General features: G+C 39.0%; 13 protein-coding genes and 1 long non-coding RNA gene across 32 annotated transcripts in view; 5 read left to right on the plus strand and 9 right to left on the minus strand.

The window, feature by feature from the left end:
* The window catches only part of tomt (transmembrane O-methyltransferase), a 6,280-nt gene extending 2,488 nt beyond the window's left edge, over window positions 1–3,792 (minus strand). The window contains exons 1-3 of the mRNA XM_062068213.1: window positions 3,531–3,792; window positions 2,134–2,330; window positions 1,940–2,062 (exon numbers count right to left, since the gene is read on the minus strand). Of these exons, the coding sequence (XP_061924197.1) occupies window positions 1,940–2,062; window positions 2,134–2,330; window positions 3,531–3,792 (582 nt within the window). The remainder of the gene's footprint in view (window positions 1–1,939; window positions 2,063–2,133; window positions 2,331–3,530) is intronic.
* The window catches only part of LOC133663610 (gastrula zinc finger protein XlCGF57.1-like), a 32,844-nt gene extending 2,399 nt beyond the window's left edge, over window positions 1–30,445 (plus strand). Inside the window, exons 1-3 of one of the 4 annotated variants that reach the window (XM_062068207.1) lie at window positions 26,888–27,142; window positions 27,245–27,362; window positions 28,254–30,445. In XM_062068207.1, coding sequence (XP_061924191.1) covers window positions 28,304–29,683 — 1,380 coding nt within the window. In that variant the 5' untranslated portion in view covers window positions 26,888–27,142; window positions 27,245–27,362; window positions 28,254–28,303 and the 3' untranslated portion in view covers window positions 29,684–30,445. Of the gene's footprint in view, window positions 1–8,313; window positions 8,401–26,887; window positions 27,143–27,244; window positions 27,363–28,253 lie in introns of those variants that run through there. The other 3 variants (XM_062068210.1, XM_062068208.1, XM_062068209.1) reach the window with 3 other exon arrangements.
* sfrp2l (secreted frizzled-related protein 2 like) lies at window positions 11,794–19,919 on the minus strand. Its single transcript, XM_062068693.1, has 3 exons — window positions 19,318–19,919; window positions 14,238–14,318; window positions 11,794–14,136 (listed from the first exon to the last, which is right to left on the minus strand). Exons 1-3 carry the CDS (start codon window positions 19,823–19,825, stop codon window positions 13,745–13,747), a joined length of 981 nt encoding a protein of 326 aa, XP_061924677.1. The 5' UTR covers window positions 19,826–19,919; the 3' UTR covers window positions 11,794–13,744.
* Window positions 30,446–31,330: 885 nt separating the features above from the next.
* Window positions 31,331–90,483, plus strand: LOC133663618 (gastrula zinc finger protein XlCGF8.2DB-like). Of its 10 annotated transcripts, none has more exons than XM_062068226.1 (4): window positions 31,331–31,447; window positions 31,525–31,646; window positions 31,750–31,869; window positions 36,653–38,116. In XM_062068226.1, exon 4 carries the CDS (start codon window positions 36,671–36,673, stop codon window positions 37,838–37,840), a length of 1,170 nt encoding a protein of 389 aa, XP_061924210.1. In that variant the 5' UTR covers window positions 31,331–31,447; window positions 31,525–31,646; window positions 31,750–31,869; window positions 36,653–36,670; the 3' UTR covers window positions 37,841–38,116. The 10 variants fall into 10 exon arrangements, with proteins under 10 accessions (XP_061924210.1, XP_061924206.1, XP_061924209.1 ...); XM_062068222.1 differs by adding an exon at window positions 32,221–32,457 and having other exon boundaries at window positions 31,351–31,646; window positions 36,653–38,117; XM_062068225.1 differs by adding an exon at window positions 32,221–32,457 and having other exon boundaries at window positions 31,351–31,646; window positions 36,656–38,117.
* LOC133663956 (gastrula zinc finger protein XlCGF8.2DB-like) lies at window positions 47,259–54,532 on the minus strand. 2 transcript variants are annotated; one of them, XM_062068695.1, is made up of 2 exons: window positions 54,023–54,532; window positions 47,259–49,272 (listed from the first exon to the last, which is right to left on the minus strand). In XM_062068695.1, exon 2 carries the CDS (start codon window positions 49,220–49,222, stop codon window positions 48,128–48,130), a length of 1,095 nt encoding a protein of 364 aa, XP_061924679.1. In that variant the 5' UTR covers window positions 49,223–49,272; window positions 54,023–54,532; the 3' UTR covers window positions 47,259–48,127. The 2 variants fall into 2 exon arrangements, with proteins under 2 accessions (XP_061924679.1, XP_061924678.1); XM_062068694.1 differs by lacking the exon at window positions 54,023–54,532 and adding an exon at window positions 53,811–53,949.
* LOC133663957 (gastrula zinc finger protein XlCGF57.1-like) lies at window positions 60,048–65,381 on the minus strand. 4 transcript variants are annotated; one of them, XM_062068696.1, is made up of 2 exons: window positions 65,275–65,381; window positions 60,048–63,078 (listed from the first exon to the last, which is right to left on the minus strand). In XM_062068696.1, exons 1-2 carry the CDS (start codon window positions 65,335–65,337, stop codon window positions 61,411–61,413), a joined length of 1,731 nt encoding a protein of 576 aa, XP_061924680.1. In that variant the 5' UTR covers window positions 65,338–65,381; the 3' UTR covers window positions 60,048–61,410. The 4 variants fall into 4 exon arrangements, with proteins under 4 accessions (XP_061924680.1, XP_061924682.1, XP_061924683.1 ...); XM_062068698.1 differs by having other exon boundaries at window positions 60,049–63,066; window positions 64,870–65,363; XM_062068699.1 differs by having other exon boundaries at window positions 60,049–63,078; window positions 65,264–65,321.
* Window positions 74,909–81,419, minus strand: LOC133663615 (gastrula zinc finger protein XlCGF57.1-like). Its single transcript, XM_062068215.1, has 2 exons — window positions 80,943–81,419; window positions 74,909–76,795 (listed from the first exon to the last, which is right to left on the minus strand). The coding sequence occupies exon 2, from the start codon at window positions 76,746–76,748 to the stop codon at window positions 75,321–75,323; it is 1,428 nt and encodes a 475-aa protein (XP_061924199.1). The 5' UTR covers window positions 76,749–76,795; window positions 80,943–81,419; the 3' UTR covers window positions 74,909–75,320.
* Window positions 90,484–92,937: 2,454 nt separating the features above from the next.
* LOC133663616 (oocyte zinc finger protein XlCOF8.4-like) lies at window positions 92,938–98,469 on the plus strand. 2 transcript variants are annotated; one of them, XM_062068216.1, is made up of 4 exons: window positions 92,938–93,094; window positions 93,177–93,298; window positions 95,520–95,696; window positions 96,635–98,469. In XM_062068216.1, exon 4 carries the CDS (start codon window positions 96,682–96,684, stop codon window positions 97,885–97,887), a length of 1,206 nt encoding a protein of 401 aa, XP_061924200.1. In that variant the 5' UTR covers window positions 92,938–93,094; window positions 93,177–93,298; window positions 95,520–95,696; window positions 96,635–96,681; the 3' UTR covers window positions 97,888–98,469. The 2 variants fall into 2 exon arrangements, with proteins under 2 accessions (XP_061924200.1, XP_061924201.1); XM_062068217.1 differs by lacking the exons at window positions 92,938–93,094; window positions 93,177–93,298 and adding an exon at window positions 93,578–93,672.
* A 2,864-nt stretch (window positions 98,470–101,333) lies between these two features.
* Window positions 101,334–104,579, plus strand: LOC133663621 (uncharacterized). Its single transcript, XR_009828388.1, has 3 exons — window positions 101,334–101,466; window positions 102,254–102,420; window positions 103,112–104,579. It is a non-coding gene; the product is annotated as an uncharacterized LOC133663621 (long non-coding RNA).
* Window positions 104,580–105,102: 523 nt separating this feature from the next.
* Window positions 105,103–111,117, minus strand: LOC133663617 (oocyte zinc finger protein XlCOF6.1-like). Its single transcript, XM_062068218.1, has 2 exons — window positions 110,662–111,117; window positions 105,103–107,481 (listed from the first exon to the last, which is right to left on the minus strand). The coding sequence occupies exon 2, from the start codon at window positions 107,429–107,431 to the stop codon at window positions 106,229–106,231; it is 1,203 nt and encodes a 400-aa protein (XP_061924202.1). The 5' UTR covers window positions 107,432–107,481; window positions 110,662–111,117; the 3' UTR covers window positions 105,103–106,228.
* A 5,919-nt stretch (window positions 111,118–117,036) lies between these two features.
* LOC133663620 (gastrula zinc finger protein xLCGF3.1-like) lies at window positions 117,037–121,314 on the minus strand. The gene is made up of 2 exons (XM_062068230.1): window positions 120,870–121,314; window positions 117,037–118,437 (listed from the first exon to the last, which is right to left on the minus strand). The coding sequence occupies exon 2, from the start codon at window positions 118,385–118,387 to the stop codon at window positions 117,269–117,271; it is 1,119 nt and encodes a 372-aa protein (XP_061924214.1). The 5' UTR covers window positions 118,388–118,437; window positions 120,870–121,314; the 3' UTR covers window positions 117,037–117,268.
* Window positions 121,315–131,548: 10,234 nt separating this feature from the next.
* On the minus strand, window positions 131,549–137,005 carry LOC133663625 (gastrula zinc finger protein xLCGF3.1-like). Of its 2 annotated transcripts, none has more exons than XM_062068234.1 (2): window positions 136,885–137,005; window positions 131,549–134,358 (listed from the first exon to the last, which is right to left on the minus strand). In XM_062068234.1, the coding sequence occupies exon 2, from the start codon at window positions 134,306–134,308 to the stop codon at window positions 133,190–133,192; it is 1,119 nt and encodes a 372-aa protein (XP_061924218.1). In that variant the 5' UTR covers window positions 134,309–134,358; window positions 136,885–137,005; the 3' UTR covers window positions 131,549–133,189. The 2 variants fall into 2 exon arrangements, with proteins under 2 accessions (XP_061924218.1, XP_061924219.1); XM_062068235.1 differs by lacking the exon at window positions 136,885–137,005 and adding an exon at window positions 136,492–136,878.
* Window positions 137,006–137,900: 895 nt separating this feature from the next.
* On the plus strand, window positions 137,901–139,425 carry LOC133663626 (uncharacterized). The gene is made up of 4 exons (XM_062068236.1): window positions 137,901–138,033; window positions 138,189–138,915; window positions 139,015–139,135; window positions 139,229–139,425. Exons 2-4 carry the CDS (start codon window positions 138,400–138,402, stop codon window positions 139,423–139,425), a joined length of 834 nt encoding a protein of 277 aa, XP_061924220.1. The 5' UTR covers window positions 137,901–138,033; window positions 138,189–138,399.
* Window positions 139,426–142,915: 3,490 nt separating this feature from the next.
* Window positions 142,916–143,816, minus strand: part of LOC133663624 (gastrula zinc finger protein XlCGF57.1-like) — a 5,448-nt gene continuing 4,547 nt past the window's right edge. Inside the window, exon 2 of the mRNA XM_062068233.1 lies at window positions 142,916–143,816. This exon is cut by the window's right edge and continues 1,371 nt beyond it. The gene's annotated coding sequence lies outside the window, so the exon portion shown is untranslated.

Genomic DNA, 143,816 nt, shown 5'->3' on the forward strand with positions numbered 1-143,816 from the left:
CCCATAGATTAGATTTTTCCTTTAGTGATGAAGATGACGTGCAGGAAACCCACAATAATGTGTGTCGTTGGCCATATTTAGACAAATGACAATATCCAAAACCTTAGTTTTTAGTTGTTTACTCTGTAAACCAAATTCAAAACTGCCCTCTTCATCAAAGACATCCAACACAAATTTAGGAACACACACAATAAGGTGTGTCCTTGGCCATATTTAGACAAATGACAATACCCAAAACCTTAGTTTTTCGATGTTTACTCTGTAAACCAAATTCAAAACTGCCCTCTTCATTAAAGACGTTCAACACAAATTTAGGAACACATATTGAAGTGAGTTGAGTTAATTAACTGCACATAACCATTACCAACTGCTCCCAAACAACACAAGTCATTGTTTTTTTTGGTCAAGATATAGATAGATGTTTTTTTTACTGTAGTTAGAGAAAATTAATGACATTATAGGGGTGGGCCAAAGAAAAGGCAAACTAAATAAATACATACAGTGGAGTGCAGAGATGCCAAGACGTAGTTGTAGGGTGTCCCCAGCTAAATGACGAATAGTTAATAGTAATGGACCCTTATCTCAATTACTTTAACATTGATATTATACATGTGGGCCCACAGGTATAAATATCATTAAATGTAGCTTTGATGTAGCAAGCTACTTTTGCGCTGTAGCTTGTAGTGTAGTTTACTACACTTCTCTGGAGATAGCTTTCCCTGTAACTTAGCTACATTTAATTGAGTGTATCTTGTAGCTTACCTTACTACAATTTCCAAGTCGCTTGCCCATTACTGGTTACCATGTTACTCAAATGAGACACATTTGGTTTAAGAATGAGGTGAAATAAGCCAAAACACATTAGCTCAATGTGTCTATTGTCAGATTTAGAGTTGAAAAAAGACAGGAATTCAAGTTTCTGCCACCAATTTGATGGAATGGCCTACATTAGTGGTGTCCAAAGTGTGGCCTAAAGCACATTATAAGAATACTATTACAAACAATTTTTATAAAAGCGCATAGAGGTCAATTTTTACGAGAAAAAGTTGCAATGCTGACTCCATTAACACAAAGCTATGCCATGCAGGCTATTTTTTTCTTAACTGTCACCGGTCAAAAAATAATAATTAATCAAAATCAATATTGTTAGAATTTGCTCCAATTACTTCACATCAACTATTCCGCTTTGAAATATTTTAAACTATTGGCTATTTTGTTTGCCATTAACAAAAGTAGGCTTTCTGTGTCAAATACACCATTATACAAACAAGAAAAATCATTTAAAAAATCATAAAACCATATAATCGAAGCATAGATTTGAAGTTGAGTTTTAGATCTAAGAGTTGAAAGTGAAACAATAAATGTATGGCTTATTTTTAACACTTTTATGAGCGGGTGCCCTTTTGGATCCCTGAGAATTTTTGTGTTTTTTTATTTTTAATTTTTTGTTATTGCTCAAAACATAATTATGTATCAAAGTCAATGTTGTTTTGAATTATTGACTTAAGGCTCCAAAAACTTCACATCAAATATTGTACTTCAAAAAATTTTTTAAGGGGGAATATTGCATATTTTGTTTTATTGCCTTAAAAACTGGGTTTTCTTTAACAAAAACCACATAAAACATTAATAAATAAATATTTTTTTTATCAACAGATTAATTAAAAATGTGACTTATTTATAACAATTTTATGACAGAGACCCTTCTGGGTTTCTTAGACTAAACTTGAGGGGAGCCCTGAAGGTAAAAAAAAAATCTATATATTGTATTGGTTTATAAAATTAAAAATATCAAAATCTCCCCCACATGCTTTGATTTTTCAGTGTGCTTCCCTCAGTGGAAAAAGTTTAGAAACCCTAGCCTACATTGTTCTATGTACAGTATACAAGCCATCAGTTTGTTGGGGTGATGCTCAACACATCAGTTTTGCATGTATACCTGCAGATCAGTCAGGTAGCATTTCTTCCAGTGGTCCATGAAGACAAAATCCAGTCTCTCCAAACCAAAATCAGACCGCAAGCATGGGATGACTTCATCTGATGGATTCACAATCAGCTCTACCTGAAAAGGAAAGTCAGACGTTTTTCCCATGACTTGTTTTTCATCAGTTTTTTGGTGTTTGGCAGACGCACAGTGTCGTCATCAAAGCCTGCCAGGCGGATGATTTTCTCAGCGATGGCGGCGTTACACTGGTCCATCTCAACGCTGTAGATCCTTGCACCCAGCGACAGAGACCTGGCCATACGCACAGTGCTGTACCCACAGTGGGTCCCTAATTCCAGGATTGTAAGAGGACTCTGCTCTGTCAGAATTCGGTCCAGGATCTTTCCTACATGCAAATGCAAAGTGGCCCTTCAGGTACAGACATCATTACCATTAACAGTTTATGGATTATGCACTACAGCAGGGGTGTCCAAATATTTCCCACCGAGGGCCGCAAACTGAAAAATAAAGCATGGAGGGGTCATTTTGTTATTCATAAGTGTTAAAAATAAGTCAGACATTTTAAAAAAATCAACACTTAGTATGTTGATGATCTGTTTTTATTATTTTTTCATGCCCTTTTTATCAAAGAAAACTTTGTGTTTAAAATGGCAAACACAAAATATGCAATATTTTCCCCCAACCTATTTCAGACAGAATTTTTTTAATGTAAAGTAATTGGAGCCTTTAGTAGGTCAATCTTTCATAAAAACATAGATTTTGATTCATAATTTTTTTTGAGCAATGACAGCTTTAAAAATGTTTGCAAAAATCCCCCTAAAATGATTGGCCATCCAAAAGGGTTCCACTCATAAAAGTGTAAAAAATAAGTCATACAGGTTTTTGTTTTTTTTACTTTTCCACATTCAACACTTAAATCTCTAGATCAACTTCATCTTTATCTGTCGAGAATACGTTTTTATGATTCTGTTTTTTGGTCTGTTTTATGTTCTTTTTGACACAGAAAACAAATATAAATACGCTTTTTGTTATGGCAAACGCACATAATTTGCAATATTTTCCCCCCAAAATATTTTAAAGTAGAATTCTTTATATGAAGTTATCAGAGCCTTGAATGCGTCCATAATTCATCACATTGATTTTCATTAATTATAATTTTTCCGAGCAATGACAGCTTGAAAGAAAAAAAACAGCCTGCAGGGCGGCTTTATGTTATGAAAGACTAGACTTTAGACTTCCTTTTTATTGTCATTCAAATTTGAACTTTACAGTACAGATAAGAACAAAATTTAGTTGCATAAAGTCAACATTGCAGCTTTTTCTCGTTACATTTAATTGTAGCGCCTTGCATGGCAGCTCCCGCCATCAGTGTGTGAATGTGTGTGTGAATGGGTAAATGTGGAAATACTGTCAAAGCGCTTTGAGTACCTTGAAGGTAGAAAAGCCCTATACAAGTACAACCCATTTATTTATATTCCACTTTTTAATGTTTTTAAAGAAACAATATTTGTAGAATGTTCCGTGCTGGGGGTCGCAAATGGCCCTGGGGCACACTTTGGACACCCCTGTACTACAATATATTCACCCTTTTTTGGTCCTATGTTACTGATGAACTCCACCTTGCTGCACCACTCGTCAAAAGCTTCTAGAACGCTGTCCGGGTCCCCTGGGGTAGCATGAGTGAGAACATACTGGTAGGCCCGCTCTTCGCGGCTCAGACCCGTAACGCAGTCTTTCCATAGGCGTACCAGGACGGCACGGTAGAACAGCGCAAAGTAGAAGCGGTATCTGATGAGCAGTGTCAGCAGGAGGGGGATGAAGGCGAAAGCAATGGCAGGGTACACCATCCTCGTGCACGCACACCTGTCACAGGAAATTAGCAATCATTTATGTGCCATGAAGGAACATTAAGACAAGGCACTTAATACATGGAACATGTCTATAGAACCACATTCCTCTCACCTGAAAAAAGAACACACTATTCTATTCTAAACAATAGGCAAGAAAAACACGAACAGAACCCAGGCTCTGTCTCGAAGTATGGTCACCATGGCAACTTCATAGACGCTATTCTCCTATTACAAGTCAATGTTCCGTCTAAAGCATTCTAAAACTTGAACTTTAGAGGAAAAAGTAGTACATGTTGTGTCTGACTTTGCTTACTTGGAACAATATTCAACTTCTGTGCCACCCTCTGATATTAAATTGATTCATCTGAGGGGGATCGGGTGGGACAAGATGACCATAATTAGCAAAGACACTGACACATAGTGAGTGACAACTAACCCCATCATGGGGATGGTTCTTAAAATTTTATTTTAATGTGAAAATCTTTTGACAAAAGCAAGAAGGCAAAACTAAATTAAAGAAATAAAATTGTGTTGACAAATACATAACTTATTTACATAAAATGAGTAAGGAACATTAACCAGAAACACATCTTTGGGCCAGCATACTGTATATGTGATATGTATGAATGTGTCAAAAAGTATTTAAACACACCAAAATCGTTTGGCTAAGTTGTATTTTTTTAAAGGATAAATAAACCAACAGGGAAAAGAAACATTAAATATTGTTATGGCTTCTTAAGAGGCATATTATTTTCTTATTTGAGTTTTTAAATATGTTTATCTTCTTTCATTTTATTTTATGTTGGCTTTAGAGGATAAAATGCGTGTTACACGCTTAATTTGCGGTTTATGGGACGTCACGTGGGTTCGCTTCCTGTTGCAGACCTCATGTGGAACGCCACATCTACCATTAAAGTGTTTTAAGAGAGCACAGCCTATAGATGCAATGTGCACAATTCAATAGCTTAGTCGCTCGGACAGCAATGTGTTTATACAAATTGAGATTGTGGTATAATGTTTGCAATGGAAATGAGCAGTATCGCCAGGAGTTTATCCAAGTGTTGTAATCAGTCACTGTTTTACAATAATTACAATTTGAACCAGTAATACTGTCAGGGATTTTACTGCGGTTTATAATTCATACCGGTAGTTGCATATCTAGTATGACTATATGAGTGTATTTGTAATTTCTTGCTAAGCATCAAGGCTAATAACCATGTTAGCTCGCTAATAACAATCAAAATAGCTTTTCTTTCACACTTTTTGAGGTTAGCAATTTTTTCCTTGGAAAAAAGTGTCTAAAAAGCCTAGAATTAGAACGCACACTTTTGTTGACGAAAGTAGGAACACACAAGTAGGAAGTGCGTTGCTATGGGCAGTGAAATCAATGCGCCTAGGAAAGAAGTTCTGGTAATGCTTAAAATTGCCAAAAAACAGTAAATATTGTACATACTACATATTGTTATGAATGTGTCCGTTACTACATGATATATAAAGCATGTATATAAAACGTTGATGGTGCGTTTTGAAGTTGTTTTAGAGGGCTTTGAAGGCAACATAGGGGACTTCCATTAGCTACATCTCACAACGTTTTTTTAATCTTTAGAATCCGACATGTGTTCTTGTCTTTTATAAGGATTGTGAATGATAGGCAAACTTCCAAAAATGTGCAGTTCCCCTTTAAATGGCATTACAAATCATTAAATATGATGTCCAAAGGCTTTTTTTTTTTGAATGTCTTACAATTGTATGACATTTAAAGTCAATAAGTCAATTAACTAAATGAAAATTAACCTGATAACTTTGCCTGCATTGATAAATTTGCTATGTCCGTTTTTGTTTCTTTTCTTTGTCTACGGCCTTTAAAATGGATTAAAGAAGTCTCTCTCTGTGCATAGCTCTTAGCATCTGAGCATGTTTCTTTGACAATATAATTAAATGGACAAAGGAAAGCCTCTTGTTAGTCAAGTAGAGCTGGGAATCTTTGGGTACTGCGCAATTCGATTCGATTCTTGGGGGTAATTTTTCTTCGTCTACGGCCTTTAAAATGGATTAAAGAAGTCTCTCTGTGCATAGCTCTTAGCACCTGAGCATGTTTCTTTGACAATATAATTAAATGGACAAAGGAAAGCCTCTTGTCAGTCAAGTAGAGCTGGGAATCTTTGGGTACTGCGCAATTCGATTCGATTCTTGGGGGTAATGATTCAATTCAGAATTAATACTCTATTTAAAAAGATTCTCTATTCAAAATCCATATTTTTTTGATAACATTGGGTGCCATTGCCATAAAATAGATAAACAGCTCTGGTGAATTTTTATATTGCTTAAAAAAAAACTGGTTTTGTTTAATAACATTTTAACCAAACATTTAATACAATTAAATACAAATAAGGCAACAAGAGAAGTATCTCACACTTATATTTTCGAAAGTAAATATTTACAGCAGGTATGGGCATCTACCTCAACAGTAAGATTTGCTGAGGGGCTGGACAGGACAGATTAAAACAAATAACGAAACATTAAAAAATTTACTTTTAATTGTTTTTATTCGATTAAGAATCGTTACAAATAAAAATCGCAATTAATTGAGGATTTTTTCAAATCCCTAATACACAGTCTTTGTTTCGGTATGAACAGGCGGCATCGCAAGCTTACACGCACAGAATACGCAGAAATCGCCTCGCTAGTTGCGATTCACTTTTAAAAAGCACTGCTAAGTAACAAAAGTTAAGAGGAAAAAAGATGATTACAAAGCCAAATCTCCACGTGTGGATATATTTCATCTTCAAATTGAATGAACAATATCCGCCCATCACCATGGACGAACGAGCAAGTATGCTGGATAGCATTAGCAACAAAAACGACAACAAAAGTTTTTCCAACTGGGAAAAAAATGGATCTCAAGATGCTCACGATTTATTGAAGTGGAATTTTTGCTAACAGAAATTTAGAGTCCATTTTATTTTTATGATTTTTAATTAAGTTATTAACATTCTAATATCAATAGTAAACATACTACAGTAATGACAAATATGTTTATTGCGTTTGAAAGGGTTACTCACATTGTTATTATTATGTATTATGATTACATTTGTGCTTAGTTTGGCCACAGTTAATGTAAACCTTTCCACTGTTCAACATTATCGTTGTCATATGAGTTGTGTCTATACCAGGCCTGGGCAATTATTTTGATTCGGGGCCAAATTTAGAGAAAAAAATGTGTCTGGGGCCGCTATATATAGGAACACTAATACAAAACCTCACAATAATGTCTGATTGAATGCTAAAAACGTTATGACAGACCACCTTAAAAAACGGAATGGAATTTTAAATTTTTTTATTGAATGAGACACCCAGAATTTACATGAAAATAAAGAATGTGGGATTTACAATATTAACTATGAACGATAAAACACTGAATATTTACAACATATGATTGTCACACCCCCTCTCGATCGACATGTTTTACAATCAAGCGAAACAGAACAAAAATGCAACAAACACAGCGAAATATGAACGTGAAGGGTAAAAAAATAAATCCACCTACGATCTGATATATCACTAAGCTTTAGAACTTTGTTGTAAAAATCTCCTTCCGTGTCTGTCCCTGACACCCGCAATTCAGTCCGGCCGCTCTGGAAACACTCTGTGGAAACGCACCCCACCCACACTGCTTGGTGTCTCGTCTGAGCTGCTGTGACTTAGATGACCATAGTAACTAGTATATCATGCAAAAGCGCAGACTCCAGCCATTGAAATACTTTGTATAGTTCAAGACTTACGGTCATTTGAAAACATCACTGCACATCATAATGGCAGCTACAGTTCCCATCTTAAAGATCTAAAAAAATGATTTGGGAATGTCCGGCGGGCCAGATTGAAATGCTTAACGGGCCGCGTGCGACCCCCGGGCCTTAATTTGCCCAGGTCTGGTCTATACAGACAATTGTATGCTTTTGACTATATATACAGACAATCTGCAGTATGACATGGGCATTAACTTTGATTTAAATTGCATTAAAAAACATTACAATTAGATTTGCCAATACATGCAGAAACTCTAAAAAAAAATGTCCTTATGCCTCATGTCCAACTGTCTCTGGCTGGTCCCAGTAAATGTAAATGTCCATGCTACAATTTAGGGACACTGCCCTCTAGTGGCATTATGTAACGAGTGCAACAAGTAACCCCGTTATCATCTGCTGTACTACCACTCCTATTATGTGTTGCTATAAAGTAACACTAATACCTTGTTAAACACAACCACAGTTATTTAGCCACCAAGATATGACTGAAGCTCACACCTAAAAAAACTAGTATGTCATTTATAAATTATGTTGTACTGCACTTCATTATGCATACATTATAAGGATCACAATTACAACATCTGACTACTCCAAACCATGTTGTCATTTACAATGGTCTAGTTTCACAGTGCCATAAAGTTAAAAACCGCATGAAAAGAAAGCACCTTGAGTAAAGCGTATAAAACTGATTCATAATATTTTATTAAAACAGACTCACCTGGTGTCTAGAGAGGGTGACCAAAGAAGAGCAGCTTGGTAGGGCACTCAAACGCAGAAAGATGCAAGCGCGTGAGAGAAGGTAAGAGATCTGAAGCTATGAATTATTAAGGCATCCCGTGCATACAGTGTGTCCTCCTGTAAATAAATGACACTGTACAGTAACAGTGTAATATGAACACGTCTGTTTTAGTGTCCAGTGTTTTTTATTGCTTTGGATCGGACGCTGCTACTGTTTTATGTCCGTTTTTTAACCATGCAAAGAGCAGCAGTCTGAGACAAAGCGTAGCAGATGCGCAAAGTATCACGTTAACAGCAACAGGTGTGTGTTTAACTAAACCGACTCAAGTTTCCCTATTAAGCAACATAACCTCTTTTATGAAAGGTGCACAGTAAAACAATATGTTTTCGAATATAGACACATTTAATCTGAATAAATACGGGAGTCTTTTTTCGCTGGGTGAAAAACATTGTGGCTGTAGACAACTTCCAGATGTAGTTTGTTATTAACGCCACAGGATGGCGTTTAGGATGGGATGCTCGGGATGGGTACCGTTCACATTTGAGCCGATACGGTACCAATTACCGGTTACAGAGAATCCATGCCAGTACTCAACGATACCAATTTTATTTGTGTTTGTGTTAATAAATATTAATTGTTTCTGATAAGAAAATCACATTTTTTTATTGCAACTTTTAAAAATGAGCTGATTATAATAACTGCTGTCCAGTTGTTATATCTTGTTTTATTATGGCTTTTCTGAGTTTAATTTGCAAGTATTACATCAAGTTGCAATTACAGTCCAAGACGTTAGATGGCAGTAGAGTATAGTTTATGGTGTGTTTTTTGTTTGTGTTGTGCTCTAAAAAGTCTTAATACTGTAAGTATTGTACTAATGTTTTGCACCAGCTGTTTGATTGTGATTTGCATCTTAGTTGTAATTTTCATTAGCAAAACTGGGGGTGTTGAAATTGTAATGTAAATCAGCAGCATGTCAATAGCGAAGTCAATGTATAGTAGCATCAAGCTAGCACATTTTTGGAAAAGTGGAGCCTTACTTTACTTACGTTGGAGCATTTTATGAGTCAGTTGCTTTGTTGGCATTGAAAATTGCAACATTACCAAGAGGTAGTTTGGCTGAGTCCGCTCCCAGTGCTGCTGGAGTGATCGCCAAGTGACATCCCGCACAACCCAAGTACCAAAACATGGCACCGTTGGGTTTTGTGTGATTCGGTGCCAGCTGGGACCGGCGGGATTCGGTCTGTGCCGAAAAAAGTACCGGATTTGGTACCCATCCCTATGTACAGCCATTGGTGTGAAACTTATGGCGATACGGCCTAAAATCTATATTGTGATGTATATTGCAGCCTCTTGTGATAACAATATATATCATAATATAGTATTTGGCTTATAAATGATAATAGAACCATTTCAAAACCGGTTACAAAGGCTCCAAATTTGATGTATGCTGTAACAAATTGCGTCATTTCTGGTTATATTATTTTCTCAAAACGATTATTATTTTAATTGCTTATTTACTGTTTATATCTGGTGATTTTTGTTGTAAAATGGTTCTATCTACACTTCTGTTAAAATGTAGTAAGCACTTACTCTTCTGTTGTGTGGCTACTTTACATTCGTTTTGGGGGATACCACAATGTGTGTCTCAAAATCGATCCAATGCCAAGTTACAGGGACAATATTGGTTAATTAATATCATTATATGCTGTCTACCTTGTATGTTTTTGTGTCATTGCCTGATATAAATAAATGCATAAAAAAAAACAATACATAAAGATACTTAAGATGATTCTATTTCTGATTCCAATTATAATCAGACAAAAACAGGATGGCGCTGTAACAATATCAATTAAATATTCAAATTATTTATTTGGTCTTTTTTATTACATACAATATTTTGAGCAACAAAAAGTCAAAAGTGCAAAATAACTAAGCAAATGCAAAAAATGGTATTGGCTCTAATTTCCTGAGTTTGTAAACATCAAGAGAATACCCCCCAAAGAATTATAATAGTAAAAATATCGATATAATCACTATAATATTGATTATATACTGATACTATACTTGATATTGTTCCTGTCAATATTTGTATTGATCTTATTGTATCGTTTTACGGTGGGTAGTGTAGCATGTTTAGCTATTCCTCTTCCTCCAGTGATAATGGCACAAGTAAGAAACGCAGTTTATTTGCCACCATGGAGGCGAGGATTAGTGACTCGCACTGTAGAGGGACATTAGCCGCTAGATATTATTTATGTCGTACATCAGGCATGTCAAACTCGTTTTTACTGAGAGCCACACCACAATTATGGTTGCCCTCAGAGGCCCCTTGTAACAGTGAATAATATATATATTAACCTTATTAAACTATATTAAATTAATAAACTCCCCTGAAGAGCAGGAAAACCTGCAAAACAGGCTTGTAGGGATGAAATAGCCTCCGTGTTTTTTCCTGACCTAACAAATATATATGTATATATATATATATATATATATATATATATATATATATATATATATATATATATATATATATACATATATATTTGTATGTAGGTATATTTATATATTTGTATGTAGGTATATTTATATATGTATATAGATAATACATATTGCCTATGCATTTTATTATTTTTACGTACGCTGGAAAAAAAATAAAAACAGTAACTGCGCGTAGTAGGCCTATGTATTCATTAAAAACAGGGCAGAGGTTTTATTTAACAAGAATATTTAATATTTTTGGCCACTGTAACATTACATTCAGTTTGAACAATAACACTGTGTTTGAATATAAGAAAATTACACACCGTACTTCGATCATGTGATTTTTTTGGCGTACCACTAGATGGAGCCCGCGTACCCCAGTTTGAGAATTACTGTTATAGTGTATTAATGTAAATGAAAAAACAATACTAAAGTTGTTTATATGGTGGAAAAAAAATTATGTCAAGTCTATTTTTTACAGTGTACAATTTGGTGGATAACTTGCATTGAAATTATAAGTCAAGCAGATATGTAGGTATTTATTTTTATTTTTAACAAAAAAATGTTTTAGAATGTATGATAGCATAATATTTTGTTGCACTATTAGATACAATTGAATTTTCAAATATATGCAATTGCTTGCAGTACATGTATTTCCATCCATCCATCCATTTTCTACCGCTTGTACCTTTTGGGGTCGCGGGGGGTCGCTGGAGCCTATCTCAGCAGCTGAGATGTATTTCATTAAGGGCAAAATAAAAATAAAAAATATGTTTAGAAAAGACAAAGTACTTTATTAACACGTATTATTTCCAGGCTTTTGCAGGCCTCATAAAATTATGTTTTATATGGCCCTGAGTTTGACACTTGTCATACTGTATGACGTCTACATAGCACAACCCTAACTTACAGTAGACATAGAATTGCAAAAAGTAGCATTCAGAAATGTAAAACAAAAATAGTGTATTTGATTTTTTTTTCTTCTTAAAAATGACACTTCACAATGATTGAAACTGACATATAAAAATGTATTTCCTTTAATATCATCCTGTCTAGAGAAGGAGCAGGAACATTACATTGTTGTGAAAAGGTTGAGATAGTTCCTCTTTATTTTTCATGTCATTTATACATACAACTTTATTTAATATATGCTGAAGACACATGAGTTGTGATTGACATCTGCACATATTAGGTAGACAATATGAACAACAACTTTGCTTTTGACTCTGAAAGATTACGCGTACAATAATTAGTTGGCCGTTTTAAACTGATATTTTTTAAATGTGTTCAAATTACAAAAAATTTGTCATCAAAAAGATGATTTGCAACCTAAATGTTTGAAAATATTTTTTATTATGTAACACGTGGATCGCTAACTTTCGCTATCATTAAATTTTCTTCTCGCATAACAACAACATGACTGCAAATTGTTAGTTGCTTTTCTGGAATAGTTTGTGTGTGTGCGCACACACAAGACAGAAGTGAGTGACAAGCCTGACCGCCAAACAAATTCTTCCAATTTTAATCCAATATAATTTGTAATTGTGAAAAATAAAGACAATTCAAAAATACTTATGTTCTGTTATAGTAAGCTAGTTGCTGGTGTTGTCATATTTTTTGTGGGGCTGTCAAATGGTAAATTTTTTTAATCAGATTAATAAAATTTTATAATTTGGATTAATCTTGATTAATCACACTTGCTTGCATAATTCAAATTTTCCTATGAAAAGACCTCCATATTTGTACACAATCGCCATTTTATTGTCAAAATGTCATCTGGGAACGTTTTTAAACATTCAACTTGAATTCATGTCATTTATTTTCACACAACTCTGTAGCAGTTTTATCTAAAGTTCTTTCAGGCTGTATTTTGGAGTGAAATTTGTCAGTGAGCACAGCAGTCGGAGTCTCCTCACTCATTTTTGTACTGACATGATCCCTGACCGCATAGCGGTTAAAGTAAAAGAACTGGTCGAAATCAAGATTAATGCGATCATTTTTTGTGATTAATCACATGAGTTAACTCGTTTTTTTGACAGCCCAAATTGTCACATTTCTTTTGATTATTATCGACTTAGGGTGAATGTGAGGTTTATGGGATGTTTTTGGGGAGAAAAAAACCAAACATATTTGTCTACCACAAAAAAAAAAGTTTAAAAAAGTTCAGAAATTTCTTCAGCAAATTAGTTGATCTTTGGTACAAAAAAAGAGAGTAAAATAATTATTTCTGACAAAAATTCAGCTAAGTTGTGGGGATCTACTGTTGTTAAATACATAACATAAAACCATAATATTTAGGGCTGTCAAATGATAATTTTTTTTAAATCAGATTAATCGTCAGATTTAAATTTAAATCATTATTAATCCCAGGTGATACTCTCTTGCCTAATTAAAATTTGGTGAAGAAAAGAGCCCCGTATGTACACAATTACAATTTTATTGTCAGAATGTCACCCAGAAACGTTTTCAAACATTTTACTCAAATGCATTTCCTTTTTTGCCCAAAACTTGGTAACAGTTTTAGCTAATGTTCTTTCAGTCTGCATTTTGGAGTCTCCTCACTCGTCTTTGTGTACTCTCGTATGCATTGATCTGTTCACTGACCGTACAGCCGTTAAGGTAAAAGAGCTTGTACGGTCAAAATAAATTGCATGATTTGTGGTTAATCACCTGAGTTAGTTAACTCACTGGGTTTGACAGCCCTAATTTTTTGGTTTGATTGAGTGGAATGGTCCTTTCATTAAATTAGAAAAAAAGGCTCTGGAAATTAAGCAGTTTGCACCTTTTTAAATGGTATTTGGGACAATTAATTATCCACAGTATCCACAGTATCTTTTAACACGTCTTCATTAACGCAAGTGGCTGATTAATTTGCTTACTTATTGGCTTTTTGTTAGTTGGACACGCTGCTAATCGCAGTCTACAGGTCAGCACATTGTTGTTTAAGGAGATTTCGGATGAACTTCTTCAGTTCTTTGTCGCTTTTAGTCCAGCGCACCAGTCGGGTCAACACCAGCCTTCCCTCCTCCGCCCGAGCCAGGGCCAAATACCATCCACCCTGGGCCACGTTCAGCTTCTTATCCACGGGCTCCGCTTCCTCGAATGGATCTTTTTTGTCCGCCGAGTCCAAGCCGGGGCAGGCGCAAGTGCCTCCTTCTTGCAGCCACAAAGCATTGTGGGCCATCGCACCTCCGATTCCCTCCGCCCTCTCGGCACCTCCCCCTGCCCATCTCAGGATGCGGCTTCGGGCCATAGGCACCAGCTGGAAGTCCCCTCCCACCGTCGACACACTGCCCAGACGCATCTTGAATGCTGCCACAGAGACAAAACTGGTGACGTGTGACTTCAGACACGTGCTGGAGCAGAAACAAAGGACACGTTTGATTTGCTCGTTAAAGCATCTCCGTCCTCACCATATGGACTTGGACAGAAGTTGTCCTGGATGTCAGTCTCCCCCTCGGCCGCCAGACTGCAGGCATCACAAATGACACTTCCTGGGTATTGAAAGGAAGAGTTTACATGTCTGCGTCTGCAAAGGCATAATGAGATAGAACTCTGAAAACGAGGTGACCATCGGGAGCTGATTAAAGAGGTGATTTGAAGGAGGTATTTAATTAAATGTCACAATAGTTTACACAAATCAAGCCAAACCATAAACCGTCAATGGAGAACTGCACTGAGGTGATACAAAACATCAAAAATAGGGGTGTCCCAAAACATATTTTTCTACTTGCGATACAATACCGATATTGGGGGTTTGACAATTGGCCCACACTGGTATTCATCCGATATTATACAAGCAGGAATCATTATACATACTTTTATTATTTTGTACTGTGGAATGTTAGAAAAGGCTTGATCAAGGCAAGGCAAGGCAACTTTATTTGTATAGCACTTTTCATACACAAGGCAGACTCAAAGTGCTTCACAGACAACAAAGTGAAATGAAAGAAACTAAAAGCAAAATTATAATGCAGACAATAAAAATAAAAACAGTGCGGACGTTAAAAGTTAAAAGATTAAAAGATTTAGCTGTAAGCTAAGGTGAACATAAAAGTTTTCAGTCTAGTTTTAAAAGTAGTCAGAGTTGGGGAAAGTCTGACATCGTCAGGAAGTTTATTCCTGCTATTTGTTGCATAGTGACTGAACGATGCTCTCCCTTGATTTGAGTTTACTCTGGGAACCGCTAACAGATTGGTCTCAGAAGATCTTAGTGATCTAGAGGGCTTATATAGTGGGAGCATATCAGTGATATACTTCGGCCCTAGACCATGTAGTGATTTACAGTATATGTGAGCAGGAGGATTTTGAAATCAATTCTCTGATCCATCCATCCATTTTCTACCGCTTATTCCCTTCGGGGTCGCGGGGGGCGCTGGAGCCTATCTCAGCTACAATTGGGCGGAAGGCGGGGTACACCCTGGACAAGTCGCCACCTCATCGCAGGGCCAACACAGATAGACAGACAACATTCACACTCACATTCACACATTCTCTCTGATGTACAAGAAATTAATTTCAAGTGAAATTAGTCAAACAGAGAACAAAAGTAGGTATGACAAACACTAACCTACTTATTATTAACGGTCTGGAGCAGACCTGGGCAATTATTTTGACTCGAGGGGCCAAATTTAGAGAAAAAATGTGTCTGGGGGCCGGTATATCTATTTTTAGGAACATTAATACAAAACCTCACAATAAGGTCTGATTGAATGCTAAAAACATTATGACTGACCACCTTAAACGGAATGGAATTTCCCCTTTTTTGACTGAATGAGACATCCAGAATGTACATGAAAATAAAGAATGTGGGATTTACAATATTAGCTATGAATGATAAAACACTGAATATTGACAACATATGAATGTTACATCCCCTCTCGATCGACATATTTTACAATCAAGCGAACAAACACAGCGAATATGAACGCGAAGGGTTAAAAAAAAAACACTTACTATCTGATACATCACTAAGCTTTAGAAATTTGTTGTAAAAATCTCCTTCCGCGTCTGTCCCGGAAACCCGCAATTCGGGCTGGCCGCTCTGGAAACACTCCGTGGAAACGCTCCCCACCCACACTGCTTGGTGCCTCGTCTGAGCTGCTGTGACTTAGATTACCATAGTAACTAGTATATCATGCAAAAGCGTATATTCCGACCATTGAAATACTTTGTATAGTTCAAGACTTACGGTCATTTGAAAACATCACTGCACATCATAATGGCAGCTACAGTTTCCATCTTAAAGAGCTAAAAAAATTATTTGGGAATGTTAGGCAGGCCAGATTGAAAAGCTTAACGGGCCGCACACAGGCCTTAATTTGCCCAGGTCTGGTCTGGACTGTACTTATGTTGTCTTTAAGTTAAAATGGAGTGGTACCGTATTATTTGGACTATAACGCGCACTTAAAATAATTACATTTTCTAAAAAAATCCACAGTGTGCCTTACATATGTATTAATTCTGGTTGTGCTTACTGTGGTTGTGGTACATAGTGTAATGGTAAGTGTGACCAGTCGATGGCAGTCACACATAAGAGCTACGTGTGGACTGCAGGTTGACGCCTGTTCAATAAATGACGCTAGCAAGTACCGGTAAGGAAGCAACACCAAAACGTTGTTGTTTCATTGAGAGTATAGAACATTACACACAGCTTTTAAAAATCTGTAAAAATAATTTGGTACGACTTTGGTAAGCAACGAAGCCGCACCGCTTAATGGAGGGCGGAGCATTATGGCTACTGTAGTCAGACGTACTGTGCTTCAACTTGCGAGTATTATTATGGTGTGTGTAAGGACCCCAAAATGGCACCAATTAAGGGACATTATCTGGTGTTTTGTTTCACCATATTATGCAAAACCAACTTTTCTTACCTATTGGTACCTGCTGTTGTGTATTTGGGATCTGCATAAGTCCCGAAAAATGTATAGAATATAGAATGTGAGATATAACAGGATAATACATACTATTATTATTATTTGTTTTCAAAACAGTTACAAAAAAGTAGGACCCCAAACATTTACTGTGGGACCCCATTTTTATGACTTGATGGGGACCCCATTTTGAAAATTCCTAGCGCCAACACTGATGGAGTATTGGTGTGTGCAAAACAGCAGCAGGCGGCTGTGGCCTGCGGGCCGGTTCCAATACTAATCAAATATCATCCCGGGGGCCATAGATCATTCATTCGGGCCTTGAATTTGACACCCCTGCTTTAGATCCATGAAGGAAAGAAGAAACTGAATGAATGTTTATAACTGAATACATTTACATAACAATCATTTTTTATTTTTTTTTATTTTTATGAATTAAGTAACGTTTATGACAACCTTTTTCCAAAACACAATATAGAATGTGAGGTATAACAGGATAATACATACATTTATTATTTGTTTTCAAAACGGTTGCAAAAAAGTGGGACCCCAAACATTTACTGTGGGACCCCATTTTTTATGACTTGATGGGGACCCCATTTTGAAAATTCCTAGCGCCAAAACTGATGGCGTATTGGTGCGTGCAAAACAGCAGCCGGCGGCTGTGGCCTGCGGGACGGTTCTAATACTAATCAAATATCATCCCGGGGGCCTTAGATAATTTATTCGGGCCTTGAATTTGCATTTCCATGACGGAAAGAAGAAAGTGAATGAATTTTTACAACTAAATACATTTACATATTTTTTTCTTTTGTTTTATTTTTTTTAATGAATTAAGTAACGTTTATGACATCTTTTTTCCAAAACACAATATAGAATGTGAGATATAACAGGATAATACATACATTTATTATTTGTTTTCAAAACGGTTACAAAAAAGTGGGACCCCAAACATTTACTGCTGGACCCCATTTTTTATGACTTGATGGGGACCCCATTTTGAAAATTCTTAGCGCCAAAACTGATGGAGTATTGGAGCATGCAAAACAGCAGCAGGCGGCTGTGGCCTGCGGGCCCGGTTCTAATACTGATCAAATATCATCCCGGGGGCCATAGATCAGGGGTGGGCAATTAATTTTCACCGGGGGCCGCATAAGCAACCCGAGCACTGCTGGAGGGCCACACGACAATATTTCAATTAAATTTTGCTCAATATTATTTTTGATATACCGTAAGATAAATAATAATGATGATAATAATAATAATAATTAATAATAATAATAATAATTTAATTTAACCTAACTTAACTTTATACAAAAGCAGATTGCTTTTGATGGTCACTTTATCCTGCATTATCCAACATTTTTCCCCATCAGATTTGGACAACCATCTGTTGTTAAAAATAGTTTTTAATCATATTTATTTTATATTGTTTTTTATATTGGTTTTATATGTAATTGTTTTTTCTTTTTATTCAGTCATTGGTGGAGCTAAGGATAATATTTGAATATTGTTTGTAATATTGTTGTGCAGCACTTTGGAAACATTTTGTTGTTTAAATGTGCTATATAAATAAAGTGGATTGGATTGTCACACCTGCCAGCTTGTCCCAACACGCATTTACCTCTGTGAACAAGTCATTACCTGTGGTTGTCTCTTTAATTGACTGCATCAGAGCTCTCATCCAAAGTTAGCGAAAAACAGTCCATGTCTCCGGGCATTATCAGCGCAACAAAGTCCAATAAGCACTCCTTAATAAACTCTCCGTCAGAAAACGCCTTACTTTTTCTGGCGCTTTTGTGAGAAATGACGAAACTTGTCCTGACGGCTGCATCTCTGGGGGCGTGAAATATGGCACAAAGTCCTTGTTGGGTTTGCAGTTTTACCATCAACGCATCAGCCTCCCTTGCGCGCGCTTCATCAGACACATTCCGGTATTTTCCCTCGTGTTTCTTCGTGTAGTGGCGATTAAAATGATATTTAAACACAGCAAGCTGTGTACCACACATTAAGCACACGGCTTTACCATTAATTTATGTAAAGAAATACTTGGCAGTCCATGTCTTGTTGGAAACACGCCATTCCTCATCAACTTTTCTTTTTTTAGCGTCTCATCACTTGTCTCTATGCACCTTCACTCACAGGTTCCCCCCGGACATACGGCATAAATAACACATTTCAAAATAAAAGCAGCGCAGTTGTATTGCGCGCACGACATAGATGTTTTTTAAACTTTATTTTGTAATTTGTAATTGCGCCGTTCAATTCACTCACAATCGCACACGCGCATACGTCCACACGGAAGTAATACAAATAACGCTTTTCAAAACAAAAGCAGCACCGTTGTATTGCACACTCGACATAGATACTTTTTGAAATTTATTTTGTAATTTATGATTGGCCTCACGCGGGCCGGACAGGGATGCGCAAAGGGCCGGATGCGGCCGCGGGCCGTACAATGCCCAGGTCTGCCATAGATCATTCATTCGTGTGTCGGTTCTGGCCCGCGGGCCTTGACTTTGACACCCCTGCACTGGCTGGAGCCTGTATACCAAAGTTTCAGAATCACTGAACTAAGCTTTCAAAACAAATCAAAGTGACCCTTAATTTGACCTCTGACCTTTATGCGCCTCTTCGCGGGTGACCTCCTCCGCCGTCCGCGCGTCCTGGTCCCCGCTAGGAGGGATGCAGAGTTGCGTCCCGCGGGGGAAGCGGCTGCAGTTGAACATTTCCGGCCACGGGAAGCCGAACGCACTCATGACGGGCACGCAGTGGTCCCGCACGGCCTCGCAGAGGCTCCTGCAGGGACTCACCGGGCCGCTGTAGTCCGGCACGCACACCGGGGCGAACAATGAGCAGAGGAACTTCTTGGTGTCGCGGTGACACAGCTTGGAGATGAGCGGCAGCCAGGCGGCCGACTGCTGCTGGGCTTCCCGCAAGGAGTCGTGACCCAGCAGGTTGGGGAGCCTCATGTGCCGGTAACCGATACCGTGACACAGGGACAGGGTGCTCGGTACAGGCTTGCACACCGAGCGCACCGACGAGCTGAAGCCGACGTGCGTCGGAGGTAAAGACGCGGACGCAAAAGATGCTCCCAGCGTCAAAACGAAGAAGAAGACGACTCTCATGGTTGTTGTTTTTGTGGTGCGGCTCCAACTGTGGATCCTCACGGAGACGTCTGCTCTGTTCCCCCGCAATCAGAGGGCGCCCACTAAACGTGGGTGTGGAGGAGAAGGCAGACGGGCTGTTAATCATCTCCCCCCCCGGATCCCCGCCCAGAAATCCGGCGAGCCCTGTAGCCATCATGTCTGCAACTCAGCCGTGATGCGTTCAGGCTGCCATTAAAGCTGGGAAACAATAGTGGTGGGGAATAAAGAAAAAGACAGAAGGCAGAGGAAAGTTTTTGATTGATTGATTGATTGAAACTTTTATTATTAGATTGCACAGTACAGTACATATTCCGTACAATTGACCACTAAATGGTAACACCCGAATAATTTTTTCAACTTGTTTAAGTCGGAGTCCACGTTAATCAATTCATGGTACAAATCATAATACAGTCATCACACAAGTTAATCATCAGAGTATCAGTATATACTTTTAATTATTTACATTATTTACAATCGGGGGGTGGGATGAGGAGGGTTTGGTTGATATCAACACTTCAGTCATCAACAATTGCATTGATTGATTGATTGAGACTTTTATTAGTAGGTTGCACAGTGAAGTACATATTCCGTACAGTTGACCACTAAATGGTAACACCCGAATAAGTTTTTCAACTTGTTTAAGTCGGGATCCACTTAATAATAATAATAATAATAATACCTGGGATTTATATAGCGCTTTTCTAAATACCCAAAGTCGCTTTACACGTGTGTGTGTGTGTGTGGGGGGGGATTAAAACAACTTTATTAGGAAAAGAAACTAAGAAAAAAAAAAAGAAAAAGAATAAAGAAACACCAAGGGCAGGGTCAGTTTGGAAAGGCTAATGTGAAGAGGTGAGTTTTTAGGGTGGTTTTGAAGGTAGGGAGGGAGGGGGCATCTCTGATGTGCCTGGGGAGAGCGTTCCAGAGAGAGGGGGCAGCCACGGAGAAGGCCCTGTCGCCCCAGGTTCGGCGCCTGGTCTTGGGGACCTCCAGGAGGCCGGCATCACTAGACCTGAGGGAACGGGACGGGACGTGTGGCTGGAGGAGGTCAGAGAGGTAGGGTGGAGCCAGGTTATGGAGTGCCTTGTAGGTGGTGAGGAGTATTTTAAAGGGGATTCTGTATTTGACAGGCAGCCAGTGGAGGTCATGAAGGACAGGTGTGATGTGCTCTCTGGAGCGGGTTCCGGTGAGCAGGCGGGCAGCGGAGTTCTGGACATATTGCAGTTTGTTGAGGGTTTTGGAAGTGATGCCGTAGAGCAGGGGTCACCAACGCGGTGCCCGCGGGCACCAGGTAGCCCGTAAGGACCAGATGAGTAGCCCGCCGGCCTGTTCTAAAAAATAGCTCAAATAGCAGCACTTACCAGTGAGTTCCCTCTATTTTTTAAATTTTATTTATTTACTAGCAAGCTGGTCTCGCTTTGCTCGACATTTTTAATTCTAAGAGAGACAAAACTCAAATAGAATTTGAAAATCCAAGAAAATATTTTAAAGACTTGGTCTTCACTTGTTTAAATAAATTCATTAATTTTTTTTACTTTGCTTCTTATAACTTTCAGAAAGACAATTTTAGAGAAAAAAATACAACCTTAAAAAGGATTTTAGGATTTTTAAACACATATACCTTTTTACCTTTTAAATTCCTTCCTCTTCTTTCCTGACAATTTAAATCAATGTTCAAGTAAATTAATTGTTTTTATTGTAAAGAATAATAAATAAATTTTAATTTAATTCTTCATTTTGGCTTCTGTTTTTTCGACGAAGAATATTTGTGAAATATTTCTTCAAACTTATTATGATTAAAATTTAAAAAAAAAAATTCTGGCAAATCTAGAAAATCTGTAGAATCAAATTTAAATCTTATTTCAAAGTCTTTTGAATTTCTTTTAAAATTTTTGTTCTGGAAAATCTAGAAGAAATAATGATTTGTCTTTGTTAGAAATATAGCTTGGTCCAATTTGTTATATATTCTAACAAAGTGTAGATTGGATTTTAACCTATTTAAAACATGTCATCAAAATTCTAAAATTAATCTTAATCAAGAAAAATTACTAATGATGTTCCATAAAGTATTTTTTTAATTTTTTCAAAAAGATTCGAATTAGCTAGTTTTTCTCTTCTTTTTTTCAGTTGAATTTTGAATTTTAAAGAGTCGAAATTGAAGATAAACTATGTTTCAAAATTTAATTGTAATTTTTTTCGTGTTTTCTCCTCTTTTAAACCGTTCAATTAAGTGTAAATATCATTAATTATTAACAATAACATAGAGTTAAAGGTAAATTGAGCAAATTGCCTATTTCTGGCAATTTATTTAAGTGTGTATCAAACTGGTAGCCCTTCGCATTAATCAGTACCCAAGAAGTAGCTCTTGGTTTCAAAAAGGTTGGTGACCCCTGCCGTAGAGGATGCTGTTGCAATAGCCACTTAAATTGATTCATGATACAGATATATACTATCAGATATATACTATCATCATAATACAGTCATCACACAAGATAATCACATTTAATTATTTACATTATTTACAATCCGCATCATCAGAGAAATGGGCATTGAAACAGTGTAGGTCTGACTTGGTAGGATATGTACAGCGAGCAGAGAACATAGTGAGTTCAGATAGCATAAGAACAAGTATATACATTAGAAATACATTTGATTATTTACATTTGGTTATTTACAATCCGGGGAGGTGGGATGTGGTGGGGGGAGGGTGTTAGTCAAGGGTTGAAGTTGCCTTGAGGTGTTGTTTTAGTGCGGTTTTGAAGGAGGATAGAGATGCACTTTCTTTTTCACCTGTTGTGAGTGCATTCCATATTGATGCGGCATAGAAGGAAAATGAGTTAAGACCTTTGTTAGATCGGAATCAGGGTTTAACGTGGTTTGTGGAGCTCCCCCTGGTGTTATGGTTATGGCGGTCATTTACGTTATGGAAGTAGTTTGAGATGTACTTCGGTATCAGGGAGGTTTAGCGGATTTTATAGACTAGGCTCAGTGCAAGTTGTTTTACTCTGTCCTCCACCCTGAGCCAGCCCACTTTGGAGAAGTGGGTAGGAGTGAGGTGTGATCTGGAGTGGAGGTCTAAAAGTAACCTGACTAGCTTGTTCTGGGATGTTTGGAGTCTAGATTTGAGGGTTTTGGAGGTGCTAGGGTACCAGGAGGTGCAAGCGTAATCGAAAAAGGGTTGAACGAGAGTTCCCGCTATAATCTTCAAGGTGCTTTTGTTGACCAAAGAGGAGATTCTGTAGAGAAATCTTGTTCGTTGGTTGACCTTTTTGATTACCTCCGTTGCCATTTTATCGCAGGAAAGATTAGCCTCTAGAATGGAACCTAGGTAGGTGACCTCATCTTTCCTGGTGATAACAATGTCACCCACTTTTATAGTGAAGTCACTGACTTTCTTGAGATTGATTTGGGACCCAAATAGGATGGATTCTGTTTTACCTAAGTGTATGGATAGATTATTGTCAGTGAGCCAGGTGCAAATACTAAGGAGTTCAGCACTGAGGATTGTTTCCACCTGTGACTTGTCCTTGCCGGATACCAGCAGGGCAGAGTCATCCGCAAACAGGAACAAAGGTGAAAGGGGTGAAAGGGTTTGGTAATGTCTTTTGTGTGCTTAAATACACACGTTTTTGGAGCCTGGGACGGGTTTCGAACCTGCTTCTCGTGAATGTAGACCAGGGGTGTTCCACATTTTTCCACTGAGAGCCGCACAGTGGAAAACTTAGATAGAATAGATAGAATAGAAAGTACTTTTATTGCAGTGTTTTTCAACCTTTTTGGAGCCAAGGCATATTTTCTTGCGTTGAAAGAAATCCGGAGGCACACCACCAGCAGAAATCATTAAAAAAACGAAACTCAGTTGACAGTAAAAAGTTGTTGTCGCAATTGTTGGATATGACTTTAAACCATAACCAAGCATGCATCAATATAGCTCTTAACTCAAAGTAGGTGTACTGTCACGACCTGAGTTTGTTGCTGTTTTCCTGTGTGTAGTGTTTTAGTTCTTGTCTTGCGCTCCTATTTTGGTGGCTTTTTCTCTTTTTTTGCTATTTTCCTGTAGCAGCTTCATGTCTTCCTTTGAGCGATATTTCCCGCATTTACTTCGTTTTAGCAACCAAGAATATTTCAGTTGTTTTTTTATCCTTCTTTGTGGGGACATTGTTGATTGTCATGTCATGTTCGGATGGACATTGTGGACGCCGTCTTTGCTCCACAGTAAGTCTTTGCTGTCGTCCAGAATTCTGTTTTTGTTGACTTTGTAGCCAGTTCAGTTTTAGTTTCGTTCTACATAGCCTTCCCTAAGCTTCAATGCCTTTTCTTAGGGGCACTCACCTTTTGTTTATTTTTGGTTTAAGCACCTTTTTACCTGCACGCTGCCTACCGCTGTGTCCGACATCTACAAAGCAATTAGCTACCGGCTGCCACCTACTGATATGGAAGACTATTACACGGTTACTCTGCCAAGCTCTAGAATTCAAACCCCGGCCGAGTCATACCAAAGACTATAAAAATGGGACCCATTACCTCCCTGCTTGACACTCAGCATCAAGGATTAGAATCGGGGGTTAAATCACCAAAAATGATTCCTGGGCGCGGCCACCGCTGCTGCTCACACCTCCCCTCACCTCCCAGGGGGTGAGGGTGATGGGTCAAATGCAGAGGATAATTTCCCCACACCTAGTGTGTGTGTGACAATCATTGGTACTTTACCTTTAACTTTTTTGATGGAGGAAAGATTAAAGCACATCAACTAAAGGGATGTGCAGTCCAAAAACATGCTGAAGATACAAGACAGTGAAGCCAGACCTATTTGAATTATTTAAATGAAATAAATACTACATTGATCATAAATAATCAATGGTTTAGGTTAACGTATTCAACCCCACATTGTCACTTCCGCTTACACCAGCAGTAGTGTAGCCTCCTAGCCTCTTATATGGCGTGCATTTTTAATTTATCTGGGCTATTTGGGCTCTTTGGAACCCAATGAGTATAAAAAAATTAAAAAAAAGTTGCCATCTGAACTTTTGGATGTGTTTTCAGACATCTTGAATCTAACATGTGATGTGGTATACTCTTCCTCCACCACTAATTGGCATTATAATGTCCTTGTAAGTGGAAACCAGAGCCTTGTAAAGAAAAATGCTTTATTGTGGTTCTAACCAAAAATGTGATGGTCCACATATGTGGACGTCAGGTCCAGGAGGATTAAGTATGCGGTTTCCAATCTGCTGCCACATTCTTAACGCGGGCTGAAGAAGAAGAAGAAGAAGAAGAATAATAAGAAGAAGACGTCGCTACCAATCCCTGAAGCTTCATGAGCTTTTTCCTCAACACATAGCTAATCTTCATCCTCTTGTCTATGGATGTTCTCATTCATCCAGGTCATTGTCATCTCAGGTCAATGAATCGATCGTAACCGGACTGTTTGGTTTGTCTGAGAAGATGTTTCGCCTTTCGTCCGAGTAGGCTTCACGGTCCAGTTGCAAAAGATTGAATGCCCCGAGATTACTTCATCTTTTTCCTCCAAATTTCAGCCGCCTGAGGATTCCTCTGGGGTGCTTGACATCAGGGTGCTCCCTTTCTGAGCTCAAGAGCCTTTTTGACGACTAGAGAGAAGTGAGTAGTGGTTTGACTTGAAAAAACCCAGACACTGAACATGTTACCGTAACCAGTCCAGAAAGTCGTTACCTGAAGAAAACTTGCAATGAGTATTTCTGGTTGACAAGGTAGACCAGACCTGGGCAAATTAAGGCCCAAGGGCCACATTCAGCCTGTGGACCGCATGCGGCCCGTTAAGATTTTCAATCTGGCCCGCTCGACATTCCCAAATAATTTTTTTCGATCTTTAAGATCGAAACTGTAGCTGCCATTATGATGTACAGTGATGTTTTCAAATTACCATAATTCTTGAACTGTACAAAACATTTCGATGCTTGGAATCTGCACTTTTGCATGATATACTAGTTACTATGGTAATCTAAGTCACAGTAGCTCAGACGAGGCAACAAGCAGTGTGTATTTTACCTCTGTTTTAAATTATATATTTTAGTCTGTCCTTTGCCTGTATTTCTTTGTGGTGTACAGCCTTTTGTTTTTCAACTATAGTTGTCTTTAAAGAGCTTTATAAATAAAGTTGGTATGGTATGGTATGGTATCTTATTGAATAGTAGACATGTGGGTTTAAATTGTTGAGTTTGTGAAGCCCTATGAGGCATTGATTGATTGATTGAGACTTTTATTAGTAGGTTGCACAGTGAAGTACATATTCCGTACAATTGACCACTAAATGGTAACACCCGAATAAGTTTTTCAACTTGTTTAAGTTGAAAAACTTGTGATTAAGAACTATTAAATTAAATTGGATTGATTAATTGACAAAGCAGTAAAAATAGAGACACATGCACTGATCCAGCCTGCTATGTCTTCTTATTCTCTGGCAGACAATGTGAATATGAGCTATGTAAGAAGCAGCGTTACAATGCCATCTAGTGTACGGTGTTGTTACGACAAGCTACATCCAGAGACAGTCACATTATGATGTGTTTATGTGTGAGGTGGTATCTGTTATTGTTACATACATCTTTTACATATTTGACAGTCCAAATATAAATTAATATACAGGGAATGCGTCAGTAAATTCACCAAGACGTCACTGTGGAGTTTTTATGTCTGTAAAGCTGATTAGAGAGCTAACTTCAGCAGCCAGTGGGTCTGTGACGGGAACATGTTTTGCAAAATTACTTGTTCATAAATTGTATATATCTAAAAACACCGACAAAAATAATTACTCTTAAAAACTAATTTATATTGTATTCAATGCACACATCTGCTGATATCCCTCCACCCCCCATTGTTTATTCTAATATATTGTTATCTCCTCTGTTATATATTTTTATAATGCCCCCATTTTTGTGCAGTGACAGTGCTAACGTTTTGTAAATTGTAATGTCGCCCCTGCTTGCAAATAAAGTTCTGTAAAAAAAAAAAAAGAGCGGATAAAGTCAACAGGACGTGACGTAGCCCCCTCCCACGCACTGTTGCACATGCGCGGATTGGTCGAATCGTATCGTAAAAGGCAACAGAGCAGTGTAGTCTTTAATTATGCGGTAATTCCTTCAGTTTCACGTTTGTACATATTCGTCTAAGGTGTGACAAACTAAACTTTATTCATTCTTGGTGTCAGGATGAACTTTGAAGCTTCTGAGGCTAACTTAGCCTGCTAGTTAGCTTAGCTTGCTAGCTGCTAATAAAGAAACACGGAAGTTATCAACACATCGCTAAGTAGACACAAGTGTGAGTGTAAAGTGTTGTGATTGTGTGATAATGTGTAAAATACAAATGCTGGGAGTGTTGGTGAATTGGCGACTAACTGCGGCTGTGGAAAAATATGTGTAGTGTTATAAAGAAAGATAGAGTACGACGAGGAACATTCTCGAACAAAAGAAGAGAACTAGCGACAACGTCAACTACTGGACGCTGTTTTCAAGAAGCATCAAGTTGTTGCACAGAACAGGTTTGGGTTCTTACTCTCACATCTTTACTAACTTCATGTTTCATCATTGACATGAAAGAATAATTGGAATAACTTTACTGAGTGGAGGAGCCTTGTCAATAAGTGTAAGTAGGATAGTATATAATTTATACGAATTTTCATTTGCACACAATACAAAAATAATGAAAACAACTGCTTTGTTTGCCAAATAACTGCAATCTTCATAGCAGCAGGGCAGTAGTAAAGGGGAACTGCAATTTTTTTGTGGGTAATTTTGCCTACCATTCACAATTCCTTTGGCAGACACGTGCGCACATGTCTTACTCTTTTTGTGCATTCTAAATTGGGGGGGGGGGGGGAAATGAGCAAGAGGCAGCTAACACTGGAGGTAATGAGTATTAGATCTATTCTGCCTACAAAGCGCTCTAAGAAAACTTCCAACAAAGTTGTATATCAGAGATGTCCGATAACAGCTTTTTTGCCGATATCCGATATTCCGATATTGTCCAACTCTTAATTACCGATTCCGATATCAACCGATACCGATATATACATTCGTGGAATTAACACATTATGCCTAATTTTGTTGTGATGCCCCGCTGGATGCATTAAACAATGTAACAAGGTTTTCCAAAATAATTCAACTCAAGTTATGGAAAAAAATGCCAACATGGCACTGCCATATTTATTATTGAAGTCACAACGTGCATTATTTTTTTTAACATGCCTCTAAAAGTCAGTTGAATTAGAGAGGAACAATCGACCAATTTGACATTGTTTATTTAGAATACAATGAAGTTATTGTAAAACTAAGCGCACGAAGGAAAGTACATTAATACACACATTGTTTCATGTGACTTAGCAAAGTTGGACCTTTCAAAATCATGTGTTTTTTCTTCCTGTGTCCTGTAGACGTCTGTGAAGAACATCTTCTTCCCCGGCAGCAGGAGTGGAATTCCAGGATGGAGCAGGAGCAACCACAGCCCCCCCATATTAAAAAGGAAGAGGCCGTGCCACATCCCCCCCACATTAAAGAGGAAGAATATCCCCCCCACATTAAAGAGGAAGATGAGGGGCTACAGCCCCCCCACGTTAAAGAGGAAGACGGCATCAGTCAGAATGGAGATCATCTTGAAGGACTGGAGGAGGTTGATATCCTCAAGATGCCATCGATTTATGTCATTGTGAAGAAAGAAGATGATGAGATCAAAAGTGAAAGTGAGGAGAAGAGAGAGGTGGAGCCTCCAAGCAGCAGCTCAATTCAACACAAGACAACAGAAGCTGATGGAGACCACTGTGGAGGATCACAAGCAGACAAGCTCTTAGCTCCACTATCAGATAGTGATGACATGACGTCACACTCTCCTGACACTGATGATGAAGACTCTGAAGCTGATACAACATGTCACACTGACAACACACACTTTGAATGTTCTCACTGTGGCAAAACCTTTAATCGCCATTGTAATCTGAAAAGACACATGAGAACACACACTGGTGAAAAACCTTTTATCTGTTCAAGCTGTGGTAAAAGCTTTACCCAAAATAATCATTTGAAAACACACATGAGAACACACACTGGTGAAAACCCCTTTTCTTGTTCAATCTGCTGTAGAAGTTTTGGACAAAAAGATAAGTTGAAAAGACACATGAGAACACACACTGGTGAAAAACCTTTTTCATGTTCAAGCTGTGGTAAAGGTTTTACACAAAAAGATAAGTTGAAAAGACACATCAGAACACACACGGGCGAAAAACCTTTTTCCTGTTCTATCTGTGGTAAAGGTTTTACACAAAATATTCATTTGAAAACACACATGACAATACATACTGGTGAAAAACGTATCGCATGTTCAATTAGTGCTAAAGGTTTTGTACGAAATGTTAAAAGACACATGACAACACACACTGGAAAAAAAACTATCTGTTCAATCTGTGGTAAAGGTTTTGTACGAAATATGAATTTTAAAATACACATGAGAACACACACTGGTGAAAAACCTTTTTCTTGTTCAAGTTGTGGCAAATGTTTTATACAAAATAGGGATTTGAGAAGACACATGAGAACACACACTGGTGAAAAACCCTTTCCTTGTTCAAGCTGTGGCAAATGTTATATACAAAGTTGGGATTTGAAAACACACATGAGAACACACACTGGTGAAAAACCTTTTATCTGTTCAGTCTGTGCTAAAGGTTTTACACGTAAACAGCACTTGAAAAAACACATGAGAATACACACTGGTGAAAAACCTTTTTCCTGTTCAATCTGTGCTAAAGGTTTTGTACAAAGATACACGTTGGAAAGACACATAAGAACACACACTGGTGAGGAAGTGTGACGAAAGATTATCTCAAAAGTACACACAAGTGAGAATATCCGCAACAATTGAAGCTGCAGGGTTAAAAAAAAAAAAGTCAAAACTTTAAAATAGACCCAACAACATCACTACATATAACATGTGTGACATCATTGTTGTGTAACAGAGTCTTGTTAATATGTTTCTACCGTTTTAAGATCAGATTTGTTTAGCTTAGTGGTTTAAGTATTAAACATTAGTTTACAACATAGTGTACATTTATTTAAAATGAATTAATTTCCTTGATTGAAAAGGTCCACACTGACTGACGTATCTTATTTTTTACTACCCTTATATTTACTTTTTTATTTGTTTTAGAATTAAACGGAACAAACCATATGTTACATAAAATTGTATGTGTATATAGAATAGATAATCAAAATTCTGTGTTGTATTTTCTCATAATAATTTTTTAAATGTATGAAGTGTGTTGTACATTTTCATTTCTAATTGTAAATTATTCCATATATTAACTTTTTTATATGATATGCATGTTTTGTTTTTGAGTACACAAATCTTTCAGTTCATATTTGGTTTACTTCTGGACCACTTCTGGAAGCATTTTATCATGTACTTTATACATGATTTGAGCAGTTGCGTATTCTACAAGATTATTTACTTTTAACATGTCCTCACCCCATGTTTGACCTTTTTCCCACCTTTACATGGCACCACCTTTGCAGCGACCCATCAATGTTTTTATTCTGTGTGCCCTGTATGATGTATGTCTGATTTTGAACGGGTTTGTACTGAAAATGTAGTTTTATTGTAATTTTTAACTGCAAAGACAATAAAGTTCAATTTCATGTTTGACTTTATGAGTCTTTTATGTCTTGATAATTCAGAGTTATCCTCATTACTCTCTTTTGTAATATGAATATTTGGTTTGTGATTGTTTAATATGTATATTGCCAGACTTTTATGCAATAAGCAATGTATACTTCAACTAAAGTTGAGGTGGGGGGAAGCGGGGTTTGGTAGTAGCGGGGGTGTATATTGCAGCATCCCGGAAGAGTTAGTGCTGCAAGGGATTCTGGGTATTTTTTTTGTTGTGTTTATGTTGTGTTACGGTGCGGATGTTCTCCCAAAATGTGTTTGTCATTCTTGTTTGGTGTGGGTTCACAGTGTGGCGCATATTAGTAACAGTGTGACCTGTATGGCTGTTGATCAAGTATGCCGATTATAGAGGACGCTAAAGGCAGTGCCTTTAAGTCACGCCCCCAATATTGTTGTCCGGGTGGAAATTGGGAGAAATTCGGGAGAATGGTTGCCCCGGGAGATTTTCGTGAGGGGCACTGAAATTCGGGAGTCTCCCGGGAAAATCGGGAGGGTTGGCAAGTATGGGTGTAACCCTCGACAATACATCGGCCCTGAAGGCCGACAAGCAGGACAGGTGTAACAAATACTTTACATTGTATTCTAATTTCTTTAGACAACCAAAAATGCACAAATGTTATGATTTTTTTTGTGAAAAGTTTTTAAGTTTGTCTTCCCCATTGTTTACTGTCATATAATGTTCTTTTCTCTGATGTATAATTTTATATTGCTCCCACGTTTGTGCGGAGACTTCACTAATGTATTGTAAATTCGTGTTTGCGCGCAAATAAAGTTCTGGTTAAAAAAGTGTCAGCAAACATCAACAGGAAATGACGTACGTTAGCCCTTGCACATGCGCGGATTGGTCGCGTATTCTCGTACCTATCGTCCCGTAAAATGCAACAGAGCAGTGTGGTCTTTAAGTCTGCGGTAATTCCTTCATTTTTACGTTTGTACATATTTGTCTGAGGTGTGACAAACTAAACTTTATTCGTTCTTGGTGTCAGGATGAACTTGACTCAGTGAACTTTGAAGCTTCTGAGGCTAACATAGGCTGCTAGTTAGCTTAGCTTGCTAGCTGCTAACAAGGAGACACGGAAGTTATCAACACATCGCCAAGCAGACACAAGTGAGTTTTAAGTGTTGTGATTGTGTTATAATGTGTAAAATACAAATGCTGACAGTGTTGGTGAATCAGAGACTAACTGCGGCTGTGGAATAAATATTTGTAGTGTTAGAAAGAATGATGGAGTACGACAAGCAAATTTCTCCAACAAAAGAGGAGAACTAGCGACAACGTCAACTACTGGACGCTGTTTTCAAGAAGCATCAAGTTGTGTTACACAGAACAGGTTTGTTTACTTCTTACTCTCACATCTTTACTAACTTTGTTTCTTCATTGGAAGAAGTGTAAGTAGGATAGTATATAGTTGGTTGTGGGAATTTAAAGGCCTACTGAAACCCACTACTACCGACCACGCAGTCTGATAGTTTATATATCAATGATGAAATCTTAACATTGCAACACATGCCAATACGGCCGGGTTAACTTATAAAGTGACATTTAAAATTTCCCGGGAAATATCCGACGGAAACGTCGCGGTATGATGACGTATGCGCGTGACGAAGTCAGTATAACGGAAGTTATGGTACCCCGTAGAATCCTATACAAAAAGCTCTGTTTTAATTTCATAATTCCACAGTATTCTGGACATCTTTTGCAATTTGTTTAATGAACAATGAAGGCTGCAAAGAAGACACTTGTAGGTGGGATCGGTGTATTAGCAGCGGACTACAGCAACACAACCAGGAGGACTTTGTTGGAGCGCTAGCCGCGCTAGCCGCGCTAGCCGCCGACCTCACCTTGACTTCCTACGTCTCCGGGCCGCCAAACGCATCGGGTGAAGTCCTTCGTCCTTCTGGCGATCGCTGGAACGCAGGTGAGCACGGGTGTTGATGAGCAAATGAGGGCTGGCTGGCGTAGGTGGAGAGCTAATGTTTTTAGCATAGCTCTGTGCGGTCCGGTTGCTAAGTTAGCTTCAATGGCGTCGTTAGCACAGCATTGTTAACCTTCGCCAGCCTGGAAAGCATTAACCGTGTATTTACATGTCCACGGTTTAATAGTATTGTGGATTTTCTATCTATCCTTCCAGTCAGGGGTTTATTTTTTTGTTTCTATATGCAGTTAAAGCACGATGCTATCACGTTAGCTCGTAGCTAAAGCATTTCGCCGATGTATTGTCGTGGAGATAAAAGGCACTGAATGTCCATTTCGCGTTCTCGACTCTCATTTTCAAGAGGATATAGTATCCGAGGTGGTTTAAAATACAAATCCGTGATCCAAAATAAAAAAAGGAGAGTGTGGAATCCTATGAGCCCTTGTACCTAAGTTACGGTCAGAGCGAAAAAAGATACGTCCATCACTGCCTCTCAAGTCCTTCACTGTAACGTTCCTCATCTACGAATCTTTCATCCTCGCTCAAATTAATGGGGTAATCATCACTTTCTCGGTCCGAATCTCTCTCGCTCCATTGTAAACAATGGGGAATTGTGAGGAATACTAGCTCCTGTGACGTCACGCTACTTCCGGTACAGGCAAGGCTTTTTTTTATCAGCGAGCAAAAGTTGCGAACTTTATCGTCGATTTTCTCTACTAAATCCTTTCAGCAAAAATATGGCAATATCGCGAAATGATCAAGTATGACACATAGAATGGATCTGCTATTCCCGTTTAAATAAAAAAAAATCATTTCAGTAGGCCTTTAAAGGAATTTTTATTTGCACACAAAAAAATTAACTATATAATATATACCAGTGTATTTCAACCACTGTGCTGCTGCACACTAGTGTGCCGTAGGAGATTATCTAATTTCACCAATTTGGGTTAAAAATATTTTTTGCAAACCAGTAATTATAGTCTGCAAATGATGTGTTGTTGTTGAGTGTCTGTGCTGTCTAGAGCTTGGCAGAGTAACAGTGTAATACTCTTCCGTATCAGTAGGTGGCAGCCGGTAGGTAATTGCTTTGTCGATGTCGAAAACAGTGGGAGGCAGCGTGCAGGTAAAAAAGGTGTCTAATGCTTAAACCAAAAATAAACAAAAGGTGAGTGCCCCTTTGGCATTGAAGCTTAAGGCTATGCAGAACAAAACTAAAACTGAATTGGCTACAAATTAAAAACAGAATGCTGGACGACAGCAAAAACTTACTGTGGAGCAAAGACAATGTACATCCGAACATGACATGACAATCAACAATATCCCCGCAAAGAAGGATAAAAACAACTGAAATATTCTTAAATGCTAAAACAAAGTAGATACGGGAAATATCGCTCAAAGGAAGACATGAAACTGCTACAGGAAAATACCAAAACTTTGACTGTTTGCGAGCCGAGGTTGCTGGCCCGCTAGCATCACACAGTGCAACTCAATAGCATGTAGCAGCCAACATGGACAAAATGACAACAAAACCAAATGCCACCACACCGGTGTGGGAATATTTCACTTTAAACATTTGCAACAAGATGAGCCTGTCAACACCGAGGAGCCAGTTTGCTGAATGTGAGCGAATGCGAGAAACCTACAGGCCCACTTGAAACACAAGCATTTCGACAGTCCACACTCACTTCGCGTTTGGTGAACAAGCCAGGTCAGTGTAAACAAAACAGTGAAATAATAGTGTGCGCACATAGAAAGTGTGGTTAAATACATCACCGGAATATATGTTGCCATTTAATACTGTTATAAAACTAGCATTTCGAAAAGTGCCGCAAATGTTTGACAGACATTTGTCATGTTGTCATGTCATTGTTTCTCACTCGGAATCTGGCAGACGTAAGGTTTTTTTTTGCATATGACCTGTTAATACATTTACTTATACGCTAGTGCAGGGGTGTCCAAAGTGCGGCCCGGGGGCCATTTGCGGCCCGCAGCTAATTGTTTACCGGCCCGCCATACATTCTGGAAATACTATTGTAAAAATAAAAAAGAACATTAAAAAAAGTGGAGTGAGGTGAAATCTAACGAGAAAAAGTTGCAATGTTGACACAAAAGCTGCCATGCAGGCTGTTTTTTTTTCTTTTGTCTTTCTTCATTTTTCTTTTTTTGCCATTGCTCAAAAAAAAAAAATAATGACAAAAAAATCCATGTTATAATGAATTATTTTCAGGGCTCCAATTACTTCAAATATTTCACTTTAAAATGTTTTATGTGGTAAACATTGCATATATTGTGTAGTAGCCATATAAAAACATCAAAGTTTTCTTTGACAAAAGCGCATAAAACAAACAAAATAATAGTTCCAGCATAAAATCGACAGATATATCTGAAGTTGATCTCGTAACTTAAGTGTTGAAAGTAAAAGTAAAACCTAATAAAAATGTATCACTTTATGAGTGGGGCACCTTTTGGATCCCAAATATATTTAGTGATTTTTTATTTATCTTTTCACTGTGATTACTCAAAAATATGAAAGAATTAAAATCAATGGTGACCTGCATTATTGATCTTTTAGGGCTCTAATTACTAAATACTGCATATTTCAGTTTTACTATAAAAAAAACTAAGTTGTTTTTGACAGAAAAGCCATAAAACATTTTTTTTTAAATGTGTATTACTTTATATCAACTTGAAGTTGACATAGAGATTTACTGTAAGCGCTAAATAATTTAAAAAAAATAATAATCTGACTTATTTTTAACATTTTAATGACTGAGACCCTTTATGGTCCCCGGGACCCTTAAAGGTAAAATAAATAAAAAATGCATATATTTTGTTATGGTTTGAAAATGAAAAATATCGAAATGGCCCCCACATGCTTTAATTTTCCCGTGTGCGGCCCTCAGTGGAAAAAGTTTGGACACCCCTGCTCTAGTGTTTACATTGTTACTTTGCACTTTTGTTTTAAAAGGTTCTAACTTGATTGTTAATGAAGTAATGTACAACTCTACCTCTGCCTACATGTTCAATATTGAAGTACAACTTTGTTTGTCAATACTTTATTTAGCCATTTTATTTATTGTTTTGCTTGCGTATAATTGAGGGGCCCTCCCCACACCCTCCGTAACATATTTTTTTGCTTTTGGTTGTGATATTTATTTGACTGCAAAATTGTGCTAACAAACAAAGTATATTTTAGTATCTGTTTTATTTAACTTGGAGATTTAAAAGTTTACATTCCAATTCAAATGTTAAAATATACGAGAAATATGGCATAAAAATGTGTTAAACATTGTGTCCAAATAAAGAATGAAGTAAAACATTGAGAGGATTATAGTTTGTTTCAGTAAGTAGATAAAGTAAAAGCAGCCATTTTCATTCACACATCTTGGCGGTGTGCAGAGGTAATGCTTTAGTGATCGCTCTACGCATTGTGCTTCTTTCTCATGATACAAGGTATCATCATACATACCTGCTGTAAATGATTCCACCATAGTAAGGTGATTTTTTAGCCCTGTAGTTTATTTCTTGTTGCGTCTTGTTCGCCTCGTAAAGAGTTGTTTCCCGCACTCAGCCGCAGGCTTCCGTTTCAGATGCTGGAATAAGTTAGTTGTGTTGGTGCCTTTTTTTTTAAACAAACTTGGCACCGTGCAGTTACTTGTTCCATGCCTTTTGCCGCTAAACCAAAGTACTGACAACATTTTCCTTTTTTTGGGGGAAGAAACGTCTCGCTCACATGTTTCGCTAAGGAAGTAATGGGACGGCGCAAGCTACGGAAACTCCTCAGGGGCAAAAAGTAAGAGGAGAAGCAAAATCGATTTTTAAATAAATAAACTGGATAAAATCGATATATCGCCCAGGCCTAGTTCAAGGACTATTATTTGGCTTGTTGGGTGCCCGTCACAGACGAGCGGTGATGGTCGTGGACTCATGGTTGAGGGAAGTGATGTTGGATGCTAGAACATGTCCGATACGTTGCAACAGTCAGCCAGAATGCATTGTTGCAGCTCGATGATTTATGAGCACATCATGCAATGCGTGTTTGTGGCCGCGGCGTGGAGTTTTTAGCTTCAAAAGGTTATTTATGATATTACAATTGAAGTTACTGTAAAACTAAGCACACAAAGGAGAGGACATTAATATACACACATTGTTTCATGGTAATCATGTATTTATCTTCTTGTGTCTTTTTCCTGAACAGCAGGAGTGAACCTTCAGGATGGAACAGGAGAAACCACAGCCCCCCTATATTAAAAAGGAAGCAGAAGAACCACATCCTACCCACTTTAAAGAGGAAGATGAGGAGCCGCAACCCCACATTAAAGAGGAAGAACTACACCCCCCATACTTTAAAGAGGAAGATGAGGAGCTACATCCCCTTCTCTTTAAAGAGGAAAAGGAGGAACAGATCATTAGTCAGAATGCAGAGCATGGAGAGGTTGATGTCCCCAAGATTCCATTCACTTGTGTCATTGTGAAGAGTGAAGACGATGAGGTCAAAAGTGAAAGTGAGGAGAAGAGAGAGGTGGAGCCTCCAGGCAGCAGCTCAACTCAACACTTGACAACAGAAGCTGATGGAGACCACTGTGGAGGATCACAAGCTGACAAGCTCTTAGCTCCACTATCAGATAGTGATGACATGACGTCACACTCTCCTGACACTGATGATGAAGACTCTGAAGCTGATACAACATGTCACACTGACAACACACACTTTGAATGTTCTCACTGTGGCAAAACTTTTAATCATTGTCGTAATTTGAAAAGACACATGAGAATACACACTGGTGAGAAACCTTTTTCCTGTTCAAGCTGTGGTAAAAGTTTTACACAAAATAATCATTTGAAAAGACACATGAGAACACACACTGGTGAAAAACATGTTGTCTGTTCAATCTGTGATAAAGGTTTTACACAAAATAGTGATTTGAAAGCACACTTGACAATACATACTGGTAAAAAACCTTTTTCCTGCTCAATCTGTGCGAAAGGTTTTACAGTAAAGAATCATTTGAAAAGACACATGACAACACACACCGGTGAAAAACATTTTTCTTGTAAAAGCTGTGGTAAATGTTTTACTGTAAATTGTGGTTTGAAGGCACACATGAGAATACACACCGGTGAAAAACCTTTTTCCTGTTCAATATGTGCTAAAGGTTTTATACGAAATAGTGACTTGAAAGAACACATGACCATACACACCGGTGAAAAACCCTTTTCCTGTTCAATCTGTGCCAAAGGTTTTGTACGAAAAGATGCGTTGAAAAGACACACGAGAACACACACTGGTGAAAAACCGTTTTCTTGTTCAAGCTGCGGTAAATGTTTTACACTCAATTGTGATCTGAAAAGACACATGAGAACACACACTGGTGCGAAAGTGTGAGTTGCAGTGAGTGTGATGAAATACTCTCTTCAAAGTGCCAGTGTAAGAAACACAAGTGAGAACATCAGCACCAAATGAAGCTGCAGGATTTAAAATCAATCAATCAATCAATCAATGTTTATTTATATAGCCCTAAATCACAAGTGTCTCAAAGGGCTGTACAAGCCACAACGACATCCTCGGTGTCGAGTGGGTCTGACATAATATTGTGAAAGTCCAACACATCAGCGAAAGTCCGGTCCATGGTGGGGCCAGCGGGAACCATCCCGAGCGGAGACGGGTCAGCAGCGTAGAGATGTCCCCATCTGATGGACAGGCTAGCGGTCCACCCCGGAGCAGAGTAGAAAAGAAAAGAAAAGAAACGGCAGATCAACTGGTCTAAAAAGGGAGTCTATTTAAAGGCTAGAGTATACAAATGAGTTTTAAGATGAGACTTAAATGCTTCTACTGAGGTAGCATCTCTAACTTTTACCGGGAGGGCATTCCATAGTATTGGAGCCCGAATAGAAAACGCTCTATAGCCCGCAGACTTTTTTTGGGCTCTGGGAATCACTAATAAGCCGGAGTTCTTTGAACGCAGATTTCTTGCCGGGACATATGGTACAATACAATCGGCAAGATAGGCAGGAGCTTGACCGTGTAGTATTTTATACGTAAGTAGTAAAACCTTAAAGTCGCATCTTAGGTGCACAGGAAGCCAGTGCAAGTGAGCCAGTATAGGCGTAATATGATCAAACTTTCTTGTTTTTGTCAAAAGTCTAGCAGCCGCATTTTGTACCATCTGTAATCTTTTAATGCTAGACATAGGGAGGCCCGAAAATAATACGTTACAGTAATCGAGACGAGATGTAACGAACGCATGGATAATGATCTCAGCATCGCTTGTGGACAAAATGGAACGAATTTTAGCGATATTACGGAGATGAAAGAAGGCCGTTTTAGTAACACTCTTAATGTGTGACTCAAACGAGAGAGTTGGGTCGAAGATAATACCCAGATTCTTTACCGAGTCGCCTTGTTTAATTGTTTGGTTGTCAAATGTTAAGGTGGTATTATTAAATAGATGTTGGTGTTGAGCAGGACCGATAATCAGCATTTCCGTTTTCTTAGCGTTGAGTTGCAAAAAGTTAGCGGACATCCATTGTTTAATTTCATTAAGACACGCCTCCAGCTGACTACAATCCGGCGTGTTGGTCAGCTTTAGGGGCATGTAGAGTTGGGTGTCATCAGCATAACAGTGAAAGCTAACACCGTATTTGCGTATAATGTCACCTAGCGGCAGCATGTAAATACTAAAGAGTGCAGGGCCAAGAACTGAACCCTGGGGAACTCCGCACGTTACCTTAACATAGTCCGAGGTCACATTGTTATGGGAGACACACTGCATCCTGTCAGTAAGATAAGAGTTAAACCAAGACAAGGCTAAGTCTGACATCCCAATACGCGTTTTGATACGCTCTAATAAAATATTATGATCAACAGTATCGAAAGCGGCGCTAAGATCAAGAAGTAGCAACATAGATGACGCATCAGAATCCATCGTTAGCAATAGATCATTAGTCATTTTTGCGAGGGCTGTCTCCGTAGAGTGATTTGCCCTGAAACCGGATTGAAAAGGTTCACAGAGATTGTTAGACGCTAAGTGTTCATTTAGCTGCTGTGCGACAATTTTTTCGAGAATTTTCGAGATAAACGGTAGGTGGGACACCGGCCGGTAGTTCACCATGAGGTCAGGATCGAGGTTAGGTCTTTTGAGTAGAGGATGAATAACCGCTTTTTTGAATGCTAGAGGAACAGTACCAGAGGAAAGTGATAAGTTTATAATATTTAACACTGATGGACCTAATAAAACAAAAAGCTCCTTGATAAGTTTCCCAGGAATTGGGTCAAGTAAACATGTTGTTTGTTTTGTCCCATTTACACATTTTAACAATTCCTCCAATGTTATTTCATCAAAGAGAGAGAAACTATTTTGGAGGGCAATGTCCGTCGTATATACCGTCGTATTTGTGTTAATAGAACCCAGTTGTAGCTGAGATGCATTGTCTTTAATCTCTTTTCTAATGACTTCAATTTTCTTATTAAAGAAATTCATAAAGTCATCTGCTGAGTGGGTGGAGCTACTGGGAGGAGTCCCTTGTTGGGTTAGCGATGCTACTGTACTAAACAAAAATTTAGGATCATTTTTGTTGAGGTGGATGAGATTTGAGTAATATTTAGCTTTAGCTGAGGTAAGCATGCGTTTATAAGTTATTAAACTATCACTCCATGCTTGATGGAAAACCTCAAGTTTAGTCGCACGCCATTTGCGTTCCAGCTTTCTACATGATAATTTCTGGGCTTTAGTTTCTTCTGTAAACCATGGGGTACGCCTTTTAGGGGCCCTTTTTAGCTTTAGCGGTGCTACAATATCAATGGTGTCGCGCAGGGCGTCGTTAAAGTTGTTAGTGAGGTTATCAATAGAGCCCACATAATTTGGGAATGGTGCCATTACTGAAGGCAGTAGGTCAGTAAGAGTCGTCGTTGTGGCAGTATTAATGTTGCGGCTGCTATAGTAGTTATTATTATTATTATTAGTTTGTTGACAATGAGTCAGAACTTCGAATTTTATAAGGTAATGATCGGACATTACTTTAGTGTACGGGAGTATCGTAACTTTAGAGGTGGTGACACCCCTGACAAGCACTAGATCTATCGTATTACCGTTGCGATGCGTGGGTTCATTTATTATTTGTGTAAGACCACAGCTATCAATTATAGTCTGGAGCGCCACGCATGGAGGGTCCGATGGGGTATTCATATGGATGTTAAAGTCTCCCATTATGATTATATTGTCGGCGTGCGTCACTAGATCAGCAACGAACTCTGAAAATTCATTGATAAAGTCCGAATAGGGCCCAGGGGGGCGGTAGATGACAGCCAGGTGGAGAGGCAGCGGTGTGACGAACCTCACAGTAAGCACCTCAAACGAGTTATATTTATTATTTAGGTCCGAGGTAAGGCTAAAGTTTTTGTTGTATATTAGTGCAACACCCCCACCCCTTTTAATGGGGCGGGCAATATGCGTTCCCGCATAGCCAGGAGGAGACGCCTCACCCAGCGCAAAAAATTCGTCTGGTTTGAGCCAGGTCTCGGCTAGACCAACGACATCAAGATTGTTGTCTCTGATGACTTCATTAACTAATAACGTTTTGGAAGACAATGACCTTATGTTTAAAAAGCCCATATTATAGGTAGTGGGCTGTTTTGAGGAGTTTTTGTTGAAAGTATCCGTAGTAGCAATATTAATAATGTTACGTTTATTATGCATAGTGCACTTTAAATATTTTCGACCATATCTAGGAATTGATATGACAGGAATTTTTAGATTGTTTGCCACCTCAGTAAAATGCATGTCCACCTCTGACGCAGAAAAAACATTATGTGAGTTGTATATTATTCTAGAAGAATTGCTATGTGTGCAGGGATTATCCAGCCTGGCGCTGGCTAGTTCTAGCTTAACAGACTCCTTATTAGCGCTTCTTTGTGGATTAGCATTTAGCTTTTTCGTTAGCCCCGCTAACAACAAAGCATTTAGCTTTGTTGTTAGCCCCGCCCGACACCCCCGCTTCTGCTTCCGAGCGCATCGCTTACGTCTCTTTCGCTGACGGTCTCCGCTGGTAGTCGACGCCGCTGCTTCAAAGGCCACTGCTGGATGTAGCTCGCGAAGAATTCCCAAGCTAGCGATAATAAACTGTCCAAACCTTAACTTTGACTTTCTAACATCACCACATACTTGTATAATGTGACATCATTGTTGTGTGTAAATCAGGAGTGCCCACACTTTTTTAGCAGGCGAGCTACTTTTCAAATGACCAAGTCGAGTCGAGGTGATCTACCTCATTTTTATTTATATATATATATATATGTATATATATATATATATTTATATATATATATATATATATATATATATATATATATATATATATATATATATATATATATATATATATATATATATATATATATATATATATACATATATATATATGTGTATATATGTATGTATATATATATATATATGTGTATATATATATATATATATATATATATATATATATATATATATATATATATATATATATATATATATATATATATATATATATATATATACACACACTACCGTTCAAAAGTTTGGGGTCACCCAAACAATTTTGTGGAATAGCCTTCATTTCTAAGAACAAGAATAGACTGTCGCGTTTCAGATGAAAGTTATCTTTTTCTGGACATTTTGAGCGTTTAATTGATCCCACAAATGTGATGCTCCAGAAACTCAATCTGCTCAAAGGAAGGTCAGTTTTGTAGCTTCTGTAACGCGCTAAACTGTTTTCAGATGTCTGAACATGATTGCACAAGGGTTTTCTAATCATCAATTAGCCTTCTGAACCAATGAGCAAACACATTGTACCATTAGAACACTGGAGTGATAGATGCTGGAAATGGGCCTCTATACACCTATGTAGATATTGCACCAAAAACCAGACATTTGCAGCTAGAATAGTCATTTACCACATTAGCAATGTATAGAGTGTACTTCTTTAAAGTTAAGACTAGTTTAAAGTTATCTTCATTGAAAAATAAGGACATTTTAATGTGACCCCAAACTTTTGAACGGTAGTGTATATATATATATTTATAATTTGTATTTATTTATGAAAATGACATTTGTGTTAACATGTTAAAGGTGTCTAATAAAAATACAAGCATGTTTAACACATAAATTCCTTTCTTTCTTGAAGACACTAATATAAGTTGTTGTATTACCTAATTCTGATGACTTGCATTGACTGGAATCAGACAGGATCCACAGGAGTGCTGACAACTTCCACATTTTCAAATTTACATTGTGGAGGAGAGCTTTAACATTCGTTTTTATACACTTTACAAGAAATCCATCGCTTGCTAGCATGTGTAGTTTTCTGAAACTCTTATTTTGTTAGCGCAGGCAGGATGGAGCAGCACTTTTATTGTGAAGACAGGAAATGTGCGGTCGGTCTTTAGGCTTTTGACGGAAGGTATGGTGGGAGAGTCTGTCGAACTAAAAAAAGTCTTTCTCCTCTTCCAGCCGGTCTTTTTCTTCCTTAATACTGACTTTGCAGCCGCCAGCGTCAATCACGTGACAAAAGTGACGTCATAGTGAAGATTGATGGTCGCTAATATTTAGGTGTTTTTTTTAATGCCTGGCTGCCGATGGGCACCCCTGGTGTAAATCAATCTTGTTAATATGTTTCTATCGTTTATAGATGATGTTTTTCAGATTAGTGGTTGCACCGCGGGGTTTACGCAAGTCTGACGCTTGCGGTCACGTCCACCCCGATGCCCTGACCCCCGGAGGATCGGAGCATAAAGTTATTACTATTATAATTTTCCACCACAAGGGGGCGATAAAAGCCTCGCAGTAGTCGTGCAGTTGCGTCCCACCCAACACCCCTTCTCACCATCGAAAAATGTCAGGAAAATTAGGTACTTTTTCGAGATTGGTGGTAGATATTTTCGACATTGAGGAGTATGTGGAAGCAACAGCTGACCCACTTTCACACTTTCAGACCAAGATACTGACCAGGAGCCGTACTTATCAAGCTTCTTAGAGTGCCATTTTACACTTAAGTCCTGAGAATTTGCGAAATTTAGTCCTACTCTCAAACTTAAGAATAAAAGCTTTTTATCAACGTTATTAAGTCTAAGAATCACTCCTACTCTCCACGATATTTAAGAGACCTTCAGAGGTGTCTTAAGTGGTTAGGAGTTGCCAGCAGGGGATGGCACTGAGGCGAGAGAGACGTGCGCGAACGTTCAGGGAACGGAACAATGTTTTGTTTTTTTTTGATGACGAGCAGCTGATCAAACGGTATCGTTTAGACAGAGCGGATATTATTTTTGTCACAGATTTAATACTTTTCGATTCCTTGTTTATTTCTGCATGTGTCTGCAGTGGGCTAGTATATATAGAGCCACCCACACCAGTTTCAAATTAGTTGCCTAATTAATGAATTGGAAAGAAAATGTTATGACAGTAGCGTATGTGTGTGGCCGTGAGGTGAGTGACGTCAGTGAGTGTGTGGGCGAGAGAAGAGAGGGAGCGGTAGCGTGAGTGCCGGCGGGGACTAGTTTGTTTTGTATTATTTTGTAGTTTATTGTCAAAATATACACTCCCATTGTCCACTTAAATATTTCCAAGATATTTCTTTATTCTTAGACAACGGATTCCCTTCCGTGATTGGTCATTTCTATGGACACAGAAATGACGTCACCTAAAATTCCGTTTACGGCACATAGTAATGTCGTAATTCAGCTCTGAGTGTGACACTTAAGATTCAGTCCTACACTTCGCTGAAAGTGTGAGTAAGACGCTTGATAACTAACTTTTAAGTGCAGCTTTCAGCGAAGAATTTATTTACTCTTAAGTCAACTCTTAGCAGACTTCTTAGGAGTAATTCTAAGAAGCTTGATAAGTACGGCCCCAGTACTCCAAGCAGAAGTGCCGGGGATCCAATCAGGACCCACCCACTAACTTTGACAGATAAAATAAATTCATAAAGCGCTGACACACATGAAATAATTAAATACATTATGAAATAATCAAATCAATTATTAAATTGTTGATAATTAATTAAATGTTGAAATAATTTATTAAATGATTACTGTCAGAATGTGTTTTAGTCTTATCTTATTCTGACGCAGTTTTGAGATGTTAGATTTCCTGTGCTCTTAATTTGGCGATCTAGTCTGAGACGTCATTTCCTGTTTGTAGCGTTTCTTCGGTGATTGTGTAAACAGTATCGTGTGCGTTCCTGACTAAAATGTAAGTATACGTCGAATATAGCACGGTTATTAATGCTAAAATGCCTATAATGTGTTAGATGTCGCCTTAACTGAGTGTTTGTTTGCAACAATGTTTCTGCTTGACGATATAATTCGCCAGCTCAACTTTCGCCCTGTTAATACTTCTTGTTACACGGTAGTTACCCTATCCTACCACTAGATGGCGACACAGACCACGTTTAAAGCACTGTCTAAAATCAACAGTGCTTATTCTCCATTCATTTCTAATGGACTGCTTTAATAGTCCATGTACATTTGTTTGTATATTTGTTTTATAACACAGTGTAGAGTATATTATATTACATATAACATTATACATATCTTGTTATATTATTGCATGTATGTGTTGCCTTTAGACCACACACACACACACCTATACCACACTTGTTCAACGTCACCACTAAAGAGTGCCTGAAAGCCTCTCCGGAGTCCTGGTCCTAAGAAGATATCAGACCAGCATTCCGCATCCAGAGTAACCTACTCTATCACAATTACAGATTAAAATGGTATGTAAATAGTTAAATGTACTTTTGCATAAATAAAAAAAAGATACATTTATGTATATAATTCCAATTTTAATTAATGACACATTTAAGGAATCATATAAATATTTATATTTTTCCCATTTGACCCTCCATTTATATTTCTGTAATTGGAATAATTACATTTACTTTGTGCCTGCCATCTCTCCCTGTCCTTTCTCTGGCATATCTCCATTTATTCTGTAAATGTTTTCAGTTTGGTTTTCTTACTTATGTGTAGTGTTTGGTAGAACGTTTTTTCACACTTTTATTAATGTGAAATGGTGTTTACGCTTATTTACTCGTTGTCTGTCCCTGCTTTAAATGTAAAAACGTTTAATTGTTAATATTTTGTAACAAAAACACCTAATGAGCAGCACAGTTAAAGTACAAATAAATATTTTTAAACAAAGTAGCCATCTTTATTGTTAGGTAGCATGTAGTTAAAAAAAAATCTCAAGCTGAATGTAAAAGCCGATGGCTAATTAAGAGCCACTGAATAGAAGTAGGCTTTATAATCCAATTAGTCGACTAATCGTTACTGTAGTCGATAACCAGACTGTTAAAATAGTTGTTTGTTGCAGGCCTAGTTGACTAGGTTTAATGACATTCAAAAGGGTGAAACTAAAAAAATAGACAATACAATAGTTATGTGCGGCAAAAATAGTCTTATAGACCGCATTGCTAAACACGTGAAATATATATATATATATATATATATATATATATATATATATATATATATATATATATATATATATTAGGGGTGTGGGAAAAAATCGATTCAAATTCGAATCGCGATTCTCATTTTTTAAAAATCGATTTATTTATTTTTTATAATTTTTTTTTTTTTTGTATTTTTTTTTTTTAAATTAATCAATCCAACAAAACAATACACAGCAATACCATAACAATGCAATCCAATTCCAAAACCAAACCCGACCCAGCAACACTCAGAACTGCAATAAAAAGAGCAATTACAGCCCTTTGAGACACTTGTGATTTAGGGCTATATAAATAAACATTGATTGATTGATTGAATTGAGAGGAGACACAAACACGACACAGAGCAAACCAAATAATATCAATGAGGGATTTTTAATCACTGCTATGTTGAAATTGTTACTAATAATGATACTGTTGTTGATAATATTCATTTTTGTCTCACTACTTTTAGATTGTTCCGTGTCATGTTTGTGTGTCCTCAATTGCTCTGTTTATTGCTATTCTGAATGTTGCTGGGTCGGGTTTTGTTTTGAAATTGTATTGCATTATTATGGTATTGTTGTGTATTGTTTTCATTAAAAAAAAAAAAAAAAAAAAATTGTTTTTGAATCAAGAATCGTGTTGAATTGAAAAAAAAAAATCGATTCAAAATCGATTCACAAAAATGCTTATCCACTTTGCTCTTGACCTAATAAAGGCCCGTCGTACTTTATTAATGGACATTTCATCTTATTTTGACTGGAGCATTACTGATTAGTTTTTGTCATCTTCTGTGTGATTAAGGTAGTTACACAGATCAAGTCCTTCTTTAATAACAGCATCTCCCTTTTCCACCATTTTCTGTTTTCAGGACTTAATGAAGCCAAGAGAAAATGTTATTCTTCAAAATTTTGAGAACTCACATTTCTGACAAAATCACGATAAGCCCAAATATGGAAATATCTAAGAACTAGTTTTGTCCGCATACATAATCATTTTCAGAGCAACTAAGACCTTACAAAATTTATTGAGCAAATTGTCAAACCCTAACTCTAAATATTAGGTGAAATACTTTTGTGGAGTTGACCCCTCCAGCTTGTGTTATTCTTAATCGTTGTGCTACAAAATTATTTTGCCTAACTATTAGTTTTTATGTTTTATTCATAACCAGCACCTTGTCAAAACATCCCCAAGCCAGTCCCAATCATTTGTGCTGCACATTTGTTGTGTCTTTTATATTTTTTCACCTTTACTCTTTTTTTCCCCACTTCTTCCATTGACATTTCTAAAAGTATATTTGAAATGACACCTCTTAACGCTGCTGCTCCTGGTGGTACATGCGCTTTAATCTTTCCTCCATCAAGATAACTCAGCTTCACATTGTATGAATATGAAACATCGTACTCAACAAATATTTACCACATGCATTGTACCTAACTTTAGTTGAAGCTTATTGCATAAAAGTTTGGCAATTAAACAATCACAAACCCAATATTCATATTACAAATAGGATAACTCTGAATTATCAAGACTTAACAAAAGCTTCGCAAAGTCACACATGGAATGGTAATTAATTGTCATTGCACATAAAACTTACAATGAAATTACATTTTCAGTACAAAATCAGACATGCATCATACAGAGTAGAGAGAATAGAGCCATTGATGGGTCGCTGCAAAGGTGGGAAAAAGGTCAAACATGGGGTGAGGACATGTTAAAAGTAAATAATCTTGTAGAATACACAAGTGCTCAAGTTATATATATAAAGTAAATAATAAAAAATTTCCACAAGTGGTCCAGAAGATGTTTCAGATGGAAACCAAATATGAACTAAAAGATTTATTTGTACTCAAAAATAAAATAAGTGTATATCATATAAAAAAAATTGGTTTGTTCCGTTTAATTTTAAAACCAATAAAGTAAATATAAGGGTAGTAAAAATAAGCTGAGGACCCAAAGAATGTGTTCAGTTTAAATAAACGTACACTATGTTGTAAACTTATGCACATACTTAGAACAGTAATCTGAACAAATGTGATCTTTTAACGGTAGAAACATTAACAAGATTGTGTTACACACACAATGAGGTCACACATGTTATATGTAGTGATGTTCTTAGGTCTATGTTAAAATTGAGTTTATCTGAAAATCCTGCAGCTTCAATTGCTGCTGATGTTCTCACTTGTGTGTACTTTTAAGAGAATCTTTCATCACACTTCCTCACTATGTGTGTTCCCATGTGTGTTTTCAACGCATCTTTTCGTACAAACCCTCTAGCGCAGATTGAACAGGAAAAAGGTTTTACACCGGTGTGTTCTCTCATGTGTCTTTTCAGGTGCTGATCTCGCATAAAACTTTTAGCACAGATTGAACAGACAAAGGGTTTTTCATCAGTGTGTGTTATCATGTGTCTTTTCAGCTCCCAATTTTTTGTAAACCCTTTACCACAGCTTGAACAAGAAAAGGGTTTTTCACCGGTGTGTGTTCTCATGTGTCTTCTCAACTCCCATTTTTGAATAAAACATTTGCAACAGCTTGAACAAGAAAAAGGTTTTTCACCAGTGTGTATTCTCATGTGTATTTTAAAATTCATATTTCGTTTAAAGCCTTTACCACAGATTGAACAGAGAATAGGTTTTTTTTCAGTGTGTGTTGTCATGTGTCTTTTCAACTCCCAATTGTGTGTATAACATTTACCGCAGCTTGGACAAGAAAAAGGTTTTTCGCCAGTGTGCACTCTCATGTGTGTTTTCATATCACTTTTTTGTGTAAAACCTTTACCACAGAATGGACAGGAAAATGGTTTCTCGCCAGTGTGTGTTCTCATGTGTGTTTTCAGATTACGACGGCGGTTAAAAGTTTTGACACAGTGAGAACATTCAAAGTGTGTGTTGTCAGTGTGACATGTTGTATCAGCTTCAGGGTCTTCATCGTCAGTGTCAGCCGAGTGTGACGTCATGTCGTCACTATCTGATAGTGGAGCTAAGAGCTTGTCAGCTTGTGATCCTCCACAGTGGTCTCCATCAGCTTCTGTCGTCATGTGTTGAGTTGAGCTGCTGCTTGGAGGCTCCACCTCTCTCTCCTCACTTTCACTTTCGACCTCATCTTCTTCAATCTTCACAATGACAACATTCAATGGAATCTTGAGGACATCAACCTCCTCTTGTCCTTCGAGATGACCTCCATTCTGACTGATGCTGTGTTCCTCCTCTTCCTCTTTAATGTTGTGAGGATGTGGCGCCGCCACTTCCTTTTCAATATGGGGGGGCTGGGGTTGCTCCTGCTCCATCCTGGAAGTCCACTCCTGCTGCTCGGGAAGATGATGTTCTTCACCGACGTCTGCAGGACACAAAAATAAAAAAAACATAATTTTGAAAGGTCCAGCTTTGCTAAGTCACATGAGACAATGTGTGTATTAATGTAATTTCCTTCGTGTGCTTAGTTTTACAGTAACTTCATTATATTATCAATGAACAGTCTCAAATTGAAAAATTGTTCATCTTTAATGTAACTTACTGTTTGCCAAAGTACATTTGAAGAATAGATTATAAAGATATCATGTAACAATAAATACATATTGATTAAATGAAATACTAGGCAATAACATACAAAACTATATGATATAAAAAATTAAGTGTACCAAATTGTTCATAAATATCAGGGTTTTTTTCTGCAATGTCCAACAGTCAGAAAGTCATCCTCTCAGTAAATGATGAATTCATGAGGGTGCATTTCAGTTGTGAATAACAATATATAATAAATAAATGTCAGTGATTATCTCATGGCAACAACACAAACACACCGGTTTTAGCGTTAGCTTGTTAGCATTAGTAATCTGTTCACTCGGGGTGAGGCTAAAAACTACACAAATGGAGTGTCACTTACTACTTTTACAACATTTAATAAAGTAAAGAGTTAATATTTGATGTCATTTACCTTCGTTCCACTCATATACGGCCTCCTTTATTTCACATTTGTCCAACAAAGTCTCAGAGTACAATGCAGCTGAGGTCGTTGCTTCGAGTCCGGCTTTATACTCCTCCGTAAATAAGCTAAACAGAGTCAGTCCACTTCTCGTAGCTTTGCGTATCAACATGAAGTTTGTAACGATAAAAAAACAACAACAGTATAAAGACTACGGCTGGAAAACACTGCAAGATAGTTCCACTGATCAGCGTTCTTCAGCACAAAGATGCCCCAAAAAAGTTCCGGGAAGACAAAAGTTCCTTTTGTTTTTCCTTCTCTCCGTTGTCAAGTTTGTTGTAATAGAAATACACAAGAACAACACGAGATGTCTAGCATTCTGTAAATGGCGGTGCTGTGTTTGAAAAAGAAGTATTAAGAATGCCCCTAAATGTGTTCAACCAATCAGCGTTCCACAGCACTGCCCGCCCTCAATAAGGTTTTGGGAACCTTCCGAAAGTCCCATGTAGCTGGTAGGAACTTTGAAAAGTTACTGAAGAACTAAATCTACCCGGGTAGTTTTTTGGTGGAAACGCAGGGGGAACTTTATTTACCTGGGTAAATGGGAACATTCCCGTACAAGTTCCTACGGTGAAAAAGGGCCTAAGAATGTGACAGAATAAAAGGAACTTTCGACTTGTAGGAACACTGACATTTTAAGTTTTATATACCGTTATTTATAACTGAAATTGACCATAAGGACTCACCTGACCCTCGTGAATTCATCAATTACTGAGAGGACAACTTTCCAACTGTTGGACATTGCAGACAAAACCTGACTTTTTATGACAATTTGGTATACTTTACTTTGTACATAATATTGTTTAGTATATTATTGCTTTATATTTTATTTACTTAGAATTTAGTAAAATAACTGTGATCTTGCCTGTTTATTTACATGGTATCAGTGTAAAGATATACTAAACCACTCCTCCATACATCATCAGCCTGATTTGTGTAAATTAGTGAAATGTGGTGGAAACACAAAGCACACACTTACAGGAACCTATAGATCCAACTACTGGAGGTGCCAAAAACCTAAAGTTCCACAACTTTTTGTGGAAAAGGGCCTCTTGTTATTGTAAGAGCGAACGCAGAGGAACTCTTTGACATACTGAGCTGCTGCATCACCTCCGAGTTGGTTAAAGTTTGTGCTCGATGATAAATCATGCCTTGCACCTGTATAGTTGAAAGTTGTGGCCAATTCAACGTAAAACCAAAGACATTGCCAAGAAGGTATGACAAGGTCATTTGATCCCAGCATTTTTTACGTGAGGATTATGATGACTTTATCATCCAAACGGGGAACACAAGTCTTGTGCTGAAAGATATACACATACCATTAGATGCCATCCCAGTGAAAGCACATATTGTACAGTGAGTGGTTGTTTTGTTATGTTTGTCATTTGTATTTCTTGTTTAGCACTTAGCAAAACTGCTACATAATACTGGTGTTTGCCTAAAACTAGAGTTGCTTATCACTCAGCTTCTAAAACTTGTAGCTTGTCCCCTATATTCAGGCTAAAAAATACGGTTCTGGATCATCATTTGTCCCAAAATGATCGTTGTTGGCCTGCATAATGTCTGCCATTATTAGCGGTAGTTGCTTTTGATCGAAAAAACGAGGGTTATGTGCTCTGTAAAATCACAGCCCCCCCCCCAAAAAGGTTCCAGCAATGCTTAAAATGACCAACATACCTAAATATTACGTAATTATCAATGTGTCTGTTACTACATTAGAAATATACTGAGAGAATGTATATACAACTTTGTTGGAGGTTATTTAGAGTGTTTGTAGGCATAATAGATCGAATACCCATTACCTCCAGTGTTAGCTGCCTCATGCTGTTGTTTTCCCCCAATTTAGAATGCACAAAAAGAGAAAGACGTGTGAGTGCTTGTCTGCCACAAGGACTGTGAATGGTGGGAAAACTTTCCTCCAAAAATATGCAGTTCCCTTTTACTATTGCTCTGCTGCTATGAATAGATTACAGTTTTGTAGGGAAAATAAACAGTTGTTTTAATTATACAATTTTTAAATTTTTTTATTTTATTTTGTACAAATACAAATTCGCTTCCTACTTTCACTTTTTGACAATGCTCCTCTCCAGTCAGTGAAGTTATAGGTAGTTTACGTCCGCCAGCTTATGTGTCAAAACTAAGCGAAGCCTGTATTGTTATTTTCGTGCGAAATGGGTCACTTGTGCGTCGTGTGGGGTTGTAGAAATCGTGCAAATTCAGTTCAAGGAACCAAAGTATTACGATATTCCTAAGGTCATTGTAAAGCAGGGAAAATAAACCGAGCGACTGTCGACAGAAAGGGCCCCAACTCCCCCCACCCAGCCCCTCTGTTGCGAGTTGTTGTGATTATATGTAACATGTTTATGTGTGCTATGGCAAAAGAGGTGTTTTCCCTTGGACTCAGTCTGGACCCCCTCCCATGGGTCCAGCCTTTGACTGATATTTTTTACTCTTCCCCCCTTTCCCAATATCACCCTTTTCCCACCCTTTTAAGGAGCGCCGTAAGTGGCTGATCTGTTGGCGGTCCCGTCTTGTCTCCCTGAAACGTATGTCTGCTTTTAGTGGGACTGTGCCGAAAATGTAATTTCAGTTCTTATGTGTGTTGTACATGTTAAAGAATGGACAATAATAGAGCATCCTGAATCCATCCTGAAAGGCGCAATCTGTGGCTGGGCTAGACGCAAAACGACACAATTAAGTAGTGTCCTGATAAAACATGAACGGTCTTCTCTGATATGACCCGTGGCACCAAACATGGATCAGTTGATCTCTGGGAGTGACGTCTGGGAGTAATGAACACGAGCGATGAGCACACATTTATCTTTCCCATATGGTCTAGCGCAGTGGTTCTTAACCTGGGTACGATCGAACCCTAGGGGTTCGGTGAGTCGGCCTCAGGGGTTCGGCGGAGCCTCCGCCGCGGAGGTCAAGACACACCCAACTCATCGTGTAAATAAAAACTTCTCCCTATCGGCGTATTATGGATACTCCCAAACAACGTTCCCTCTAATTTTCCATCTGATTTGCAGGTGTGTAATTTCTTGTGAGTTCATGTGTTGGTGTTGTTCTTTGAACAAGGTGATGTTCATGCACAGTTCATTTTATGCACCAATGAAAAAAACATAACTTTGTCTTGAATTTGAAATTATTATTTTTTTAATTTTTCACTAAAGAAGGGTTCAGTGAATGAGCATATGAAATTGGTGGGGTTCGGTACCTCCAATAAGGTTAAGAACCACTGGTCTAGCGGTTAGGATTCCTGGTTTTCACCCAGGTGGCCCGGGTTCGACTCCTGGTATGGGAACCAGTCTTTTACCATGAATTGATTAACGTGGACCCCGACTTAAACACGTTGAAAAACTTATTCGGCTGTTACCATTTAGTGGTCAATAGTACGGAATATGTACTGTACTGTGCATACTACTAATAAAAGTTCCAATCAATCAATCCTTTGAAGGCAGATTCATTTCCTGTACCCTCTCACACACAAAGTAATTATCCGCTTTCAGTGACTTATAGCCCTTGAGCTCATCCAGAGTATAGGCACTTACATTGTTCACCAAATAGTTGACGATGTCCGGGTAACTTATATCAGGGTAAGATTCCAAATCAGTAGTCCATTCATCTTTTCCCATCTCATATGGATCTCTATTGCCAATATCCTTCAATTCATGTAAAAACCTGGCTTTGCAAACCCCATCTAAGATCTGTTTGTAGAAAACTGCCACGTCCTCTTTCAAATTTCCCAAAATTAACGTCATTGTCGAAGACAAAGTGCAAAAAATATTTAGAAAACTGCCGCAGGCGAATAAACAAAGTTATGACACACAAGATGGCGGCTGTCGCGATGATTACCCATAATCCTTCACTAACGGAAACCCATGTGTCCTTACATCCATCCATCCATCCATTTTCTACCGCTTATTCCGTTCGGGGTCGCGGGAGGCGCTGGAGCCTATCTCAGCTACAATCGGGCGGAAGGCGGGGTACACCCTGGACAAGTCGCCACCTCATCGCAGGGCCAACACAGATAGACAGACAACATTCACATGTCATTGATGAAACATGAAGTTAGTAAAGATGTGAGAGTAAGAAGTAAACAAACCTGTTCTGTGTAACACAACTTGATGCTTCTTGAAAACAGCGTCCAGTCGTTGACGTTGTCGCTAGTTCTCCACTTCTGTTCGAGAATGTTCCTCGTCGTGTTCTGCTATCTTTCTTTATAATACTACAAATATTTTTCCACAGCCGCACTTAGTCGCTAATTCACCAACACTCTCAGCGATCGTATTTTACAAATGTTCACACAACCACAACACTTTACACTCACACTTGTGTCTGCTTAGCGATGTGTTGATAACTTCCGTGTTTCTTTATTGGCAGCTAGCAAGCTAAGCTAACTAGCAGGCTAAGTTAGCCTCAGAAGCTTCAAAGTTCTTTGAGTCGAGTTCATTCTGAAACGAAGAATGACTAAAGTTTAGTTTGACACACCTTATAAGAATGTGTACAAACGTGAAACTGAAGAAATAAAAGCATAATTAAAGACTACACCACTCTGTTGCCTTTTACGATACGATTGCTACCCCTACTGGATCAGTCTGCGCATGTGCGAGGCAGGAGGGAACCTCACTTCCTGTTGACGTCATTCCTCTTTTTATTTTAAACATAACATTATTTGCGTGCAAATACATTATTACAATTTACAATACATTAGCGCAATCCCTGCACAAAAATGGGAGCAATATAAAAACATATAACAGAGAAGATAACAGTAATAAAGTAATTTGAGTACAATATAACTTAGTATTTAAAAGTAATTATTTTTGGTGGAGTTTTTATTATATTATTATGTATTATGGACAAGTAATTTTGCAAGACACGTTCCTGTCACAGACCCACTGGCTGCTAAAGCTAACTCTCCAATCAGCTGGACCCCGACTTAAGTGGACCCCGACTTAAACAAGTTGAAAAACGTATTCGGGTGTTACCATTTAGTGGTCAATTGTACGGAATATGTACTGTACTGTGCAATCTACTAATAAAAGTCTCAATCAATCAATCAATCAATCAAAAAGCTAAACAGACACCATGAATTGATTAACGTGGACCCCGACTTAAACAAGTTGATAAACTTATTCGGGTGTTACCATTCAGTGGTCAATTGTACGGAATATGTACTGTACTGTGCAATCTACTAATAAAAGTCTCAATCAATCAAAAACACAGACAAAAACTCCACAGTGACGTCTTGGTGAATTTACTGTGGTATTTCCGGTGCATTTATTTAAATTTGGACTTTCAAATATGTAAAGACAATAACTAATACCCCTCACTCATAAACACATCATAATGTGACTGTCTAGATCAGTGGTTTCAAACATGCGGCCCGCGGGCCAATTGTGGCCCGTGAGACGTTATTGTGCGTCCCCCACCTTAATATGAACGTTTAATGCCCGCAAGTTTTATATGAATGGCGCTTGACAGCGCTGGTGCGGAGCTGAAGCATCCTTGCCAACCCTCCCAATTTTCACACGTCAACAATACTGTGGACAACAATTTTGAGGGCACGTATTGAGGGCGGGCATTGCCTTTAGCGTCCGCTTTTTTTCTATACAAACAACGTGCCGGCCCAGTCACATGTTGTATGCGGCTTCAACAGACACACGTAAGTGTTAGCAAGGCATACTTGGTCAACAGCCACACATGTCACACTGAGGGTGGCCTTACAAATAACTTTATCAGTGTTACAAATATGCGCCACACTGTGAACCCACACCAAACAAGAATGACAAACACATTTTGGGAGAACATCCACACTGTAACACAACATAAACACAACAGAACAAATACCCAGAATCCCTTGTAGCCCTAACTCTTCTGGGCTACAAGGAATCTACCAATCATGGTGTGGTATATGGCTCTCGAGGGCCGAACATTGACGTCACTTGCGTGATGCAAGCAGAGAGACGTTTTGCTGCTTTTCCACGAGACCCGCCCGCGCTCTTCCTCCCTCCCTCCCTCCCTCGCTCGCTCTCTTGCTCTCTCACGCTCTCTCTCTCTCTCTCTCTGTCACTGTGTGTGTCTTACTCGCTCCAGCCGGTTCGGGCGGGGGAGACGAGCGGTCTAGTAGCTTCCGAAAGACCGAGCGACAATACAAAACTGTGGTGCACTGGACCCCAGCGCTGATATTCCAACAGAGAGTCGCTGGTTGAATCGGACGTTAGTCGTGATGTTAGCCCGTTCGGGGCTAATTGTGCTACCGTAACTGTAAACTCCACAGCGAGCCCCCTCTCCCCCCCGCCCCCTCCCATTGGCTCCAGACAGAGACAATTTTTGTTATTTGGGTTGAAAATACCCCTGCATTAGTGACAAAGTGGCAAATGAGTGAAAGCGGGAGAAACGTTGCCATGGAGACGAGGGTTGTCTTACGTGCCTGGATGCAGTCACACCGCGACACCTGTCCGTCAGTAATAAAGTCCCCGATAACCTGGACCAATTCAAACCGTTATTTGTTTTTTTATTGTTTAATGTGCTTTGCCTCACACGATGAACACTACATATATTTTTATATGACGCCATATAACACTCCGGGAGCCGTCACTTTTTCCCGGTACTTTCCGCCGACTGCCGTGTTGCTGTTGGGAGGAAAAGCGGAACGACACACATTGAGGAAATAACATTATTCTCCGTGCGTCGGTTAAATACAAATATATTCCACAACCCCAAACATGTCTTTTTCAAAGCGTGCAGTAAAGAGAAAGGTTAGTGACGAGCAAAGACAATTCCAGGAAAAGTGGGAGATGCAATATTTCTTTGTTGAGCACAGGGGCACCCCGACGTGTCTTATTTGCACAGAGAAAGTTGCGGTGCACAAGGAATACAATTTGAAACGTCATTATACAACTAGACATGCTGAGGAGTATGCAAAATACCAGGGAGATGAAAGAGTGAACCGGGTTGCACATGTTAAAACCAGTCTACTGAGGCAACAAGATTTCTTCAAGAAAGCAACCGAAAAGAGCAATGCAGTAGTCAAAGCTAGCTACATGGTGAGTGAGATGGTTGCTAGGGCTGTAAAGCCATTCAAAGAAGGTGAATTCATTAAAAAGTGCATGTTACATTTTTTTAAGAAATCTTTTCTTGCGGCCCAGCCTCACCCAGTTTCTGGATCCAGTGGCCCCCAGGTAAATTGAGTTTGAGACCCCTGGTTTAAAATAAAAGCCAAAAACAGACATTACAGTACAGGGCAAACATTTGGACACACCTTCTAATTCACAAAACAACTTATGGTGCCAACCTCATTGATAAAGCAAGAAAGTCCACTAATCAACCTTGATAAGGAAAACCATTTCAGGCGACCACCTCTTGAAGCTCATCGAGAGAATGCCAAGAGTGTGCAAAACAGTAATCAGAGCAAAGGGTGGCTATTTTGAAGAAACTAGAACATAAAACATTTTTTCAGATATTTCACCTTTTTTTGTTAAGTACATAACTCCACATGTGTTCATTCATAGTTTTGATGCCTTCAGTGACAATCTACAATCTAAATAGTCATGAAAATAAAGAAAAACCATTGAATCAGAAGGTGTGTCCAAACCTTTAGCCTGTACTGTATATTTAATGTCAAAACTCTCCTCTGCTTAGCTTCGACCTTACCCTGGTAGAGGAGTTTGCATGTCCCAATGATCCTATAGGAGCTATATTGTCTGGGGGCCTTTATGCACTTGGTAGGGTCTCCCAAGACAAACAAGTCCTAGGAGAGGGACCAGACAAAGGGGCACCCTCTGGAGCCAGGCCGGAAAATGGGGCTTGAAGGCCCGTCCATTGGGCTCACCACTTATAGGAGGGGGCATAGTCCAACTTCGGAGTCTTCATCATCAGTGTCAGGAGAGTGTGACGTCATGTCATCACTATCTGATAGTGGAGCTAAGAGCTTGTCTGCTTGTGATCCTCCACAGTGGTCTCCATCAGCTTCTGTTGTCATGTGTTGAGTTGAGCTGCTGCTTGGAGGCTCCACCTCTCTCTTCTCCTCACTTTCACCTTTGACCTCATCATCTGCACTCTTCACAATGACACCAGTCAATGGAATCATGGGGACATCAACCTCCTCCTGTCCTTCAAGGTGCTCTCCATTCTGACTGATGCTGTGTTTTCCCCCTCACCCTTTAAATAAACGGGACTATGGCTTCTTCCTAAAGTGTGGGGGATGTAGCTCCACTTCCTCTTGAAAGAATGGGGGCTGTGGCTCCTCATCTTCCTCTTTAAAGAGAAGGGACTGAGGGTCCGCTATGTCTATGTCTCCTAGCTGGCCTGGGAACGCCTTGGGATCCCCCGGAAAGAGCTGGACGAAGTGGCTGGGGAGAAAGAAGTCTGGGCTTCCCTGCTTAGGCTGCTGCCCCCGCGACCCGACCTCGGATAAGCGGAAGAAGATGGATGGATGGATGAGGGTACGCTTTAATGTGGGGGGGACTGTGGCTCGTCATCTTCCATTTTAACGCGGGAGGGTTGTTGCTCCAAACTGGTGGTCCACTCCTGCTGCTCCGGGAGAAGATGTGCGTGAAGCATGTGCATGAAGCATGACGTCTGTGGACGTCATAATTCATAATTCCTGTTTTCATGATATTATTTCATTTTATTTTCTCCAGCAGAATAAAAATGTGCTGAGTGCCTTTCTTCCTCTTCTATCTACCTGTACTTTGCTCTTGATCTAGTTAAGGCCCCTTGGGCTTTATTAATGTACATTTAATCTCTTTACTGATTTGTTTTTGTCATTTTCTGGCATTAGGGTGGTTAAAGAGATCAAATCCTTCTTTAATAACAGCATCTCTTTTTTCCACTTATTTCTTTTTTCCAGGACTTACTGAAGGCAAGAGCAAATTTTATTTATCGACATTTTTAAGGAACTCACATTTTTGAGAACATCCCAATAAGCACAAGGAAAGATTATATGAATACACAAACATTTAAAGACAAAATAGTAGTTTTCTTGCATACACAATCAATTGCAGAGCAAGCAAAAATAGGACTTTAAAAAAAATTAACGAGATAATTATTAGTATCACAAAACTTGTCCCAATCATTTGTGTTGGTTGGGTTCTACTGCAAATTTTTTTTGTTTAATATTGTAGTTTTTATGTTATTAAAGTGTTCTTCATAACATAAACAGTCCCCGGCCCCACACACACACCTTGTCAAAACGTCCCCAAGGCAGTCCCAATCGTTTGTGCTACAAAAATGTTTTGTCTATTATAGTTTAATAGTCAACACAAATTCTCATTGACACAACAATATAACTGTAATTTTAATGTCACATACTGCAGGCGTTATTTTAAAAGCTTTATCATCCAGTAAATTGGGTAGTTTTTCATGCAAGGCCCATGAACAACGAAATAAAATACGTATTTAATTTTATAGTACAGATCTTCATTTAATGTTTATTAAATAATAATAAAATAATTACGTTTTCTTTACATCAACTCACAAAAGAAATATGTACATTGACAACCTGTTTTAATATTATCTTAATGTTATGTATGATATACACAAACACATACACACGCACACACACATATCGATATAGACACAGTACATATAACAGTTATGCACACACTTGCAAGCAAATTACACACAAAATGGCTCAAAAACTACACTGTCATTCAAGACAGTGTGACTATGAGGTGTGAGGGGCCGTTAGGGACATTATTCAGAATTACCTCTTACGTACACTACTGAAATGCTCTCACATAAACAACTGAAATGTTTTTCTCTCACACACACTCCTGAAACACCCTTTTACACACTACTGAAATGCTCTCACATAAACAACGGTGAGAGCATTTCAGTAGTGTGTGTAAGAGTGTTTCAGTAGTGTGTGTGAGAAAAACATTTCATTTGTTTATGTGAGAGCATTTCAGTAGTGTGAATAAGAGTGTTTCAGTAGTGTGTATGAGAGTGTTTCAGTAGTGTGTGAGAAAAACATTTCAGTTGTTTATGTGAGAGCATTTCAGTAGTGTGTATAAGAGTGTTTTGGCAGTGTGTATGAGAGTATTTCAGTAGTGTGTGTGAGAGAAAAACATTTCAGTTGTCTATGTGAGAGCATTTCAGTAGTGTGAATAAGAGTGTTTCAGTAGCGTGCGTGGGAGAAAAACATTTCAGTTGCTTATGTGTGAGCATTTCAGTAGTGTGTATAAGAGTGTTTTAGCAGTGTGTATGAGAGTATTTCAGTAGTATGTGTGAGAAAAACATTTCAGTTGTTTATGTGAGAGCATTTCAGTAGTGTGAATAAGAGTGTTTCAGTCCTGTGTATGAGATTGTTTCAGTAGTGTGTGAGAGAAAAACATTTCAGTTGTTTATGTAAGAGCATTTCAGTAGTGTGTATAACAGTGATTCAGTAGTGTGTCTGAGAAACATTTTTTTTAGTTGTGTGGAGTTGTTTATGTGGGGGCATTTCAGTAGTGTGTATAAGAGTGTTTCCGTAGTGTGTGTGAGAGAAAAACATTTCAGTAGAGTATGTAAGAGGTAATTCTGAATAATGTCTCTAACGGCCCCTTATAGTGTGACACTGGCCACACACAAGCCTAGCAGTGTGTAGCTAGCATGAAGATAGCGTATGTTCTTTGTAGAAATTCCTGTTGAAAGGTTAATAACTCATTAACATTTTTACACAAAACATCTTTATGTAACCACATCTTCCACAGATTACATTACACAACTTTTTTAACACAACAGTTCACTAGTGTCATACTTGGACCAATCCAAATCGAAAACAGGTTCACGACAAACGACTTAATAAACATTGTAAACGACTTCCTAACAATGCAACATGTTATAGTAAGTAACCAAAGGGGTTAAATAGTATAAATAAAGTTTGGGCCATACCTGTAAAATAATAAAGAAAGATCACACGTTAGCGTATTTTTAAGTTTCAAATCGTTTACTAATGTTTCTGAGTCACTCAACACCATGATGCGACATTTGCTTGACACACATTACACAGTCAAAGTGACATACATAGATTAGAGTGCCTGAAAATGTGGCATTTGTGGGGTTATTTTACAAATGTACACGTAGCAGTTCCAACCAACTACACATAGTCTATTTTATCAAGATATGTTTTGTTCAGGTTTTTTTTAAACGCACACAAATGTGAATATAACAGTATTCAAAACAATATGATGCTTCAGTCTGTAGATGTTTTCAAAGAAAATGTGCTTTTTAAATAAATGTACACAATGTTGTTTACTAATGCATAGACTTAAAACATACATAAAACACTAATCTAAAAAAATCTAATGTATAAACAGTATATGAACAAGATTGTGTTAGACACAGAACAATGATGTCACACATTGCATGTGGCAAATGTCGCTAGAAAATCAAAGTTTTGACAGTTTATTTAAAATTCTGCAGTTTTATTTGCTGCTGCTGTTTGTTCTCTGTTGTATTTCTCACACTGGTTTTTTTAAGAGAATATTTCATCATACACACTGCAACTCACACTTCCTCACCAGTGTGTGTTCTCATGTGTCGTGTCAATTTATCTTTTCGTACAAAACCTTTAGCACAGATTGAACAGGAAAGGGGCTTTTTACCTGTGTGCACTGTCATGTGTCTATTCAAAAGTATATTTCGAGTAAAACCTTTAGCACAGATTGAACAGACACAATGTTTTTCACCAGTGTGTGTTGTCATGTGTGTTTTCAAATTTATATTTTGTGTAAAACTTTTAGCACAGATTGAACAAGAAAAATGTTTTTCACCAGTGTGTGTTGTCATGTGTCTTTTCAAATCACAATTTTGTGTAAAACCTTTATCACAGATGGAACAGGAAAAATGTTTTTCACCAGTGTGTGTTGTCATGTGTCTTTTCAAATGTATATTTTGTGTAAAACTTTTGGCGCAGATTGAACAAGAAAACTTTTTTTCACCAGTGTGTGTGGTCATGTGTGTTTTCAAATGACTATTGAGAGTAAAATCTTTAGCACAGACTGAACAAGAATACGGTTTTTCACCAGTGTGTGTTGTCATGTGTGCTGTCAAATGACTATTTTCTGCAAAACTTTTACCACAGATTGAACAGATAAAAGGTTTTTCACCAGTGTGTGTTCTCATGTGTATTCTTAAATGATTATTTTGTGTAAAACATTTACCACAGCTTAAACAAGAATACGGTTTTTCACCAGTGTGTGTTGTTATGTGTCTTTTCAAATCACTTTTTTGTGCAAAACCTTTACCACAGATGGAACAGGAAAACTGTTTTATACCAGTGTGTGTTGTCATGTGTCTTTTAAGATGTATATTATGTGTAAAACCTTTTGCACAGAATGAACAAGAATAAGATTTTTCACCAGTGTGTGTTGTCATGTGTGCTTTCAAATTACAATTTTCTGTAAAACCTTTACCACAGATTGAACAGATGAAGGGTTTTTCACCAGTGTGTATTCTCATGTGTCTTTTTAAATGATTATTTTGTGTAAAATCTTTACCACAGATTGAACAGACAACATGTTTTTTACCAGTGTGTGTTCTCATGTGTATTGGTAAATTATTATTTTGTTTAAAACCTTTATCACAGCTGGAACCAGAAAAAGGTCTTTCACCAGCATGTATTCTCATGTGTGTTTTAAGGTTACGACGGTGATTAAAGATTTTGCCACAGTGAGAACATTCAAAGAGTGTGTTGTCAGTGTGACATGTTGTATCAGCTTCAGAGTCTTCATCATCAGTGTCAGGAGAGTGTGACGTCATGTCATCACTATCTGATAGTGGAGCTAAGAGCTTGTCTGCTTGTGATCCTCCACAGTGGTCTCCATCAGCTTCTGTTGTCATGTGTTGAGTTGAGCTGCTGCTTGGAGGCTCCACCTCTCTCTTCTCCCCACTTTCACTTTCGACCTCATCATCTTCACTCTTCACAATGACATAAATCAATGGCATCTTGGGGACATCAACATCCTCCAGTCCTTCAAGATGATCTCCATTCTGACTGATACTTTGTTCCTCATCTTCCTCTTTAAAGAAAGGGAGCTCCTCATCTTCCTCTTTAATGTGGGTGGAATGTGGCTCCTCCTCTTCCTTTTTAATATGGGGGGGCTGTGGTTTCTCCTGGTCCATCCTGGAGGTCCCCCTCTTGCTGCTTAGGTAGAAGATGTTCTTCACAGACGTCTGCAGGACACAAGAAGACAAACACATGATTTAGAAAAGTCCAACTTTGCTCAGTCACATGAGACAATTTTTATATTAATGTACTTTCCTTTGTGTGCTTATTTTCACAGTAACTTCATTGTATTATCAATAAACAACCTCACGTTGGACGTTTGTTCATCTCTAATTTAACTTACTTTTTATTTGCCAAATTAAATTGTAACTATATATATTTATATACACAGATATATAGATATAAGCTGTGTCTCAAAAAAAGCCATTATCGGACATCCCTAGTTTTCATTTTTAGTTGTTTTTTTAAATGACCCTGACCGCACGTCCCTGAGGCAGATGGGATGTGATGGGAAACAATGCAGTTGTTTTTATTGTATAGTTTATAATCATTTTAATTGTTTGTACGCAAATAAAAATTCTCATAACCAACAATAGGTGAGGGTGGACCTACGTCACTTCCGCCTACCAATCCCCTAGCAACCGGGAATTCGTTGAAAACAAACCAGCTCACAGCGAACACAGCATTGACAGAAAAAGCATTTAACGAGCGTTGTGGCTTGGAAGTCGGCGTTAAATCCTTCATTTACGCATTTTTACTTATTCGCATATCGTGTGAAAAAACGAAAATGTATTATTTGCGTCAGACTCGTCTCAGTGAACTTTAAAGCTTCTCAGGCTTAGCTTGCTAGTTAGCTTAGCCTGCGCGCTACTAAGAAAGAGACGCGGAAATTATCAACAACAAGATCAAGTGTTAGTGTATAAAATATTGAGAGATTTGAGGGCTACATGTATTGTTTAAGTACAACAAAGGAGAGTTTAAACAGAGAAGGGGGAGGTGGCAAAATAACCTAATAAGGAAAGTAATACCAAGATTACGGGTAAATAATACTGGAATGTCCGGCAAAAAAACCCAAAAGAAAGCAGACTGACCCCTAGTAGCCTGGTCCTTGTAAGTTGTAGCCTTATGAAGGCGCAGTACAGCAGGCGAATAATGTACAAAATATATGTCTTTGTATTGAAATGTCTTGCAGACAGCATTTTGCGACTGTCTTGAAAAGTTGATTAAATGGCAACATGAAAATTATAGGGTTTATTGGTTTTTAAAAACCTAACTGTTAAGTGCAAATTTAAACGAAACCGGTTTTCGAAAATAGCTAGCTAGGCTATAGACTATATAGTATATACCGCATGTTATTTTTGTACTACAACAACTTCAGCTGTCAAACGTTATAAGGTACAAATTCAACAAGTACAACGTTAGCACGGACGGTATAGCCAAGTTGTGGTTAAGAATGTGGATTTTTGTTCCTTATATTTACCAGAAACGAAGTGATCCGAACACACAACCCGGGACTCTGGGGGACTCCAGTGAGAACCGTCCTCGTTTTCCCGGTGTAAAGCTGCGAGCCATTTGTCTCGTCTCTGTGGGCTTTTATCACGCTTTGGCAGAACAAAATACAACCTTTGTTTTCCCTGTTTCCAGTTGTGGTTAGCACAACCAAAAACAACACAGTTTTTCGGCATTTTGGAGGCAGAATGACGGGTTTAACCAGCATAGGTCGACAGGTTAAAGAGTAATGGCATCGGTTTGTTTTTAACGCCAGTCTGGTTGCTATGGCTCGAAGAACCCGTATGTAGCTCAGTTGCCCGGATGTCGGCCCTCACCTATATACTGTACCATCTTGATTTCCCTTCTTGACAATGCTCCTCCACTCAGTAAAGTTATTCTAAATGTTCTTTCATGTCACTGACGAAACATGAAGTTAGTAAAGATGTGAGAGTAAGAAGTAAACAAACCTGTTCTGTGTAACACGACTTGATGCTTCTTGAAAACAGCGTCCAGTAGTTGACGTTGTCGCTAGTTCTCTTTTGTTCGAGAAAGTTCCTCGTTGTACTCTGCCATCTTTCTTGGTTTATAACGTTACAAATATTTCTTCCACAGCCGCAGTTAGTCGCTGATTCACAAATACTCTCGGCATTTGTATTTTACACATTTACCAAAGTGACACTTTCGGTGTCACTTTGGTAGCAGCTAGCAAGCTAAGCTAACTAGCAGGATAAGTTAGCATCAGAAGCTTAGTTCAAGGTTCACGGAGTCGAGTAGAGTTCATCATTAAATGAAGACTGAATAAACTTTAGTTTGTCACACCTCAAAGACCAATAGATAAACACGTAAAAATAAAGCAATTACCGCAGACTTACAGACCAAATGCTGTTGCTTTTTACGAGACGATTGCTACCAGAATACACAATCAGTCCGCGCATGTGCAAGCGGTGAGCTACGTCACTTCCTGTTGACACCCCCCCCCCTTCTTTTTTTTAACAGAACTTTATTTACATTCATACGCGACTTTACTTCCATCTATTTTCTGCTGCTTGTCCCTTTTTGAGCCTGTCCCAGCTGCACTCGGGCGGAAGGCATCCTACACTCTGAAAAAGTCGCCACTTCATTACAATTTGTTAAGCGCATTTAATAATATAAATGGCAAAGCCATGTTGAATATCTTACGCAGTGACGTCATGTGCCTGCGTGCACTGAAATGGTATGTTGTGAGCATGCGCAGAATAAACGGCTCAGTGAGTTCCTGGACCAAAAGAAGTAATGGTGGTTTGTTTATTTCCTCCCGTGAATATAAAGTGCTAGGTAACCACATTGGTGACTGTTATAACGATAGACTGCTGCAGAAATGAGTAGTGCTACAGGTTATGGGCCCAGTCATTCAGGCCAAAGATGGTTTAGACTTTTATTCGACGGTGACGAGAAAAATTATGAACTCTGGGAAACGAGGTTCCTCGCACACATGGAGTTACGTGGTCTCGGAGGAGTTATCCTGGAATACCCGCACATAGATGAGGAAGACGAAGAAGCTCTCGCGGAAGATGAGGCAAAGAACGGTGAGGCATATGCAGAGCTAGTGCAGTGTCTAGACAATAAGAGTTTGTCGTTGATAATGAGGGACGCGAAACGTGATGGAAGAGCAGCACTGGAGATTCTTCGCGAGCATTACGCGGGAAAAGACAAACCTCGTGTTGTGAGTTTGTATTGTGAACTTTCCTCGCTCCATAAGGCTAGTAATGAAACTGTCACGGACTATATTATTAGAGCAGAGACTATTTTCACGTCATTAAGAAGAGCAGACGAACAGATAAGTGATGGGCTTCAGATAGCCATGGTAGTAAAGGGGCTACCTGACTCATATAAGCCATTCGTCGTGCACATTACCCAAACAAATGACACTGTAACGTTTGGCGAGTTTAAAACGAAACTGCGAAGTTATGAGAGTACAGAAAAATATGGGAAGAACGACGTGAATGCAGAAGAAGACAATGTGATGAAGGCTAGCGGGGCAGCAAGATTACATGGAAGAGGAAGAGGAAAGAAAATGGATCTAGCTGATGTCGAGTGTTACACATGTGGGAAAAAGGGACACATGGCCAGGACATGCCCTGACGAATCCCAGACGAGAAGAGAGTATCGAAAATGGGATACACCACATCGGGGAAGGGGACGCGGTCGAGGACGAGGCCGTGACCATATAAAGAAAGCTGATGGGGAGGCAGAACCTACATCTTTCTGTTTCTTCAAATTGAGTGACTGTCCTCCACAAATAAGAAGCAAGAAGGGTCTCATGGTCGACTGTGGCGCCACGACCCACCTGATCAACGACGCCAGAAAGTTCAAGACAGTCGACAAGAGCTTCAGGCCTGAGGACCACATGATTGAGCTTGCCGATGGAACCAAGGTGAGCGGGATGGCGAAGATGAGGGGAGACGCCGAAGTCTACTTGCTGGACAGCGAGGGACGACGAGTCAAAACAAGGCTCAAACAAGCACTTTACATCCCATCATTTCCACAAAACATTTTTTCAGTGAAATCAGCGACAGCCAACGGAGCGGAGCTACGCTTCAAGGACGGTGATAACTGGCTGGTCCACAAGGATGGTACTAAGTTCAAAATGGATGTGTATGGTAGGCTGTATTACCTTATCACAGTAGAAGATCATGTTGATGAAGTGTACGGGTGTCATGACATTCAAACATGGCATAAGATACTTGGTCATTGTAATTTTGATGATATTGCAAGATTAGAAAAGGTAGTTGAAGGGATGTCGATTAAAGGGAAACATGACAAGTCCAATCAAAACTGTGAAATATGTACACAGGGAAAGTTTACCCAAAGTAGAAACAGACAGGCAGACGCTAAAGCTACAGCTGTACTAGAACTAGTACACACAGACTTATGCGGTCCTATAGAGCCAACAGATAAAGATGGATACAGATATGCAATAGCATTTACTGATGATTACAGCGGGATGATTTTTCCATACTTTATCAAAGCGAAGAGTGACACATCAAAAGCTACAGAGAAATTCATAGCAGATGTAGCTCCATATGGAAAGATAAAGTGCATAAGGTCTGATAACGGTACAGAGTTTACCGGGCAGGAGTTCCAGTCTTTACTGAGGAGTAACGGGGTAAGGCACGAGACGAGTGCACCCTACTCACCTCATCAGAATGGAACCGCCGAAAGAGGTTGGAGAACCTTATTTGAAATGGCACGATGCATGCTATTGGAGAGTAACCTCCCAAAGCAATTATGGACATATGCTGTACAGACAGCAGCTCAAATCCGCAACAGGTGTTACAGTAAGCGTCTAGAGCAGACACCTTATTGTGTTTTCACAGGAAAAACACCTAACTTATCTAACATGGAGATATTTGGTTCCGAATGCTACGTGTATAAGCAGGATAAAAAGAAGCTGGATTCTAGATGCGAAAAAGGAGTATTTGTAGGCTATGACAAGTATAGCCCAGCATATAATGTGTATTATCCTGACACTGGAAAAGTCCTAAAACATAGGCTGGTAAAATTCATCACCAAAGGTAGTGCAGATAGCCAAACTCAGACATATTGTGATATGGGGAGTGAGATTGAGAATTATGAAGATGCACGGCCAAAGGTAGTCAAGCAGGGTCAGGGACAGCCTAATGAGAGTAAAGAGTCTAGTGTTGAGGAGACTGCTGAGGCGAAGCTACCCCTGACAGGTAGTACTCAGAGAGAACAGGGAGAAAGGAGGTATCCTATAAGAGAGAAAAAGGCTCCAGAATACTTAAAAGAGTACCAGTGTAAAGCTGAGTGTAATATTGACGATAGTGAAAATGTAGATTATTTCTACAGAGTGGCATATGATGTACCTAAAACATTTACAGAAGCTATGGACTCTAAGAAGTCAAAAATGTGGGTTGACGCAATGAAAGAGGAGATGAACTCTTTGACAGAGAATGAAACTTTCACTCTGACCCCACTGCCAAGAGGCAAACAAGCAGTGGGAGGTCGCTGGGTATATACAGTGAAAGAGAGCCCAGATGGATTAGAGACTTGTAAAGCAAGATATGTCGCAAAGGGTTATGGTCAAGTGGAAGGGATTGACTATAAAGAGACTTTTTCACCGACAGCCAACATGACGTCTGTCCGAGCATTGATGCAGGTGGCTGTACAGGAGGACCTTACCCTGCACCAAATGGATGTAAAGACTGCTTACCTACATGCTCCAATAGACTGTGATGTATATATGGAACAACCGGAAGGTTTTGAGGTCAAGTCAAAAACAGGAGAACACTTAGTGTGTAAACTCAATAAGTCATTGTATGGTTTAAAACAGTCCGGGCGTATGTGGAACATGTTACTGCATGATCATCTTACAGAGAATGGTTTTGTCCAAAATGATGCTGATCATTGTGTCTATAGCAGAGAATCTGAGAATGAGAAAGTGATTCTGTTGGTATGGGTGGATGACCTAATCATAGCGGCGAGTAGCAACACCTTACTCAGTGATGTAAAGGAAATGTTGAAGAGAAGGTTTAAGATGAAAGATATGGGTCCACTTAAACACTTTCTGGGTATTGATTTCAAACAGAGTGAAGGAGAGATCAAAATGACTCAAAAGAAACACATAGAGAAGATGTTAGCAAAATTTGGAATGTCAGACTGCAAGCCAAGATCCACCCCATGTGAGCAAAAGTTAAACTTTGACAATGAGGGTGAAGTTATCGATTCAACTGGATATAGAGAAATAGTAGGTAGTTTGATCTACATTATGACATGTACTAGACCTGACTTGAGCTGGGTTGTTAGTAAACTATCACAACACCTAGCAGAACCAACGCAGCAGCATTGGGCTACAGCAAAGCACCTACTAAGGTACTTAAAGGGTACTATAGATCAAAAACTACACTTCCAAAAATGTGAGAAAAGCCTTCAGCTTGAGGGATATAGTGATGCTGATTGGGCAGCTGATAAAAATGATAGGAGGAGCACAACTGGATACTGTTTCAGCTTGACTGAAAATGGTCCAGTTATATCGTGGAAGAGCAGGAAACAGCCAACGGTGGCACTGTCCACCTGTGAAGCTGAGTATATGGCACTAGCAGCCACTACTCAAGAGAGTATGTACCTTGTGCAACTACTTAAAGGAATAGATAGTAGTCACCAGCATCTACCAGTCAAGATATATGAGGACAACCAAGGGGCAATAGCTTTATCTAAGAACCCAGTATGCAGACAGAGGAGCAAACACGTAGATATAAAGTACCACTTTATACGGTCTGCACAAACAGAAGGGAAAATTTCTATAGAATACTGCCCTACTGCAAACATGGTAGCTGATGTTTTTACCAAGCCAGTGACAAAGGCAACATTTGAGAAGTTCAAGGGGTATTTGTTTGGAGAGTGATGTGAATTGGCAGATGTAAATAAGTTTGAAGTTTTAACACTGCCAGTATGCCAAAATGTTTTATTTTGGAGTTATGTATTATTGGTTTTTGTTTTGCCATTATAGAGAGCTATAAACATGTCTTTGAGTGGGAGTGTTAAGCGCATTTAATAATATAAATGGCAAAGCCATGTTGAATATCTTACGCAGTGACGTCATGTGCCTGCGTGCACTGAAATGGTATGTTGTGAGCATGCGCAGAATAAACGGCTCAGTGAGTTCCTGGACCAAAAGAAGTAATGGTGGTTTGTTTATTTCCTCCCGTGAATATAAAGTGCTAGGTAACCACATTGGTGACTGTTATAACGATAGACTGCTGCAGAAATGAGTAGTGCTACACAATTTACAATAAACCAGTACAATCACTACACAGAAATGGGAGCAATATACAAGTATAAAACATAAAATAGAACAATATATGACAATAAAAAATGGGAAGACAAAGAAAAATCAAAACGTTTGTGCATTTTGGGTTGTCATAATTTTAAAGAGTTTGAACACAATTTTAAATAGTTTTTAATGTTTGATTGAGACTTGATTGATTGATTGTTAATTGTTTTTGGTAGAGTTTTTAGACTAGGCAAGTTTATTTTGTACAGCACAATTCATACACAAGGCAATTTAATTCAATTTAGATACTAACAATTATGGACGAGTCATTTTGCAAGACATGTTACTGTCATAGACCCACTGGCTGCTAAATCTTAGCTCACCAATCAGACTCAAAAATTCCATGCTGACGTCTTGGTGGATTAATTGAGGATTTTGTGAAAAAAATGTTGTTTGGAGAGATTAAAAGGGAACTGCACTTTTTTTGAGGGGAAAATTTTGCCTATCATTCACAATCCTTGTAGTAAATCCTTGTACTAACTAGTAAATAAATGCAAACAAAAGTCTGCTGACAATGGAGCCTATTGGAGTCGCTCTATTCTGCCTATAAAGTGCTTAAAAAACATCCCCACACTTCCATCAACATTTCATATACACTCTGTAAGTATATATGTAATGTAGTAACAGACACATTAATAATAACTGCAGACTTCATGAGAGTCAACAAACATAATAAAACATCACTTACTGTATAATGTCTGCTCTCACTGTAATGCCGACTGACAGAGTGCGGGTATATTCCCGTTTAGATGAAGAATAAATCATAATCCTTGCGAAGGAAAAAGTTAGGTGCAACCGAACATTTTTTCGCGTCTTTTTCAACATTTCCGGGTCTAAGTTCGTTGTCAAAGTGTACCAATTTCTCAGTTTATGGCCACATCCTTCTACTATTCTTGCGCGAGGCATTTTTTTATAATCTGCAATTAACTTCCATGAGTTCAGAGGAGAGAAAGCAGCTCACCAGCTGATGATGTCAATACAGCAGTATAAGATAGTTCAGGGGTCAGGAACCTTTTTGGCTGAGAGAGCCATGAAAGCCAAATATTTTAAAATGTATTCCTGTGAGAGCCATATAATTTTGTTAACACTGAATACAACTAAATGCGTACATTTCTAAGTAAGACCAACATTTTTTGAGTATAATAAATCTCTTATTCTTTTTAATAACATTGTTTCTCTGAAGCTAACCATCAATAAATAAAATACTTATTACCATTAATGCGACTTCTGGTGCTGCATGGTTTTGCTGATGGCTTTGTAGTCTGGTTGATACGTGGTTATTTTTAACACTGTGTTTACCAACGGAATTATTCATTACTTATCGTGTTAAGCAGTGTCAGCTAAGATTTATCTGAGAGCCAGATGCAGTCATCAAAAGAGCCACATCTGGCTATAGAGCCATAGGTTCCCTACCCCTGAGCTAGTTACTTCTCTGTGAAAAATGTGCCACTAAGAAAAGGTCCTCAACGTTAGCACTTATAATAAGAATATCACCAATACTTAGTTAATATTCAAGTCACAAAATGTATTTTCAGTAGGGATGTCCGATAATGGCTTTTTGCCGATATCCGATATTCCGATATTGTCCAACTCTTTAATTACCGATACCGATATCAACCGATACCGATATCAACCGATATATGCAGTCGTGGAATTAACACATTATTATGCCTAATTTGGACAACCATGTATGGTGAATATAAGGTACTTTAAAAAAAAAAAAAAAAAATAAGATAACTAAATTAAAAACATTTTCTTGAATAAAAAAGAAAGTAAAACAATATATAAACAGTTACATAGAAACTAGTAATTAATGAAAATGAGTAAAATCAACTGTTAAAGGTTAGTACTATTAGTGGACCAGCAGCACGCATAATCATGTGTACTTACAGACTGTATCCCTTGCAGACTGTATTGATATATATTGATATATAATGTAGGAACCAGAATATTGATAACAGAAAGAAATGGGGGGAGGGAGGTTTTTTGGGTTGGTGCACTAATTGTAAGTGTATCTTGTGTTTTTTATGTTGACTTAATAAATTTTTTTAAAAAAAACGATACATATAATAAAAAAAAAACGACACCGATAATTTCCGATATTACATTTTAACGCATTTATCGGCCGATAATATCGGCAGGCCGATATTATCGGACATCCCTAATTTTCAGTATTGTTGGTGCTTTTTAAATGATTATTTATTGGATTTTATGGGCTCCGCTGTAAACAGACTTATTGTTTATTCAATATTTAGAATGCATTAAAAAAAAAAATCCATCCGTCATCAAGTCTTTCATAATGATTGTTGTCTATTTAATATTTAGAATGCATTAAAAAAAAAAATCCATCCGTCATCAAGTCTTTCATAATGATTGTGATAGATAGGCAAAATTCCCTAAAGAGTGCAGTTCCCCTTTAAAGCTGTAAATGCTGCCATAGGTGCATCAAGAAAGTATTTAGCAAAGGCTGTGAATACTTAGGTATATGGGATTTTTTAGTTTTTAAAAAAAGAAAAAATTTGCTAAATTAAAAAAAAACATTTTCACATTGTCATTATGGGGTATTGTCTGTAGAATGTTGACGACAAAATGAATTCAATCCATTCTGGAATAAGGCTGTAACATAGAAGTTGAAGCGCATTTTTAAATGCATTACTTTCTCTGTGGAGTTTGCATGTTCTCCCCGTGACGCGTGGGTTCCCTCCGGGGACTCCCACCTCCAAAAATATGCACCTGGGGATAGGTTGATTGGCAACATTAAATTTGCCCGAGTGTGTAAATGTGAGTGTGAATGTTGTCTGTCTATCTGTGCTGGCCCTGTGATGAGGTGGCAACTTGAACAGGGTGTACACCGCCTTCCGCCCGAATGCAGCTGAGATAGGCTCCAGCACCCCCCGCGACCCCGAAAGAGACCATCGGTACAAAATGGATGTATGGATGGATTTTCACATTGTCTTTATGGGGTATTGTCTGTACAATTTTGTGGACAACATTTTGGAATAAGGCTGTAGCATAGAAGTTAAAGCGCTGTGTATACTTTCCAGATGCACTGTATATATATATATATATATATATATATATATATATATATATATATATATGTATATATATATATATATACATATATATATATATATATATATATATATATATATATATATATATATATATATATATATATATATATATATATATATATATATATATATATATATATATATACATACACACATACAATATATTGCCAAAAGTATTTGGCCACCTGCCTTTAGTCACATATAAACTTGAAGTGCCATGGTGTAATGGTATCCTGGAGCATTCAAAGTTCCTTTCACTGGAACTAAGGGGCCAACCGCACACCATAATTCCTCCTCCACCAAATGTCACACTCGGCACAATGCAGTCCGAAATGTAGCGTTCTCCTGGCAACCTCCAAAACCCAGACTGGTCCATCACATTGCCAGATGGAAAAGCGTAACATATCAGTCCAGAGAAGGCGTCTCCACTGCTCTAGAGTCCAGTTGCGACGTGCTTTACACCACTGCATCCCACGCTTTGCATTAAACTTGGTGGTGTATGGCTTAGATTCAGCTGCTCGGCCATGGAAACCCATTCCACGAAGCTCTCTGCGTACTGTATGTGGGCTAATTGGAAGGTCACATGAAGTTTGGAGCTCTGTAGCAACTGACTGTGCAGAAAGTCTTTGCACTATGTGCTTTAGCATCCGCTGACCCCTCTCTGTCAGTTTACGTGGCCTACCACTTGGTGGCTGACTTGCTGTTGTTCCCAAACTCTCCACTTTTCTTATAACAAAGTTAACTTTGGAATATTTAGGAGCGAGGAAATTTCACGACTGGATTTGTTGCACAGGTAGCATCCTATGACAGTTCCACGCTGGAAATCACTGAGAGCGGCCCATTCTTTCACAAATGTTTGTAGAAACAGTCTCCATGCCTAAGTGATTGATTTTATACACCGGGTCAAGTGATTAGGGCACCTGATTCTCATCGTTTGGATGGGTGGCCAAATACTTTTGGCAAAATAGTGTCTATACATATACTTACATATCTACATACATATACATATAAATATATCTATAGATACATACACATACATATTACACAAATATAATTATATACACATATCTATAAGTCGTATTTAAATATAAACAGGGATGGGCAGTAACAAGCTACATGTAGCTAAGCTACGTATGTCGCTTAACTACATTTTCCAGTAGCTTGGCGGTTGGTTAGCTATTTTTTTATCGAGTAGCTTTTCCTTTAAAAGAAAATTGCGATTACAGGCCCCAAAAAATACGGAGAAAATACAAAAGTTTGGATGTATGAGGACATCCATACATACGGAGAAAATGATGATAGGTTGGTATTCGGGACGCTTCAAACTGACTCAAAAAAAAATAGAAACATACTTGAAAATGGCAGAGGAATTCTCTCCAACATATTAGATTTTTCCTTTAGTGATGAAGACGACATGAAGGAAACCCATACTAATGCGTGTCATCAGTCATAGTTAGACAAAGGTGTTTAGAGAAAACAATGCCCGAAACCTTAGCTTTTAGGTTAACCAAAATCATACCTGCTTTCTTCATCAAAGACATACAACACAAATTTAGGAACACACACAAGGTGAGTTGAGTTCATGAAAGGTTTTACTGCACATAACCAAGGTTACATTACCAACAGAAATTGTGGTATTTGGGGGGTTATTTTACAAATCTACATGTAGCAGTTCCAACCAATTACACACACACACACACACAAACACACACACAGTTTATTTTATGAATCATGTCTTGTTCCGTTTGTTTCGAAAACAAACAAAAAAGTTCATAGAAGGGTAGTCAAAATAAGTCGATGCTTCAGTCAGTGAAGACATGTTCAATCAAAGAAAATGGGTATTTTAAATGAATGTACACAACGTTGTATACTAATGCACATACTTAAAACATACATACACCACTAATCTAAAACGATCTAATCTATAAACGGTAGAAACATTTTTTAAAGCCTGCAGCTTCATTTTTTTTGTTGATGCTCTCACTTCTCTCATCACACACACTACAACTCACACTTCCTCACTAGTGTGTCTTCTCATGTGCCTTTTCAACGTATGTGTTTGTACAAAACCTTTAGCACAAATTGAACAGGAAAAAGGTTTTTTGTCAGCGTGCGTTCTCATGTGTGCTTTCAAATTACTCTTTTCCGTAAAACATTTAGCACAGATAGAACAGACAAAAGGTTTTTCACCAGTGTGCGTTTTCATGTGTCTTTTCAAATCACTATTTTGTGTAAACCCTTTACCGCAGACGGAACAGGAAAAAGGTTTTTCATCAGTGTGTGTTGTCATGTGTCTTTTCAAGAGTATATTTTTTGTAAAACCTTTAGCGCAGATTGAACAGATACAAGGTTTTTCACCAGTGTGTGTTGTCATGTGTGTTTTCAAATTTACATTGAGTGTAAAGCTTTTAGCGCAGAATGAACAAGAAAAAGGTTTTTCACCAGTGTGTGTTGGCATGTGTCTTCTCATATCACTATTTTGTGTAAAACCTTTACCACAGATTGAACACGAAAATGGTTTTTCACCAGTGTGTGTTGTCATGTGTCTTTTCAAATGTATATTTTGGGTAAAGTCTTTAGCACAGATTGAACAAGTAAAAGGTTTTTCACCAGTGTGTGTTGTCATGTGTGTTTTCAAATTCATATTGAGAGTAAAACTTTTAGCACATATTGAACAAGAAAAAGGTTTTTCGCCAGTGTGTTTTGTCATGTGTGCTTTCAAATTACTATTTTCCGTAAAACCTTTACCACAGATTGAACAGATAAAAGGTTTTTCGCCAGTGTGTATTCTCATATGTATTTTTAAATGATTATTTTGTGTAAAACATTTACCACAAGTTGAACAAGGAAAAGGTTTTTCACCCGTGTGTGTTCTCATGTGTGTTTTCAAATTATGATTTTGTGTAAAACATTTACCACAGCTTGAACAAGAAAAAGGTTTTTCACCACCGTGTATTCTCATGTGTCTTTTCAGATTACGACGTTGATTAAAAATTTTGCCACAGTGAGAACATTCAAAGTGTGTGTTGTCAGTGTGACATGTTGTATCAGCTTCAGAGTCTTCATCATCAGTGTCAGGAGAGTGTGACGTTGTGTCGTCACTATCCGATAGTGGAGTTAAGAGTTTGCCTGCTTGTGATCCTCCACAGTGGTCTCCATCAGCTTCTGTTGTCATGTGTTGAGTTGAGCTGCTGCTTGGAGGCCCCACCTCTCTCTTCTCACTTTCACTTTTAACCTCATCATCTTCACTCTTCACAATAATACCAGCCAATAGCATCTTGGGGACATCAACCTCCTTCTGACTGATGCTGTATTCCTCCTTTTCCTCTTTAAAAAGAGGGAGCTGGAGCTCCTCATCTTCCACTTTAATGTGGGTGGACTGAGGCTCTTTCTCTTCCTTTTTAATTTGGGGGGGCTGTGGTTGCTCCTGTTCCATTTTGGAGGTCAGCTGCTGCTCAGGAAAAATATGTCCTTTATAGGCGTCTGCAGGAAACAAAAAAAGCATGATTTAGAAAAGTCCAGCTTTGCTCAGTCATACGAGACAATGTGTATATTAATGTTCTTTCCTTTGTGTGCTTAGTTTTACAAAAACTTCATTGTGTTATCAATAAACAACCTCAAGTTGGACAATTGTTCATCTCTAATTTAACTGACTGTTTATTTGCCGAACTAAATTGGAAAAATAGATTACAAAGATGTGTAACAAGAAATATATATGTATTCTAACAAAATGCCTCAGTTAATTATGTCTTTAGATGACGGCACTTTAATGAGGAACTGCACTTTTCAATCATATTTTGACTATCATTCACAATCCTTATGTGACAAACACATGTCTATTTATTTTTTGCGCATTCTTAATAAAAATTAAATTTAAAAAATGCCTAATACAAGGTGACCAACAATGTAGCTCATGGGAATAAACTATTCCACCTATGAAGCCAAGTCCTATCTTTCTATCTGTGTGCCTTAAATTTTTTTACAGCTCTCTTTATTCCTTCATCACATTTAGTCGTCTTATCAAACTTACAAAGCACCCACTCTGTTTCATCGCTTCACTTTCAGCTAGCTAGCTAGTAAGCTAGCGAAGCTAAGTTAGTCCCGGTCAGAAGCTACTGCACTCTGAAGACAGCAGGAACTTGACTCAGTGAAATATATTGATTGAATGAGCATTTTGTTGACATCTTAAATAATTGAATCCATGTAATGCTTTAAAAAGGCAAATGGATGGCACAAAAAGCTTGTTTCCATTGTGGTCCATAGTCCATATAACTTGAGTATGGCTTCCTGTTCTTTATGCACCTTTCTCATGGATAAGTTGGCTCTACTAGAAGGCCAGTTAGAGCTGAGTAGCTTCGTAACTTAAGATGCTGCGGACATGTTTGATAGCGTCAGCTGTAGCGAGCAGACTAGCCCAGTTTGTAGCAGCCCTGAGCTGCTACAAACTGGGCTAGTCTGGGCTGGGCTAGCCCTGAGCTGCTACAAACTGGGCTATTATGCGTCTTAACCGGTTCACCGGTTAAGACGCATAATAGATTGAGCCCTTTAACTAGTCCTACACCCCAGTCTACCGGACACCACACCTTAGTCCTAGGGAACTCCATAACCTGGAACATACCGCTTAGTAAACCAGCCACAATTAAGTGTATTCTCAGGGCCTAAGCACCCGACATTGAAGCTAATCTTAGGGAGCTGACTCGCAACAGGCCAAGTAAACACAAACCACAGGTTTATCGCACCACTAGCTATGCGAATATAGTTGTACACATCGGCTCCAATGACAATTGCGTGAGAGAGAGATTACAAAGAGGAACATAGCTAAGATTTGTTATCTCGGCAGAAAGATGGCTCGGCATTGAGTACTTATTTTGGTCCCCCTGTCTGCGAGAGGCAATGATGAGAGGTATAGCAGATTAGTCTCGCTTAAATAAGTGGTTGGCTACTTTTTTGTAGAAAACCAAAACTAACGCTTGTTGATAATTGGCCCTCTTTCTGGGGCAACGCTATTCCGTTGTTTGGGACATGGGACAAGAAAGAGCTATCATGTAAATAAAACTGTTAAATAACTATTGTAAGTTAACGACATGCTGGTGTTAAAGGCCTACTGAAACCCACTACTACCGACCATGCAGTCTGATAGTTTATATATCAATGATGAAATCTTAACATTGCAACACATGCCAATACGGCCGGGTTAGATTAGTAAAGTGCAATTTTAAATTTCCTGCGAAATATCCTGCTGAAAACGTCTCGGTATGATGACGTTTGCGCGTGACGTCACGGATTGTAGGGGACATTTTGGGACACCATTGTGGCCAGCTATTAAGTCGTCTGTTTTCTTCGCAAAATTCCACAGTATTCTGGACATCTGTGTTGGTGAAACTTCTGCAATTTGTTTAATGAACAATGGAGACAGCAAAGAAGAAAGCTGTAGGTGGGAAGCGGTGTGTTAGCGGCCGGCTGCAGCAACACAAACACATAGCCGGTGTTTCATTGTTTACATTCCCGAAAGATGACAGTCACGCTTTACCATTGGCCTGTGGAGAACTGGGACAACAGAGACTCTTACCAGGAGGACTTTGAGTTGGATACGCGGTACCGTGAGTACGCAGCTGCAGCTTCCAAACATTTGATCGCTTGCCCGTACGTGCGTGCCGCTATGTGCATGTCACGTACGTAACTTTGGGGAAATATATGTGCTGTATGAACTTTGCGGAGGTGAACGGTACTTTGGGCTGTGGGATTGAGTGTGTTGTGCGGGTGTTTGATTTGTATTGGCGGGTTATATGGACGGGGGGGGAGGTGTTTGTTATGTGGGATTCATTTGTGGCATATTAAATATAAGCCTGGTTGTGTTGTGGCTAATAGAGTATATATATGTCTTGTGTTTATTTACTGTTTTAGTCATTCCCAGCTGAATATCAGGTCCCACCCGCCTCTCACAGCATCTTCCCTATCTGAATCGCTTCCACTGCCCTCTAGTCCTTCACTCTCACTTTCCTCATCCACAAATCTTTCATCCTCGCTCAAATTAATGGGGAAATCGTCGCTTTCTCGGTCCGAATCACTCTCGCTGCTGGTGGCCATGATTGTAAACAATGTGCAGATGTGAGGAGCTCCACAACCTGTGACGTCACGCTACTTCCGGTACAGGCAAGGCTTTTTTATCAGCGACCAAAAGTTGCGAACTTTATCGTCGATGTTCTCTACTAAATCCTTTCAGCAAAAATATGGCAATGTCGCGAAATGATCAAGTATGACACATAGAATGGACCTGCTATCCCCGTTTAAATAAAAAAAAAATCACATTTCAGTAGGCCTTTAATGTGTATGCTAATGTTCAGAGTTCACAAATGTTTGTAAATATACCGTGCCAGAAAGATGGTAAATGGGTTATACTTGTATAGCGCTTTTCTACCTTCAAGGTCCTCAAAGCGCTTTGACACTATATCCACATCATCCATTCACACACACATTCACACACTGATGGCGGGAGCTGCCATGCAAGGCGCTTACCAAGACCCATCAGGAGCAAGGGTGAAGTGTCTTGCTCAAGGACACAACGGACGTGACTAGGTTGGTAGAAGGTGGGGATTGAACCAGGAACCCTCAGGTAGCTGGCATGGCCACTCTCCCAACCGTGCCACGCCAAGATGATTGACGAAGAATGAGAAGTGTTGTCTTAGACAGAAAAAGACGTGTGTGCATGACAAAGAATATGTATCGGAATTCAATCTCTTGTTGGTACAAGATTGACAATAAAAGCTTTTAAAAAAGTGTCGTACTGTGACTTCCTTTGGATGCAACAACACGATAAGCTGAAAAACACATTCAGTAATTATTTTTAGAGCACACGGAGATATTAAGTACACAATATCAGTTTATATATATATCTATATATAAAATAGATATAAAATTAGACTTAGACTTCCTTTTTATTGTCATTGAAATTTGAACTTTAAAGCACAGATAAGAACGAAATTTCGTTGCATAAGCTCATGGTAGTGCAGGATAAAAAAGCAATAAGGTGCATATATGAATAAATAAATATATATAAATAATATATAAATATATATATATAAAATAAATAAATATATATAAATAAATAGATTACTGTACAGATAAATATATTGCACTTTTTCACATGCGTCCACGTTTATGGATGTATGTTATATTGTCTTTTTTATTCCAGATATTTTTATTGCAGATTATTCCAAATATATATGTAATTAAAAATATACATACACAAATATATATAAATTAATATATGTAAAAATCTAAATATATGTAATATAATGGAAAACCGGCAGAAAATGGATGGATGGATATATATAAATATATATCCATCCATCCATCCATTTTCTACCGCTTGTCCTTTTTGGGGTCACGGGGGGCGCTGGAGCCTATCTCAGCTGCATTTCGGGTGGAAGGCGGGGTACACCCTGGACAAGTCGCCACCTCATCACAGGGCCAACACAGATACACAGACAACTTTCACACTCACATTCACACACTAGGGCCAATTTAGTGTTGAAATCAATACATGTAATTAAAAAAAATGTATATATATATATATATATGTATGTACAAATAAAGTTAGGTAAGATGTGTGAGTAAGAAGTAAACAAACCTGTTCCGTGTAACACGACTTGATGCTTCTTGAAAACAGCGTCCAGTTGTCGTTAGTTCACCTCTGGTTAGAGAAAGTCCCCCCTCGTACTCTGCTCTTTCCTTATAACACTACAAATAGTTCTTCCATAGCAGCAGTTAGTCGCTAATTAACCAACACTCTCAGCATTTGTATTTTACACATTTTCACACAATCGCCACACTCTACACTCACAATTGTGCCTACTTGGCGTTGTGTGAATAACTTCTGGGTCTCTTTGTTAGCAGCTAGCCAGCTAAGCTAAGTAGCAGGCCGAGTTAGCCTCAGAAGCTTCAAAGTTCACTGAGTCAAGTCGAGTTAATCCTGACATGAATAAAGTTTAGTCTGTCATATATTAGAATATGTACAACCTTAAAAAGGAACGAATTAACGCAGCCTTAAAGACCACACTACTATACTGTCTTTAACAAGACGATCGGTAGCAGACTACACGATCAGTCCGCGCATGTGCAAAGGGTGAATTACGTCTCCTTTTTCCTTGGGTTTTCTGACGGGTTGCAACCGTAACTTGAAATATGCATACCGCCATCTACTGTACAGGAGTATGTAGCGTGGGCTATTGTCTTCTATACCATAGACATCTTATTATTATTATTATTATTTATTATATTTAATACTCTATCTGTATTTGCTTTTGTTTTCTTTCATTGATGTTAAAAGTGCATTGACTTTTGTGTGAATTATAAATGTATTTGTGTTTGTTGTTCAATAAAAATAAATAAAATAAAAAATAAAAAAAAACATATTCAGGCCATGCTACATACTCCGGTACTTTAGATGGCGGTATACTGCAACCTGTCAGAAAAGTAAAAAATAAGAAAAGGGGGGCGTTGACAAGAAGTGACGTCAGCTATCCGTTCCGCATGCGCGAACTGTTCTTGCATACTGGTTTTGTAAAAAGCAACAGAGCACTGTGGTCTTTAAGTTGGTATCTATTCGTCCACGGTGTGACAAACTAAATTGTATTCATTGTTCGTGTCAGGACGAACTCGATTTAATGAACTTTAAATCTTCTGAGGCTAATTTAGCCTGCTAGTTAGCTTAGCTTGCTAGCTGCTAACCGAGAGACTGACGTTATCAAAACATCGCTAAGCAGACACACGTGTGAGTGTAAAGTGTTGCGATTATGTGAAAATGTGTAAAATACAAATGCTGAGAGTGTTGGTGAATCAGCGACTACCTACGAAAGTGGAAGAAATATTTATAGTGTTAGAAAGATAGCACGACGAAGAACTTTCGAACAAAAAAAGAGGAGAACTAGCGACAACGTCAACTACTGGACGCTGTTTTGAAGAAGCTTCAAGTTGTGTTACACAGAACAGGTTTGTTTACTTCTTACTCTCACATCTTTACTAACTTTGTTTCATCATTGACATGAAAAAAACAATTGAAATAACTTTATTGGGAGGAGGAGCATTGTCAAGAATTGATTGATTGATTGAGACTTTTATTAGTAGGTTGCACAGTGAAGTACATATTCCGTACAATTGACCACTAAATGGTAACACCCGAATAAGTTTTTCAACTTGTTTAAGTCGGGGTCCACTTAAATTGATTCATGATACAGATATATACTATCATATATACTATCATCATAATACAGTCATCACACAAGATAATCACATTGAATTATTTACATTATTTACAATATTTACAATATTTACAAAATGGAAAGTGGAAGTGAAAGTAAAATCGTATAGTTGGTTATGGAAATGGAAACGCATTTTTATCTGCACACAAAAGATACAATAATAAACTATAATCAAAGCAACTGCATTGTTTCCCACATAACTGCGATCTATTCATAGCAGCATAGAGGGGTTCGGAATTGTTTTAAATTTCCCACAATGCAATGCCGGTATCCATATTGAAGGGTGAACTTTTTTCATTTTTTTTCCCTCAAAACTTTATTTTGATAACATTATGCTACAGACATTTAAAATTAAAGTACCACTGATAGTCACACACACACTAGGTGTGGTGAAATTACCCTCTGCATTTGACCCATCCCCTTGTTCCACCTCCTGGAAGGGGAGGGGAGCAGTGAGCAGCAGCGGTGGCCACGCTCGAGAAACATTTTGGTGATTTAACCCCCAATTCTCACCCTTGATGCTGAGTGCCAAGCAGGGAGGTAATAGGTCCCATTTTTATAGTCTTTGAGAACTCCAATAACGATAATAAAGTGTTTTCATATAACAAGAAAGTAACACATAAAGAAGAGTAAGAAATAATACACAAATACAAAAATATGATCAAATGAAATGAACATGATATGTGCAATGAATAACACTAAATAAAAGCTAATAAAACTATCAATCGATACCTTTATATTTTCTTTTTTTTCTTTTTATTTTTTTAACATTTTTTCTTTTTCTTTTATTTTATTTTAAACAACATAAAAAAAGACAAGATACACTTACCATTAGTGCATCAACCCAAGAAAACCCTCCCTCCCCCATTCACACTCATCCACACTCATTTACACAAAAGGGGCTGTCTCTTTCTGTTATTAAAAAAACAAACTTCTGGTTCCTACAATATAGAATAATACAGTCTGCAATGGATACAGTCCCAGTTATATTTTCTTTGATGGTGATCGTTTTTACAATTGTTTGGGTAAAAGATGGCTTTATTGTTTTCCTTTGTCATTACTTGTGAGTTGTACACTTTTTTTTAGTTCAGAATAAAAATAGGCTCCAGCACCCCCTGCGACCCCGAAAGGGATAAGCGGTAGAAAATGGATGGATGGAAAACAAAAAATATTTGGTTTGCAAGATAACATTGTGGATTTATGAATGTGAAATTTACCTAAAAGATGTAGCAGTTTTATTGCATTCTCCAACTCTTGATTAAAATTACAATGTAAAAACAAAACCTTTTTTTTTAATTTTTTTTAACTCAAAATAGATTAAATGAAACTTCAGTCCAAAACAATTGGGATAAGGTACAATTAAAAAACAAATGGATCATTGATTAGTTTTCAGTATGACAAAATGTGCTTTCTGGAGAAACATCCTGTATGAATTTGCCTAAATATGAGTTACATGGGTAAAATGTATGAATTATTTTGTCGCGTACTTCTCTAGTTTTATTTAGGATGACAAATTTGTTATGTTCAGTCCAAATTTTCCTGAAATCAATATGAGGGAAGGGGTTCCTCCAGAATGCAACAGCCTTTGGTGGACAACTTTTGTCTAAATTCAGAGAATTTTTTATGTGTTTGTTATATTTTAGATCTAGGAAGTTTCTTCCAGCTTTCATTACCCCTGGTAAAACACCTTCCTGCTGTTAATACTGTAGAGAAGAATTGACCAGTTGAAGAAGCTAGGCTGGAATGCTTTTTATCAATTTGCATAGTGAATAATACTCATGTCAATATTAGTTTTTTAAATAAATATAATATAATCAAAAGACGTTCCATCCCTTTAAAACAATTGAGAATTTTTTTTTTTTTTCAACGCATTGTTTGTGAAACAATGTCTTGTTTCTGTGTAATATATATTGGTTATTCCACAGAATGCATTTGTGTGGGGAGAACTTGAGTTTATAGGCCAACTTCCAGGAATTCAGAGCTTGTTTGTGAACATTACATAATGGGTAATTAAGAACATCTGAAATCACAACTTAGTAAAAACCGGAGGCCACCACATTTTTCAAATACGAGGTTTGTGCCCTTGTGTGCATATCCTTTCCATCCTTTGTAACTGAGCTACTGTGTGGAACAATTTCCCTTGTGGATCATTAAAGTTTGTCTAAGTCTAAATCTTTGAGAGGAACCTTCACAAAGAGCGACACTGCTATTAATATCATTATAGATAGTTTGGACCATTTCTCTAAACTTAACACCAAGCCAAAATAAATCTAAGGCTTTATATAAGAACTTATGCTCAACAAAATCAAAAGCTTTATAGAAATCTGAAAAAGGAGAGCTCCTTCATCAATGAGATGTGAGTAGTTGAACATATCGAACACTTAACGACCTTTCATGAAACCTGACTGTGAACCTGAAATGATGTCTTCCAAACAAGGTTTTAGTCTTCTCGCATATAAAAAAAGTTAGAATTTTGTAATCTGAATTCAGCAAAGTAATAGGTCTACAGTTTTCAATACAGATAATATCTTTGTTATGTTTAGGTAAAAAAGTGATGATACCTTGTTTCATTGTTTCTGGCAGTTGGCCTCAATTTAAAGCTTTGTTGAACAAAAGTAATTATTTTATCTCATCCAAGAAAGTTTTAAATGAAGGGTGGAAGTTACATTCCAAAATTGACTGAGCAGCGTGACTAAGGGCAGCGTTCATTTAACCAGTAGTATTCATAATCCTAAATGCAGCATTAATTTAACCATCAGTATTCATAATCCCGATGACGTGTCCTATTGTCAACTGTCACAATCGAGGTGAAAGGAATAAAACTTGCTATTATTGAATTCCTAAGGTTATTTTTGGATAGGGAGAAACGACTAAAGCAAGAGTGAACAGCGAAGGCGAGCATGGATTGCTACAATTAACCAAGATGTGACGTGCTGACGACTTTAGTGTTCCCCGCTTAGATGTTGAATTCATCATAATCCTCATGTAAAAAAATTCTGGAGCAAACAATCTTGTCACGTCTTCCTAGCAATGTCTGTGGTTCTAAGTCAAAGAGGTCCTCTGCGTTAGCTCGTATAATAACAATATTATGGTTAATATACAGGTCACAACATGTAAATGGAGTATTGTTGGCAGTTTTGGGAAGTTTTTACAGAGGGAGTTAAAGGCGGAATAGATTAATTCTATAGGTTGTATTTACTTGACGTCACGTCCGGCTCAATAAATATGTGAGACTTGAAGTGGTGGGCCAGCAAGCTTCTGTTGTCATAGCGCTCTGGGCGGCATTTTGCCTTTCCTGAAGAAAAATGCCCCATGCTTGTGTTGTTTTCGGCTATTGGAACCGTTCAAAACACAAAATATTATGCTAGACCCACTCGAAGTCCATTGCATCCGGTCTCCCCTAGAGGGGGGTTGGGGGGGAGGGTCACCCACATCTGCGGTCCTCTCCAAGGTTTCTCATAGTCATTCACATTGACATCCCACTGGGTTGTGAGTTTTTCCTTGCCCTTATGTGGGCTCTGAACCAAGGATGTCGTCGTGGCTTGTGCAGCCCTTTGAGACACTTGATTTAGGGCTATATAAATAAACATTGATTGATTGAAAAGGATAAAAGTTTCTTCAGAGTTCCCTGAGAGGTAATCAAGAAGGGCGTAAGAGTGGAAGTTTTTACGAAAAACGACGAGAAAAGTGGCATCCACTCCAGTTCAAGGGAGCACATCAAGGCGAACGCACAAGTTTGCAGTGATCGTTTCGTTAAAGGTTTGTTCGATAAACTTTTAACGTTTAGTATTTCCCATTTAAGTATTATCTTGAGCAAGTACTAAGCAAGTATAAATAAAAGAAAGCAAATGTGAGCCAAAGCTAAAAGAGTTAAGTTTTTACCAAAGGCAGCAATCATTAGTGAAGCTATCTACACGAACACAACGTTGAGCTTGAAAGGTGAAAAACATGCATACTTGTAAACGGCGCGTGCAAGAAAAAGACAACAAACGTGGCTGTGGACGCAAAGTTAAATCATGAAAGGCAACCTTACCCGAGCAAAATCGATGCATAATTTATCTGGGAGAGTCTTGAAAGCAATTTACTTGACGCAGCCACATAAAAAGAAGTTGTAGACCTCCATGCGTTTCCAAGTTTTGTCATTTAGAATGACGTCTGGAACACCAGATAGTTTGACATGTGTGGGAATGCGACCGACAGATAATTCTTTATCACTCTACAAATATTTTTTCTGATATTGTATAGGATTCCATTGCATAGATAATTATTTTTTTTGCCCATATCGGCTTTTAACGGTAAGAACAAGGCCCCTAGTGTCTGCGCAACATCGCAAGACTCTGCCCCTCACTCACCCCAGCCGACACTGAAAGACTCGTCCACCTCTTCATCTCCTCCAGGCTTGATTACTGCGATGCACTTTTCGTCGGGGTCCCCAAAAAGAGCATCAAAAAGCTCCAGTACATCCAAAACAGCGCAGCGAGGATCCTGATGAGAGTGCGCAAGCGTGATCATATCCCACCCATCCTCAAATCACTCCACTGGCTCCCTATTGCATCCTGAATCCAATTCAAGATTAACCTTCTAACACACCAATGCATCTACTGCAACGCCCCCTCCTACCTTAAGGACCTAGTTTCCCCTCAACCTCCTACCCGCAACCTCCGCTCTTCAAACACTAACCTCCTCAAACCCATCAAGACAAACTTACAATCAATGGGCCGTCGGGCTTTCTGCTCGACCGCACCCGAACTCTGGAACGCTCTCCCCGACCATCTTAGAGAACCACAGTCGGTCGACCGTTTTAAGAAGGGACTAAAAACCCACCTTTTTAGCACAGCTTTTATCTAATTTCTCTGCCTTCTTTTGTTTTTAAATACACTGCTTGCCTATCTGTTTTTATCCAGTGCTTTTATGCTTTTATTTCTATTTTTATCTATGTTTCTGTTTTATCTAGTGTTAATCTAGTAATTTTCATGTTTTCATTTCTATTTTAATTTTCTATTATACAGTATATTCTAACTTTGTATTTTTTTTTATTTTTTATACTTTGTAGCATTTTGAGATTTTAACAAATGTAATGTGCGTTACAAATGTAATTCATTATTATTATTAGTGTCCTCAGATAGTTTGGAACTGTTTGCTGCACAGTAGCCTTATTTGTTTGGTGGCCCACCACTTTGTGTACTTTCGTTCAACAGTTTCGTGACCGAATATAACCTATTAGCTATATTGTTAGCCACCATGCACTAGTCGTTTATTTAAAAAAAAGAAGAAGTAGAATGCACAAAAAAGAGAAAGATGCGTGTTCTTGATCACTTAAGGATTGTGAATGATAGGCACAATTTAAAAGTAAAGTGCAGTTCCCCTTTAAATTGCCGTCATCTAATTTATATAATTGACTTAGACTTTTTATTAGTATCAATCTATATTCTTGTTACATGATATCTTTACAATCTATTTGTCCAATTTAGCTTGGCAAATAAAATTTCAGTTAAATTAGAGATTAACAAATGTCCAATTTGAGTTTTTTTTTTTATATTACAACAAAGTTACTGTAAAACTAAGCACACAAAGGGAAGTGCATTAATATACACACTGTCTCGTATGACTGAGCAAAGCTGGACTTTTCTAAATCATATGTTTGTGTCCTTGTGTGCTGCAGAAATCTGTGTAGAACATCTCCCTGAGGAGTAGGAGTGGACCTCCAGGATGGAGCAGGAGATACCACAGCAACATCTCACCAACATTAAAGAGGAAGTTGATGAGCTACAGCCCCCACACATTAAAGATGAAGAGGAGGAACACAACATCAGTCAGAATGTAGATCATCTTAAAGGACTGGAGGAGGTTGATGTACCCAAGATGTCATTGACTGTTGTCATTGTGAAGAGTGAAGATGATGAGGTCAAAAGTGAAAGTGAGGAGAAGAGAGAGGTGGAGCCTCCAAGCAGCAGCTCAACTCAACACATAACAGAATCTGATGGAGACCACTGTGGAGGATCACAAGCAGACAAACTTTTAGCTCCACTATCAGATAGTGATGACACAACGTCACATTCTCCTGACACTGATGATGAAGAAGACTCTGAAGCTGATACGACATGTCACACTGACAACACACACTTTAAATGTTCTCACTGTGGCAAAACTTTTTATCACCATCATAAAATGAAAATACACATGAGAATACACACAGGTAAAAAACATTTTTCCTGTTCAATCTGTGGTAAAGGCTTTACACAAAGTCATAATTTGAAAATACACATGAGAACACACACTGGTGAAAAACCGTTCATGTGTTCAATCTGTGCTAAAGGTTTTACACAAAATAATAATTTGAAAGCACACATGACAACACACACTGGTGAAAAAAATTTCACCTGTTCAATTTGTACTAAAGGTTTTACCCAAAATATTCATTTGAAAGCACACATGACAACACACACTGGCGAAAAACCCTTCATCTGTTCAATTTGTGCCAAAGGTTTTACACAAAATAGTAATTTGAAAACACACATGACAACACACACTGATGAAAAACCTTTTATCTGTTTAATCTGTGGTAAAGGTTTTACACGAAATATTAATTTAAAAACACACATGACAACACACACTGGAGAAAAACCCTTTATCTGTTCAATTTGTGGTAAAGGTTTTACACAAAATAGTGATTTGAAAGCACACATGACAACACACACTGGTAAAAAAATGTTTTCCTGTTCAATCTGTGCTAAAGGTTTTGTACGTAAAGATCTGTTGAAAAGACACATGAGAAAACACACTGGTGAGGAAGTGTGAGTTGCAGTGTGTGTGATGAAAGATCCTCTTAAAAGTGCCAGTGTCAGGAACACAAGAACATCAGCAGCAAATTAAGATGCAGGATTTTAAATAAATTGTCAAAACTTTAACTTTGACTTTCTAACATCACCATATAACGTATGTGACATCATTGTGTGCGTATCACAATCTTGTTGATATAATTTATAAATTAAATGTTAGATTAGTGGATTTATGCATGTTTTATATTTACAGTAGTATACAACATTGTATTCATTTATTTTCATAACACAATTACTTTGAAAAGGTTTACATTGACTGTAACATCAGCTTATTCTGACTACCCATACATTATTTATGTATTTGTTTTAAAAATATAAACAGAACATTACATGTGTTACATGAAATAAACATTGTATGCAAAAACAGAGTATATAATAAAAATTATGTTTTGATCTTATTCATAATAGTTTCAAATGTATGAAGTGTGTTGGATATTTTAATTTCAAATACAAAAAAAATCCATAGATGAACTCCTTTATATGATATACATATTTTTTTTTGTGTTTTTTTAATACCTTTGCTTTTGGCTACACATAAATCCCTCCTAGTTCATATCTATTGGTTCACATCTGAAACATCTTCTGGACTGGTTCTGAAAGCATATTATTTACTTTATACATAATTTGTGCAGTTGTGTATTCTACAAGATAATTTACCTTTGACATGTGTGACTATAAATAATTTGTTGAGTCTGGATAATCCATTATTTTATTTATCCTTATAACTCTCTTTTGTAATATGAATATTGGTTTTGTAATTTATATCTATGTCCCCATATGCAATAAGAAATGTATGCTTCAACTAAAGTTGTGTACAATAAATGTGAATATGTGTTGAGAAAGTAGTTTGTTTTAGTTCATATTCATACAATGTGAAGCTGAGCAATCTTGATGGGGGAAAGATTAAAGCTTAAAAATATTAAAGGTATATGCAGTCCAAAAACAAGGTAAAGAAGTGCAAAGATACAAAACAGAGAAGCCAGACCTACTGGAACTATTTAATTTAAATAATTGCTCATGCTTACATGATAATTGGGTTAGGTTATTGTCCACCGTGTCACCTCCTCTGACAGCAGCAGTATAGTATAGCCTCCTACTGTAAGAGCCAAACTCCTAAATGGCATGCAAATTAAGTTATTTTTGGCTATGTTGGGCTTTTTGGAACTCAAGAAGTATTAAAAACAAGGTTCAAAGTTGCCAGGGTTGTTGTAGAAGTGCAAAAATACAAGACAGAGAAGCCCGACCTGTTGGAATTATTCATTTGAAATAAATGCTAATGCTTGAAGGGGGACTACACTTTTTTTGTAATTTTGCCTATGGTTCACAATCATTATGAAAGACATGACGACGGATTGATTTTTTTTAATGCGCTCTAAATATTAAATAAATTAAATAAAAGTCTGCTTGCTGCGGGAGGTCATCTATTCCGCTCATAAATAACTATTCAAAAAGCAGCAACAATACTTAATTTACATTTTGTGAGTTAAATACTAACCAAGTATTAGTGATATTGTTATTATAAGCGCTAACGCAAACAAACTATTTGGAGCGCCTACTATGTGTCCCTATGTTTACGTAATCGAGTGGTCTGCTGTTTCCTCGCTTCCCTGCTCCCTGCAAGTTTATTCTAGATCAGTGGTCCCCAACCACCGAATTTTTAAAAAATATATATATATATTTTTTTTAATTTTTATTAAATCAACATAAAAAACACAAGATACACTTACAATTAGTGCACCAACCCAAAAAACCTCCCTCCCCCATTTACACTCATTCACACTCATTTGCACAAAAGGGTTGTTTCTTTCTGTTATTAATATTTCTGGTTTCTACATTATATATCAATATATATCAATACAGTCTGCAGGGATACAGTCCGTAAGCACACATGATTGTATTTTTTTATGCCAAAAAAAATAAAAAATAATACCATAACCCCATGCATGATATCACTAATAGCTTGTTTTAAAATGTCTCTAACAATCTTGCACTTTCTGTTTTGAAATGACTTTGTGCCACTGCTTAATAACTGTTTAATAAATACAGTTTTGGTCAATTGACTTAGTTGAGATTACTACTGGCTAAGTTTTATATTCATAAATGTAAGTTTCTCAATACCCGACCTGTTTTTTGTGCCTTTAAAAAAGAATTAGAACTTTACTTTAAAACGCTTTCTACCATAACAACCAAAAAGCTGTGAAAACTATGATGCTGTACTCCAAATTTGGATTATTTACGGAACTTGTGTGAGCCTATATGGCTTTACACATTGCTATATATATATATATATATATATATATATATATATATATATATATATATATATATATATATATATATATATATATATATATATATATTGCATTCTACTGTAGTTGCTTTATTGAGTTTACAACCCCCTGGCGCTGTTGTACGGTTTTTGTACTGTTTCTGTACTTGTTTTTGATTATTATTGTTTCTTTGCTTGTTTGTAAATGTTGAACGTTATAAAAAAAAGGTTTATAAAACATAAAATAAATAAAATAATGTAACCTATTTTTATGGGCTGGCCTCTTTGTGATGTTAAGTTCCTGTTATAGGCGAGGGCGGACCTACGTCATTTCCGCCTACCAATCCCCTAGCAACCGGTCGCCATATTGAATTCGTTGAAAACAAACCAGCTAACAGCGAACACAGCATTGACAGAACAAGCATTTAACGAGGTTTCACGGCATTTAAAACTGTTCTAAATGGCGTATGATTATGTAAATAGTCTTTCCAGTGAGGCTAGGTTAAGATACGAGTTGATTAAATGGCAACATGAAAATTATAGGGTTTATTGGTTTTTAAAAACCCAACTGTTAAGTGCAAATTTAAACGAAACCGGTTTTCGAAAATAGCCTATACAGGCTATAGACTATATAGTATATACCGCATGTTATTTTTGTACAACAACAACTTCAGCTGTCGAACGTTATAAGGTACAAATTCAACAAGTACAACATTAGCACGGACGGTATAGCCAAGTTGTGGTTAAGAATGTGGATTTTTGTTCCTTATATTTACCAGAAACGAAGTGATCTGAACACACGACCCGGGACTTTGGGGGACTCCAGTGAGAACCGTCCTCGTTTTCCCGGTGTAAAGCTGTGAGCCATTTGTCTCGTCTCTGTGGGCTTTTATCGCGCTTCGGCAGAACAAAATACGACCTTTGTTTTCCCTGTTTCCAGTTGTGGTTAGCACAACCAAAAACAACACAGTTTTTCGGCATTTTGGAGGCAGAATGACGGGTTTAATCAGCGTAGATCGACAAGTTAAAGAGTAATGGCAACGGTTTGTTTTCAACGCCAGTCTGGTTGCTTTGGCTCGAAGAACCCGTATGTAGCTCAGTTGCCCGGATGTCGGCCCTCACCTGTTATACAGTATATGCCTTGAGCTCTTATTTTGAAGGTGCTAAGAGCGGAAGTGGTGACACGTTGAGTGGAGCGGAGGTTTTGAAAGAAAAGGAAATAAAGTGGTCCTCGTGTCAAACTGGAGCCTCCGTGTTTGTTATTTTGTACTTTTATACAGTATAGGCGACATATATAAACCCTCGGTTACAATAAATAAAATAAAAAAGACGAAGAAGAAGGGGTCAATAGGAAGTGACATGCCTACCCGTTGCACATGCGCGGACTCCAGCAGAGCAGTGTGGTCTTTAATCTGTGCGTTAATCCCTTCATTTTAACTTGTGTATCTATTCGTTTAAGGTGTGACAAATTTAACTGTATTCATTCTTTTTGTCAGGATGAACTCGACTCCGTAAACTTTCAAGCTTCTGAGGCTAACTTAGCATGCTAGTTAGCTTAGCTTGCTAGCTGCCAACAAAGAAACCCGGAAGTTATCGACACGTCGCTAAGCAGACACAAGTGAGTGTTAAAGTGTTGTTATTCATGTGTGAACATGTGCAATATACAAATGCTGAGCGTGTTGGTGAATTAGTGACTAACTGCAGCCGCGGAAGACATTTTGTTTGTGTTATAATAAAAGATAGCAGAGTTCTACCATGAATTGATTTACGTGGACCCCGATTTAAACAAGTTGAAAAACGTATTTGGGTGTTACCATTTAGTGGTCAATTGTACGGAATATGTACTGAACTGTGCAACCTACTAATACAAGTTTCAATCAATCAATCAAAAAAAACGACGAATAACTTTCTCCAACAAAAGAGGAGAACTAGGACAACGTCAACTACTGGACGCTGTTTTCAAGAAGCATCAAGTTGTGTTACACGGAACAGGTTTGTTTACTTCTTACTCTCACATCTTTACTAACTTCATGTTTCATCATTGACATGAAACTTGACTTTACTGAGTGGAGGATCATTGTCGAGAAGTAAAAGTAGGATAGTATATACAGTACTTGGTTATGGGAATTTAAACACATTTTTATTTGCACACGCAAAAACCAAACCATAAAAACAACAACATTGTTTCCCACAGAACTGTAATCTATTTATAGCAGCAGGGCAATAAAAAAGGGGAACATCACTTTTTTCCCCCTGGAAAATTTGCCTATACAAATGTGCGCTACATTCGTTAACAGTGTTACAAAAAAGATCAATTAGACTGATACATAATGTTGGATATAGAGAACATACAAACCCTTTATTTATTGAGTCAAAATATTAAAGTTCGATGATTTGGTAAAATTGCAAACAGCTCAAATTATGTACAAAGCAAACTATAACCTGCTACCAAAGAATGTACAACAATTCTTCTCAACTACAAAGGAGAAATATAACCTAAGAGGAAAATTTAATTTAAAAAATTTGTGTGCACGTACAACACTTAGAACCTTTAGCATATCAGTATGTGGAGTTAATTTATGGAATGGATTAAGTAAAGAAGTTAAACATTGTACTGATATGATCCAGTTTAAGAGGTTGTTCAAATTAATAGTGCTTACAAAGTACAAAGAAGAAGAATTATGAGAAATAATTTTAACCTTATTAAAAATAAGATATTCTTCATCTCAGTATGTTTATAATGACTGACTTAATTGATTACATATTACAAAACTGTTGTACTACTCATTCACGGATGTCATTTTACTATAAAAAGGTCAGTAAATGAATGTATATATTTGTAAACGCTCTGAAGTGGGAAAGGGGTAGGATTAAATAAGCTTGGCTTCTTCCTACTCCTTTTCGGACATGATGTAAAGAGAAATGATATGAAATTGTGTGATGTATTATGCTGTAAGTGTGTTCATGTTCGAAATAAACTAAAAGAAAAAAAGAAACCCTATGAGAGACAAGCGCATACGTCTTTCCCTTTTGTGCATTCGGAATCGGGAAGAAAAACCCTAGCATAGGGGACTAACAATGGAACTAATGCATATTTATCTATTATGCCTACAAAGCACTCTAAAAACTTCCAACAATGTTTATATACATGCAGTAAGTGTGTATGTAATGTAGTAACAGACACAGTCATAATAACATGTACAAATTACGTATGTTGGTCATTTTAAAATACCAGTAGAGTGGAAAAAGCAAGTTGTAATGCAAATGGCGTGCAACTAAACTTGAAGTTTTCCATGAAGCAAAGAGTGATAGTTTAGTAATGTATAAACATGCTCCACCCTTAGCTAAAACTGATTACTACTCCAATATCATCAATAAAACGATACCTATTCCTCTCAATTATCAAGCTGTGTTAGTGGGCATTTCTTCTTTGCCAAGATAATCCATCCCACCTCACAGTTGTGGCATATCAAGATGCTGATTACACAGAATGATTATTGCGCAGGTGTGCTTTAGGCTGCCCACAATAAAAAGCCACTCTGAAATGTGAAGTTTTATCACTCAGCACTTTGCTACTGATGTCGCATGTTATGAGGGAGCGTGCAGTTGGCATGCTGACTGCAGGAATGTCCCCCAGAGCTGTGGCCCGTGTAGTGAATGTTAATTTTTCTACCATAAGCCGTCTCCAAAGGCGTTTCAGAGAATTTAGCAATACATCCAACCAGCCTCACAACTGCAGACCACGTGTAACTACACCAGCTCAGGGCCTCCACACCCAGCAGGTGCCCCTCTATGACCTGCTCTCTCTCTTTTATGCTCTGCCCCCCTCACCTGCATAGAGAGGTTATTCACGGATCGGTTTCCAAGGAGGAAGTGCTAGCTGTTCCAAGTCAGGACCCGGGGTGGACCACTCCTCTGTGAATCAGTTGGTTACGTCTCTGCGCTGCTGACTTGTCTACATGCAGGAAGATGCTCCTGCTGACCTTCCTATTGACTGGACTCTCACATTATTAACCGTAAGCACTCGGCATCCATTGCATCGGTCACCTGGGGTACCGGGATACCATACAAATATATATATATATATATATATATATATATATATATATATATATATATATATATATATATATATATATATATATATATATATATATATATATATATATATATGTATATATATATATATATATATATATATACTTTTTCTTGTTACATACCTTTAAATATTATAATAATATGTTATTATTTTTTTAAAATTTAGTTTGGCAAATGAAAAGTCAGTTAAATTAGAAATGAACAAACGTCCAAATTGAGGTTGTTTATTGATAATATATGTATATATATATATATATATATATATATATATATATATATATATATATATATATATATATTAAAGGTTTATTTGAAATAGGGACGGATACAGAAACATAGATATCTGAAACTGTTATCCAATGTATGCATCATAGTGTTTGTAGCCAAAGCTAATTTACAACACTTGTCCCCAACAACAACAACAACACAGATCTAACATAATTAAAATAGGAAAATAAAAAGAATAAGGCAAAGAGGAGTCGATAATAATGATAATAGTAATAATACAGACAAAGTGCAAACTAAATAAAAGCCAATAATAATAATAACACAGACAAAGTGCAGACTAGATAAAAAACAATTAGTAAAAATTTGTAAAAACTAAATTGTTGCTCAACTAGCCACAATTGTGTTTGTTTTTTGAAAGTGACAAGTGAAGGTATACTTTTCAAAGTGTCAGGTGGACAGTTTCATAGATGTGGTCCTTTTATTGAAAAGGCAGTCTGGGCAAAAGATGTTCAATACAATGAAGTTACTGTAAAACCAAGCTAACAAAGGAAAGTACACTCATTGTCTCATGTGGCTGAGCAAAGCTGGACTTCTCTAAATCATGTGTTTGTCTTTTTGTGTCCTGCAGACGTCTGTGAAGAGCATCTCTCTGAGCAGCAGTAGTAAACCTCCAGGATGGAGCAGGAGAATCCACAGCCCCCCTATATTAAAAGCAAAGAAGAGGAGCCACATTCCGCCCACATTAAAGAGGAAGATGAGGAACCACAACAACCCCACATTAAAGAGGAAGAACTACACCCCTCTTACATTAAAGAGGAAGAAGATGATTCACAGCCATCCCATATTAAAAAGGAAGATGAGGAGCTACAGCCCTCTTACATTAAAGAAGAGGAAGAGGATTTACAGCCACCCCACATTAAAAAGGAAGATGAGGAGCTAAAGCCCCCACACATTAAAGAGGAAGAGGAGGAACACAGCATCAGTCAGAATGGAGAGCATCTTAAAGGACTTGAGGAGGTTGATGTCCTCAAGATGCCATTGACTGGTGTCATTGTGAAGAGTGAAGATGATGAGGTCAAAAGTGAAAGTGAGGAGAGAGAGGTGGAGCCTCCAAGCAGCAGCTCAACTCAACACATGACAACAGAAGATGATGGAGACCACTGTGGAGGATCACAGACAGACAAGCTCTTAGCTCCACTATCAGATAGTGATGACATGACGTCACACTCTTCTGACACTGATGATGAAGACTCTGAAGCTGATACAATATGTCACACTGACAACACACACTTTGAATGTTCTCACTGTGGCAAAAATTTTAATCACCGTCGTGACCTGAAAAGACACATGAGGATACACACTGGTGAAAAACCATTTTCCTGTTCAACTTGCGGTAAATGTTTTACACAAAATAGTCATTTGAAAAGACACATGAGAACACACACTGGGGAAAAGCCTGTCATCTGTTCAATCTGTGCTAAAGGTTTTACACAAAATAGTGATTTGAAAGCACACATGACAAGACACACTGGTGTAAAACCTTTTTCCTGTACAGTCTGTGCCAAAGGTTTTACAGTACATAATCATTTGAAAAGACACATGAGAACACACACTGGTGAAAAACATTTTTCTTGTTCAAGCTGTGGTAAATGTTTCACGGCAAAGTGTGATTTGAAAACACACATGAGAACACACACTAGTGAAAAACCTTTTTCTTGTTCAATCTGTGCTAAAAGTTTTACACAAAATTCACACTTAAAACGACACATGACAATACACACTGGTGTAAAACCCTTTTCATGTGTAATCTGTGCTAAAGGTTTTGTACGAAAAGATAAATTAACATTGCACATGAGAACACACACTGGTGAGAAAGTGTGAGTTGCAGTGTGTGACGAAATATTCTCTTAAAAGTACCAGTGTAACAAACACAAGTGAAAATAGCAGCAGCAAATGAAACTGCAAGATTTTAAATAAACTGCCCAAACTTTATCCTTGACTGTATAACACGACATTGTTGTGTGTGTAACACAATCTTGTTATGGTTTTATCGTTTATAGATTTTTTTAGATTAGATGTTTTAAGTACGTGCATCAGTATAGAACATTGTGTACATTTATTTTATTTTATTTTAAATGTTGAATGAAAAGGTCAACACTGACTGAAGCATCAGTTTTTTTTGCAGTGTGTGTGATGAAAGACTCGCCTAAAAGTACCAGTGTAAAAAACACAAATGACAACATCAGGGGCAAATAAAGTTACAGGATTTTAAATAAACGGTCAAAACTTTGTAAACTTTGACTCTTTAACACCACCACCACATATAACATGTGCGACATCATTGTTGTGTGTGTAACACAGTGCTTCTCAATTATTTTCTGTCACGCCCCCCTCTTAATTTCTCTCATTATGTTAACTACTTCTCTTGTCTATCTTCTGCTGGATATACTCTGTATTTTATGCTGCCCTTTTTCTTTTTTCTTTTTTTTTTGCTGCAGCTGTACATTAGGGGTGTCCAACTCATTTTAGCTCAGGGGCCGCATGGAGGGAAATCTGTGCACACGCGGGCCAGACTATTAAAATCATGGCATTAAAACTAAAAAATAAAGAGAACTTCAGATTGTTTTCTTTGTCTTACTTTGGCCAAAAATAGAACAAACACATTCTGAAAATGTTACAATAAAAGTATTCAAAAAAATACCCAGCAGCGGTAAATTTTAGATCAGGGGTCCCCAAACTAATGCCCGCCAGTGTCCAAAATTTGGCCCTCGTGAAGTCTCAAGTTTTTTTTTTAGCGTATTTTCTACCGCTTGTTACTCTCAGGGTTTCCTAGCCGCTCAGGTAAATCATATTGTCTAAAAATGCATTTTCCCATCGACAACGTGACATCATCACGCTCGCAGTCGGACGAGCGTGTGTTGAGTGCACACTCTTTTAGTCAATTTATATATATTTATATATCTATATATATACACACACACACACACACACACACACACACACACACGCACACACACACACACACACACACACACACACACACACAGCTCGGGCCCCGGCCACATTTTTTTAACCCAATGCGGCCCCCGAGTCAAAAATTTCGGGGACCCCTGTTTTAGATGATATATTTGATAGTTCTAAAGCTATTGAATTATTATTTTTTTCAACATTGTTAAAAAATCTGCAAAATATATATTGTTATATGTTTATAGTTGTACTATAAACAGTTGGTGACTATTTATGTGTGGTGCAGTTGGCGAGACACTGTGAAGTACACCTTTGAAGTTATGAATAGCCGTACAAATGAATCATAAAAATGCTAAAAATATTATTTTTACTAATGTATTTTTCTTGTCAGGGATTGCGCTTTGTAGCCCGTCCCTAAATAGTCGTTTTAGCCTCAGTTGTTGAAAAAGCACACCGTCAGGTTTCCTGCACGGACCATAGATTGTATTGCTGAAAATGAGCTTGTAGCTCATTGTCTCCATTACTGTTGAACTTTTTGTCAAAAATCAGTAATATAATTTCCCTCCGAAATTAGACTTTTAGTCGAAACAACTAGAAACAATATATAAGCCATGTGTTTTAAATGATATATTGTATAGTCCTAAACTTAAAGCTATTGAAATTTTTTTTTTTTTACACATTGCTCAAAAATCGGCAAAATATCTATTTTTTAAATTAGAGTTGTACTATAAACAGCTGGTGACCATTTATTTGCGGTGCAGTTGGTGAAACAGTGTGATGCACTCTTATGAAGTTATGAAAAGCCGTACAAATTATTCATAAAAATGCTAAAAAATATTATTATAATAAGTATCCAACAGGATATTTTCTACGTCTGAAATTATTACAGTGACTTGGCAATGTATAATAATTTAGATTTTTATTTTTTACTAATGTATTTTGCTTGTCAGGGGTTGCTCTTTGTAGACGGTCCCTAAGTGGTCTAGTGGTCTTATAGCCTCAGCTGCTTCGTCGACGTTTTGTTTCCATTCCGGTGTTTGGATTTTTCACCGGGAAACAAGACTATATGGTAGGTGTAGTAAAGTGACTTACTCTTTATTATGCTCAACCCGAACTTTATTGAAGCCCAGCGCACAGATACACCACTGCTAGCTTTACTCGTAGACATCTTATAAGTAGACGCAGCATTGGCTGCTGTGACGCGAGAAATTTGGCCGCCATCTTGAAGTGGTGATGATGAGCCGGCGAGCAGCCTAAACTGACAGTTGACAGGTAGAAAACAAAGATGGGCTGGTGTTCAGCATTTTCCTGCTCAAATGAGCGGACTGTTGAAACTAGGAATCGGGGGATTACTTTTCACAAGTAAGATTTAACATTAACGTACTATTGGTTGTATTTTGTGAAAAGAATATTACTGAAATCGTAGCCCGCTAGCAAACAAGAGTATGACCATAGTATAATTGCTTGTCAATTAAACACATTAAATTTAAAAATGTCATATTTGAATAACATAAAGTTGAAATAAATGATGAAGATAAAGATTGTAAAAGCCAACAGGGGTACAAGTTAGGACCACAGTCCAGATTGTGGAGGGGGGGTAATATATGTTAGCTAACTAGACAATCAGATATTCAAATACTAACATTGTTGGGTAAAACAGAATTTGGTTATATTCTGAATCCAGTGAAACAAATTGGTGGTTTTAGCTGATATAAAGACTTTCAGGTGTTTATATATGTTTAAGTATTTGGCAGACATACATAAAAAATACATATAAAATAATCACTGTGAACATTATCATTTAAGGGAAGAATGTAATACAAAATATCAATACAAAGTGTCAAGACAGAATAAACTGTGCTGCTGCAACAACAGAGACACAGTCTATAGGTCCCTAATGTATATAGATATCTAATGTATTCATAAATTGTTTATGTAGGATATACGCATGTATATATAATCTAATCATATTGTTTATTGAATTTAAAAATAGCTGACCGTTTTTCCCCCCTTCTCTGGGATTATATTCCCTGTTTTGATCTCGGACGTCTGGTCATTTATAGCATATAAGAATATTATATTACTGTTAAGCAAACTATAAATAATAAAACACACCAAAACATGTGTCCTTTTATCATAGCTACACGTATAACAAAAAAAACGCGTGAAAATCAGTGGTATTCAGTGAGGTAAAATGACAGTTCCATGCTCCTGCCAAATGAATTGCACTGAGTGGAGCGGATCACCACTCCAAGATGGCGGCCGCGCGTCTCGTCAGCGCCAGTAGGCCGTAGCGCTCGATGCTGCGTCTACTTTTAAGATGTCTATGACTTTACTGCTCTTAACAATGCACTTGCCCAGTTGCCTAGGACCCCGCCTGAACCCCTAGCGGTGGTCACGGTGCTGCCTGATCAAAAATGGCACATTAACCTTACAACAGTAGGGATGGAACGATAGACGGTAATAATGATGACGGTGGCAAAAATCTCAACGGTTAGTATTACCCTTTTAAATTAAAACGATCTAAAAAACGAGATTTATAACTGCACTTTGATAAACTCACGGCGGACTGACTGGTGCCAGCTCGCTAGCTTAAATGCTAACATGAAAAAAAGAGACACGCGAATTTCCCTGTTAAAAACAACACACCGCAGTCTAAACTTATATAAACGCTCAATCAACTAAAATATTCCCTTGTGCACGTTGAACCTACAAGCTGCGCTCTCTTAGCACGGAACTATGATGATCGAGGAAAAGAGACGGAGGTGCTTTCAAGTACCGCTGAACAGAGTAGGACACTAACAACGCCCGCCAGAAGTGATACATATTTGGATATATTGTATTTGTCATGTTTTTTTCATTTAAGTGAATCTTAAAGTGCTACAGTAAAACAAAGATTCACAGTAAAACGATACAAGTTTAGCTATTAAGGTAGATACAGCACTAAAAATCCTTGCCCTGATGTGGCATCTGAACCGAGGATGTCGTTGTGGCTTGTGCAGCCCTCTGAGACACTTGTGATTTAGGGCTATATAAATAAACATTGATTGATTGATTGATTGATTGACACAAACTTTTATCCAGTGACGCATAAGGAACACATGCAAAATAGTGGCTTTTCTAACAGTGTCTATCTATTTTAGTTCTGTTTGAAAAGCTTTTTGAGGAAATTCCACAATACTGCGATAATAATAACTGTGATAGTTCTGGTATAAATAACTGTGATATTTAATTATTGTATTGTTACATCCTTACTGTATTGTGACACACATCATTACAGTATTTCTTCGACAACTGGAAGAAAGAGAAGACATATGGAGACATTTTACCTTTGCAATGATGAACAACAAGATACGTTGTAAACCCTGTGGCTCGATTTTCTCCGGTAAAAATACAACCAACTTGAAGAACTTTCTGCAGGCTAGTCATCAGGACATCTACGCAACAGTAAGTAAGCCTAAACTAATAGTTCCAAATCTTCATTGATTACTTTCAAAATAGTAAAAGTAACATTTATATCATGTGCTGTCATCTGTGTCAGTAGAAATGTTCTCATTTCAGCCTGCAAGAATTCTACTTCTAACTGTAGAAAATATTTTGCAATAAATTGTAAACAGATTTTATGTTTTACACCAACTACAATTGTAGTCCAAGAACCATTAAAACATAGCTACTAAATAAATCACAAGTTACTCACAAGTTACTCAATAGTTTTTACACAGAATACTTACTTACTCTTACTCCAATTATTATTTTGATGACTACTTTTTTACTTTTACTTGAGTCATATTATTCTAAAGCAGTCCTTCTCAAATAGTGGGGTGGAGCATGGGGGGGTAGCGCAAAATATTTTCCTCTCCCTGGGGGATGTAACAGAAAATATTTGAGAACCACTGTTCTAAAGTAAAGGTACTCTTACTTGAGTAAAATCTTTGGGTACTCTACCCACCCCTGGTTAAATTAGAGATGAAAAAACGTCCAACTTGAGGTTGTTTTATTGATATTACAATGAAGTTACTGTAAAACTTAGCACACAAAGGAAAGTACAATAATGTACACATTGTCTTATGTGACTGAGCAAAGCTGGACTTTTCTTATAAAGTGTTTGTCTTCTTGTGTCCCGCAAACGTCTGTGAAGAACAAATCTCCCTGAGCAGCAGGGGTGGACCTCCAGGATGGAGCAGGATAAACCACAGCACCCTCACATTAAAACGGAAGAGGAAGAACCACATCTTACCCACATTAAAGAGGAAGTTGATGAGCTACAGCCCCCACACATTAAAGATGAAGAGGAGGAACACAGCATCAGTCAGAATGGAGACCATCTTAAAGGACAAGAGGAGGTTGATGACACCAAGATGATATTGACTGGTGTCATTGTGAAGAGTGAAGATGATGAGGTCAAAAGTGAAAGTGAGAAGAAGAGAGAAGTGGGGTCTCCAAGCAGCAGCTCAACTCAACAAATGACAACAGAAGCTGATGGAGACCACTGTGGAGGATCACAGGCAGACAAGCTCTTAGCTCCACTATCAGATCCTGACACTGATGATGAAGACTCTGAAGCTGATACAACATGTCACACTGACAACACACACTTTGAATGTTCTCACTGTGGCAAAACTTTTAATCACCGTTGTAATCTGAGAACACACATGAGAACACACACTGGTGAAAAACCTTTTTCCTGTTTAAGATGTGGTAAATGTTTTACACAAAATCATCATTTGAAAAGACACACAAGAACGCACACTGGAGAAAAACCTTTTATCTGTTCACTCTGTGGTAGAGGTTTTGTACAAAATATTGATTTGAAGAGACACATGATAACACACTCTGGAGAAAAACCTGTTATCTGCTCAATCTGTGGTAAAGGTTTCGCACGAAATAGTTATTTGAAAAGACACAAGACAATACACACTAGAGAAAAACTTTTTAGCTGTTCAATCTGTGGGAAAGGTTTCACACAAACTAGTCATTTGAAAGCACACATGACAAGACACACAGGTAAAAAAAATATTTTCCTGTTCAATCTTTGCTAAAGGTGAAATTTCACATGAGAACACACTGGTGAGGAAGTGTGAGTTGCAGTGTGTGTGTGATGAAAGATTCTCTCAAAAGTACAATTGTAAGAAACTGCATGAATGAAGCTGCATGTTTTTCAGTAAACTGTCAAGACTTTGTTAACTTTGACTTTATGTGGGCTCTGTACCGAGGATGTCGTTGTGGCTTGTACAGCCCTTTGAGACACTTGTGATTTAGGGCTATATAAATAAACATTGATTGATTGACTTTCGATCAACATCACCACATACAGTGCATCAGGTTAAGTATTCACAGCGCTTTAATTTTTTCAGATTTTATGTTTCAGCCTTATCCCAAAATGGAGTATTGAGCAAAGGCTGTGAATACTTATGTACTTGTGATCTTTGTATGTTTTTAGTATGTGCATTAGTACACAACATTGTGTACATTTATTTTAAAAAACACAATTCAATTGATTGAAAAGGTCTACAATGCTGACTGAAGCATCCGCTTGCCCTTACATTACCTTTTTATATTTGTTAAAAAAGATATCAACCGAATAAAACATATCCATCCAATTTCTACCGCTTGTACCTACCAATAAAGCCCTTGAAAAAATATCCAAACACCTCCATTTAAGTTTTATATACATGATGTAAATATATATGTAATGTAGTAACGGGCACATTTATAATAACATGCAATATTTACGTATTTTGCAAATTTTAAGCTCATTTCAAAAACGCATCACGTTTGCTTTATTTGTATTTATTTTTTTCATCACTGATTAACATAATAAACCATCACTTACTGTTCAAGTCTGCTCATAATCTTCACGAAGAAACGGGGCGGGGAAACAAGCGTCTTCGTGTCGTTCTGGCCATTTTTGGGTCCTAAATGGATGTCTTAAGTGTACCAACTTGTCGGAATACCTACTCAGACTTCTTCTGTCCAGGTGAGATAAATGATTTATGATCTACAATAAACTTACAAGGAGAAAGCAAACATAGGGACACACATAGCATTAGTGCTTATAATAACAATATCACTAATACTTGGTTAATATTCAAATCGCAAAATGTAAATGCAGTATTGTTGGCGGTTTTTGAATGGTTATTTATTGGAATTTATGGGGGAAATAGAGGAGCACACATTGGCTCCGCTGTAATTTACAATAAATCGGCACAATCATTGCACAAAAATGGGAGCGAGATAAAAGTATATGGCAGATGAAATCAAAGCAATCACTGTGCAAAAATGAGAGCAATATAAAAGAATATAACAGAGAAGAGAAAACTATAAAGAGAAGACAGAACTTCTTTTTTTTTTTTAAAGTATCTGAATGCAATTCAAAGTAGTTTTTAAAATTTAATATTTTAGGTGGAGTTATTTTCGATTTACGCAAGTAATTTTGCAAGATCTGTCATAGACACACTGGCTGCTGAAGTCAGCTCTCCAATCAGTTAAATAGACTCAAAAACTCCACGGTGACGTCTTGGTGAATTTGCTGAGGAATTTGTGAACAAACGTTGCCTGGAGATTAATGAAGCAACCATGCATCCCGCAAAAACGACCGCTAGATAGAGCTTGATGCATCTTGAAGTCTAGTACACTCTTACAGCAACACTGTGGGTTCATATCATAAACACGGAGACGAGGCAGAGGAAATAGTTCAATGTTTTTACTGTAGACATCAAACATCGACTGTTGAATCCTACATGACAACCTCATGACCCCTAGTGCCTTCAGTAGTAATTACAATGACAGTCTAATCTAACAGAGCACATCCCTCTTTTCCAAGATAGCTCCAACAGTTTTGACCTATTCACCAATACTAAATGGGCATCATATTCAAAAAGACTTGAGGCTGTAACTGCTGCCAAAGGTGCATCAACAAATAATTGAGCAAAAGCTGTGAATACTTATGTACATGTGATGTTTTACTTTTCTATTTTGAATAAATTACTCAAAAAACATCACATTGTCATTGTGGGGTATTGTCTGTAGAATTCTGAGGAAAAAACGAATGTATTCCATTCAGGGTTGTAACAAAACAAAATGTGGGAAAAGTGAAGGGCTGCGATTTCCTGATGCACTGTAAGTGGCGATGTTGCCGGATAGTCAAAGTTAACATCATTTTGTCAGTTTATTTAAAATCCTGCAGCTTCATTTGCTGCTGATGTTCTCACTTCCACCGGTACTTTTAAGATACTTTTTCATCACAAACTGCAACTCACACTACCTCACCAGTGTGTGTTTTCATGTGTAATGTCAACGGATCTTTTCGTACAAAACCTTTTGCACAGATTGAACAGGAGAACGGCTTTTTACCTGTGTGTATTGTCATGTGTGCTTTCAAATCACTATTTTGTGTAAAACTTTTATCACAGATTGAACAGATAAAACGTTTTTCTCCAGTGTGTGTTCTCATGTGTCTTTTCAAAACACCGTTTCGTACAAAACCTTTAACACAAATTGAACAGATAAAAGGTTTTTCACCAGTGTGAGTTGTCATGTGTGTTTTCAAATGGGTATTTTGTGTAAATCCTTTGGTACAGATTGAACAGATAAAAGGTTTTTCACCAGTGTGTGTTCTCATGTGTGCTTTCAAATCATTATTTTGAGTAAAACCTTTAACACAGATTGAACAGACAAAAGGTTTTTCCCCAGTGTGTGTTCTCATGTGTGTTTTCAAATCAATATTTCGTACAAAACCTTTACCACAGACTGAACAGATAAAAGGCTTTTCGCCAGTGTGTGTTGTCATGTGTGTTTTCAAATTGATACTGTGTGTAAAACCTTTAGCACAGATTGAACAGATAAAAGGTTTTTCTCCAGTGTGCGTTCTCATGTGTATTTTCAAATGATTATTCTGTGTAAAACACTTACCACATCTTGAACAGGAAAAGGGTTTTTCACCCGTGTGTATTCTCATGTGTGTTTTCATATTACGACGGTGATTAAAAGTTTTGCCACAGTGAGAACATTTAAAGTGTGTGTTGTCAGTGTGACATGTTGTATCAGCTTCAGAGTCTTCATCATCAGTGTCAGGAGAGTGTGACGTCGTGTCATCACTATCTGATAGTGGAGCTAAGAGCTTGTCTGCTTGTGATCCTCCACAGTGGTCTCCATCAGCTTCTGTTGTCATGTGTTGAGTTGAGCTGCTGCTTGGAGGCTCCACCTCTCTCTTCTCCTCACTTTCACTTTTGACCTCATCATCTTCACTCTTCACAATGACACCAGTCATTGGCATCTTGGGGACATCAACCTCCTCCAGTCCTTCATGTTGCTCTCCATTCTGACTGATAGGAAGATGAGGAACACACTCTTTAAAGAGGGGGGGCTTTAATTCCTCATCTTCCACTTTAATGAGGGTAAGATGTGGCTCCTCCTCTTCGTTTTTTATGTGAGGGGGCTGTGGTTTCTCCTGCGCCATCCTGGAGGTCCACTCCTGCTGCTCAGAAAGAAGATGTTCTTCACAGACGTCTGCAGGACACGAAAAGACAAACACATGATTTAGAAAAGTCCAGCTTTGCTCAATCACATAAGACAATGTGGATATTATTGCACTTTCCTTTCTGTGCTTAGTTTTACAGTAACTTAATTGTAATATCAATAAAATACCTCAAGTTGGATGTTTGTTCAGCTCTAATTTAACCAACTTTTTATTTGTAATTAGCTTAATTGCAAAAATACATTATAAATTTATTATGTAACTACAAAAATATGTATTGATACTGCTTCATATTCAATTGTGTAAATTAGGGGATGGTGGTGTAAAGGGGAACTGCATTTATCTTTTACCTTTTTCCTATCATACACAATCTTTATGTGACAAAGAACAAATGTTCTTCTTTTTATGTGCAATCTAGATAAATAAAAAACAGGCTACTAAAAGTTGCCTAACAATGTAGCTAATGGGATTAATCTATTCCGCTTTTAACTTCCTCTGCAAAAACATCTAAAAACCGCCAACAATACTCCATTTACATGTCGTGACCTGCAAGTATTAGCAACATTGTTATTTTAGGCGCTAACGCCGAGGAACTATTTGACATACTGAGCTGCTCAGGTGGTTAAAGTTTGGCTGGATGATAAATCATGCCTCGCACCTGTATTTTAACAAGTTGAGGCCATAAACCGAAAAGTCGGTCAACTTTGAAATTCAACTTAGAACCAAAGACATCGCTAGGAAGAAGTGACCAGAATGTTGGCTCACAGCATTTTTACATCAGGATTGTTTAGATGAGTTAATCATCTAAACGGGGAACACAAGTCTTGTGCTGAAAGATATAAACATCCCATCAGTCGGCATCCCAATGAGTGCGGACATTCTATAGTAAGTGGTTGTCTTATTATGTTAGTAGTTTGTATTTATTCTTTAGCGCTGAACAAAACTGCTACATGATGCTTACGTTTCACTAAAGCTAAATCTGTTTATCACTCAGCTTCCAAAACTCATCCTCTGTATACAGGGTTTCTACAGGCATCAGCAAATCTAATGTAATGCTTTTTAATGCGATTTACATGCTACTTAAAACAATTCAATGCCCATGTCCTACCCATATGGTTATTATATATAATTATAAGCTTACAATTGTCAGTATACACACAATCATAAGCATTTGACAATGATCATTTTTCCACGTTTATATTAACTGTTACTATCTAGTGAATCAGAATTGGATCGCAAGACTGTTTCATCTGAGAATTTATTTCTATTAATTTATTGACTTTTTGTTGTGCGAGGAGGAGGCAACTTGTCCAGGGTGTACCCTGCCTTCCGCCCAAGTGCAGCTGGGATAGGCTCCAGCCCCCGCAACCCTGAGAGCGACAAGCGATAGAAAATGGATGGATGAATAGTAGCAGCAGCTGACAGTTGTGGTGGCGACAGCAGAAGAGGCTCTGTTGGTCATGCCAAATAAATTTGGCACCATTAACTGCTGCCTGCCTTTAATAGCCGACTTCTAATTAGCTAATAGCATGTGTAATTTCATCGCAATGATGCCCATTGAGAAAAGTTTGGAGGTCTTTCTGCACATGACATTTCTCTGGGTTTCAATCGACAGGCTTTAACCAAGTTTTGAAAAGTTAGCCAGCCAGCCACTTTTGCTGAAAATCAAAATCAAGATCAGACATGCTTTTTGCCCTTCTGCTCCACGGGAGGTTTCAGTCTTCCCTGAGCTCGCCTTAGAACATTGTGTCACTGTTTGACAGGTGTACTGCCCCAGTCAAACACCCCACCTGCCACTGTCCCCAGAGCGGGTCGACGCATATTCATTTTCTCGCTTTCGCCACAACATGAGCACGTTCACAGGATGTAGCATTCCAAGCGTCCGGTGTTCTGACTTTGTGCACCGGCTGTAGACAATCGCCATCAAAAGGTTCTGCCTGCAAATCAGCACACTGTATTTTCAATCAAAATGATTAAAAAGGGAAACTGCACTTATGCCCTCCAAATAAACATCCAATCGTTGACCAATATAATATACCCAGAAATATTTGTTTTAAAAATTGTATCTCTCTAAAAATATGCTGTAAAAATGCATATCCTCTGAAAATATGCCTTAAATAGCCACAAACTGAGGGATGGTTTAAACAAAAAAAAAAATCAGGATACAATTTTTTTTTTTATTGTAAAAAGGTTTTATGGTATTATAAATGTACATCATACTAAGAATTAGGGATGTCCGATAATATCGGACTGCCGATATTATCGGCCGATAAATGCTTTAAAATGTAATATCGGAAATTATCGGTATCGGTTTCAAAAAGTAAAATTTATGACTTCTTAAAAAGCCGCTGTGTACATGGACGTAGGGAGAGGTACAGAGCGCCAATAAACCTTAAAAGGCACTGCATTTGCGAGCCGGCCCAGTCACATAATATCTACAATTTTTCACACACACAAGTAAATGCAAGGCATACTTGGTCAACAGCCATACGGGTCACACTGACGGTGACCGTATAAACAACTTTAACACTGTTACAAATTTGCGCCACACTGTGAACCCACACCAAACAAGAATGACAAACACATTTCGGGAGAACATCCGCACCGTAACACAACATAAACACAACAGAACAAATACCCAGAACCCCTTGCAGCACTAACTCTTCTGGGACGCTACAATATACACCCCCCGCTGCCCCCCCCCCCCCCAACCCCGCATCTCCCGAATTTGGAGGTCTCAAGGTTGGCAAGTATGCATTAAATACATACTTAGAGCATGTATATAAACATGTTTGGCGTTTTTAGAGGGCTTTGTATGCAGAATACACCAAATCTCCATTGCCTCTACTTTCAGCTGCCTCTTGCTAGAGCCCCCCCCCCCCCCAACTTAAATTGCACAAAAAGAGAAAGCAATCTGTGTGCTTCTCACTTGGGGCTTGTGATACGTAAAATAAATGATCAAAAGTGCAGTTCCCCCTTAACTATTGCCCTGCTGTCATGCATAGATTGCAGTTCAGTGGGAAACAATGAAGTTTATTTATTATACAGTTTATTTTATTTGTTTGTCTGCAAATACAATTGTTTATAACCAGCCTTACTATCCTACTTTCACTACAATGCTCCTCCACTCAGTAAAGTTATTCCAATTATTCGTTCATGTCAATGATGAAACATAAAGTTAGTAAAGATGTGAGAGTAAGAAGTAAACAAACCTGTTCTGTGTAACAACTTGATGCTTCTTGAAAACAGCGTCCAGTAGTTGACGTTGTCGCTAGTTCTCCTCTTTTGTTGGAGAAAGTTCTTCGTCGTACTCTGCTATCTTTCTTTATAACACTACAAATATTTCTTCCACAGCAGCAGTTAGTCGCTAATTCACCAACACTCTCTGCATTTTGCTTAGCGATGTGTTGATAACTTCCGGGTGTAATTTGTTAGCAGCTAACAAGCTAAGCTAAGTTGCGAGTTAAGTTCGCCGAAGAAGCTTCAAAGTTCACTGAGTGGAGTTCATTCTGACACGAAGAACGAATAAAGTTAAGTTTGTCACACCTAAACGAATAGGTAGAAACATAAAAATGGAGGAATTAACGCAGATTTCAAACCCACACTGCTCCGCTGCCTTTTACAAGACGATAGGTGACAGATTACACGATCAGTCTGCGCATGTGCAAGTGATAGGTTACGTCACTTCCTGTTGACTTGTTTCCTCTTTTATACATAATTTGCATGCAAACTAGACATTACAATTCACAAAAAAATCAACACACGACTCGTCCAGGGTGTACCCCGCCTTCTGCCCGAATGCAGCTGGGATAGGCTCCAGCCACCCACACTACCCCGGGAGGGACAAGCGGTAGCAAAATGGATGGATTGATTAAAAAAATCAACGCAATCACTGCACAAAAATGGGAGCAATATAAAAGCATATAACAGAGAAGAGAACACTATAAAGAGAAGACAGAGCTTTTTTTTTTAAGAATCTGAATGCAATTCAAAGTAGTTTTTAAAATTAAAATTAAATATTTTAGGTGGAGTTATTTTCGATTTACACAAGTAATTTTGCAAGATCTGTCATAGACACACTGGCTGCTGAAGTCAGCTCTCCAATCAGCTAAATAGACTCAAAAACTCCACGGTGTCGTCTTGGTGAATTTACTGAGGAATTTGTGGAAAAAACGTTGCCTGAAGAGATTAATGAAGCAACCATGTATCCCGCGACACCTGCAGTGAGCAAAAATGACCGCTAGATGGAGTCTGATGCATCTTGAAGTCTAGTATGCTATTACAGCAACACTGTGGGTTCATATCATAAACACACGGAGACGAGGCAGAGGAAAGAGTTCAATGTTTTTACTGGAGACATCAAACATCGACTGTTGAATCCTACATGACAACCTCATGACCCCTAGTGTCTTCAGTAGTAATTACAATGACAGTCTAATCTAACAGAGCACTCCCTCTAATACACCACATCCCTCTTTTCCAATATAGGTTCAACAGTGTTTGACCTATTTACCAAACACTTGCAATATGGCGTATGAACACTGACTATTAGAGTGACCAATACAGCACTTTTTCAATGAACAAGTGACATATTTTGATCACCTCAAATCTGACGTGTTCAGTTTCAGCATTTACAATATGCAAACATTGTACACATTCAAATAAAGCATTAATATACAGTGCACACTTTACTCTGCCTCCCCTCTCTCTCTTTTGTATACAGAGTTGCAAAAGCTTGAGACACAAGTACTTAGAGTCAGTGAAATGAGTCCCTGAACCTGGTAACACACTTCATGCATTTAAAAAGTTCAAAACTGATTTTAGAATATCTATTTTGTACACACATACATCATTTATTTTATGTAACATTCATGTTTTGTTCTTTTTGTATTTTTAAAACGAATAAAACAAGTTAAGGTAAGGGTAGTTAAAATAAGACAATGCTTCAACCAGTGTAGACATTTTGAAATTGCGTTTTTTAAAATAAATATACACCCTGTTGTACACTAAAACACATACTTAAAACATACATAAACCCACTAATTTAAAACAAATCTAATAAGTAAATGATAGAAGAATATTAACAAGATTGTGTTTCACACAATGTCACCCATGTAATACAGTGTATTCAGAAAGTATCCACAGCGCTTCACTTTTTCCATATTTTGTTATGGTATAGCCTTATTCCATAATGGAATATATTAATTTTTGTCCTCAACATTCTACAGACAATACCCAATATGACGATGTGAACAATTTTTCCTTTTTTTTTTTTTAAATGTTCGCAAATGTATTAAAATTTTTTAAAAATTATGATCATAAGTATTGTTGCGTCAGACCTGACTTCCCTACCAGGGAAGTGAAGTCACTTGTCAATCCCAAGTTCTTTCAGATGACATATGCAGACTAAGGACCATCAAGACAGAATAGGAATATTATCAAGTTTTACTGAAGCTTTAGGAGATCAGCCCACACCAATACATTCATATCGGCTTCTTGAATTGATCTAACACTAGCATTCATCTTAGTCTAGTCAGGGAGGTGACCAAGAACCCGATGGTCACCCTGTCAGAGCTACAGTATTCCTCTTTGGAGAGAGGAGAACCTTCTCTTCCAGAAGGACAACCATCTCTGCAGCAATCCACCAATCAGGCCTGCATGGTATAGTGGGCAGACGGAAACCATTTCTTAGTAAAAGTTTTGCCAACATGAACCTGAAATACTCTCAGACTATGAGAAAACAAAAGCTTCTTGCCTGATAAGACAAAGCCTCAGCCAGGCATCATGTTTGAAGGAAACCAAGCACCATTCATCACCAGGCCAATACCATCCCTACAGTGAAACATGGTGGTGGCAGCATCATGCTGTGGGGATGTTTTTCAGCGGCAGGAACTGCGAGACTACTTAGGATAAAGGGGAAGATGGATGCATCAATGTACAGAGACATCCTGCGTGAAAACCAACACTTTGCACGCAACCTAATGGAGCTTGAGAGGTGCTGCGAAGAGGAATGGGAAAACTGCCCAAACATAGGCATGCCAAGCATGTGGCATTGTATTCAAATAGACTTGAGGCTGTAACTGTTGCAAAAGGTGCATCAACAAAATAATTGAGGAAAAGCTGTGAATACTTATGTACATTGGAGTTTTTATCCATCCATCCATCCATCTTCTTCCGCTTATCCGAGGTCGGGTCGCGGGGGCAGCAGCTTAAGCAAGGAAGCCCAGACTTCCCTCTCCCCAGCCACTTCGTCCAGCTCCTCCCGGGGGATCCCGAGGCGTTCCCAGGCCAGCCGGGAGACGTAGTCTTCCCAACGTGTCCTGGGTCTTCCCCGTGGCCTCCTACCGGTCGGACGTGCCCTAAACACCTCCCTAGGGAGGCGTTCGGGTGGCATCCTGACCAGATGCCCGAACCACCTCATCTGGCTCCTCTCGATGTGGAGGAGCAGCGGCTTTACTTTGAGCTCCCCCCGGATGGCAGAGCTTCTCACCCTATCTCTAAGGGAGAGCCCCGCCACCCGGCGGAGGAAACTCATTTCGGCCGCTTGTACCCGTGATCTTGTCCTTTCGGTCATAACCCAAAGCCCATGACCATAGGTGAGGATGGGAACGTAGATCGACCAGTAAATTGAAAGCTTTGCCTTGCGGCTCAGCTCCTTCTTCACCACAACGGATCGATACAACGTCCGCATTACTGAAGACGCCGCACCGATCCGCCTGTCGATCTCACGATCCACTCTTCCCTCACTCGTCAACAAGACTCCGAGTTACTTGAACTCCTCCACTTGGGGCAGGGTCTCCTCCGCAACCCGGAGATGGCACGCCACCCTTTTCCGGGCGAGAACCATGGATTCGGACTTGGAGGTGCTGATTCTCATCCCAGTCGCTTCACACTCAGCTGCAAACCGATCCAGCGAGAGCTGAAGATCCTGGCCAGATGAAGCCATCAGGACCACATCATCTGCAAAAAGCAGAGACCTAATCCTGCAGCCACCAAACCAGATCCCCTCAACGCCTTGACTGCGCCTAGAAATTCTGTCCATAAAAGTTATGAACAGAATCGGTGACAAAGGGCAGCCTTGGCGGAGTCCAACCCTCACTGGAAACGTGTCCAACTTACTGCCGGCAATGCGGACCAAACTCTGGCACTGATCATACAGGGAGCGGACCGCCACAATCAGACAGTCCGATTCCCCATACTCTCTGAGCACTCCCCACAGGACTTCCCGAGGGACACGGTCGAATGCCTTCTCCAAGTCCACAAAACACATGTAGACTGGTTGGGCAAACTCCCATGCACCCTCAAGGACCCTGCCGAGAGTATAGAGCTGGTCCACAGTTCCACGACCAGGACGAAAACCACACTGTTCCTCCTGAATCCGAGGTTCGACTATCTGGCGTAGCCTCCTCTTCAGCACACCTGAATAGACCTTATCGGGAAGGCTGAGGAGTGTGATCCCACGATAGTTAGAACACACCCTCCGGTTCCCCTTCTTAAAGAGAGGAACCACCACCCCGGTCTGCCAATCCAGAGGTACCGCCCCCGATGTCCACGCGATGCTGCAGAGTCTTGTCAACCAAGACAGCCCCACAGCATCCAGAGCCTTAAGGAACTCCCGGCGGATCTCGTCCACCCCTGGGGCCTTGCCACCGAGGAGCTTTTTAACTACCTCAGCAACCTCAGCCCCAGAAATAGGAGAGCCCACCACAGATTCCCCAGGCACTGCTTCCTCATAGGAAGACGTGTTGGTGGGATTGAGGAGGTCTTCGAAGTATTCCCTCCACCGATCCACAACATCCGCAGTCGAGGTCAGCAGAACACCATCCTCACCGTACACGGTGTTGATAGTGCACTGCTTCCCCTTCCTGAGGCGGCGGATGGTGGTCCAGAATCGCGTCAAAGCCGTCCGGAAGTCGTTTTCCATGGCTTCCCCGAACTCCTCCCATGTCCGAGTTTTTGCCTCCGCGACCGCCGAAGCCGCACACCACTTGGCCTGTCGGTACCTGTCCACTACCTCAGGAGTCCTATGAGCCAAAAGAACCCGATAGGACTCCTTCTTCAGCTTGACGGCATCCCTCACCGCCGGTGTCCACCAACGGGTTCTAGGATTACCGCCACGACAGGCACCAACTACCTTGCGGCCACAGCTCCAATCAGCCGCCTCGACAATAGAGGTGCGGAACATGGTCCATTCGGACTCAATGTCCAGCACTTCCCTCGTGACATGTTCAAAGTTCTTCCGGAGGTGGGAATTGAAACTCTCTCTGACAGGAGACTCTGCCAGACGTTCCCAGCAAACCCTCACAATGTGTTTGGGCCTGCCAGGTCTGTCCGGCATCCTCCCCCACCATCGCAGCCAACTCACCACCAGGTGGTGATCGGTAGAAAGCTCCGCCCCTCTCTTCACCCGAGTGTCCAAAACATGAGGCCGCAAATCCGACGACACAACTACAAAGTCGATCATGGAACTGCGGCCTAGGGTGTCCTGGTGCCAAGTGCACATATGGACACCCTTATGTTTGAACATGGTGTTCGTTATGGACAATCTGTGACGGGCACAAAAGTCCAATAATAAAACACCGCTCGGGTTCAGATCCGGGCAGCCATTCTTCCCAATCACGCCTCTCCAGGTTTCACTGTCGCTGCCAACATGAGCGTTGAAGTCCCCCAGTAGAACGAGGGAATCACTCGGGGGAGCACTTTCAAGTACTCCCTCGAGTGAATCCAAAAAGGGTGGGTACTCTGAGCTGCGGTTTGGCGCGTAAGCGCAAACCACAGTCAGGACCCGTTCCCCCACCCGAAGGCGGAGGGAAGCTACCCTCTCGTCCACCGGGTTGAACTCCAACATGCAGGCTCTGAGCCGGGGGGCAACAAGAATTGCCACCCCAGCCCGTCGCCTCTCACTGCCGGCAACGCCAGAGTAGAAGAGAGTCCAGCCCCTCTCGAGAGAACTGGTTCCAGAGCCCTTGCTGTGCGTCGAAGTGAGTCCGACAATGTCTAGTCGGAACTTCTCCACCTCGCGCACTAGCTCAGGCTCCTTCCCCCCCAGCGAGGTGACGTTCCACGTCCCAAGAGCCAGCTTCTGTAGCCGAGGATCGGACCGCCAAGTGCCCTGCCTTCGGCTGCCGCCCAGCTCACATCGCACCCGACCTCTATGACCCCTGCTATGGGTGGTGAGCCCATTGGAGGGGGAACCCACGTTGCCTCTTCGGGCTGTGCCCGGCCGGGCCCCATGGGGACAGGCCCGGCCACCAGGCGCTCGCCATCGTGCCCCACCTCCGGGCCTGGCTCCAGAGGGGGGCCCCGGTGACCTGCGTCCGGGCGAGGGAAATCTGGGTCCATAGTTTTTATTTCTCATTGAGGTCTTCAAGCTGCTCTTTGTCTGATCCCTCACCTAGGACCAGTTTGTCTTGGGAGACCATACCAGGGGGCATAAAGCCCCCGGACAACATAGCTCCTAGGATCATTGGGACACGCAAACTCCTCTACCACGGTAAGGTGGCAGCTCAGAGAAGAGTTGGAGTTTTTAGTTGTTTTTATTTTGAATACATTTGTATTAAGACTTATCACATTGTCATATTGTCTGTAGAATTCTGAGGACTGAAACAAATGTATACCATTTGGAGTTGTAACAAAACAAAATGTGGAAAAAGTGAAGGGCTGTGATTTCTTGATGAATGGTATGATGTTGTCAGAAGTCAAAGTTAACAACGATTTGACAGTTTATTTAAAGTCCTGCAGCTTCATTTGCTGCTGATGTTCTCACTCATGTTTCTTACACTGGTACTTTTAAGAGAATCTTTCATCACACACTGCAACTCACACTACCTCAACAGTGTGTGTTCTCATGTGTAATTTCAACTGATCTTTGCGTACAAAACCTTTAGCACAAATTGAACAGGAGAACGATTTTTTACCAGTGTGTATTGACATGTGTGCTTTGAAATCCCTATTTTGTATAAAACCTTTACCACAGATTGAACAGATAAAACGTTCTTCTTCAGTGTGTGTTCTCATGTGTCGTTTCAAAACACAATTTCGTACAAAACCTTTAACACAGATTGAACAGATAAAAGGCTTTTCACCAGTGTGAGTTGTCATGTGTGTTTTCAAGTGAGTATTTTGTGTAAATCCTTTCATACAGATTGAACAGACAAAAGGTTTTTCACCAGTGTGTGTTCTCATGTGTGCTTTCAAATCATTATTTTGTGTAAAACCTTTACCACAGATTGAACAGATAAAAGGTTTTTCTCCAGTGTGTGTTCTCATGTGTGTTTTCAAATCAATATTTCGTACAAAACCTTTACCACAGATTGAACAGATAATAGGCCTTTCTCCAGTGTGTATTCTCATGTGTTTTTTCAAATCACCATTCTGTGTAAAACATTTACCACAGCTTGAGCAGGAAAAAGGTTTTTCACCAGTGTGTATTCTCATGTGTGTTTTCATATAACGACGGTGATTAAAGGTTTTGCCACAGTGAGAACATTCAAAGTGTGTGTTGTCAGTGTGACATGTTGTATCAGCTTCAAAGTCTTCATCATCAGTGTCAGAAGAGTGTGACGTCGTGTCGTCACTATCTGATAGTGGAGCTAAGAGTTTGTCTGCTTGTGATCCTCCACAGTGGTCTTCATCATCTTCTGTTATCATGTGTTGAGTTGAGCTGCTGCTTGGAGGCTCCACCTCTCTCTTCTCCTCATTTTCACTTTTGACCTCATCATCTTCACTCTTCACAATGACAACAGTCAATGGCATCTTGGGGACATCAACCTCCTCCAGTCCTTCAACATGTGCTCCATTCTGACTGATACAACGAGCCTCATCGTCCTCGTTAAAGAGGGCGGGCTTTAATTCCTCATCTTCCTCTTTAATAGGTGTAAGATGTGACTCCTCCTCTTCCTTTTTAATGTGAGGGGACTGTGGTTTCTCCTGCTCCATCCTGGAGGTCCACTCCTGTTGCTCAGGAAGAAGAAGTTCTTCACAGACGTCTGCAGGACACGAAAACACAAACACATGATTTAGAAAAGTCTACCTTTGCTCAGTCACATGAGACAATGTGGATATTATTGCACTTTCCTTTGTGTGCTTAGTTTTACAGTAACTTAATTGTAGTATCAGTAAACAACCTCAAGTTGGACGTTTGTTCAGCTCTAAATTAACAGACTTTTTTTTGCCAAAATAAATTGGAAAAATAAATAAAAAATGCATCATGTAACTAGAAAAGTATATATTGATACCGCTTCATATCCAATTATGTAAATTAGATGACGGTGGTGTAAAGGGGAACTGCTTTATCTTTTTTGTGACAAAGATAAGGCTGCAGCTAACGATTATTTTTCTATCGATTAATCTATAGATTATTTTTTCGATTAATCGGTTAATCTATAGATTATTTTTTCGATTCGTCTATAGATTATTTTTCCTTTTACCGATTATTTTTTATTTTATTTTATTTAAAATGAAGATGAACAAATAAAAGTAGGCCAGTTTTTTCAAAAGGCATGGCTTTTATTTACAAAAAAAAAAGTATGGCCACTCAGTCAACATTGACAACAACATGACAAAATATTCTGTAACAATGTAAACATTTAAAACTTTTAACATTTAACAAAATTAAAAGTAGCTTATTTGCTTTTTAATGTGCAAATATAAAAGTAAACATCCAGTGCAAATCTTAATATTCTGCAATAGTATAAGCATTTCAAAAGTAAAAGTATTGCTTATTTTGCTTTAAAATGTGCAAAAATAAAGATAAACATCCAATACAAAAAAGTGCAAAACGAAATATTCTCTAACAAAAGTGTAAACATTTCAACAAAAGTGAAAGTATTGCTTATTTGCTAAAATGTGCAAAAATAAAGATAAACATCAATACAAAAAAGTGCCAATCTAAATATTCTGGAGGACTGTAAACATTAAGTATTGCTTTTAAAATGTGCAAAATAAACATCCAGTCCAACACAGTACACAATAACCAATTCTACTCATTCCAGTGAGTGACTAACAGTTGTAATGAAGAAAGGTTAGCATGTCTACTTGCTTTGCTTCTTTTCTTGTTTACAATATTCCCAGCAGCTGAAAATAGGCGCTCAGAAGGGGTCGATGTGGCTGGAACTGAGAGCTAATTAGCCTTCACCTCAAGCCAGGACTGCGAGTGAGCTGAGCTGCAATTTAAATTTCTAGTAGGTCAACGGGCTCATAGTGATGTTACTAGTAGTTGACTGGGAGGTGTTTATTATCATTTGGGGAGAGTCCACTGCCTGATGCTCACCTGCTAAACACCTATCTGCTCCACGCTGAAGCGCTGACTACATGCGCTCTGAATACGCACTGCTGATTGGCTGATAATGCTTCGTGTGTACCAATCAGATGGTTGTGTGGGTGGGACATGGCTGCGTGTGTACCAATCAGATGGTTGTATGGGTGGGACAATGCTGCGTGTGTACCAATCAGATGGTTGTGTGGGTGGGACAATGCTGCGTGTGTACCAATCAGATGGTTGTGTGGGTGGGACAATGCTGCGTGCTGAGACAGAGGCAGAAGGAGCAAAGCAGCTTGTTAAGACTTTAGCAGCTAAAGTTAGCTTTAGCTTAGAAACTCGTTCGGTACAACCCCGTACCGAACCGAAAGCCCCGTACCGAAACGGTTCAATACAAAACACATAACGTTACACCCCTAGCAGATACAAATGACACATTCATGTTTTTGTGTAATGATGACAACGTATGCTAACGCGGACGATTGACTAGTTGATGGTTGATGGTTTTCTTTTCAAATGTTCGTTCATAGCCGTTGTGCTGCTATGATAGGCCATTTACGCTCGACACTGTGCATACAACAACATTATTAGGCTGTGTATTGAAATACTCCCACACTTTTGACGACTTTTGGCGTGCGTTTTTCCCCTCGCTTGCACAGTCTGCTTTGCGCTCCGCCATGACGGTAGTGTGACGTAATTATGCGACGCGTCGACGCACAAAAACGGCGTCGACGTATTTACATAACCGATGACGTCGACTACGTCGACGCGTCGTTTCAGCCTTAGACAAAGAACAAATGTATTTCTTTTTTGTGCATTCTAAATAAAAAAAACAGTGATTGCTGGTATGGATGGAAATAACAAAAGTTGTGTGCTCTGGAAAATCAAAGCACCCCCAAAAAAGGTCAAGCAATGCTTAAAATTACCAACGTACTTGAATATTTCATGTTAATATGAGTGTGTCTGTTACAGTACTAAATTAAAAACACTTTTGGAAGTTTTTAGAGCGCTTAGTAGGCAGAATAAATCAAATCCCCATTATTATACTATCCTACATTCACTGCAATGCGCTTCCACTCAGTAAAGTTATTCCAATTATTATTTAATGTCAATGATGAAACATAAAGTTAGTAAAGATGTGAGAGTAAGAAGTAAACAAACCTGTTCTGTGCAACACAACTTGATGCTTCTTGAAAACAGCGTCCAGCAGTTGACGTTGTCGCTAGTTCTCCTGTTTTGTTGGAGAAAGTTCCTCCTCGTACTCTGCTATCTTTCTTTATAACACTACACATATTTTTCCGACAGCCGCAGTTAGTCGCAAATTCACCAACACGCTCAGCATTTTGCGTAGCGATATGTTGATAACTTCCGGGTGTATTTTCTTAGCAGCTAACAAGCTAAGCTAAGTTGCAGGTTAACATCGCCGAAGAAGCTTCAAAGTTCACTGAGTTGGGTTCATCCTGACACAAATAAAGAATACAGCTTAGTTTGTCACACCTAAACGAAAAATTACAAACGTAACAATGAAGGAATTAACGCAAATAAACAACCCACACTGATCAACAGCTGTCACGCCAATTTTCTTCCCATCACAAAAACCTTCCTAACCCCCATTTACTTCCGGGGTTATTTCTGCCTACGTCAGTTCCTTTTACTTACGTCATTTCCTCTTACGTCGTGGCCAGCGATCGATAAATCCAAATCTCCTGAAAATGGTGGTGTCACTGGATGATATTCGTCTTTATCTGTCCCAGGGGACTTATGTCAAACACCAGCAGGCTTCGCAACATTTCAAGCGGAGTGTTAGGGCCGCTGCTGCGAACTTCTGTCTTCGTGGTAACGTGCAAAAAATATTAATTAATATATAATACTGTTAAATGTCTGTACTACTTTAAATCAACATTATTGTTTAAACCATTTCACTAATATTAATTAATATATAATACTGTTAAATGTCTGTACTTTAAATCAACATTATTGTTGAAACATTTCAGTAATATTAATTAATATATAATGTTAAATGTCTGTACTTTAAATCAACATTATTGTTGATAATTCAGACGTTTTGTTAACGCTGTATTATAAAAAAGAGTCAAACGAAGTGCTATCGATCGCTGTCAATGACGTAAGAGGAACTGATGTAAGCGGAAATGACCCCGGAAGTAAATGGGGGTTAGGAAGGTTTTTGTGATGGGAAGAAAATTGGCGTGACACTGCCTTTTACAAGACGTTCCGTGAGAGAATACACTCTCAGTCTGCGCATGTGCAAGTGATATGTACGTCACTTCCTTTTTCTTCTTCTTTTCAGTTTCACAGCAGCTGGCATCCATTTGTGTTGCATTACTGCCATCCTCAGTTACATTTTATAATCTCTCCTTGAGTACCCTTGGACCCCGACTTAAACAAGTTGGAAAAACTTATTCGGGTGTTACCATTTAGTGGACAATTGTACGGAATATGTACTTCACTGTGCAACCTACTAATAAAAGTCTCAATCAATCAATCAAGTCCAGTATTGTTCAAAAACTCTCATACTATTACGTCACTTCCTATTGACTTGTTTTCTCTTTTATATAGAATTTGCAAGCAAACGCGATATTACAATTCACAAAAAATCAACACACGACTCGTCCATGGTGTACCCGCCTTCCGCCCAAATGCAGCTGGGATAGGCTCCAGCCACCCTCGCGACTCCGAGAGGGACATGCTGTAGAAAATGGATTGATAAAAAAATCAACACAATCACAGCACAAAAATGGGAGCATTATAAAAGTATTTACATAGAAGAGAACACTATATGAAAATAAACAAGGAGAGGACAGAAAAAAAAAGTTTTTCAGGAATTTGAATGAAATTTAAAGTCGTTTTTAAAATGTATTATTTTGGGTGGAGTTTTTTTTCCGATATGAACAAGTAATTTGCAAGATCTGTCATAGACCCACCGGTTGCTGAAGTCAGCTCTCCAATCAGCTAATGAGACTCAAAAACTCCACGGTAACGTCTTACCATGAATTAATTACGTGGAACCCGACTTAAACAAGTTGAAAAACTTATTCGGGTGTTAACATTTAGTGGTCAATTGTACGGAATATGTACTGAACTGTGCAATCTACTAATAAAAGTTTCAATCAATCAATCAATGGTGAATTTACTGAGGAATTTGTGAGAAACCGTTGCCTGGAGAGATTAATGAAGCCAGCGACACCTTCAGTGAGCACAAACGACCGCTAGATAGAGCTTGATGCATCTTGAAGTCTAGTCAGGGGCGGATTAAGAAATTTTGGCCCCCTGGGCCTGACATGGTCTTGGCCCCTCAACCCCCCGCGCGTGTGGGCGCACACACACGCACGCACTATGCAAGAAATACTGTATACTGTGAACAGACATGCACACTGTACTGTACAGAAGAGTGCACATACTGCACACACACTATTAGGTATACCACACAGACACTGACAAGCACAGGTTTCACACAGACACAGGGGGAGGGGATAAATGGCCTAAAAATAAACATTTTTGAAAATGATTACGCCCACTTCAGTGATGGTGCATTGGGTCATTTGAGAGATATTATGTATTGGAAGTTGGTAGCTATCATGAAATAAACCCCCCAACCCACCCAAAAAACTAAATCGGACATGATTTTTGCCCCCTTTTCCTCCCTTCTATCATTAAAAATAAAATAATATCTTAGGAAAACACATTGGCATAACGGCAGCTGTGCAGCAAATTGAGGCTCAAAGTCTGTATCTATTTGTGGTTAAGCTTGAGGAGAAGGAGAAAGGTAAAATGATAACATGCATCGGAGAGCACCACAAAGAAAGGTGTAGGCCAGTTCATGGTACAAGGGCTGCATGCAGGTCAAGATAGCCCATTTCCAAGAATGCTATAGTGGCTGGACAGGCACTGGACATGTCCTGAACTCAGTGTCAGACGTGGCTGCCGAATACTTGGATGAAGTGAAGCAGCTGACAGATCTCATGCTGCCCCATCTGAAGACTGTCCTGGCCAGGCAGAGGATGGATGAGGAGACCTTCCCAATGGACCCTGTCAGTGAACAGGCTAGTAACATTGATGGCACCCCTGTGCACAACATTGGGATGGAGAGACAATGTGGCAAGGTGGACTACAAACTGAAGAAGTTGGGCACACTGAACGCAGTCAATAGGTCAATAATTTTACAGAAGAGCCAGGAGCTTCAGAGGTTTCAAGGCAGCAGCACAAGCAAAAAGGGAGGTTGAACTCAACTGGAGTAAATTCATGAAGGCAAAATTCGAGAGTAGGGCAGATGAGAAACAAGAGATGGCTCAAAGAAAGGAGAGTAAGAGACTAGACATGCTGGACACACTGAAATCTTTTGATGGCCCCTTCACGATAGTGGGGAAGTTGAAAAGTTCCTTGTGGATGAAAGTCTGCACAAGAATGCAAAGCTGCAGAGAATGAAGCTTGAGGTTCAGTTTGCCAGAGAAAGCACCAAGCTTCTGCCTAAAGTCAATCCTATCTTCACAATCCAGGTGACACTTCCCAGAAATGGCAAAAGTGCAATTCTCCAAGTCATAATGGATACTTAGAATTTTATGGTGGTGGTAAGTATTCATGAAAACAGGTAGCCTAACATTAGTGAATGGGTGAATTCTGGAAATAACCTAAAAATCTTACACAGTGCACCTTTAAGCAAGGGGTTTCTTTCGTGCTTTCAATTTTGCAAAATCATCCACCACATCATTGAAGTCCAACTCTCTTGTCAGCTCACTCTCAATTGCCATTAGAGATAACGCATTTAATCTTTTCTGAGTCATTCTTGTGCGCAGCTCATTTTTTACTCTTGACAAAAGAGAGAATGAGCGTTCTCCCTCACAGTTACTGACCGGTAGAGTGAGAAAAATCTGTAGCGCAATGTATGTATTAGGAAACGTAGGCTGTAGTCCAAAATGTATTATTGTTTTGAGCAGTCCTGAAGGGGTCCTCTCCTCATCAGTGTTGTTGAGCTGTATAAAAGATTTGAACTGTATAAGCTCCTGTCCAAGACTTTCATTGAGGTCAGATGGGTATGATTCAGTGAGAATCTTGGCCTTGTGAAGGACTGAAGCATTGGACTCTGTATCCAAAGAGAAAAGGACACTGAACAAATTGTTCAGATGTTTGTAGGCCTCCAGACGGTGATTAAGGCTTGAACTCAGTTGATCAATAGAGGCAATAAATGTCTCTATTTGAAACAGTTGCCTTCCCTCAAGCACAACATCTGGGGATGCTGATTCATCAGCAAACTTTTTACGTTTCCTCGTCCGTTCAGCCCTGTAAGATGGGGTGCCACCCAACATGTTTAAGGCTTTCTGCTCAAAATGATCAAATAGATCTCTTTGGGAGAGAACAAAGGTGCGCAGAGATTCCAGCAATCTAACTGCTGTACCAAGGTCCATGTCTGCTTTTTGAAGTTGCAGACTTGTGGCCTGAAATCTGGACAGAACAGTGTCCCAAAAGCCTGCCATGAAGGCCATCTCAAGTGAATCCAGCTTCCGCACTAGACTGTCAGCTTCAGTTCGTGTGTCTCGTTTCTCTGTGTCATCAGTGGAAATAACCTGTAGTGCTGCTTTTATTTTACTGTAGTTCTGCCACAGTGCTTTGGTAGATTCTGCACGGCAACTCCAACGCGTGTTGGATAAAGCTTTAAGTGTGAGATCTATGTTGGAATTGCCAAATACCCTGTCCCATCGGTGTGTGGATGCAGTTGTGAAGTTGTAAATAGACTGAATCAAGTCAAAATACTTAGAGACTTCATTTCCACATCTGTCAATGCTGTTGACTCCCACCAAATTCAAAGAGTGAGCTGCACATGGAATATAGTGTATTAATGGGTTGCTTTTCTTTAAGTGAGCCTGCAACCCATTATACCTCCCTGACATGTTGCTGGCATTATCATAAGCCTGCCCCCTGCAATTTGACAGCTCTAACCCTAGATTTTCCAACACAGACATGACACAGTTAGCCAAACTTTCACCTGTATGGCTAGTAATGGGCTCAAAACCCACAAAGCGTTCAACAACACTGCCCTCTTTGCTAACAAAACGGAATATGAATGTCAATTGGTCCACATGAGATAAATCTGGGGTTGAATCCACAATGATAGAGTAGTATTTGCTTGCTTGCAGTTCATCTGCTATAGCCTGTTTGGTTTTTGCACCCATCAATTCAATGAATTCCTCACAAATGGTGGAGGACAGATATGAGGTATTACCTCGACCCATCTGCCCAAACTTTCTGATGTGATCCTTTAGAAAGGGATCAAATTCAGCCAGGACCTCCAGAATACCAAGGTAGTTCCCATTGAGAGGAGACCCTAACGATTCATTTTTACCCCTAAATGCAAGGCCCCTTTCTGCAAGGAATTTAATGACTGCAACAACTCTTTGTAACACCTGCCTCCAATAGCTGCTCTCTGCCTGAAACTGTTTGAACAGGTCTGCATCAACTGTGGCACCTTTGGCGCGGTTCAAGACTGCTTGCATGCAGGTTATGTGCTCAGCACTTCGCTCATGTTCACCAAATCTTTCTGAGTGTTTCCAATCACAATAGCCTGTCACAAAAGAATGCGTTTTTGGGGAAAACAGTTTGCATGCAAAGCAGTAAACATTACCAGTAGAGGGAGAGTACATCAGCCACTCTCTTTGTACTCGTTGTCCATTGGGCAAGTGTGAAGTAAAATGTTCATTGTTTAGGCATCGGGTTTTGCCTCCTAGCCCACTGTTCCTCACAGAAGCTGGATAATGGCTGTGACGGTTGTGAAATGATTTTGCACCTCTTTGAATAAGAACTTCCTTCATTGACTCAGTGAGGGTCTCAGCCCATTTAGCGGGATCACTAGGTAGAGTTGTCACTGTAGATGGTGTTGAAGAAAGATTCAGCTCATTTTCTATGCTGTCCAGAGGTGCAGTGACCTCACATTCATCCGAGCAACTGGCTACTGCTGAATTGGTTGAATCATAAGCATCAGAAGCATTTGGTTCAGTGTCTACACTTGTAGTGGTCTCAGGATCTTGGGAGCTACATGCTAGCTCAGGTGCATTGCTAACCTTAGCTGAATTTGCAGTAGCATTTATAGAATTGCTTTCAGCAGATGTCTTTGTACTGAAGAAGCTGGAGATATTTGGAACACTCTCAAGTAAAACTGATTCCTTTTTTTTCTTTTCTTGCTGAATTTTTTTTCTAGCTCCTCCACTTAAACGTTTATGATCCATATTTCCCTTTTTTCTTTGCACATTGGCTCTTTGCCTATCACAACAGATAAACCAACTATGTGTGTGTGTGTGTGTGTGTGTGTGTGTGTGTGTGTGTGTGTGAGTTTGTTTGTGTGTTTATGATCGGTGCTGCTTCCTTCAAGTGTGTGAGGTGATTTAGAAAACTAGCAACCCAGCATCAACACTCCAAAGCAGAGAATAACAGCTTACTAGCATAGACAATTGAGAGCAGAGAATCAACTGATTCGTCTGATAGACAGCAGGAGAGCAGAGTGGTCAGTGATGATCGAATCAAGAAAATGTCTAAATGGCAAGGGAACAGACTGATTTGTACTGAGGAGAAAGAGAGAGAGAGCCAATTACAGTGAAATATATTCCAAAAGAGCCAAGTGACTAGCTGAAGGCAGGGACAAATGCCTTGGAGTGACCAACAAGAGTGCAAAGTACCAAATGGCAAAATGTGGAAAGACCAACAGGCAGATCTGCTTTTACCTCTTATCTTCACAACCAAAAAGTTGCTAAATTATGTTTTCAGTCGCTAGCCAGGTATGGCCAAAAGACGCGAAATCTAGCGGCAAAGTCGGTCAATCACACTGACAGTGAAACAAATATTTTGAAAAGATAATAATTGTACACCTTTGTGCACTTTAGTCTTCTATCTAAATATTTTCACAAAGGACACCAAGGCAGCTTGCTAGCTATGATGGGAGCAACAATGTCTGATAGACAGCAGGAGAGCAGAGTGGTCAGTGATGATCCAATCAAGAAAATGTCTAAATGGCAAGGGAACAGACTGATTTGTACTGAGGAGAAAGAGAGAGCCAAGTACAGTTAAATATATTCCAGAGCCAAGTGACTAACTGAAGGCAAAGACAACAGCCAGATACCTTAGCAGAGACCAACAAGAATTCAAAGTACCTAATAGCAAGATGGCGAGACCAACACAATAAATTGTATTAGGATTTAATTTATTAACGTTAATCTTAACAGCCAAAAAGTTGCTGAATAATGTTTGTAGTCGCTAGCCAGGTATGCCCAAAACAAGAGTCGCTAAACCTAGCAGCAAAGTTGCTTAATTGCAACACACTCTAGGATTCAGGGGAATTAAGGATAATAAAGATATTAATTGTACAACTTTTTGTACTTTTTTTCTAGTTTTTTGAGTCGCCAGCCATGTATGGCCAAAAGTCGCTAATTGAATGCCAACGTTGCTTAATCGCCAACACACTGGGACTCACTGAAGGACTGACTGAATAAAAAAGATAATTAAGATAATTGTGTACTTTTCTCTTCTGATATTTTCTCTAAGGACCCCAAGCTATCTGCAAGCAGCAATAATGTCTGACAGACAGGAGAGCAGAGTGGTCAGTGATGAATGGCAAGGGAACAGGCTGATTTGTACTGAGGAGAAAGAGAGAGAGAGAGCCAATTACAGTGAAATATATTCCAAAAGAGCCAAGTGACTAGCTGAAGGCAGGGACAAATGCCTTGGAGTGACCAAGAAGAGTGCAAAGTACCAAATGGCAAAATGTGGGAAGACCAACAGGAAGATCTGCTTTTACCACTTATCTTCACAACCAAAAAGTCGCTAAATGATGTTTTTAGTCGCTAGCCAGGTATGGCCAAAAGACGCGAAATCTAGCGGCAAAGTCGGTCAATCACACAGTGAAACAAATAATTTTAAAAAGATAGTAATCGTACAATGTCTTGTACTTTTGTCTTCTTTCTTAATATTTCTCAAAGGACACCAAAATGTCGCTATCTGCAGGCAGCTTGCTAGCTATGATGGCAGCAACAATGTACCTTAGAGTGACTGACCAACAAGAGCTCAAAGTACCTAATGGCAAAATGTGGAGAGACAGACACAATAAATTGCATTAAGATGAAGAGAACTGTTGCTATTATTAATCTTAACATCAACCAGAAAGTCGCTAAATGTCACCAGCCAGGTATGGCCAAAAGTCGCTTAATTGGCCACACACAGTAACAGAGAAACTAACAAAAAAAAGATCATAAAGATAATAGTTGTACAACTGTGTGTACTTTTGTCTTCTTTCTAAATATTTTCCCAAAGGACACCAAAATGTTGCTATCTGCAGGCGGGAGCGTGCCTATGTTCCCCGGGTCCTATGTTCCCCGGGTCCTATGTTCCCCGGTTGTTCCTGGGTCTTTGTATGCGACCGGGGAACTTAGGACCCTTTTTCTAAAAAAGGGTCCTATGTTCCCTGCATTGTATCTGGCGAAATTGCGAAATTGTGCCCTGACCAAAACCATCCCTAAACCTAACCTGTCACAGGGCGTTGTGGAGCACTTTTTTTTGGCGAAATTGTGCCCTGACCAAAACTATCCCTAAACCTAACCTGTCACAGGGCGTTGTGGAGCACTTTTTTGGCGAAATTGTGCCCTGACCAAAACCATCCCTAAACCTAACCTGTCACAGGGCGTGCGGCAGCAGATAGAGCAACTCAAACGCGAACTTCCTTCCTTCGACAACTTAAACACGTCTCTGTCATGCGTGTCTGCGTGCGTCTTACTTAGTCGCGCATTGGAAGCAGCGGGGAACATAGAACCCTTTTCTGGAAAAAGTGTTGTACGTTCCCCGCAGCGGGGAACATAGAACCCTTTTTTTAAAAAAGGGTCCTTAGTTCCCCGGTAGAGGGGAACATAGGACCCGGGTAACATAGGGACGGGGAACATAGGGATGACCCGCTGCAGGCAGCTTGCTAGCTATGATGGCAGCAACGATGTCTGCCAGACAGGAGAGAGTGGTCAGTGACGATCGAATCGAGAAAATGACAAAATGGGTCAAAGACCAAAAAGTTATTAACTGACAGCAGTGACAAATGTCAGACTGTAAACTTTCTCGAAAGAAAAGGACAAAATGGGAAGATGCTGATAATAACAGCAAAATGGAAAATATAAGAATTTCCAAGTAATGCTCAACTCAAGTGTGTGTGTGTGTGTGCGCGCGTTAAACTTCTTGTTGAATGATTTCAAATTATCTCTGAGTCTGAACTGAGGGAAAGGAAACCAAATTTTGAGCAGTCTCTCACGAGTTCAAAATACCAAATGAGGAGATTCTAAAAGAACAGACCGGTTTATGAAAGACTTGATGGGGGAGGGGCACAGCTAAGAATACTTGAGTGAGATTCTGTGATCCAAATTCGAGATAGAGCTTTTTGATAATGATAATTTGTCAGAGTAAGGTTGTGTAATCAAAATTTGAGAATGAGCTTTGTCAATCAATCAAGAATATTTGCATTAAGTTCTGTGATCAAAATTCAGAAACAACCTTTAATAATTGATAAAGAATATGTGAGTGAGGTTGTGTGATCCATCCAATTTGAGAATTAGCTTTGATAATAATGATTGAGAGCCTCTGGCCCTCTGTGGATCATGGCCGCGGGGCCAATTTTGCCTGGCCCCTTGGGGCCTCTGTGGGTCGTGGCCGCGGGGCCAAGTTGGCCTGGCCCCTTGGGGCCTCTGACCCTCTATGGATCGGGGCCAAGTTGGCCTGACCCCTCGGGGCCTCTGGCCCTCTATGGATCATGGCCGCGGGGCCAAGTTGGCCTGGCCCCTTGGGGCCTCTGACCCTCTATGGATCGGGGCCAAGTTGGCCTGACCCCTCGGGGCCTCTGGCCCTCTATGGATCATGGCCGCGGGGCCAAGTTGGCCTGACCCCTTAGGACCTCAGGCCCTCTGTGGGTCGCGGCCGCGGGGCCAAGTTGACCTGGCCCCTTGGGGCCTCTTACCCTCTATGGATCGTGGCCGCGGGGCCAAGTTGACCTGGCCCCTTGGGGCCTCTGGCCTTCTGTGGCTCGCGGCCGCGGGGCCAAGTTGGCCTGGCCCTTTGGGGCCTCTGGCCTTCTGTGGGTCGTGGCCGCGGGGCCAAGTTGGCCTGGCCCCTTGGGGCCTCTGACCGTCTATGGATCGTGGCCGCGGGGCCAAGTTGACCTGGCCCCCTGGGGCCTCTGACCCTCTATGGATCGTGGCCGCAGGGCCAAGTTGGCCTGGCCCCTTGGGGCCTCTGACCGTCTATGGATCATGGCCGCGGGGCCATGTTGGCCTGGCCCCTTGGGGCCTCTGGCCCTCTGTGGGTCGCGGCCGCGGGGCCAAGTTGACCTGGCCCCTTGGGGCCTCTTACCCTCTATGGATCATGGCCGCGGGGCCAAGTTGGCCTGGCCCCTTGGGGCTTAAGATTATTATTTTTGCAAAAGTAGTTTTGCTTGGGTCGCGGCCGCGGGGCCAAGTTGGCCTGGCCCCTTGGGGCCTCTGGCCCCCTGGGCCTGGGCCCGGTAGGCCCGGTCATTAATCCACCTATGAGTCTAGTATGCTCTTATAGCAACACTGTGGGTATCACATCATAAACACACGGAGACGAGGCAGAGGAAAGAGTTCAATGTTTTTACTGGAGACATCAAACATCGACTGTTGAATCCTACATGACAACCTCATGACCCCTAGTGTCTTCAGTAGTAATTACAATGACAGTCTAATCTAACAGAGCACTGACAGCTCTAATACACCACATCCTTCTTTTGTCCTCAGCATTCTACAGACAATACCCAATATGACGATGAGAACAGTTTTTCCTTTTTTTTAAAAAAATGTTCGCAAATGTATTAAAAAAATTAATAAATAATGATCATAAGTATTGTTGCGTCAGACCAGACTTCCCTCCCAGGGAAGTGAAGTCACTTGTCAATCCCAAGTTCTTTCAAATGACATACGCAGACTAAGAAGGACCATCAAGACAGAATAGAAATATTATCAAGTTTTACTGAAGCTTCAGGAGATCAGCCCACACCAATACATTCATATCGGCTTCTCGAATTGATCTAACACTCAAACGGAAGAGCCAACTTCTTGCACACGAAGAAAGCCCCCACCTGCCCGGAAAGGAACACAGCCTCATTGTTCTACTACAGATAAGACAAAAGGAAGTATTCCATCTCCTACAGTGCAAGCCTTCAAGGTAACACACATAGTTTACTTGCGGACATAAGAAAAAAAATTAAAAAAAGAGTACAAATGGAAAAACACTAGCTGCTTTAAACATGACTATGAATACAGAAAGAACTCTTAAACATATATGCATTCGCCACAGTATTTATAGCCTTTGCTCAATTCTTCGTTGATGCACGTTTGGCAACAATTAAGGCCTCCTGTCTTTTTGAATACGATGCCACAAGTTTGTAACACATACTTATGGGCAGTTTCACCCATTCCTCTATGCAGCACTTCTCAAGCTCCATCAGATTGGATGGGAAGCGTTGGTTTTCATCAAGAATGTCTTCGTATATTGCTGCATTCATCTTAGTCTAGTCAGGGAGGTGACCAAGAACCCGATGGTCACTCTGTCAGAGCTACAATATTCGTCTTTGGAGAGAGGAGAACCTTCCCTTCCAGAAGGACAACCATCTCTGCAGCAATCCACCAATCAGGCCTGTATGGTATAGTGGGCAGATGGAAGCCATTTCTTAGTAAAAATTTTGCCAAAATGAACCTGAAATATACTCAGACCATGAGAAAACAAAAGCTTCTTGCCTGATAAGACAAAGCCTCAGCCAGGCATCATGTTTGAAGGAAACCAAGCACCATTCATCACCAGGCCAATACCATCCCTACAGTGAAACATGGTGGTGGCAGCATCATGCTGTGGGGATGTTTTTCAGCGGCAGGAAATGCGAGACTACTTAGGATAAAGGGGAAGATGGATGCATCAATGTACAGAGACATCCTGCGTGAAAACCAACGATTTGCATGCAACCTAATGGAGCTTGAGAGGTGCTGCAAAGAGGAATGGGAAAACTGCCCAAACATTGGCGTGCCAAGCATGTGGCATTGTATTCAAATAGACTTGAGGCTGTAACTGCTGCAAAAGGTGCATCAACAAAATAATTGAGGAAAAGCTGTGAATACTTATGTACATTGGAGTTTTTAGTTGTTTTTATTTTGAATACATTTGCATAAAGACTTATCACACCGTCATTATGGGGTATTGTCTGTAGAATTCTGAGGACTAAAACAAATTCATACCATTTGGAGTTGTAACAAAACAAAATGTGGAAAAAGTGAAGGGCTGTGATTTCCAGATGAACTGTATGTAATGATGTTGTCAGAAGTCAACGTTAACAACGATTTGACAGTTTATTTAAAGTCCTGCAGCTTCATTTGCTGCTGATGTTCTCACTCATGTTTCTTACACAGGTACTTTTAAGAGAATCTTTCATCACACGCTGCAACTCACACTACCTCGACAATGTGTGTTCTCATGTGTAATTTCAACTGATATTTGCGTACAAAACCTTGAGCACAGATTGAACAGGAAAACGATGTTTTACCAGTGTGTATTGACATGTGTGCTTTCAAATCCCTATTTTGTATAAAACCTTTACCACAGATTGAACAGATAAAACGTTTTTCTCCAGTGTGTGTTCTCATGTGTCTTTTCAAAACACAATTTCGAACAAAACCTTTAACACAGATTGAACAGATAAAAGGCTTTTCACCAGTGTGAGTTGTCATGTGTGTTTTCAAATGAGAATTTTGTGTAAATCCTTTCGTACAGATTGAACAGACAAAAGGTTTTTCACCAGTGTGTGTTCTCATGTGCGCTTTAAAATCATTATTTTGTGTAAAACCTTTACCACAGATTGAACAGATAAAAAGTTTTTCTCCAGTGTGTGTTCTCATGTGTGTTTTCAAATCAAAATTTCGTACAAAACCTTTACCACAGATTGAACAGGAAAAAGGTTTGTCACCAGTGTGTGTTCTCATGTGTGTTTTCAAATCACCATTTTGTCTAAAACTTTTGCCACACCTTGAACAGGAAAATGGTTTCTCACCAGTGTGTATTCTCATGTGTGGTTTCAGATTACGGCGGTGATTAAAGGTTTTGCCACAGTGAGAACATTCAAAGTGTGTGTTGTCAGTGTGACATGTTGTATCAGCTTCAGAGTCTTCATCATCAGTGTCAGAAGATAGTGACGTTGTGTCATCACTATCTGATAGTGGAGCTAAGACTTTGTCTGCTTGTGATCCTCCACAGTGGTCTTCATCAGCTTCTGTTGTCATGTGTTGAGTTGAGCTGCTGCTTGGAGGCTCCACCTCTCTCTTCTCCTCACTTTCACTTTTGACCTCATCATCTTCACTCTTCACAATGACACCAGTCAATGGCATCTTGGGGACATCAACCTCCTCCAGTCCTTCAACATGCGCTCCATTCTGACTGATAAGGCGATCCTCATCTTCCTCTTTAAAGAAGGGGGGCTTTAATTCCTCATCTTCCTCTTTAATAAGTGTAAGATGTGACTCCTCCTCTTCTTTTTTAATGTGAGGGGACTGTGGTTTCTCCTGCTCCATCCTGGAGGTCCACTCCTGTTGCTCAGGAAGAAGATGTTCTTCACAGACGTCTGCAGGACACGAAAACACAAACACATGATTTAGAAAAGTCTACCTTTGCTCAGTCACATGAGACAATGTGGATATTATTGCACTTTCCTTTGTGTGCTTAGTTTTACAGTAACTTAACTGTAGTATCAGTAAACAACCTCAAGTTGGACGTTTGTTCAGCTCTAATTTACCAGACTTTTTATTTGCCAAACTAATTTTGAAAAATAAATTAAAAATGTATCATGTAACTAGAAAAGTATATATTGATACCGCTTCACATTCAATTATGTAAATTAGATGATTGATTGATTGATTGAAGCTTCTATTAGTAGATTGCACAGTGCAGTACATATTCCGTACAATTGACCACTAATGGTAACACCCGAATAAGTTTTTCAATTTGTTTAAGTGGTGGTCCACTTAAATTGATTCATGATACAGATATATACTATATATATATTATCATCATAATACAGTCATTACACAAGATAACCATCCGAGTATATACATTGAATTATTTACATTATTTACAATCCGGGGTGTGGGATGTGGAGGGTTAGGTTTGGTTGATATCAACACTTCAGTCGTCAACAATTGTATCATCAGAGAAATGGACATTGAAACAGTGTAGGACTGACTTGGTAGGATATGTACAGCAAGTAGTGGACATAGAGAGAGAGAGATCAGAAAGCATAAGAATAAGTATCTACATTTGATTATTTACAATCCGGGGAGGTGGGATGTGGAAGGGGGAGGGTGTTAGTTAAGGGTTGAAGTTGCCTGGAGGTGTTCTTTTAGTGCGGGTTTGAAGGAGGATAGAGATGCCCTTTCTTTTACACCTATTGGTAGTGCATTCCATATTGATGTGGCATAGAAGGAGAATGAGTTAAGACCTTTGTTAGATCGGAATCTGGGTTTAAAGTGGTTAGTGGAGCTCCCCCTGGTGTTGTGGTTATGGCGGTCATTTACGTTAAGGAAGTAGTTTGACATGTACTTCGGTATCAGGGAGGTGTAGCGGATTTTATAGACTAGGCTCAGTGCAAGTTGTTTTACTCTGTCCTCCACCCTGAGCCAGCCCACTTTGGAGAAGTGGGTAGGAGTGAGGTGTGATCTGGGGTGGAGGTCTAGAAGTAATCTGACTAGCTTGTTCTGGGATGTGGTGATGACGGTGGTGTAAAAGGAAACTGCTTTATCTTTTACATTTTTCCTATCATACACTACCTTCATGTGACAAAGAACAAATGTCTTTCTTTTTGTGCATTCTAAGTAAAAAAAAACAGGCTAGTAAAAGTTGCCTAAAAATGTAGCTAATGGGACTAATCTATTCCGCTTTTAATTTCCTCTGTAAAAACATATAAAAACTGCCAAACTCAGTGGCCTAGTGGTTAGAGTGTCCGCCCTGAGATCGGTAGGTTGTGAGTTCAAACCCTGACCGAGTCAAACCAAAGACTTTAAAAATGGGACCCATTACCTCCCTGCTTGGGGTTGGAATTGGGGGTTAAATCACCAAAAATGCCCACTGCTCCCCTCACCTCCCAGGGGGTGAACAAGGGGATGGGTCAAATGCAGAGGACACATTTCACCACACCTAGTGTGTGTGTGACAATCATTGGTACTTGAACTTTAACATGTCGTGATCTGCATATTACGCAAGTATTAGCAACATTGTTATTTTAAGAGCTAACGCAGAGGAACTGTTTGACATACTGATTTGCTGCATCGCCTCTCAGGTGGTTAAAGTTTGACTGGATGATAAATCATGCTATTCGAAACCATTACTTCTACTGTCAGCTGCCTCTTGCTAGAGCCCCCCCCCCCCCCAAAATTAGAATGCACAAAAAGAAAACGACATGTGTCCTTGTCTCACATAGGGCTTGTGAAAGATATGTAAAATAAATTACAAAAAGTGCAACTCCCCTTAACTATTGCCCTAGATTGCAGTTCAGTGGAAGACAATGCAGTTGTATTTATTATACAGTTTATTTTATTTTTTTGTCTGCAAAAAAAAAAATCCTTAAAATTTCTATAACCAGTTATACTATCCTACTTTCACTGCAATGCTCATCCACTCAGTAAAGCTATTCCAATTATTCGTGCATGTCAATGATGAAACATAAAGTTAGTAAAGATGTGAGAGTAAGAAGTAAACAAACTTGTTCCGTGCAACACAACTTGATGCTTCTTGAAAACAGCGTCCAGCAGTTGACGTTGTCGCTAGTTCTCCTCTTTTGTTGGAGAAAGTTCCTCGTCGTACTCTGCTATCTTTCTTTATAACACTACAAATATTTCTCCAACAGCCGCAGTTAGTCGCTAATTAACCAACACTCTCCGCATTTTGCTTAGCGATGTGTTGATAACTTCCGGGTGTATTTTGTTAGCAGCTAACAAGCTAAGCTAAGTTGCAGGTTAACATCGCCAAAGAAGCTTCAATGTTCACTGAGTTGAGTTCATTCTGACACAAATAACGAGTACAGTTTAGTTTGTCACACCTAAACGAAAAGGTACAAACGTAACAATGAAGGAATTAACGCAGAATAAAAACCCACACTGATCCGCTGCCTTTTACAAGACGTTCCGTGAGAGAATACACTCTTAGTCTGCGCATGTGCAAATGATAGGTTACGTCACTCCCTTCTTCTTCTTCTTTTCAGTTTTACAGCAGCTGGCATCCATCTGTGTTGCATTACTGCCATCCTCAGTTTCATTTTATTAATCTCTCCTTGAGTCCAATATTGTTCAAAAACTCTCATACTATTACGTCACTTCCTATTGACTTGTTTCGTCTTTTATATAGAATTTGCACGCAAACGCGACATTATAATTCACAAAAAATCAACACACGACTCGCCCAGGGTGTAAACAAGGAGACGACCGAAATAACGTGCCTTAAAGAATTTGAATGCAATTTCGAAGTAGTTTTTAAAATTAAAGTTACAATTAAAGGTGGATTATGAAATAATAATAAACGTGAATCCACTGTGTACTCAGCCCATTTCATACATAAAAAATCACGTGGAAAAATATATACATGACAAGAACCAGCAACTCCATGCTACTTAAAACATTAAAAACGAATATAAAGTGCATGAGAAGTTTAACTCACCATAATGCTAAATCAATGGGAGCCCTGAGCTTGTTTCTCTGCAACAAGACGGTCCCAACTGGGGGTAATGGGAGACAAAGTGTGTTGCTTATGTCCAGTCTGCTCCGTTGTTTGTCTGAGAGCCGGCCCAGGTAACACCTAATTGGTTATGCAAGATGAGAACCTTCTAAGAACGTTCTAAGAACGTTCTTAGAACATATTAATGTTCTAAGAACGTTCTTAGAACGTTCGTTCTCATCTATATACCAAATATAATTTGCCTGCAATGGAAACAGCAACTGTTAGGCTTTTATAAGTGTTTTTTTCGCAAATTTACTTTTTATACAGTATGTTGTAACGTTTCCCTAACTTTCTGCGAATGTGTTGTGTTTTGTGAACAATCTGACGCACAGTAGGTGGCGGTAATGCACACACAAGGTTGCTTGCCAACCGCCATAAAAATCAAAAGAAGAAGAAGAAGAAGAAGGAGAAGAAGAAGAAGACTGCGCGCATGCACAGTTGAAGCTGCTCCGTGAGACAAAGAAGGACGAAAGCTAACTACTTCCAGAATCCCGATTTTAAAGCAATTTGGTGCGCCATCCATTTATCACATGTAAGTAGATAGAAAGAGTGAAATACGAAGCACGTTTTTGTATAACAATTTCCAACCTACATGATTAATTTCAGACCATTTTACGGTTTTAGCGTTGTGTCAAATGCGCGCCATGCTCAACGGCCGGTGCTAACTAGCATACATTTCTCGTGCAGGTTGGCTGTTATAAAGTTTCCAAACTGACCAAAGACCAACGAATGACTTCTGAAGAAGGGTGGATTTATCTGTAGCCTAGTTAAACAATAATTTGCCCCGTCAGTGTCATGGTTTGAATGCTGCCTGAACGTTCCGTGAACGTTATAGTTCCGTGTGGGCGATAATGGGGCAACCCATTTTCCTTGTTTTTTTTTTTATAGAATAAACACAATGAAGAAGTTTCAACAGAGGGCTTATAAGCGTAGATGGGCTGCCACAACAAGGCATTTGAAGAAGCAATGCCGACAGTCAACTTTAGAATTAGAGAGTGATGATAGCGAGCAAGAGAATGACACGACAATCTTATCAACTCCAGAAACAGTGACAACCCTTCAGTACATGGATGCTGCGGAGACTGCTGCTTCCTGCACTGCCGCGGGTGCTGACAATGCCACCTACAGTGGCCCTGATAGTGATGAGCCTGATGAAAATGATGCTGATTGGAGACTAATCGACCATCATGTCACCTTGTCATCTGATTCAGAAAATGAGAGTGATAGTGACTGCTTTGAAGATCATTTGAGTTTGTTAGCAACCGAATATCATGTCAAACATAATGCATTGGACAGCCTTTTGAAGCAACTCAAGAAAGTTTTCCAGATGGCTCCTTCTTTTGTGGTCGTTGAGTTCCTTGGTGAACGTTCAGTCGCTGTTGTCCCAACCATATGGACAGAAGATCATGGAAAGGTTATTACTTTTTCTGAAAAGTACTCTGCATAGGCATAATATTGTAGCTTATTATTAATTATTATGTCATTCATCATGACTGGATTATTTTATCTTCAGAATAGCTTCTGCTATTGGCCAAGGCCAAATCCTACCTACTCCAGAATTCGGAAAGCTGAGATTCCTGACAAAGAATTCTGGGATAGGCTGCCAATTCGGGTTTTCAGGAAAACATTGACTGGTAAGGGAATATTGTCAAAGTCATATCATGTATATTTTAAACAACATAAGTTAGATTCATCTTGAGTCATCGGCATACTTTGAAATTTTGCAGAAGACTTTGACAAGGCCCTTCAATACGAAAAACAAGCTGAAATGTTTTCGAGCCCAGAAGAAGTGTCAACCAAGCGGAGCCACATCACCCCTGAACGTTATAGAAACGATGAGGAAGATGTGTTTGATGCTGACGGTATAGTCACTTTTCAAAGACTGTTTACTTACAATACTCAAACACTACTTAGTGGTGCATAAATTTTATTGTCTTCGTTGGTTTAAACGAGGAGGAAATTCGGCCAAAAAAGAAGTGCAGAAAAGAGAAACCACAGATCCTCGTCCAGGCACCCCCGCTGCCAGAGCTCCCACCATTTAACTTTCCAATCTCCAGCGAGTACCAGACCACTTCAGCCAGTACCAGCCAATACCAGACCACTCCAGGGCATCCAGGCCGACCTCACAGCCCAGCGAGAAGCAGCACTTCCAGGCTCAGTCCAGACAGGAATAATGCATCCAGCTCAAGCAAGTACCAGAACACTCCAGCCAGTACGAGTCAGTACCAGACCGCTCCAAGAAGCAGCAGGAATGCCCTTGACAGTGAACGTTAGTTGATAGGTGGTGTTAAACAGGCTGTTACAACGGGCAGTAATACGAATTACCTCTTTGACTTTTGTTGTCTTTGCAGTTTTCCAGTTGAACATGAAAGTTCAAAATATACTTGAGAACCAGGGAGAAATTATCCGCATGCTGAGAGGGCTGGCAGCACAGTTTTGGGGGCCAGAAGCTGTGGATGTTCAAGATCTCATTGATAAGCCTTTCGAGACTCTTGAGCAGCTGAAGGCCTTCTGTGAACGGCTCGACACTGATCTTCTGCTCAGAAAGCAGCTGGTAATTAGTTTTAATTCCCCACTGCAAAAATATCTTGCTCTGTTATCAAAAAACAATTTCTAATCAAGTACAATATTGTTGTTTATTTATTTGTATAGGTGAAAGCTCTTACTGCTCTTGGTGGGCAGAATTTGGCAGACACGGTGAGGACAATGCTGAGGAAAATTGCCACAAACAAAGTCCTGGAGCAGCTTGGCCTCCGTGGCAAGTCAGGAAAAGTGGCGTTTGAGGACTTGCCGCTTTACAGAATAATAAATAGTAAGTGTTAATAATAGGTTTGCATCTTTGAACATACGTTGCATGTATGCTCACAAGGTCGATCTAGCTGTTATTATTACAGTAGTTATTCTAAAGGGAATTCTAAATTGTGCTGGTGATTGCAGAGGCATGCAGGGGTGTTTACAAGCAGACGACCACAGCTGAAGTGGATTGTGAGCTTGGAGAGGTCCTGAAACTGGCCACTTTTCGAAAGGGAGGTTCAAAATTTGAGGTACGGAGAAGATAAGATATCCCAATTTTGAATTCCATTTTATTGAAGTTCCACTGCATGTCTTTTAAATTTGCAATTATAACTACTTGCAGGAGAAGAGGAGGAATTAAGAGGGAGGACAAAAAAGGAAAAAGAAACAGGTAAAAGAACAGAGTGAGATGAGAGGTAAATGATAAAGTAATTATGCCAATGTTTTAATTCAATTCAATTAATCTACATTCCAGTGCTGTCTTTGTTGTATTTGTGATAATTATTTACTTCCAGGATTTGGGTTTCCCTGCTTGGGCTGCTGCCCCCGCGACCCGACCTCGGATAAGCGGAAGAAGATGGATGGATGGATTTACATCCAGGAAGAGAACCAAGAAGGGGCGGGATACCCTGACGCGCACGACCAAGACCACTGCATTCCATTCCATTTGTATTATAGTTATCACTAATAAAGAATTATTTCTGTTGAAATCACTATCACTAATAAAGAATTAATTCTGTTGAAATTTCTGTTTGAGTGTTATTCCTGACAATATAGCATAAAAACAGATGTAAATAGCATGTTCCTAAAGAGTTCGCTAAACCTTCTAGCCAAACGTTCTTGGCTAATGTTCTGCTAACCAAGCTAGAACTCCACAACCTCACGTTCTTTGAACGTTATAAACTAATGTTCCCAGAACAATGCCACTACGTTCTCCTAACGTTCACTTGTTACCTGGGGGTCGCCACATATTATGCTGAGCGGGCTTGTTCACCTGTTGCGATAAATCCACATTTCAAGTATTGCTCCTGGTACTGTCTATCAAAAGCTTTCTTTTTGTTGGAAGTCGTAGGCTGTTCTTCTCTCTCTTCGCTGTGCCTTTTCCCCTTCGCAAAGAAACTTTCCAAAGACGTCTGTCTTTTTTTTTTTTACTAATTTTGCTAGCTTGGCGCTCAAGTGACTGAGATATAACCGAGAGAATCCGGTCATTTTTCAAAACAAAAAAGACTTTTCAAAATAAAAGATCGTTCGGGCTCAGATAATAAATAAAACGGAAATAACTATTTCTTGTGCGGCCCTGTACCAATCGATCCACGAACCGGTACCGTGTCGCGGCCTGGTGGTTGGGGACCACTGCCTTAAGTGAAGCAGCATCATGCGGTGGGGGGAGAAGTTTTTCAGTGGCAGGAAATGAGAGACTACTCAGGATAGAGGGAAATATGAATGCAGTAATGTACAGAGACATCCTGCATGAAACCCAACACTTCCCATCCAGCCTGATGGAGCTTGAGAGTAGCTGCAGAGAGGAATGGGCGAAACTGCCCAAACATAGGCGTGCCAAGCTTTTGGCATCATTTTCAAAAAGACTTAAGGCTGTAATTGCTGCCAATGGTGCATCAACAACATATTAATCATTAGTTTTTAGTGTTTTATCTTGAAACCATTTGTAAAAAATAAAATATCTCATTGTCAGCATGGGGTATTGTTTGTAGAATTTTGATGACAGAAATTAATTTAGTTCATTTCGGGCTGTAACTTAACAAATGTGGTAAAAGTGAAGGACTGTAAATACGTTCCGCATGCACGGTATGTGGTGATGTTAGAAAGTGAAAATTAACAACATTTTGACAGTTGATTTAAAATCCTGCAGCCTCATTTACTGCTGATGTTCTCACTTGTGTTTCCTACCCTGGTACATTTAAGATAATCTTTCATCACACACAATGAAACTCAAACTTCCTCACCAGTGTGTCGCTTAAAACATTTAACACAGATTGAACAGGAAAAAAGTTTTTCACTATATTGTGTATTTTCACATGTCATTTCAAGTGCTGATTTTGTGTGAAACCGTTAGGACGGATTGAACTGGAAAAAAGGTTTTTCACTGGTAGGGATTGGTAACATTTTTCTGGTTCTGATTCTGCTTAACGATTCGGTTCCTTAACGGTTCTCTTATTGATTCTTATTTGGAAGCAGGGTGGCACAGGGGTTAGTGCATGTGCCTCACAATAAAAAGTTCAATCCCGGGCTCGGGATCTTTCTGTGTGGAGTTTGCATGTTCTCCCCGTGACTGCGTGGGTTCCCTCCGGGTACGCCGGCTTCCTCCCACCTCCAAAAACATGCACCTGGGGATAGGTTGATTGGCAACACTAAATTGGCCCTAGTGTGTGAATGTGGTCTGTCTATGTGTGTTGGCCCTGTGATGAGGTGGCGACTTGTCCAGGGTGTACCACGCCTTCCGCCCGAATGTAGCTGAGATAGGCTCCAGCACCCTCCGCGACCCTAAAAGGGATAAGCGGTAGAAAATGGATGGATCTTATTTGGAAAACAAAGGAAAAAAAGGTGGATTAGCCTCAATTTTGTTTATTTTAGGAGGTAACATGACCTTACAAAGCCTACAGTGATGTCACATACATAGCATAGAAGGAAAAAAAGGTACCAAAAAAAAAAATACATGTAATAACTATTCGTCTGTAGTATTTAACAAAATAAATCATGTGAAAATTACACAAGAATGTAACATTTAGTAACATGTGATATTAACTTATTACATGCAAAGTGAGATATGTGGAGCCTTAATTGGGTATAGTTTTGATGATTATGGCTTTCAGTTAATGAAAACATTGAATTGAAAATATGTAATGTTTCAAAAGGTGTAAGCTAAGATCATCAAAAGGATAACAAAGGCTTGACATACCTCACTTTGCATGTAATGAGTTAATAGTGCAGATTACTTTCACATTTGAAGTTCAGATTACTTTCACATTTGAAGTTAATTGCTGACATGAATGGACTTTTACACCATATTCTAGTTTTTTGGGTTTCACCTGTATAATGTAACGATGGTGGGAGGAAAACATGCAACTCATTTCTGACTACAATTAAAAATTAGGAGCGTCGACACTAGCAAATAGACCACAAACTTAGTCGCTGCCTATTGACATTCATCTAGTGGCAGACGTGAACTGGGGAGAGTTCTGTCCGCCTTGGAGCCAGTCAGAATATGTCTCTTGTCATGCTCATCGAAATGAGACGGCATTCATTTCAATTTAACAAATAATAGCGCGGGCATGATAGGAGGTTTTAGTTCATACCTGTTGTATTCAGATGAGCTGCTAGCGTTACTGCTGCCTGGGATTAGGTAGTAGCGGTTCAAAAACGCAGCTTTCCTTCAAAATTATTGTATTCTGTGTGTTCAAATGTTTCAACATATTGCTCAGATGTCCACGTCTTGATGAAATAAAAGCCTTATAATTATTACAAGAAATTATTACAATCTTTTCTTGTAAAATGTTAGTGTTC

This window comes from Entelurus aequoreus, linkage group LG13 (genome assembly GCF_033978785.1).
Source record: "Entelurus aequoreus isolate RoL-2023_Sb linkage group LG13, RoL_Eaeq_v1.1, whole genome shotgun sequence".
Taxonomy (NCBI): Eukaryota; Metazoa; Chordata; class Actinopteri; order Syngnathiformes; family Syngnathidae; genus Entelurus; species Entelurus aequoreus.

Excerpts from the sequence above, each read along its gene's own strand:
- sfrp2l (XM_062068693.1), bottom strand. The coding sequence starts at position 19,825 with ATGAGAGTCGTCTTCTTCTTCGTTTTGACGCTGGGAGCATCTTTTGCG. Across the intron at positions 14,319-19,317 it reads CCGCGAAGAGGCGCATAAAG|GAAGTGTCATTTGTGATGCC; the intron begins GTCAGAGGTCAA and ends TTCAATACCCAG. Across the intron at positions 14,137-14,237 it reads CTTCTGTCCAAGTCCATATG|CATTCAAGATGCGTCTGGGC; the intron begins GTGAGGACGGAG and ends TCTCTGTGGCAG.
- LOC133663618 (XM_062068226.1), top strand. The coding sequence starts at position 36,671 with ATGGAACAGGAGAAACCACAGCCCCCCTATATTAAAAAGGAAGCAGAA.
- LOC133663957 (XM_062068696.1), bottom strand. The coding sequence starts at position 65,337 with ATGCGCGGACTGATTGTGTATTCTGGTAGCAATCGTCTCGTAAAAAGC. Across the intron at positions 63,079-65,274 it reads AAAGCAACAGCATTTGGTCT|ACGTCTGTGAAGAACATCTT; the intron begins GTAAGTCTGCGG and ends TGTGTCCTGCAG.
- LOC133663615 (XM_062068215.1), bottom strand. The coding sequence starts at position 76,748 with ATGGAACAGGAGCAACCACAGCCCCCCCAAATTAAAAAGGAAGAGAAA.
- LOC133663616 (XM_062068216.1), top strand. The coding sequence starts at position 96,682 with ATGGAGCAGGAGAATCCACAGCCCCCCTATATTAAAAGCAAAGAAGAG.
- LOC133663617 (XM_062068218.1), bottom strand. The coding sequence starts at position 107,431 with ATGGCGCAGGAGAAACCACAGCCCCCTCACATAAAAAACGAAGAGGAG.
- LOC133663620 (XM_062068230.1), bottom strand. The coding sequence starts at position 118,387 with ATGGAGCAGGAGAAACCACAGTCCCCTCACATTAAAAAGGAAGAGGAG.
- LOC133663625 (XM_062068234.1), bottom strand. The coding sequence starts at position 134,308 with ATGGAGCAGGAGAAACCACAGTCCCCTCACATTAAAAAAGAAGAGGAG.
- LOC133663626 (XM_062068236.1), top strand. The coding sequence starts at position 138,400 with ATGAAGAAGTTTCAACAGAGGGCTTATAAGCGTAGATGGGCTGCCACA. Across the intron at positions 138,916-139,014 it reads GGACAGAAGATCATGGAAAG|AATAGCTTCTGCTATTGGCC; the intron begins GTTATTACTTTT and ends TTTTATCTTCAG. Across the intron at positions 139,136-139,228 it reads TTTCAGGAAAACATTGACTG|AAGACTTTGACAAGGCCCTT; the intron begins GTAAGGGAATAT and ends GAAATTTTGCAG.